The 142,880-nt window shown below is 37.4% G+C and overlaps 13 protein-coding genes, 1 long non-coding RNA gene, 1 other non-coding gene and 2 pseudogenes across 19 annotated transcripts; 6 read left to right on the forward strand and 11 right to left on the reverse strand.

Annotated features, from left to right (window-relative positions):
* The first annotated feature begins 9,007 nt into the window (after positions 1 to 9,007).
* LOC149385670 (uncharacterized) lies at positions 9,008 to 10,037 on the forward strand. Its single transcript, XM_089626382.1, has 2 exons — positions 9,008 to 9,107; positions 9,157 to 10,037. Exons 1-2 carry the CDS (start codon positions 9,008 to 9,010, stop codon positions 10,035 to 10,037), a joined length of 981 nt encoding a protein of 326 aa, XP_089482508.1.
* A 2,280-nt stretch (positions 10,038 to 12,317) lies between these two features.
* On the forward strand, positions 12,318 to 15,507 carry RSH3 (RELA/SPOT homolog 3). Its single transcript, XM_089625590.1, has 6 exons — positions 12,318 to 13,356; positions 13,449 to 13,634; positions 13,768 to 14,228; positions 14,318 to 14,476; positions 14,567 to 14,894; positions 14,982 to 15,507. Exons 1-6 carry the CDS (start codon positions 12,670 to 12,672, stop codon positions 15,261 to 15,263), a joined length of 2,103 nt encoding a protein of 700 aa, XP_089481716.1. The 5' UTR covers positions 12,318 to 12,669; the 3' UTR covers positions 15,264 to 15,507.
* Positions 15,508 to 15,582: 75 nt separating this feature from the next.
* TAFII21 (TATA binding protein associated factor 21kDa subunit) lies at positions 15,583 to 16,757 on the reverse strand. The gene is made up of 2 exons (XM_089625593.1): positions 16,473 to 16,757; positions 15,583 to 15,972 (listed from the first exon to the last, which is right to left on the reverse strand). Exons 1-2 carry the CDS (start codon positions 16,728 to 16,730, stop codon positions 15,709 to 15,711), a joined length of 522 nt encoding a protein of 173 aa, XP_089481719.1. The 5' UTR covers positions 16,731 to 16,757; the 3' UTR covers positions 15,583 to 15,708.
* Positions 16,758 to 17,010: 253 nt separating this feature from the next.
* Positions 17,011 to 17,127, forward strand: LOC149385673 (U6atac minor spliceosomal RNA). Its single transcript, XR_016301540.1, has one exon. It is a non-coding gene; the product is annotated as a U6atac minor spliceosomal RNA (small nuclear RNA).
* A 2,899-nt stretch (positions 17,128 to 20,026) lies between these two features.
* Positions 20,027 to 22,445, forward strand: SPL2 (E3 Ubiquitin ligase family protein). The gene is made up of 6 exons (XM_089625591.1): positions 20,027 to 20,455; positions 20,618 to 20,719; positions 20,811 to 20,981; positions 21,083 to 21,204; positions 21,368 to 21,487; positions 21,897 to 22,445. Exons 1-6 carry the CDS (start codon positions 20,078 to 20,080, stop codon positions 22,186 to 22,188), a joined length of 1,185 nt encoding a protein of 394 aa, XP_089481717.1. The 5' UTR covers positions 20,027 to 20,077; the 3' UTR covers positions 22,189 to 22,445.
* A 6,173-nt stretch (positions 22,446 to 28,618) lies between these two features.
* LOC149385675 (transcription factor MYB123-like) lies at positions 28,619 to 29,824 on the reverse strand. The gene is made up of 3 exons (XM_089625592.1): positions 29,689 to 29,824; positions 29,436 to 29,565; positions 28,619 to 29,323 (listed from the first exon to the last, which is right to left on the reverse strand). The coding sequence occupies exons 1-3, from the start codon at positions 29,822 to 29,824 to the stop codon at positions 28,711 to 28,713; spliced, it is 879 nt and encodes a 292-aa protein (XP_089481718.1). The 3' UTR covers positions 28,619 to 28,710.
* A 3,984-nt stretch (positions 29,825 to 33,808) lies between these two features.
* Positions 33,809 to 38,768, reverse strand: LOC149385676 (uncharacterized). Of its 2 annotated transcripts, XM_089627506.1 has the most exons (4): positions 38,649 to 38,768; positions 38,270 to 38,325; positions 36,213 to 36,394; positions 33,809 to 35,008 (listed from the first exon to the last, which is right to left on the reverse strand). In XM_089627506.1, exons 3-4 carry the CDS (start codon positions 36,342 to 36,344, stop codon positions 34,079 to 34,081), a joined length of 1,062 nt encoding a protein of 353 aa, XP_089483632.1. In that variant the 5' UTR covers positions 36,345 to 36,394; positions 38,270 to 38,325; positions 38,649 to 38,768; the 3' UTR covers positions 33,809 to 34,078. The 2 variants fall into 2 exon arrangements, with proteins under 2 accessions (XP_089483632.1, XP_089483631.1); XM_089627505.1 differs by lacking the exon at positions 38,649 to 38,768 and having other exon boundaries at positions 36,213 to 36,369; positions 38,270 to 38,561.
* A 17,914-nt stretch (positions 38,769 to 56,682) lies between these two features.
* On the reverse strand, positions 56,683 to 81,510 carry LOC149385677 (uncharacterized). 2 transcript variants are annotated; one of them, XM_089627504.1, is made up of 2 exons: positions 80,489 to 81,510; positions 56,683 to 58,410 (listed from the first exon to the last, which is right to left on the reverse strand). In XM_089627504.1, exon 2 carries the CDS (start codon positions 58,387 to 58,389, stop codon positions 56,752 to 56,754), a length of 1,638 nt encoding a protein of 545 aa, XP_089483630.1. In that variant the 5' UTR covers positions 58,390 to 58,410; positions 80,489 to 81,510; the 3' UTR covers positions 56,683 to 56,751. The 2 variants fall into 2 exon arrangements, with proteins under 2 accessions (XP_089483630.1, XP_089483628.1); XM_089627502.1 differs by lacking the exon at positions 80,489 to 81,510 and adding an exon at positions 59,486 to 59,894.
* LOC149385678 (uncharacterized) lies at positions 67,228 to 70,033 on the reverse strand. Its single transcript, XM_089626383.1, has 7 exons — positions 69,713 to 70,033; positions 68,720 to 69,568; positions 68,513 to 68,614; positions 68,275 to 68,404; positions 67,725 to 67,928; positions 67,371 to 67,601; positions 67,228 to 67,283 (listed from the first exon to the last, which is right to left on the reverse strand). Exons 1-7 carry the CDS (start codon positions 70,031 to 70,033, stop codon positions 67,228 to 67,230), a joined length of 1,893 nt encoding a protein of 630 aa, XP_089482509.1.
* On the reverse strand, positions 72,755 to 76,378 carry LOC149385679 (putative disease resistance RPP13-like protein 2). The gene has a single exon (XM_089626385.1). It carries the CDS (start codon positions 76,376 to 76,378, stop codon positions 72,755 to 72,757), a length of 3,624 nt encoding a protein of 1,207 aa, XP_089482511.1.
* LOC149385680 (putative cellulose synthase A catalytic subunit 1 [UDP-forming]) lies at positions 81,464 to 82,682 on the forward strand. The gene is made up of 4 exons (XM_089626386.1): positions 81,464 to 81,538; positions 81,930 to 82,098; positions 82,186 to 82,310; positions 82,524 to 82,682. Exons 1-4 carry the CDS (start codon positions 81,464 to 81,466, stop codon positions 82,650 to 82,652), a joined length of 498 nt encoding a protein of 165 aa, XP_089482512.1. The 3' UTR covers positions 82,653 to 82,682.
* Positions 82,683 to 82,735: 53 nt separating this feature from the next.
* On the reverse strand, positions 82,736 to 83,786 carry LOC149385681 (pentatricopeptide repeat-containing protein At5g50390, chloroplastic pseudogene; annotated as a pseudogene).
* On the reverse strand, positions 82,736 to 84,509 carry LOC149385682 (pentatricopeptide repeat-containing protein At5g50390, chloroplastic pseudogene; annotated as a pseudogene).
* A 2,548-nt stretch (positions 84,510 to 87,057) lies between these two features.
* Positions 87,058 to 90,323, reverse strand: LOC149385683 (uncharacterized). The gene is made up of 2 exons (XM_089626718.1): positions 89,659 to 90,323; positions 87,058 to 88,914 (listed from the first exon to the last, which is right to left on the reverse strand). Exons 1-2 carry the CDS (start codon positions 90,031 to 90,033, stop codon positions 87,265 to 87,267), a joined length of 2,025 nt encoding a protein of 674 aa, XP_089482844.1. The 5' UTR covers positions 90,034 to 90,323; the 3' UTR covers positions 87,058 to 87,264.
* A 1,998-nt stretch (positions 90,324 to 92,321) lies between these two features.
* LOC149385684 (putative inactive disease susceptibility protein LOV1) lies at positions 92,322 to 95,948 on the forward strand. The gene has a single exon (XM_089626387.1). The coding sequence runs from the start codon at positions 92,322 to 92,324 to the stop codon at positions 95,946 to 95,948; it is 3,627 nt and encodes a 1,208-aa protein (XP_089482513.1).
* Positions 95,949 to 97,275: 1,327 nt separating this feature from the next.
* On the reverse strand, positions 97,276 to 98,255 carry LOC149385685 (uncharacterized). 2 transcript variants are annotated; one of them, XR_016301295.1, is made up of 2 exons: positions 97,814 to 98,255; positions 97,276 to 97,531 (listed from the first exon to the last, which is right to left on the reverse strand). It is a non-coding gene; the product is annotated as an uncharacterized LOC149385685 (long non-coding RNA). The 2 variants fall into 2 exon arrangements; XR_016301294.1 differs by having other exon boundaries at positions 97,276 to 97,653.
* A 2,244-nt stretch (positions 98,256 to 100,499) lies between these two features.
* On the reverse strand, positions 100,500 to 104,893 carry LOC149385686 (RNA polymerase III subunit RPC82 family protein). Of its 2 annotated transcripts, none has more exons than XM_089627256.1 (15): positions 104,615 to 104,892; positions 104,339 to 104,486; positions 104,048 to 104,163; positions 103,855 to 103,942; positions 103,621 to 103,766; positions 103,392 to 103,544; positions 103,163 to 103,270; positions 102,933 to 103,044; positions 102,596 to 102,730; positions 102,423 to 102,460; positions 102,249 to 102,341; positions 102,056 to 102,139; positions 101,449 to 101,598; positions 101,177 to 101,313; positions 100,500 to 100,929 (listed from the first exon to the last, which is right to left on the reverse strand). In XM_089627256.1, the coding sequence occupies exons 1-14, from the start codon at positions 104,681 to 104,683 to the stop codon at positions 101,179 to 101,181; spliced, it is 1,575 nt and encodes a 524-aa protein (XP_089483382.1). In that variant the 5' UTR covers positions 104,684 to 104,892; the 3' UTR covers positions 100,500 to 100,929; positions 101,177 to 101,178. The 2 variants fall into 2 exon arrangements, with proteins under 2 accessions (XP_089483382.1, XP_089483384.1); XM_089627258.1 differs by lacking the exon at positions 100,500 to 100,929 and adding an exon at positions 100,956 to 101,089 and having other exon boundaries at positions 104,615 to 104,893.
* Positions 104,894 to 142,880: the final 37,987 nt, after the last annotated feature.

Consider the following 142,880-nt stretch of genomic DNA (forward strand, 5'->3'; position numbering starts at 1 on the left):
ATAAATCCTAAACTATGACTACCTATTTTCACTAAATAGAAAAATACCCTTACTTTTAATAACATTTGATTTTCTTTCTTATTTAATTATTTGACTTTCTTTTCATTTTGGGTTCAGCTCTCTTCCACTCTCTCTTTTCGTTTTTCAGTTCGTCATCTTTGTTTGGGTTCATCTTTGTTTTTTCAGTTTGTCTTTTCAGTTTAGGGTTAGAGATTTTCATGAAAAAAAATTGATCTTATTCAAAGTGTTTAAGTCGTTGAATTTCTGTGGTTTTTGAAGTTAAAAAACAAAGAAAAAACGATTCTCGGGATTCTGGAAAATTTTGAAAAGTTTCTGAAAATTTATGGGTTTTCGTTGAAGATTTATTGACATTGATGTCAATAAATATGCATTTTTATTGACATTAATGTCAATAAATCTTCAACGTTTCTGGGGTTTTTAAAGTTAAAAAACAAAGAAAAAACGATTCTCGGGATTCTGGATAATTTTGAAAAGTTTATGAAAATTTATGGGTTTTCGTTGAAGATTTATTGGCGTTCATGTCAATAAAAATGCATATTTATTGACATCAATGTCAATAAATCTTCAAAGGAATTTTCCAGAATCGTTGAAGATTTATTGACACTAATGTCAATAAAAATGCATATTTATTGTCAATAAATCTTCAACGAAAACCCATAAATGTTGAAGATTTATTGACATTGATGTCAATAAATATGCATTTTTATTGACATTAATGTCAATAAATCTTCAACGATTCTGGAAAATTCCTTTGAAGATTTATTGATATTGATGTCAATAAATATTTCAACGAAAACTAAAAAATTTTCATAAACTTTTTAAAATTATCCAGAATCCCGAGAATTGTTTTTTCTTTGTTTTTTAACTTTAAAAACCACAGAAATTCTACACGGAATCTATGACGGGCTGTTCCGGCGGACACTTCGAGGTCACCGCCGCCGGGATGGCCATGGGCTGCTCTCCGGCGGCCATGACCGTCGTTCCCAGGAGCTTCGGCGTCGGAGATTCCCAGGGCTGCTCTCCAAGTTTTTGTAATGATGTTTGTTTTCATAATATAAACTAAATAATTGTTTTTGTTTTATTGATTAACTAATAAAAATAAACTAAATATGAAGGATAAATATGTAATTATTCATTTCATTAAGTCATAGTTTAAGATTTATTTGGGGTTGAGTAGATTTTGGTCCAAAATCATGTACAAGGAATAATCCCATATTGGAAATCTCGTTTTATGAGAATGATCGGCCCAGCTTGTTAGTGTTGAACCCGTACTAATGGTTGTTATGGGCTGCAAACTAGGCCCAAATTTCAAACCCCATTGAGAAAGCCCGTGGTGAATACCCTGGCCATCAACTGTAGTCTATAGCTATTTATTATTTATTTTTTTAAAGTCAATCAACTATAATTATGGTATTGACGTCTTTAAAGACCGAATGAATTATCATCACTTGCTGTCTCCAAAGGCACTGCGTATCTGTTTTCATAAAATCTTTAATTATAGATTTTATACATCTAAATTGGTTTTGTTCTAGTGGTAATCTTAGAGCACCACTTCCATATTAGAAATGAAACGTTAATTTCTTTTGATAATTTTTTTTCATGAAATAATATTTGTGATATCATATATCAAGAGTTCGATCTTTGTGTCTGCAGTGGATCACCACAAAGGATGGTTCCACGGATGTGTTTGGTACAATATAATTTGATTAACTTATGGTGTGCACTAATTTTTTTTTAAAAAAAATTAAGAATATGATTAACTATCCAATGAGATTATCTTGAATGGAATAATCTTAATATTACCTTATAATAATCTTTGTTTTTTCAAGAAAATAAATGGTTATTTTAATTTTTCACGTTTTTTTTCACCCTAATGACGAATTTATTAATTTTATTGTAAGATTAAGACATGGTGATATAAACATGAAGATTTTCCTGGCTCTCTACAATTATAACTTGTTTCTATTTTCTCTTCTTTTCTTTTTCTTTTAGCTCTAATATTTTTCAAAGTTAATAGTATTATAAATTATATTATCGTATTTAAGTGTTTGATAAATTTTTTTTTTTTTAAGTTAAAAAGTGATCTTCAATATATTGACTAAAAATTCAAACACACCCATATTAATTAATTAGTACGTCATGATTTTTTTTCTTTAGTTTTAGGCATTTATAGAGATGTGCCTTCTTCTTGGGGTGTTCAATTCAATCATTCGACTTGAGCTTACGAGTTGCTCCGCGTATCTCTATCCATGTGTATCTGTTTTTTGTTTATTATTATTGATATGGCAAGGAAATTAATTAATGTCTTTCTACGATTTAAATAAAATTTCGAACCACCTCACATGAAGAAATTTGTACCGTGATGATTATTTTTTTAATATTTGCACGACCTGCATATTTCTAATTTTCTATAACATTTCTCTTTTAATTAATTATCGTCTCGATTCATATAATAGTTTTTGGAAGAAATAAAAAGTAAACGTTAGCAGCTTTCATTTAATTACGAAATGTTGGGAGAGTCATTGTCAGAATAATAGTAGCGAGTAGCGTGTGCAAAATAACTTATAAGTCATATATTAAGCTTAAAAAATAGAAGTGACAAGTCATATGAGCATGCTAAATTGCTATAAATTATCAGTGGTCATGGACGTCAACGTCCAGAACGATGGTTGCGTAGTGAAAGACCAAATCAATGCCATGCGTTCAAATTATGCCAACGCATGCATGGACTTTTGGCTTCAATGATCCTCTCTATTACACAACTTTCATGTGCCTAAAATTATTCTGTAACTGTTGTTCTTATTCTACATTTCTACGTAATGCCAAGAAGACCGGTGTGTCTGATCAAAAAAAAAAAAAAGAGAAGAGCGGTGAGGGTTAGTTCTAAATTTCTTTTTTCCTTCTTTATAACCAAAAAAAAAAAAAAAAAAAAAAAGTTTGCACATTAACTAGTATTTAGAGATATGGTGAAATGTCACCGTAATATCATACAAGCGAAATTTGACAAATTTGTTTAGAACTAGTGACAATATTAAATGTCGCGTTGGTATTTTTTTGTTGAGTATTTTATTCTGGGCGGTTTTAATAAATTTGCCTTAAAATTCAAACAACACTAATTGAATTGAATTCATTAGCCTCATATACGTTGCTTGAACGGTACTCTCACGGCCATTATGCTACACCATTAAATACCATTAATCATTCATTATTGTTATTTAACTGCAGTTGTTGAAATGGGGCATCAATTATTGAAAGAGCTTGTAATAAAATAAATATGACACCTATATATTATAAACAAAACCCTACTAAAAAAATATATATATATATTATAAACAAAACTTGTGCGACTCGAATTATTATTAAGACACTCTAATCAACTACTTATTTTGAAACATTATAATTTCAATGTAGCCAACATTTTGAAAATTTTAATTACCTAACCATTACACGTTAGCGTTTTATCCAAATGCCCTCGATAATTTATTTCATAAATAAAAAATAATAATTAGAATCTGACAAAATGAACAAGTGCTTCCCTAAATACATGCAATTAATTATATCTCAAAATTAAAAAAAAAAAAAAAAACATGTTACACTTCAATTTCTCTTTGAATAGAAAAAAATAAAATTGTTATTACACCAAAATCTAAAAATGCATAAATTTTTATCAATAATTAACAAAAATTTACTAATGATTCATAAGTAAAAACCTGAAAATCATACAAAATCAGCGTCTACTAACGTTAATTAATGAAAATTTACTAATGATTCACAAGAAACAAACCTAAAACCATACAAAATTAGCACATATTAACGATAATTAACGAAAATTTATTAACAATTAAAAAAGTATAAAATTTGAAAATCATACAAAGCCAACAATTAGGGAATCGTTAGTAAATTTCGTTAATTATCGATAATTAGTAGAAAACATGTATATACCTTTGATTCATGATATTTCTTGTTGAATATAGCTTATGCACTGGCATATCGATGGATAGAGAGACAGAGAGAGAATATGAGCATGAAACAATGAGAAAGAGAAGATAGATGAGTGAGATCCTAATAATTAGGTATTTTTAATAGTAAATTGAGTTTTTTAATTTCGAAAATAAATTTTAATTAATAAAGGTAATAAATGTATAAATCATGTGTCACGTCAGTTTGTTGGCTATTTATTTTAATGTTTTCTAAATCTTGACTATATTAAAATTTTAACGTTTGAAAGTGGCTTAGTTGTTGATAACTCTTTATTATTATTGTTGTTGATAAAACTTTATTCTTGTATTAATCGGCTTTTCAATACGGACGTGAAAAATAAAATCTTTATGTATAATTTTTTTTTTTTTTTTTGTATTTAAGATAGTTTAGTGGTAATTTCACACTACCTCCTGTGTGGAGTTCGCGGGTTCAATCTCTACTGCAGTAAAACTGCCTTAAAAAAATGTATAATTTTTTTTTTCTTTTTTGTATTAGAGATTAGAAATTTATTATTTTAGGTTGCTGTATATTATGTAAAGGGAAGTCTAACAACTTACTTTGTTGACTTGAGAGTTCAGACCCTGTCGTAAGCTATAAATTGCAACCGTCAGATACTGTAATATTGATCATTAAACGCTAAAGGACAAATAAGAAGGAGATCTCAATAAGAAGTGTATATCTATATTTTATACATAAAAATTTGTTTGGGGAAAAAAAAGGTAAAAAGAAATATATGTCTCCTCTTTTTTTTCTTTTTTTCTTTTTTTTGACGGGATATATGTCTCCTCTTTATTAGTTGACAAAAGATATCTATAATGTTCTTTTAAATGTAATTTCTGTAGGCTATGTCTTATGTTTTGTTTAAGAGTTATGACTGTATCTTATGATTCTTATCCACTTTTCAAAATAAAAATATAAAAGAATTCAATTTAATAACTAATAACCAAAATATAAAACTTACAAATATCGCATAGTAAGCAGACCGTCCGATCAGCAGGCAAACATATCCGCAAATCTCGGATCTGGCTTTATTCCAGCTGTGCCAAACCGCGCCGAGTCAGCACCGGAAGAGCACACGATGGGGATTGGTGGACCGTGCCGCAGGGAAGCTTCGCCGACCAGCCGTCTCGTTTGCCACGTGGCGCTGCCTTCGCTGACCATGTGGCGAGACTCTCTCCTCGCTTGTCGACACGTGCTAGTCAGGACTTTCACGAAACTGAATCTAACAGAAAGAAACAAACTATGCCACATATATAAATATAAAATAAATATCAGAGCCAAAAAATATATATATATATAAAATAAATAAAAATGTTGACGAATAAAAAACGGAAATTAGATTGGCATGCGGTGGTTCTTATCATGGACTTCCACGTAATCTATGCAGAGTTCTCTCGAGTATCTTTGTTTGTATCATTACTTATCGCCAGACTTCCATTGGAATTGTCCATATTGTCCCTCCAACTTATGGGAACTTTATTTTAGCCTACTGGATTTAATATATATCCTCCTTTAATTATTGGTCTCATGTTGCATTTTAGCCCTCCAATTTAAATCCTTATACTCTACAAGTTTGCCTCAATGTGATTCGAATCGAGTATAGCCGTCAGCTTAAAGGCATATGATTTAAAAATATGTTATTATGATTAATAAAATAAAATGTAAAATATATTATGATATTTAAAATAAGTTATCGCATTTATATATATCTTTTAATAATAACAGACCATATTAAAATATAAGTGCATTTGTTGGTTGGTTGCCACTATTAAATGTAGTTGTTGATTTTTATATCTTGATTAATTTCTCGAGCTTCAATCGTTCCATTTTGATGTGGTAGGGAGACAAAACAAAAGTTTTAATTTCAAATTGTAAAATAGTAATGATTTATTTTGTTCGAATATCAAGTGTGCTAGTCTCGTCAACTATAATTTTAATTCCATCATTGATATTAGCAATCGTATTTCAAATTTCTATTAAATATTTGTTTGTATCTCTGTCGGCACAGTAAAATTAGGCTTTTGATATATTTATTGATATCAGTATGTATTGATATCAATATTCTGATGTAATTAGAGTTTCATGGACTAATATAATATATCTTGAAAGCAAAGGGACCAAATACAAAATGCATTTTATTTTATGTATGATATGGCTTCGTTTTTGGTTTAGCCTCCGACATCATTTTTAGAAAAATATCTGGATCTTCTAAGATATTTGGTTTTATTTGTATGGATATTAAATCAAGAACTCAGATATTAACATATTGTCATTTTTATTTGTGTTTTTCCTAAAAATGAACTTGTTTTTTTAATTTGAATTAATTAGATATTTTCCCCCACAGCTTTTACACGTGTAACGGTATGCCCCCTCAATTTTAAAAAAATAACATATGTATCTTTATAATTCCGCATTAATGATATTATGCCCCTTATGCTAACTTTTATTCATCGTCAACCAATGTCTGGTCTCGTATTGGTCACGTGACCCACTTAAAAAATTATTAAACAACTAAAGAAAAAAAAAAACCATTATCAAAACATTTCTTCTTTAGTCGATTTTTGTCCCCAAATCCATGGCATCCAAAAAAATGTTATTTTAAGAGAAACATTATCAAAAGGTCTCGATTCTTGGATCTCCATACGGGATCATCAAAGCTCGAGTTTGCTGTAACAAAAAACTCGACCTAATTCAGCTCGAGCTTTCGAGTCCAGCGGGTCTCCGATGGCTGTGAGAGTCGGAGAGGAGAGATGATTCCAACGGGAAATAGTTCGGGCCGATCCGAGTTTGAGTGAGACTTGGGTGTTCCTGGATTGGGGGCGATTGAGGAGGTGACGAGTTTTGTCCACAACGAGAACAAATTTCCCATACTTTAGAGAGTTCTTGGATGGTGATGAAGTGTTTTTGACTTAGAAACTCTCATTTCAACATTCCGAAAGTCTAAAATTTGGAATCTTGTAATTGAGTTTTGCTCAAAGATTCGTTTTTTTCTCTTCTGTTTTTGTGAATCCGCACCAATCTACAGAGCCTTGGCGTTCTTGTTGGAACAATGATCGCTTCTTCAAGAGAACCTCTCAATTCTAGAGCTTTATTTGAGAGAGAGAGAGGGGGGCAGAAGAATGACATTTTACTTGTATGTCTATTATCAGTTTTCGTTCATTATATGTGTGTGTTTGTGTATATATATATTGTGTGTATTTTTTTAATGCTTTATCTATGTGTTTATGTATAGAAATATGATTTTATTTACTCGTGTTTTTTTAAGGCAACATATTTTTTTTTCATTTTTATAATTTTTTTCAAGAGATTACGAATTTGTCCATAACTAAAAGTCATACGTCACATATAACTAACAGTTCGGAGAGCATCTCAATTGTAAGTTCCTCGAACTTTTTTCCGCTTGTAATCCTTTATTCCCGGATGATCTTGAAGGTATTATTGAGCCGATCTTGGATGAGGATGATAATATTGAGCTTGATAGAGTCCCTTCGGATGAGGAGATAAAAGCTACGGTGTGGAGTATGCCGAGCCTTAAGGCCCCGGGGCCCGATGGTCTCCAAGGTTGCTTCTATAAGAAGTTTTGGGATGTGGTGGAAAACTCTCTATGTTCTTTTGTCCGAGATTTCTTTGAGGGAAAGGGGTTGGATCATGAGGCGTGTTTTGCACATATAGTCCTTATTCCCAAGTGTGTAGGAGCGGAGTCTTTTGATAATTTTAGGCCTATAAGCTTGTGTAACTTTAGTTTCAAAGTGATTACGAGAATCATAACGGCAAAGCTTAGATTGGTCCTTAACAAAATGATTTCTCCGTTCCAATCGGCCTTTATCCCCGGTAGATGGATTGCCGAATATTCAATCCTTGTGAGAGAATTAGTAGAGAAGATGAAGAAGAGGAAAGGTAAAAATAGGGCTCATTTGTATCAAAATGGATATGAGCAAAGCTTATGATAGAATGGAGTGGAGTTTCATTATCAAAGTCCTTCGCAACTTTGGGATGTCAGAGAACATGATCACGCGCATAAAAGAGTATGTTTGCTCGGCTTCTAGTGCTATTTTATTGAATGGGAGCCCTATTGAGAGTTTCAAGCTTGAAAGAGGACTTAGACAAGGAGATCCGCTTTCGCCCTTTTTGTTCATCATAGCTTCGGAGGTCCCGAGTAGACTATTGGATAGAGAGGAAAAAGAAAGGTTTATTCGGTGGGAATAAGATTGGAATGAGGGTGCAGAGTATTTCCCACCTTATGTTTGCCGATAATACCATTCTTTTTTGCAAAGCGGACAAGAGAGAGGTGTAAGTAGTTAGGAGTTGCGTGGAAAAGTACCTTGCTTGGTCCGGTCAAAAAGTAAACAACTTGAAATCTGGGCTCATGTTCTCTAACAATTGCTCGGAAAGTAGTGAAGTTAGAGCTTGGGAAGATGCATGGTATGAAGGAATGTGCTAGAGATATCTTTCACCTAGAAAACCCGATCTTCATTGGTAAAAAGAGGGGAGATATCTTTGCTTTCCTAAAGAAAAAGGTGATGGATAGATTGGAAGGATGGATGGAAAAAACTATTTCTAAAGCCGGAAGAACCACCTTAGTCAAGTCGGTTATCCAAAGCATACCCGTGTACTCCATGCCTACCTACAAGCTTCCGGTTTCTTTTTACCGAGGTCTAGACAAGATGGCTAGAAGATTTTGGTGGAAAGGGTCCGGGGCCGGTAACCGGTTCATGGCCCTGCTGAGGTGGGATGAGTTGTGTAAACCAAAAAAGTTGGGAGACCTTGGTTTCTGTAAGTTTGAAGATATGAACTCGGCGCTTATAGCTAAACTTGGTTGGCATCTAGCGGCAAAGTCCAATCTTGATTGGGTGGATATACTTCTAAAAAATATGGGAATGGTGAAAAGTTCTTAGAGGCCACAGTGAAATCCCACCATTCTAAGTTATGGAAGGACTTGTGCGGCACGAGGAACCTTTTAAGAGAGAACTCTTGCTATTTGATTGGAAGTGGAGATGAGGTAGACATGTTTGGTGATAACTGGATACACTCGGGTAAGTCCATTCACAACATGAGTCTATTGGGGCCCAAAGGTTTCCCAGTCAAGCTATTGATGGGAGGAGAGGGTAGACACTGGAATTATCAAAATATCGATCCTGGACTTTTGTGGTGAAGAGAGGGCGGAGACTATTCTCGATATTCCTCTCTTTGAAGCTCCCTTCCCGGATCGACTGATGTGGACGGCGGAAGAGTCGGGCTCTTTCTCGGTAAATTCGACTTTGAAGGTCATCCAAGCTCCGAATCCGAGCACGCCTAATCCGATTTGGGGGAATTTGTGGAATCTTAAGATTCATGACAGAGGTAAATTGTTCCTATGGAGATTTGCTAGAAGATGTTTCCTCCTGGGTCCTCTCTTGTTGAACAGGAAGCTCGCTGGTGACGATCGGTGCCGGAGCTGTGGTTTGGCGTCAGAGACTCTAGAACACTTGTTCTTCTCTTGCGAGTGGGCGAAAAAACTATGGGTCATCGAAGGTTTGGGGAAGCTTTGGAATTGGCGTGGTGATGAGAGTGGGGAGGAGCTCATTAGAGCCATGCTCGAGGTGAATGATCTCGGTTTTTCGGCAGGGTGCAGGAAGGACGAGTTCATCATCCGCGCCTGGTTCATCTTGGATGAGCTTTGGTTTCGCAGAAATAAGCTGGCCTTAGAAGGAATTGAGGTGGTTTTTGATAAGTCCCTCGCGAAGATCAGTGTGGCCGTTAAAGAACACTTGAGGAGAGTTGATGAAGTGGCGCTGGTGAAGCCGTGCGGGGTAGTGAGGACTGGTACTGAGTGGCGTGTCCTAGAAGCGGGGGTGATTAAAATCAATTGTGATGCTTCTTTCAGGAAAGACAGAGCGACAATGGGGCCCATCGCCAGACACTCCGGTGGCGGTGTCGTTTGGATGTGGCGGAGCAAAGTCAGCGCGGCCTTGGCAATAGAGGCGGAACTCAAGGGTTACCTGCACGCTCTCCTGGTCGCCAAATTCAGAGGAGTATCTGAGGTGATCGTTGAATGAGATAATAGGTTGTTGTTAGATTGTTTGAAGTTTTCCAGGCCGTGCCATATTTGGTTTTTAGAAGTTTATTTTCAGAACATTTTGTTGTTGTTTCATTTCTTTTCTAGAGCTAGTTTCAACTGGGTTCGTAGAGAGTCGAACTCCGCCGCCCATGCTCTGTGTCAATGGGCGGCGAGAGATGCAGGCTCCGGCTTTTGTTCGCTTGGGAATGCTCCGATCCGTGTTCGGAGTGCTTTTGCTGATGATGACGCTTTTGCAATGTTAGTTCCTTCCCCGTCTGCTCCCCCGTCTCCTCCCCTAGAGCGTCGGTGAGTGGCGGGGTGGTGGTTTAAAAAAAAAAAACAGTTTGACTAAAAAATTAACAGAAGGATTACATTCAACCAAACATAGGATTACAAAGACACGAATGCTATTTTTCAAACTTGGGGGCACGCCGTACACGTATAAGAGTTAGAAGGGAAAATATGTAATTAATCCTTTTAATTTTGTTTTGAGTAAATTAGCCATTTACTCTCTCTCTCTCTCTCTCTCTCTCTCTCTCTATAACTATCTATGATCAATTTCGGGTAAGAATGATGCTCAATGAAGCAAAAGACCTTGCAATAGATGGATACTTTTTTTTTCAAAGACACTAGGTGGATAATTGATATGCATTATTAGTTAAAAAAAAACTAGTTTATGCATAATTAGTTCATGATAAATCAACAATGAACACTTTCATCAGCATAAAATATAAATCCGAAAACGAATTCGATTGTCTCAAATAAAAAGGTGGATAAACTCATGGATAATAAAAGTTTCTATACAATATGCGATTCTTAATCCATGTAAAAAAGCATAATTGACGTGTGATGTATAAATAACTCTTAAAGCATGTAAGTTTCATAATAAAAAAAATAAAGTCGATCAGTAGCTTCATTCAGAAGTTAAATAGTAGTAGAAAAAGACATATAAGCAAATGGACCCCGGTTTGATTTAGATGTTGCCTTAAAGCTAGATTTGTATTCCATGAGACCACTTGTTATGTTAATGGGAACTAAATAAATGTCCTTGATTCTTGAACAATACCGTGTTTCAAGTCCTATTATTATTATTTTCTCAGCTAAAAGAAGTACAATGATATTATTCATTCCAACAAGGAATCCATTAACTATTGCATATATAAGAAAAATCTTCACGAAGGGGATAAGAACAAACCAGCAATGAATATTATATATATACTTTGTTCCATGATTACTACCAACGAATGATAGAGGGATTTCTAAGAATAGAATAATAATTTAGGTTATGCTTTAATAATGAGTTTATTACTATCTTATCCACAAATACATCATATTTGATTTATGTAAAACACATTACTGATGTAATATAGCAATATTCTTTTATATTACATAATCATAAAATTACGGACGATGGGAGTGCGTTGGTTCGTTGAAGTCTATTCTTCATGTGATTTGAGGGTTTTGGGCTATTCACGAAATCTGAAAGTTGCAGGGCTTCGAAGAAATTGTCTTCAACATCCGCAACATTTACACCATTAAAGTGTTTTTCAGAGCCGACGAGTGGCTCAAAGTACGTGATTTGAAATTCTTTATCACTCTAGTGTAGTATGTATATGGATCATTTAAAATAATATTTTAAAGGTCAAGACCGAATCCATGGAGTGGCTCGTGAGTTTCATTTGAGGACTTGACTTTTTAAGTTAAGCTACTGATTTAATTGTCTTTTATTTAAATTTCATTTAATTTTCACAATTTTATTACTTTTAAAAGTTTAACGACTATTATATAAAATAAAAATATATGAATTCGACTATTTTGCAAAAGATTTTGAACATTAGCTAATTTGTTAGTTCGAAGTCTTTGTCTAATTTTTCATTATTGTTTAACTAAAACACACGTAACTTACCCTAAAAAAAAGAAATAAAACTAAAACACACTTCACTCATTTTTGTAATTTTTTTTTAAATTCTAATCAAAATTTTATTTTTTAAAAAAATAGTCCACCAAATTCGTAATGAATAAATTAATTAAAGAATAAAGAGTGATTTTTTTAATAAAATAAAATTTAATATACTTTTTTTAAAAAAGAGTGATTTATTGACCTCTTATTTAATTTGCTAAAAAATATTATAATTCCCGGGAATTGAACCTAATTCCGTTATTTCAGGTATACAGAAAGGGTAAACATGTCATTTCGCTACTACTATTCTCTGGCCGCTGAGCCATAAACATCAATCAACCAGACAATGGACACAAAAAATTAGAACTAACTTAGAAGGACGAAGGACGAAATTCCGTCTCTCTTTTTTTCATACTTTCTTCCCAAGCGTCTTTGACTCTCTCTCAGTCTCTCTGTCTCTCTCACGTAATTAGGGCAAGAGTATTGGGGGTTTTTTCGACAATTTCTTTTTCTGTTCCGACCATCTAGTTCTCTATAAATCTGTAAATACTGTAGCTTCCCTTTCTGATATTTCCGCAATCTCTCCTCTGTAAATATTTTTATTTTTTAAAATTCGGGATTTGTGCAAACAAATTTTCCGAGCCTCTCCTTTGGGAAGGAATTTGAGTATTCAGATCGAATCGAACAAGTAATTCGTTAGATCAGATCGGAGCGTGGATTGTCAATTTCCATGGCTGTTCCGACGATAGCTCTGATGGCTAGCCCGCCGAGCACGGTGGTTTCTACATCGAACCCCTTCCAGATCAACGCCCATGGGTCCCACGACTTCGATTTCAGCTCCCGATCCTCGCCGTCGACGGCCTCGACCTCGAAGCCGATCGCCGGAGGCCTCTCGTGCCTGTTCTCGTCGCACGCGGTGGCGAGGCACGCGTCTCCGTCGTCTTCCTCGGCGTCGTGCTCGTCGGGTTTCGCCGGCGGCAGCGAAGAGCTCGGATCGCTGTGGCACGATAGGGGCGAGGAGCTGAAGGAATTCGGCGGATCGTTCCGGTACTCGCCGCCGGTGAAATTCGGCGGCTTTACGGCTCTGAGCAGCCGGGATCAGAGCCCAGTGTCGGTGTTCCACGGCCCTGGCTCCGGCAGCCCTCCGGCGAGGATCGCGAGGGACGGGCTCTTCAACCGCTTCGTGAGAGGCGGTGCGGTGGTGGGATCTTCCTGCGTCGACTATGACGTGGGAAAGGATGATTTGGACTTGAATTTGACTGGCCTCGTCGAAGAGCTGACTTTCAACATCGAGGACGGGTTCTCGGAGCCGTACGCCAAAGATTTTCTCCTCCGCGCGCAGTTGAGGCACGAGATCTTCCGAGACGAGTTCGTCGTGAAGGCGTTTTATGAGGCCGAGAAGGCTCACAGAGGGCAGGTGAGCTCAGCTCTGATCGGTTTTTCGATGTTGAAAGGCCTTTTGAAGTTCGCTGGTCTGATAAAATTTTGTGTCTTTTTTGTCATTTGCAGATGAGGGCAAGCGGTGATCCGTATCTGCAACATTGCGTGGAAACTGCAGTGTCGCTGGCGATGATCGGCGCCAACGCCACCGTGGTTGCCGCGGGACTTCTACACGACACGCTTGACGATTCCTTCATGAGTCACGACTACATTCGAGAGACATTCGGGGCCGGGGTTGCTGATTTGGTCGGAGGGGTAAGAATCCGAGCTTTTCATTTCTTATCTTTTGTTGAAAGAATTGCCTTTTGTCATCAGATCATGAGGTTTATGTCAAGTTTTGATCTTTTGTTGTCTAGTCTAAGCATAGTACTAACCAAGAACGTTTTAGGTGTCTAAGCTGAGCCAGTTGAGCAAGCTTGCTCGTGAGAATGATACAGCGTGCAAAACGGTGGAGGCCGACAGATTACACACGATGTTCCTTGCAATGGCAGATGCCAGAGCCGTCCTCGTAAAATTGGCGGATCGGCTGCACAATATGATGACACTCGAGGCTCTGCCGTTGGATAAGCAAAAGAGGTTCGCAAAGGAGACTCTCGAGATTTTCGTTCCTTTGGCGAACCGCTTGGGAGTCTCGACTTGGAAGGAGCAGCTGGAGAATTTGTGTTTCAAGCACCTCAACCCCGACCAGCACGAAGAGCTCTCCTCGAAGCTTCTCGATTCCTTTGACGAGGCGACCATTGCTTCTGCCATAAAGAAACTAGAGAAGGCGTTGAGGAAGGAAGGGATTTCTTACCATGTTCTCTCTGGGCGGCATAAAAGCGTGTCGAGCATCTACAATAAAATGCTCAAGTACGTCTTTTCTGGTTAACATCTTTCATTTGTTTTTGTTCTCCGTCGTGTTACTGGTTTTGATTAATTCAGCTTTTAACTATGTGCAGGAAGAAGCTCAACATGGATGAGATCCACGATATTAACGGGCTACGTTTGATAGTCGAGAAAGAAGAAGACTGTTACAGGGCATTGGAAGTTATTCATAAAATCTGGTCCGAAGTTCCTGGGAAATCTAAAGACTACATAACTAACCCCAAGTTTAACGGGTATGAATATGATCACTTGAAAAAGAATTTTTTTGTTTACTCTTCAAGCAAAACATTTGTGTTGAGTGTGGCTTTCTTAATAATCTTCAGATATCAGTCCATACACACCGTAGTCATGGGCGAGAGCTCAGTTCCACTCGAGGTCCAAATCCGAACAAAGGATATGCATTTGCAAGCAGAGTTTGGTTTCGCAGCACACTGGAGATACAAAGAGGGAGACAGTAAACACTCGTCCTTTGTGCTTCAAATGGTCGAATGGGCTCGCTGGGTCGTCACGTGGCAGTGTCAGATCGGTCACTCCGATTCAGTCAAGCCTCCTTGCACTTTCCCTCACCACTCACCCGATTGCCCTTACTCTTACCAACCCTACTGCGCCAACGACGGACCTGTGTTCATCATCATGATCGAGAACGACAAGGTTCGTTGATCGCCCTCACTCACCAAATCAGTTTCTGATTAGGGTTGCTTGATCGTCCAAAGCTAAACTGTGTTTCCTTTTCCACAGATGTCGGTGCAGGAATTCCCAGCCAATTCGACGATAACCAACGTTATGGAATCAAGTGGGAGGGGAAGCTCGAGATGGGCACCGTATGGCTTCCCTTTGAAAGAAGAGTTGAGGCCTCGTGTGAACCACGAGACTGTGAGTGACCCGATGCGAAAGCTCAAAATGGGCGACATTGTGAATCTGACTCCGGCGATTCCCGATGAGTCCCTGACCGAGTACAGGGAAGAGATCCAGCGCATGTACAACCGCGGCCTTACCGTGTCATCACCCAGTAGAATCTGACCCCTTTCGCTTCTTAGAGAAAACACCCCATAGCAGTCAGTACCGTTTAGAAGATTTGTTATTCTTGTACATAAGCCAGAAAAAGAAGAAAAAAAAAACGCAAAAAAAAGGAAAAGAAGAAAAAAGGAAGTTAGAAAATGTGTACAAAGCAGTTGTATCGTTCAGTGTCTCGCTAACTGGATTCATAAATCAAGAAGCTCATACGCTTATTCATGATCTCCCAATTGGGGGTTTTATCCTCGTGCCTCACTGCCTCAGTCAGTGTAGTTTAATTTCAAAATATATGGATATTTGTCACGTTCCAGATTGAGAAATTAAATACTTGACAACACGTAATCCAATTAGATCTAATAAAAAGTTTGAAACCTCTTGTCTTTCATCACAATGAATACAAGGCATGTACATTATCCCGAGTAAAAACACAATGACTGAATACAAGGCATAGTTAATTAAACTTGGCACGCTTGGCAAGAGGGAAAGAGACCCTCTGCGGAGGAGTGTGTTCGGTCTTTGGTTGGGGAGGATTAGGAGGGGCTTCGTCCTCGTCCTCGGTTTCTTCGACCGCCTGAGAAGATTGCCTCCTCGGAATCGCCAGCTGGTAGTTGGGACTTATCAGCGTGTCTTGCTCCGGCGGCAGAGGAATTCCAACCTCTGCGATCGACCTCGGAAGTGGAATCTTATTCCGGTTTTTAGCCAGCTCTAACAAAACCTGTAACGTATCACTTCTCTCAGTCCCACACAAATAAAGCACACACCTTTCCAAGCAAGAGATCTGAACTTCTCATTGTCAAAACACAGGGTACTTGGAAAAAAAAAGTATGTTTAGAGCTTGGGAAATAATTGGAAAAAAAAAAAAAATTCCATCGTGTATTCAGTGCTGTCTCTGGACAAAGGAAAATTTAAGGGAAATTTTTTTTGAAGGAAAATTAGAATTTCATTTTCAATGAAAAACTACTGCAAAATGAATATCCAAAGAAATTTATGAAGGTCTACTCTCACTCTCTTCTCCTTCCTCAAAATTTTCTGGATTTCTAAACACAGTAGAGCTTTTTGATAGATGTTCCATCACATTAACCTTCAAATTCAGCCTAACGATTCTTTTGAGTTTATTCTCTGATACTCAATTCGATATCAAAGCTCAATGTAATTTCCTTCACACGGATTGTCGAGAGAGACAAAGAAAAAGTAGGTGAAAGCCAAAAAAGTAACCTCTCTTGGCGGAGGTTGCGAGAAGCTGAAATTGACTTTAGATTGGATGGCGAGCTTGAGATCGTCGCAGTCAATGGCGGTTTTGGAAGCGTGCTCGGAGTAGACCTGCGCGTCGGTCAGCACATCGACGACGTAGCGATACCAGAGCTCCAAGAACTGGTGTATCACCCGAGGCTCGTAATCCTCCACTCCCATCGACTTCAACAGCAATTTCACAATCTTCGCATCTCTCGGCAAGTCCTCCTCTCCTTCCGCCATTCTTTCGATTTCCTTGAAAATTAGGAACGTTTAGGTCACACGGAGTTCGAGCGCCTCCTTGGATTTTGATTCAAATTTCTGAACTTGCCGGAATCGAATCCTCAAAAACGCAGAGCCGAGGAATGAAGAGATGAAGCGTGAGTGGTTGATCTCTGTACTGGGCTTGGGCTTAGTGGGCTTTCGAATGTTCACGGCCCATTCAAAGAGGTTAAAGTCCCACATCGAAAGCTTAGAGGTATGTCTAAAGCGTTTATATACTTTCTATTACAAATCAATTGTTGTGTTCTTAGAAAGGAGAGACGGTTGGCATCTCCCCTGACAGGGACGGGAACCGCCTTCGGGCTTTCCCTGTTAACACACCCGGTGATTCACCGGTGTAAGGCTAACAATTTTTTTTGTGTTTATTTTATTTCTTTTTTTAAAATTTACAATGATTATTTGTCAAACTCCAAATGATATTATAGAGTGCTTTTGGCAAATATGAAACTAGTCTCGTTGCTAATACGGTTTATGTCCTCGTAGAAATTATAAACAAACTATATTCAGATTTGTTTATTGCTCTGATCTAATCTCATAATTATTTTTTTTTTGTTTCTTTTACCACAATTTTTTTTTAATTTTTTTTTTCAATTTTATAGTAAATCCATATGGTATGGAGGGATATATTGTTCAGTTCTGAAAATAATCTTGTTAATGTTCTAAAAATATTGAATGCAAAAAATATGATCTGGATACGGTTTATGTCCTCATAGAAATTGTAAAACAAAGTAAATAAAAAAGAGACTGGCCCTTTAGATTTGTTTATTGTTCTACTCGCGTCTCATATTTTCTTTTTGCTGCTATGCAAAGAAAAGAACAGCAATTACTAGATACAGTGACCCTTAGGGAATACATGTAAAATCTGATTCATATTTCATATATAATATTACAGACACAAAAGACCGTTTTTATTCTGTTTCTCATCTCCAAAAGAAGTCTCTCACAGAATGTCGCCATGAAAGAACAAACAAAAGGGTGAGCAAAACCCCAGCGAGTCCCCAAGATGAACCCCCGATCCTGAGCACACAGGAAGCTTCAACTGAAGGATCAATCGCCGATCCTCTCATCCTCGAAGGCGAAGAAACGGTCCTGATGGCAATTATAAGACCAGAGAGAACCACGGGAAGAACAAAACCCGAACTTAGTTTTGTCTCGAAGTATGATCTCGTATTCTCATTTCTACGTCCAGCGTTGTACAAAGGCGAAAGAATTATGGCCGAGACTAAGGCTAGCACCACGGCTAAGGGCCTCTGAGACGGGTTTTGGCTTGCGATGTAAGTGTAAATAGCCATTGTGTTTTTTGAGTTTACGAAAATCAGAGTGTGTTTGTGTTGTATTGAGTGAGTGTGTGAGGTTTATATATATTAGATTAAGAGAAAGAGAGAGGCCATGGTAGTGGTGAAGTAATCTAACAGTAAAGCTTGGGATTAGATTAGGAAAGTGAAAAGCCGTCCAAAAAGTGACACTGATGAAAGGTAAACTTTATTATTAATATAATGGCAAGGAAACTTTGGAAGCAAGGTATTTCTTGTGTATTCACACTTGACAGTAAGTAATATTGCTAGCTAGCTGTATCTGTATGATTTTTTTTTTTTCAATTTTTGTTTTTTTTGTTTTTTTTACGATTTCCTCTCCAAGATAATTCGACTCTTTAAACTTTAAAGAATATGGTCATGAGTTTAAGTTGCTTGTTAGACCTGTGGTTTTCTTGTGTCATAAGCATCTTGATCACTGTGGAGAGCATAGAGATCGTTTAGAAGAAAACAGCATACGAAACTGGCTTGAGGTTGACTCGAATATTCATTTCAAACGGTCATTTATATCATAAGATCATTGCGGATGGACATGGACATATTATTATTATATATAAAATAGAAGAATGATTTTTACTCACTTAAACAGTGTTTTTCTTAGAAATTTTTTATTATTATTAAAAGTAAAATAAATAAGAGATTGGATTATAAACACAACTAGTTTTTTTTTTTTTTTTTTTTTTTTTTTTTTTTTTTATCAAAAAATAAAATAGTCTCAAAAAAACTATAAATACATTTTTTTCAATCATAAACATTTTTTGACATGTCTCTGTATATTTTTTTATTCTTTCAGACTAGAATATATTAATTATTCCGTAGCAACGCGCGAGACATATTGCTTGTTATATATATAAATTAGAAGAATGATCTCTACTCACAAAACGCTGTTCATTGAACAGTGTTTTGTTTTGTTTAAAAAAAAAAAAGAGATTGGACTCCAAACACAAATAATATTCATTTATATTGATTTTTATTTTATTTTCTTTTATTTTATCAGAAAGATACAAATGTCTCCAAAAAATTAAAAAAAAAATATTTTTTTCAAACCTAAATATTTTTAGATATGTCTCTATATATTTCTTACTCTAGACTAAAATATATTAATTATTCCGCAATAACACGCGAAACATACTGCTTATATATATATATATATATATATATATATATATATATATATATATATATATATATATATATATATAAAAGAGCACGGAGACACTATTTATGTAGACACAATTTATTGTTAAGTCTACAGTAAAATGACGAAATGATCTTTTAAATTTTTTATAATTACATAAATAATAGAAAAGGTTGAGTAAATATCTAGTAAATATGACTATTTACGAAATATTTACAATAGTTTTTGGCTATTTACGAAAAATTTACAAAACGTTGGCTAAAACACAAACGCTTATGTTTATGTGGTTTATATCGCTAAATTTTTGTTACATAAATTGTCACTAGAAGATATTATAAAATTGCCACTTTAGTTTAACAAAGAAAAATTAACTATGAAAACATGAAAATTTACAAATTTACTATTATTTAAAATTACCAATTTATTACTGCTTAAAATTACCAATTTATCACTGCTTAATCGGTTCTAAACAAAATTATTCTGAATACATTAACATTTAATATTTTTCTTGTGGATATATCATATATTACACCGACAACAAATTTGAGTTAAACTTTATAAATAAAGTAAAGTAACAGCTTCCAAACCAAAAAGCAAAAACTAGTCAGGTTACGGTAGATAGATACACATAAAAATTGAAACGAACTTTTTATTTTTATTTTTTTTTAGTTTATGAAAGCATCGTATTGGACGACGGACGACCTCACTATGCCTGCCAAATTAACAGATGTCATAACGTAATTGGTCAAAACTCGCAAACCCCCAGTATATTTCAAGAAATTAAATTGATATATAAAGACGAGACCATTCATTTCTTGGGCAAAGGAATAACCGACCCAAAAACGACGACGGAGTCGATGTCGTCGAACGACCAAGCGATCGTGTCTCTGCTCTCGCAGCTGGCGTTCTCCTTCGACGGCGCCGTTTTGGGGCTTGCCCTAGCCTACGCCGCCGCGCGCTCCGTTTTCAAGTACGGCTCTTCCTCCTCCGCTCTCGGCCGCCTCCGCCAAGCCCCTTCCGTCCCCGTAGCCGACCTCCGCTCCGTCCTCGCCGCCGACGACGGTCCCGAGACTTCCGGAGAATCTCGGCCGTCCAATTCCGCTCTCGTCGTCGTCCGGGGAACCGTGGAGGCCAGATCGACCGTCGACGGGACTTGGAAGGCTCTCAGGCCTGGTAGTGTGCTCGTCTCTTCCGAGTCTGGAGAAAGAGCCGTTCTCATTCAGAGGACTCAAACTGTATGTGAACTTCCTACTCTCTGGATTTTGTTGAAGTCGGTTGTTCTCGTCAATTTTTCAGTCAGTTAACCAAGAAATTGAAAGCTTGTTTTTTTTTATGTTTTGCAATTGTATAAATTTGAGTTGTGTTTCTGAAGCAGTGTTTTCGTGTTTTATTTGAAGTGTATTTATAATGAATGGAAAGGATTATTTGGGTGGACTTCTGATCTGCGGACCATATTTGCGAGGTCTTGGAGAGAACGAGATTCTACTTCATTAAGAACGGTATATATATATATGTATAACTTTTAGGCTAAAGTTTGATTTTGGGCATGGTTCGATTAAAATTTGGTTTGAAATGAAAGAGTTTTTTCAGGTTCCTTTTGTTCTTGTTGAGGGTGCGAAATGGCCAGTTTCGGAGTATGTTGTGGTGAACATGGACGGGTCGAGGCATCCGCTGCCTCTTATGACGGTTTATCATCACTTGCAGCCCGTTAATGCTTCTCCTTACACATTCCTTCAAGCGCTTTTCGGTCACGAGTATCCGGTGAGAGAGTTCGTTGCAAAATCTTTGATTTTGTTTGTGAATTTTTATCACGAAAAAAAACTCTTTATCTCCGGTGGTCATGTTTTTTTTTTCCTTTGAAGGTTGGTTTGCTTGACGAAGAAAAGATTCTCCCTCCGGGAAAGGAAATCACCGCTGTTGGAATTTTCAGTTTTAAGAATGGGATTCCGGAGATCAAGTCGTGCAAGGATCTTCCGTATTTTCTGTAAGTGCTCGCTCACGCAGATATGCAAGTCTTTCCGTGAACATTATTGATTTTCATCACTCATCAGAATCTCTATCAATGCACTCTCTCCAATTCCTTAGCTTTTGCATTGCAGAGGTTTACTTTCCTAGTCAATCATCATGATAGGCAATCTCTTTTGCAGGACTGAAATGACTAAAGAGCAGATGGTTGTAGATCTTTCATTCAGCACCAAAGTTCTGCTGTATAGTGGTATTGTTCTTGGTTCGCTGTCTATTGGAATCCTAGGCTATTCGGCTGTGAGGTATCTATTTCCATTATGTACTCAGCTTGATTCTTCCACTTACATTTTCTTATTATATACGTTTAGGGTGCGTTTGGAACTTGGAAAGTAGGAGGGAAACGAAATCCCTCCTATTTTCCTTGTGTTATCTTGATGGAGGGAAAATAGAAATGAAAGGAAAATAAGATGGAAATTTAGAGGGAGAATGTATTACTAATTAGTGGATTCAATTTTTCATGAGAAATCACGTGGAAAGTGAAATCCGTCCAGGCTTCTATATGCTAGGCCCGCGTTTGTGTCTATTTTCTCACTTTCTCTTCGTCTTTCTCTCTCATTTTCCATGACTTTCAAGCACAACATAAAATTTTGATTTTCTCTCATATTTGTCGGGATGTATTTCGTAAACGATAATCTTCGATCTCGTTTTCAGGAACTGGAATAGATGGAAGCTGTGGAGACAACAAAGGCAGTCGCAGCGGCAAAACCCTCCCGAAGTGGAAGATTCCGATGTCCAAATTTGGTCGGACGAGGACACTTCGGAAGTTCCAGATGGACAACTGTGTGTGATATGTCTAATGAGGAGAAGGAGATCGGCGTTCATTCCGTGCGGCCATTTGGTATGTTGTCGGACATGTGCGCTCTCGGTCGAACGCGAAGTCACACCAAAATGTCCCGTTTGTCGCCAGGAAATCCGTACTTCGGTTCGTATTTATGATTCTTAGGGATTATGGTCGGTACGCAGTACACAAGTCTTGTGCTAACAAACTGTCCTTTGCTCTGTAAATTCCGTTTCTCCGAGTTAATTTTGTGCATACTAGGAAAAGCAACTAACTTTTATTTATTTATTTGGGTTTTTGGGGTAGTAGTCGTTGCTCGTCCGAAGGCATTATTATTTTTTTGTTGTCTTTGGTAAGCCCGCTTCTTGACTACGGAGGATTCATTGCGTCTCTTTACCGGAAGCAGGCTATATTTTGTTTTCTGTCCTCTAAAAGGTGATCGGTGTTCAAGAGTATTATTAAAAAAAAAAAAATTAATATTCCAAAATTTTTATTAACGAAATTAACGTCAGAGGAAATCAATGATAATTTTTTTTTTTTTTTTTTTTTTTTTTTTTTTTTTTTCATATATACCTGTTAGATTTCCCTAGCATATCTCTATTTAAATTAGAATTAGATTAGAGTATAAGCTAAAATTAGAATCCGAGAAAATACTATTTTGTAGTCGCCTATCAGTAGAGGGATATTCATGTTTGCGTGTCCCAACAATCCTATAAAAAAATATACTCGATAGGTCATTTGGGCAATTTAGCCATTCGAAATTGAAATTTTGTAAGATATAACTCAGATTTAAACACACTCTAATTTTCTATGTATTAAATAAATGTTAAGATGGACTAGTAGAAATAAGGATAAGCAAAGTAAATACTTTTTGCCCGGGGGTTGAATAAGTAACTAGCCATGCTGATTTGATGCAGGCTAAAGAGATCCATTTTTCACAATTGTTAGTAGAAAATTAGTTACAGTTGAGTTATTTTATTTATTTATTTATTATTTTTGTTTTTTTTTACCGCATACAAATTTAAACATACAATCTAACAGTTTATTTTTCGCCAGAATACTATTTTATTGTATAAAAGGAGGCTTTATTTATAATATAAACCAATGTATATCTGCTGAAATACCAAGAACAATAGAGGGGGAACTATGGCTTTCCGGTGGGTTTCTCTTTAGTTTAGAGAACGGTGGTTTTGAGGAAGTAGCAAGCTGTGAGTATTTGCGCCGTGAGGGAATCAGGGCGGTGAATGAGAGTCTCCAAACTTGTTTAGCGAGGAGGGCTTGGTTAAAATATTCGAGATCGTGAAACCCGAGCCTTTCATCAGAGATTTTCTCTTGCAAAGCTCAAGCCTAGTACACCATTGGTTTTTTTATTTTTTATTTTTTATTGATTTTTTCATCAGTGGATACCCACCAAAAGCGGGCTAGGAGACGGTGGACTTCCCTGATAAGGTGTTTTGGGAGTCGAATGCAACTCATGGCATAACTCAGGATTGCTTGGTAAAATAAAAAAAGGATTTCCAGCCAGTAAGTTTGTTCCAAACTCGGTCTTTTATGTGAGAAGATGATTATTTTGGGTGCGGCTGAAAAAAGCGGGAAGGCCTAGGTATTTCTCATGATAAGAGAAAATATTGACATTTAGAGAGGTGCCAATGAGATTTTTAGTGGTCGAGCTCGACTCGGTTTCCGAAAAAATGTTGGATTTGTCAAAAGTGATTTCTTGGGACGAGATGGTAGAGTATGTGTTGAGGCAGGGGCCAGCCCAAACTCACCCGAACTCATAAGGGATCTTAGGCGAATTAATATTTTGGGACCATTCGATAATACTAAACATTTAAATAAAAATTTAAATATTTTAGGTATATATATATATATATATATATATATATATATATATATATATTTAAAATTTTGGGGCTCAGCCCAATCGGAGGCCCTAGGCACTAGTCTTGCTCGCCTATAGTCAGGGTCGGCTCTGTGTTGAGGACATTGCGACAGTCAAATAATCATTACTTGTGGCGTTGAAAAAAAAATAAGGGTTTCATCGGCGAAAAGAAGTTGGGAGATGTTTGGACATGTGGTTTCAAAGGATAGGCCATTTATTTGGTTATTGGACTCGACTTCATGGAGTAGGGAATATGAGCCTTTGACACATATATAAAAGAAAGAGGAAGGGAGAAAATGGGTCACATAGTCACAAACCGCGGGTAAGGGAGATATTTCCACGAATAGTTCCACATAGAGTAGGAGTAGGTGATATTGGTGAGGTAATTCATGATTTTTTGGATGCATCGTTCATCAAAGCTGAGACCGCGCATCATGATCCCGATGAAGGAACAATTTTCGGCGGTGGAACACAAAGAGCGCTGACGCACTACATTTCTTCTGGTAGTGATTAAGGCAATGACTTTCAACTAAGATATGGTACATACATGTCCTCTGGTAGTGACTACGTCGTCGATCACTTGTCTCAGTTCGACACTATTTCATTCACTACGTCAGACACACAAAGTGACAGTTTGTATACTTGTCCCTCTTACCGTTACCCTAATCCAATAGGAGTGCCACAGCCACATGTTAATCCACAAGGAAGTGGGCGTCGTACCTTCAGTGTACGCGTTGATCGGTTCGGTGTCGAGCACATTATAACATGTGTACCAGGATGTCCACTAATAAGTGATGTCGTGAGATACGATCAAGCCGACTACGACAGACATGTTCGAAACTTTCAACAATCGTACAAGGGGCATTTCACATGGTGCCAATAATGCGAGCTTCAAGAAAATCAACCGAGTTTTATATAACCGGGACGTCTATCAGAATTCTATTAATACATTTCATTTTCTATTGTAACTATTCATGAACGATTTGGTGGTATGTCATTCAGTATGAAACATTTATGCTAGATATGTATGGTTTCAAGTGTTTTAAATTTGGACTATATTTACAAATATATATGTATTCGTTTATTTTGCAATATTATTTCTGTTCGGTTATCCATCGAAAACGGCATTTCATTTGCCATTTTCCATATTTTTTCCGTTCGATTTTCCGTCAGCATGTCGGTTTTCCGTAAATCAAAAGGCTCGAAACGGCAACGAAAATGACATTTAAATCCTTGATTTATTATATCATATACCCACAATTTTATCTTTTTAATTTATAATAATAATAATAATAATTTATTTTCTCATTTATCTATATATTTAATAATAATAATAATAATAATAATAATAATAATAATAATAATAATAATAATAATAATAAAAACTGTGGCATTGTTCAAATCACCGAGCTACCAAAATATGGGTGCTCCACTCTCTACGATAACAATGTGTCCCATAATTTTTAGGGCAGTGTAGATTTATAGCCAAAATGAAACTATAGATTTTGTTTTTAGCCTACATTTCACATTTTTTTAGGGAAATAGCCAATAGACTTAGGTGACAATATTTATTAGACTAATTTACCCCTTTTATTTTAAAAACAAAATAATGAATATAAGGAAATTATAATGCTAATTGTCAAAAACTATTTGGTTACACGCGGCCTTAAAAATCTAATAAACAATTCGAACTATCTCAACAATATTATCATATATATTAAATATCATTAATTATGCGCGATATCCTAGAAGCCCCCATTGCCAGGAAAAAATATTAGAAATTTCTCTCTGCATCAGTTTCTGTTACTGTGTAATAAGAACCTGCCAACACAGATAATAAACGTAAATTACTGGAAATTATCTCATTGTCCACATTTAAGTATTCTGAATGGAAATAAATGGAAATAACTGTAAATACCAGAATCCACCAGCGACCAAGACGAAGAAGCCATATTTTTAACGTTGGAAACAAATTATTTCTTCCAGGGGCAGAATTTTTTTTTCTTCTGCGAAAGAGTTTCAAACAACTTCAGCTGCAACAAAAAAAATCGTGAGATTGCTTGTGTTTCAAAAATTCAAACGTTCCAAAATTTAAAAGCTAACTGCTTCTTTAAAAACAGCAAAAAATATTCTGAGAGTAAAATAATAAGTCAAATACGCTAATTATAAAACACATGCACAAAAAAAAAAAAAACGTGTCATAACAACCTTAAATATAGAAGTTATTGGACCTAATTTTAATTAACACACGCATAAAGAAATTACCAACACATACAAAAAAAAAAACGTGTCCAACGAATTAACACACGCACAAAAAAAGGAAGAAAAAATATACGCTAATTAAAAAACTGCCTTATTTATTGAAAGAAAAAAAATAAAATATATTTTGCCACCTAATACGTTTGGTTATTTCCCTAAAAAACTCCAAACATAGGTTAGATCCCAAACCTAACGTTATAAGTGATCTAGTTAGTTACAAAACTCTAATTTTTATTTATCTTGCTAAGGAAGTGTTTCATTTGTTTAATATTTTCTTTCGGGCCAAAGCAGGCAATTACTAATAAGTGATATTGGCCTTTAATTATTCACATACGTGGTATATAGTTTATTATATGTTCCAACTCCATATATATATATATATATATATATATATATATATATATATTAATTGTTTTCAATTTTATAATTCTTACAATAATAGTTTGAAATATAATATATTGTTCCTAAAAAAATATAGTTAAAAGTGCACAATTGTGGACGAAACCAAAGTTTTTGAGATATATATTATCACAAATTTATTTATTTATTTATTTTTTAATTTTTTTTTTAATTTTTGTAAAATGAAACTCTAGCATTATAGTGTTTGAAAGTCAGTGATTCATATGTGTCTATACGCGTAAATATGAATATATTGTATAATATTTTATGGATTTTGTTACATGTATAAACTATAAAGACAATCGTTATTATGTGTTTGACAAATTATTGCCTTTTTATTTGTCACTTTTCAACTTTAAGTTTGATTCAAGTTTTTTTTTTTTAAAACTTTTTAGTGTTCGATGCTTTGAATGAAAGTGAAATTTAGAAACAAGAATCAAGTTATCATATTTATATAAAACCATACGTATATACACATAAATTGTGTCATATGATAGATCATCTACGTACGTGGTATTGTTTGTCATTTATAGATTGTATTTATACAAACGATGATATCACGAATGTTATGTCATGACTGGATACTAAATATTCCGTTACCGAATTAATAATCATTATAGCACAGCACATATGAATTATGATAATAAGCATTAGTATATGATGCCACTTTCTTAAGTCAATTACGGAGACGTTTTGTATGGTTAAATAGTATTTATGTAAAGACAAAGATGTCATCACAACTATATAAAGGTAAAACTTAAATAACAAGGTCTTATTTACTCTTTAATTAAAATACAAAATTTAAAAGAGAAATTGCCTCAACTAAGTTTTTCCAATTTCTCACTAAAAGCTTAATTTGGTCAAAAATACTACTAAACCACTTGTACAAATACAATTTTACCCTCAACAATTGATGTCAACAATTTATGTCAATTGTTGACATAAATGTCAACAATAGATGTCGATTGTAGATATCTTTGTCAACAAACAATCAACTTAAAACTCACAGATGTCAATAATAGATATCAATTGTTGACATCGTGTTGATGGTAAAATTCTATATGTACAACTGATTTACTAATATTTTTGGCCAAATTAAGTTTTTGGTGAGAAATTGAAAAAAACTTATCAAATGGTGGTAGTCGAGGCAATTTCTCAATTATTAATATGAAATATTATCAAGAGGGGAATCATAATAAGAAGTATGCTTATTAATTATGTGCGTAATGTGACTGACGCATTATTTGAAATATAAAGGAATCAGAATAACAGATTTAACTTGCAAAAGCTTCGTTGTAATATCTACTAATTAAAGTACTCTATTTAAATACTCGCTAGAAGTAATAAAATTGTGAAATAGTATTTTTTTTTTCTTTTGTAATCTAGTAATATCAATAAATTTTAATGAAATTCAATACTACCTGTGTAACTATTTAAAAACATTGTATATATTTATATGAAGAGTCAATATTTTACTTATAAATTTGAAGCCTTGATTAATTACGTTCTTAGAACGACAATTTTTTTTTTTCAATCTTTCTTTTTAAAACATTGCTTCTTTGAGAAAATACCTAAAAATTATGCTTTCTGACATGCAATGAGATGCAGTTAGAAGAAATATATATGGCATATAGTCCCTTAATTTGAAGAATATTGTGATATATTATCCAAATCTCAAGCCACCACAGAGAAATTTGATCAATTATGTCTAAAACGTCTTAGAAATTAATTTTTTTAATCTCAATTATTGTAAAAAAAAAAAAATTAAAATTATGCTATGTTTCACATTCCGCATCAAATTAGTCTATATCAAGTTGTTATCTATTTCAAATTTTATGTTTAGTTTAATTAGGCTCCTGCTAGCTTATATATTCAAGCTAGTTTTTAGCAATATGGCTGTCAATATTATTAATAGGGGTTTCCTTGTTACATTGACTTTGCACGTTCATATATTCTATAAAAGCAAGTACTATTATTTATTCTCTACGCCAAACTGCTATAATATAATCTAGAAGAACATATATAATAATATTAAAGACAAGAAAGTACCTAACAACTACTATATTCAAAGACCATACAAACTGAAAAAAAAAATGCAAACAAAAAATATAAGTCTATCGGGAAAAAATCTCTTTGGGAAATTTGATCTAAATCAGAAACCAATTCTCCAACTGATCATCGGCAATGGAATCTAAATCTAAATCAGAAGTACCACGTGGCAGAACTGTCTCCTCCGAAGAAAACAAAAGGGTTTGATCAGACGTTAACGTTGAGGACGAAATATTGGCTTGATCAGCGTCCGAGCTATAAGGAGGCTCGGAGATCCAATCGTCCGTGCTGTTTAAAAAATCCAATAAAAAACTCTGGTCCGCATCGAAATCCATTTCGAAGTTTGAGGAGGCAATTAGTAGTTGATCAGAATCTCTTAGTGATAATAACTCCTCGGCCGAGTTCTTCGTTCGATCAAACACTTCGCTTATAATCGGACCCGTCTCGCTTTCTTCGATCAGCGGAACCATGGCCGGCTTGGCGAACCTCGTGGCCTTGGTTCGGACCACAGTACTGCTCGTCGTCCGTGGCTCGAAAACGCGTTGTTTCTTCGCCGAGTTTGGCTTTGGCTCGGACTTAGTGTCGTCACGAGACTGATTATCGGAGCTAGGTTTGGCGATAGTATTGTTTGCTTTGCCGAGTTTTGTGTGCCAATAGTTTTTTATTTCATTGTCTGTTCGACCTGGAAGCCGTCCCGCTATTAAAGCCCATCTGTATAATCACAAAATAATCAACTAATTTAATTTAATTAAAATAAAAAATATATAGTACTATCAAGTGACAAAGTGAGCAAATTAAGTATGATCAGGAGTACTAGAAATACCTGTTGCCAAGGAGTTTGTGAAGCCGAATGATGAGATCTTCTTCTTCTTCACTGATACTTCCTCTTTTAATGCCCGGCCGAAGATAGTTTAGCCATCTTAGCCTACAGCTTTTGCCACACCTCTTCAGCCCTATAATTTTAAATCATTTTTGCACCAAAATTAAATATAAATTGCATTCTCATGAAAACAATACATATTATATATATCGTCAAGATTTGATCGGAGTAAAGCAAATGCATATAAAAATCTCACCGGCTCTTTCGGGGAGATGCCTCCATTTTCCTTCGCCGTGAGCTAGAATGTATTCTGAGAGGATTTTGTCTTCCATGGCTGTCCAAGCTCCTCTATTCAGCACTAACTCCTTTGAGCAGCAAGGTCTCCTTCCCATATCTCTCTCTCTCTCAATATGTATATAGTTATATAGATACCTTTGATATTATTACAACTTTTGTTTGGGGAAATATTTAGGAAGAGAGACAATCTACTTTTTTTTGGGAGTGTTTGTGTATGCTTAATTAGTGATCTGTACATATATATATATACACACACGCAACTCTTTCACGAGACTATGCAAAGTATAATACTGTAGCACAGGCCTTAAATCGTGAGATTATGCTTGATTTTCCCACATGCTAAGTCATCTCTGTGCTATGTTATTTATTATCATTAATCTTTTTGGCAAGTTGAATAATAATAAGTTGAGAAAAACTAGTTAAAATAATACAACTTTACATTAAGCATGTGTTCGACGTATAATTTTTAAATATTAAATTTTCAATCCATTCAATTCACCTAACGTTCTTACTTAGCTGCACATTACTCTTACTTTCTTTACTAACACAGTACAAGGGTTTCATTTTTTTTTTTTTTTACAACGCGAGTAATATTTAGCTCAAAATAGAATATAGTTTTTTGACAGCCAAATCATCACACCTGTCTTAATAAATTTTACAGGCGGCTGCAGTAATATATAGATATATATATATATATATATATATATATATATATATATATATATATATATTAAGAGAGAGAGAGAGAGAGAGAGAGAGAGAGATTTAATTTAGCGCTGCGCTTGGACCGATAAGGAAACGAAGCCATGCAATTGACAAATCCAATGCTTGTATGAATATCTTATGTATATGGATTCGAGTTCGTGTATAATAAGATTAACGACCGGATCATCAGCTAATGCGTAATTTAAATTCTCCTAACATTCAACGATTACGCCAACGAACTTTCTTACCATTGCCAATGTATATGTGGTAGCTTCTATTCTTGTGGAAGTTAGTGAAAGATCCCATATTCACCCCCTCATGCAATTATTAACTATCACCGGTATTGGTGAAATAATTATGACTTTATAACGTACTTACTTAATTACTGTAATCAATATTTCATATATATTAAGAAGTTTCTTTTTCTTGTTCGAATATAAAATATAAGCGTTGACTTTTTTGGACGTTGTACATCATTAACTGATTGTAGTCGCGCTTTTATGAGCGTTTGTGACTATATGAATTGGGGTACTGTTTTTACTTTAACAAAGTGGTAAATGATTCCAACAAAATAAGTGGCTTAATCAATTTATACAATGTCGATAAGAGTGTTGATGTGTGTGTGTGTGCGTGCACCAAAGCTAATTGATTGTAATATTTTTTTAACGTCACTTGAATCTCATACTACATAAAATAACCAGTTTTATATTATAGAGTCTAACCTCTTTTCCTTTAATTGTCACTACATTAGGGAAGGAAGGGAAACCTTTCAGCTGTAGCTATGAGGAGATAACTATGCGTAATAATTTAGCAACTCTTTTCTAAATTTTGTGTTTCAAAAAGTTGAAACACATCACTACTATTGTTATTTTTGGAAGCAGGAACATAAATAAATGTTACTTGTCAAGTATAATGAGATTTCATATTGGAATCAATTGAAAATGAGAAGAATAACTCATTTTTGCTAAGTTTTTTTTTTTTTTTTTTTTTTTTTTTTTTTTTTTTTTAATTTTTAAGGCCGGATTCTTTAACAATCACAAGTGAGCTATTTTCTTAATAAAATAAAATTTTGACTAAAATCTTAAAAGAAGTTAGGGGATTGGCTAGTTGCAACAAGTTTTTATTATTATTTATAATTAATCATATTGAATTAATATCATTAATAATATATGTATTTAAACTCTTTGGTAATATATATTAGATAATATAATAGTTTGTGTATAAAAATCATATAAACATTAGAATACTACATATTATTATAAATAAATTAAAATTACGAATCAGAGCATTGAACTTGCTTTCGAAGAAAAATATTAAATCATATTTAAATTTTGAACTGTAGCAATATTATAAGATTATGAGTTCTAAGATTTTTGAATTTCCAACATAAATATGTAGAATAATATACTACTTTTTTAATTACATATCATGAAATTAATTTAAGAATATTTGAGTCTGGAATTTATTGGAAAATAGGAGTATTTCGTTCATGTTTTATTTTCAAGAGCAGATTACAAAAACATAAAAACAAATAAAAAAATTAAAAGAGAAAACAAATAAGAAAAAGGGCGTTGTAGATTCGTAGCAAAAAATAAATTATAAAATTGGGATGAAGCCAATATTTGCAAACGTTTAGGAAAATAGCCAATGACAATTATATTTGACTTAAATATACTCATATTAAACATGCTATAATTAACAAAAAAAAAATATAAAAAATTAAAAAAATCGACAATTAATGACAAGTGTTATTGGCTCCGAATTTCTAAAAAAATTCAAATACTTTCTTAATTAAAAATAATTTTTTCACAAATTTCATTTCTTAACTTTTCTCTGTGAATCAAAAGACCTAGACTAGTCTTCATTAAATTTCCATTTATTTTCAAATTTATTTTTGGAAATTTCCATAAAAAAATTAGATAAATGTCTAGTTTTTCATAGAAAAAACTTAGAGTACCACGGAGAAGAAAAGACGACGATAATGACGACCCTAGAGTTTTATTATGCCTTGATCTTGAAAATGCGGATAAAAAATCACCTCTCGCCGGTGAACGGGAAATGTATCAATAGAGGACTTCGGCGAAATTCTACAACAGTAGATAAGACCTTTCATCCAGCACAATGGGTCCATTTTTGAAGCTCTCCTCGCCACAAATCCGTAAGATTTGGAATCACTCAATTTCGAGTTCATATGAGGAAAATATAGATTTTTAAAGTTTTTATGAGAAAAAAAAAACTGTATGAGAGAGAGATGAAGAGTGGCGAAATGTAGCAAAAAAAAAAAAACTATTGCTTCAAACGAAAGAATAGAAAATTCAAATGTCTTATTCAAGTGCCACATCAACCGTTTGACTATTTTTTTTGTTAATAAGTTTCCAAACATTGACTATATCCAAAACGTGATGTTTTGAATGACCTAGTAAATTGCGAATTTCTAAGAAAAAAGCGCTAATAAAGCATAAACTGCTGATGTTGGGAGTCAAGACCAAGATGTAATCTACCGCTCCGCAATACACCACCAGACCGAGACGAGTTCCAGAGTCTAAAAAGAGAAATGTTCATATATATATATATATATATATATATATATATATATATATATATTTGAAACAATATATTTAAATATGTGACAGAAAGACTATATTTGTTATGATGTAGAATTACAAGGCAAGTTTTGTACGGTTTTCGACATCAATGAGTGAAACGTTAAAGGTGTTAGAGTTAAGGGGGTAGTCCTGTAATTAATCCATAACTTTATTCATAAATTAAGTTTACAATGTCTGTTGTATTACTACAATTGTACTATATCCACTCTAATAAAATGTATGGCTTATTGATGTGGCCCAACCCGAAAACTCGGCCTAAGAGCAAGCCTTAATCTTCTTGGAGCGTGTCGACATGCACCCGCACAGCTCAATGCGGGGTCCAACTTCGAAAAACTATAATAAACTTTGATTGAATTGGGTTGATCATTTAGCTAATATCTTTGTGTAGTTTTTTTACTATTGATTAGTGAATTTATTTTTATCGGGATAGCGATTCCCCATATATAGATACATTGGTCGAATTGAGTTACCATTTTTTTTTTGCTTTTATAAGGCATCTAATTATAATCCATATTTTCAAGAATATTGTAAATGACATCAATATATAATTATTAACTTCTTCATTCTTTTCCCCATGCTGCGTTGGTTGAAATCCACCAACCGCCAAAAAGAGAGATGGAAGTGACGTGGTTGAAACTTGAGATCTTCGATATAGAGAAGACAGGCACAGCTTTTGTGGCATTATGGTGTTTGTTTGTTTCTCATGAGTTCAATACGAGTTCGACGATAAAAACAGAAAACAATACATTAGACATCCCACATTTCATATTGAAAAGAAAACAAAATCTAATGAGAGCTTTACAAGCTAAAAGTTTTTTATCAGCTGGTAAAATAAAATCATACATTAAGCTCATTATGCATCAGAACCTAAAAAAAAAAAAAAAAAATCCAATTCATAATAACTAAAATGAGATTCCCTCCAAGTCAAATAATACTAAAAAAAAATTATCAAAATATGAACCACAAACAACCCTTCATTTGCTGTTATTCCTCTACACACAGAAATATATGGTCGATGAAAGATAGAGAAAGTGACGATCAATTGATGACCAGCTTAGCCCTAGCAGTGATCCCGAGGTGGGCCAAGAGCAGCCACACGTGCGTGAGCAGCTTGCCTCCCTGCCGGAGCTGCTGCACGCGGCGGCTCCGGTGGCATTGGCTGGTAGCGTACGACACCATCTCCACCCACACGTGGCTCACCACCTCCCACATCTTCCCTTCCTCCCACCGGAGAGACTTCAGCCACAGCATCGCTCTGTCCGAGCACGCCACCAAGGCCAGGGCGTAGATCTCGAGGGCGATCGCTCCGGTGATCAGAACGTAGGTGATACCCACGTCCAGGCTCTGATAAGGCGTCTTGTCGACACCAATGAAGAAGAAGAACACGACGAGGGTGGAGGAGAAGCTGACGAGGCGGACGACACCCCCCCAGAGAGAGAAGATCACGGCGGATTTTGTGTAAAACACGTCGTAGACGAAGCTGAGTTCGATCTCGATGACCTTGAAGACGGCGTCGTAAGGGTTGGTCTGGAAGAAGAACCGGCTGTTCTCCATGTCGTTGAGGCTGAGGATGAGGTCCGCGAAGAGCTGCCTGAAGACGTTGAAGAAGCTCTTCGCGTTGCTCAGGTAATCCTCGCCGCGGAGGTTGTTGCTCGGCGCCGGGTCCATGGTGATGACATGCTCGCTGGCCTTGGGAGCGTCGAACATCGTGGTCGAAGAAACCTGGAAACCTTCAAGCCTCTTGCAGTGGAACTCGGCCATGTAGCTGAACATCAGTGGAACGTAGTTGGGCCCCGGCTCTGGCGCACTCAGCATCGACTTCCTGAAGTATTTGCTGCTCGCTCGTCTCTGAACCCACGTTCGCTCCCCGATTTTCAGAAACCCGGCCACGAAAATGGGGACCGCCAGGTAGTTCAGTGCGTACGCTCCGGTCCAGGCCCGCGCTATGATGTAGAATGCTACTGTGACCTGTACAGAGCACACAATTTAATTAGGGGATATTTGATTGAATTAATTTTTTGCGTAAGAGCTATAATTTAAAAAACAATCGCTCAGATTTATAATGGTTCACTTTTCGTGTAAGAGCCATTTTGTCGAGGCAGATTTCACTGTAATCAATATGAGGAAAATAAATTTTAAGTACAATCCTCTCATATATGCATAGAATAGATGTTGTAAATTGATAAAATGGTGCCTATATTTCGCTATAATCAAAACGAGGAAATAAATTTAGCAGAGTACAATCCTCTCATACGCTATGCAGAGTACAGTCCTCCCGTACGTTGTACATTTGAAAAACCGCACCCCGAAATAGTATTGAAAAAAATAAGGATCAGCCTTTGCGTAAGTTTTTCGCAGCGCGGGCTATAAATGACAAATTGACTCAACAAAGTTATTGTTTAGGGGGCGGGGAGGTTTTAACGAGGTCCCGTTAACCTTTTTTTTTTTTTTTTTTAAATAAAGGTTATTGTTTAGTTATTTAAATATAAATATGTTTCAAGATATGTAAATTATAATTGACTCTGGTAATGGTAACCTGAGCCAGCAACGGAGCCAGAGATTGCGAAATGAGATCTAGCCGGAAATTATGTTCTGAGTCAGATGTTAAAAAATAAAAATGTAGCAAGTAAAAATAAAATTCAAATTAAAGTTTAAGAAATTTAATATAATTTTTATTTCAGGTAGCGTCAATTTTACTTTAAGATTAATTGAACGAACTAAGTCACTACAAACGTCGAGATTGCAATTTAGTCAACGTTTCAAATATGTTTTGAATATAGTCACAAAATTTGATGTGACAAGTTACTTTCTGTTAATTTTGTTATATTTGGATATTTGTATACCGTTACTTTCTATTAATGGTTTATTTTGCTGTTAATTTTTGTTATATTTTGGATATTTGTATATCGTTAATTTCTATTAACGGTTAATTTTTCAAAATTAATCAAACGTTGGTTATTTATAAAAAAAAATTTGAGTTTGTATATGACTAGTTAGCTACAGAACCCTTAATTTTATTATGTAAACAAAAAAAAAAAATTAGAGGAAGTTAATGTTTATTTTCAATTAAAAAGAGTTAAAAAAAAAAGAAAAAGATTTTTAAGCGGAAGTGCACGTCTAGCTACAAGTCAATACATCAGTATAATATGAACTAAGATGATTGATGGCTCACCTGGACTATAAGGGAGACTAAGTGACGCCACCAGAGCTCGTTATCTTCGAGGGAATAGGCGGTGATGGTGTCGGGCCCACCCAGGTGCAAGAGGAGGAAAGGCTCGCTAGCACCACACCCCGGATCTCCCATTTGCTCCGGAAGTCCCTCAACTTATCTGAAAGTATCAGTACCATCAGCTCCTGATCGGAGAACAGTATGTATTGTAATTCCAGGTTTAGATACGAAGTAGAAACGAATTTGGGAAATCTCTCTCTCAGAATGAGTCGAGAGCCAAATGTGAATATTGCATTCTATTGAACCATTACAGACTGCTTATATAGACAATAAGCAAATGACTAACACTAAGAGACTAACACTAAGAGACTAACACTAACAGACTAATCAAAATGACTTATCGTTTTGAATACAAAGGAAAAAGAGTAAAGTAAAACGACACAACCAGAACTAACAGACTATTGTGTACAACGGAGAAGACAGCTCGGAGAAGAACTTGATCGTGCGAATGAAGGAAAAACTCGCGCAATCCATCAAGAATGAATTCGCCGCATTCTAAAAGACCCGCCGGAGAATCTGGACAATGGGATTTGGGGGTGAGATCGTCGGACTGATATTGATGTAGGAACACTGCAGCTTCACAGGCGAGGTAGGAGGAGCAGCGGAAGGTCTTGATGACATAGACACGGCGGGACTCACCGGAGACGAATTTTGATGGCTCGACACGGCGGGACTCGCCGGAGAAAGATCCTGATGGAAGATGAGCCATGGCGTGATGATCCGAGATTGACTGGCATACGAAGTGTTCACCGAAGAGAAATGTTATGCCAAGACTCCATCTTTCAGCGCCGAAACAACGTCGGAGTGAGGAATCTGGAGACCTTCTGGACTTCGAGCCACGGTCTTTTCAAACACAGCAAACAGTCTTGCTCTTCGAGATCGCCGGTGATTGGAATTCGTCTAGAGAAAGAACTCTCTCGCCAGAGAAGCTTCTTGATGCTTGACGCAACGTCGTTATCAACCTTTCTTGATCATGAAGATCCATTTGCACTTCGAGAATGGAGCGTCGTCTCATGCCTTCACTGGAACGAGAGAATGTAACGCCATCTCGAGTCTTCATTGGATCGAGATAATAAGCTCTCTGTTGATGGATCTCCGGGTTCCGCCATAGAAGGACGGGAAAGGAACCGAAAATTCCAATCGAGAGAGGAGAAATATATACCTTGAATCGGTATTAGGGATTGCAGTGTCGTCGATCCATCTTCAATCGAGGTTTCTTGAAGTGTCATTGAACGGACGTTGAAGAAGAAACAAATCTTGGAATTGGCGGCGAATTGCAAAGAATCTTGCCTAGAATCGCTCTGAACCGTCCGACGCAGATCCGTCGATGAAGCCTCCTCCATCATTGAAGCGATGGAGAGAAGAATTTGGAATCGAGAAGGAGATGAGATCAGAACTCTCAGTGGTGAAGGAAATTCGACTTTCGTGAGTTTCCACTTGAGCTTGCTTCAGAGATCTCCATTTCCGTCTGAGCCGCCATTGGAGTCCTCGAGAGAAGGAGATGTAGAGATCGATTTCGATTACAGAAAATCGTGGATGACGAAGAATCTTTCTAACCTAGAAAATCAAACGTGGAATGTAGCTCTGATACCATATTGTAATTCCAGGTTTAGATACGAAGTAGAAACGAATTTGGGAAATCTCTCTCTCAGAATGAAACAATATTAATACATGCAAATTTAAGTGATCTATGAATATATATATATATATATATATATATATATATATTTATATATATATATACACGTATACAATTTTTATTTTCCAAACCATATAATTTTTTGACTTTCTAATGAATGGAAACATGAGATGGACTGCTATACTAATTTAGAAGGAATAAAACACACACAACAAATTAGGGTTTGTAAATGTTCAATTACGAAATTGGAGACATCATGTATGGTAGTCGACAATATATATAGCTATGCTTATGTTTATATAGTTCAAAAAGGGGAAGGAAAAAAAAAGAGATGTAATTAAATGCTATATACTGTCCTAACCTGAATGTTCTGTTGAACATCTTGTCTTAGAACTGCCATTGTAGGGCCAATCTTATCTGCAAGGTATGAAAAAGGCCAAAATGAGAGACAGAGAGAGAGAGAGAGAGAGAGAGAGAGAGAGAGAGAGAGAGAGAGAGAAAGAGAGTGCTACTGGCCAAGGACTTGAAGAACCAAGTTGCAAAGAAAAAGAAATGGCTTGGTGGGGATATTAACAGAGCAAGGAAGATGATCGTGATCATGGTCATGATGATCGTTACGATGATCATCGTAGTCATGATCATGATGATCGCGACGATCACCAGTATTAGGTACTCTAATCATACGCACTGTTTGAGGCTTAAGTGTTTTGACCATCAAGGACAGCTCTTCTATGGCCGACCTGATTTCTGAAGACCTCTTTTCGTGGACCCGGCAAGCCGTGAGAAGCACGGCCCACATCTTGACCGTGGGCTCGAACGGGGCTTTCAGTATCATCTCGTGGGCTTCTTCCAACCAGCCTTCTCTCCCGAGCAGCTCGATCATGCACGCGTAGTGCCTCGCCCGAGGCTTGATCTTGTGGTCTCTGCTCATCGACTCGAAGATCGCCCAGCCTTGATCGAAGAGGCCCGAGTAGGAACAAGCCGAGAGGACCGCGAGGAACCTGACGTAGAAGTCGACGAGCGCGGTGTTGGCGACGAGGTCGAATCCGTAGCCGTGGCTCACGAGGTCGGCGTGGGCTTGCTTGGCGTGCGCCAGCAAGGCGAGCCTCGAGCAGATCTTGATGACTACGGAGAACGTGAAATGGCTGGTTTTAACGCCCGAGTCTCTCATCTCGTAGTACGAGCTCAGGGCTTCCTCGTATTCGTGGAGCGCGTTCGCTGCGTTTATCGAGTTCCAAGCCACCGTAGTCTTCTCCGCAGCCTGGAGAACACGAGCCGAGCTTCTTTAATGGAGTTGCATGTTGTACATGTCGATCAGAGCGCAGGCCACGAAGGCGTTGGCCACCACGCTGGACTTGACCGCGCAGGAGTGAATCTGCCGTCCGATCGTCACGATTCCGAGGCCCGAGCAGGCTCGGATCACGGTGGCGAATGTGTGGGCTCCGATCTCGGAGAATTTCTCGTGGATCACGAGGAACAGACTGATCGCCTCGACGAAGTGCCTCGACTCCATGAGGATCGACGCACGCAAACTGTTCGACGAATTGCCTCCACGAGGCCAGCGATCATCATGGTGGATGAGTCCAAGTCCCTCTCGGGCAATTCGTCGAACAGTTTGCGAGCGTCGATCATCATCCCGCACCTCACGTGCATATAAAGAAACCTCTTCCTCACGTGCAAATCCAATTCAAGGCCAGTCCTGGAAACGAATTCAGAGAGATTTTTCACTCCTCTAACGGAGTTCAATCCGATGCAAGCATATACCAGTGAATCGAGAGTACTGGTCCGGATTCCATTACAGCCAGCGATCTCCAAAACCCCGAAAAGCTCGAGTGCTTCTTCGTATCTCTTCCCCGAAACAAGCTTCTCTATTTCATCGCAAATCCCGCTCATCGATCGTAGCCACCTTCGGCTCCTCGATCGATGCCGTTTTTTCCTCTCGCCAACGTCCACCGCGAAACGTTTCGCCTCCGGGCGTGGCTGGAGAGAGCACTTTGCGCGGGGAGCCACAGCCTTCGGCGGCGATATCAGAGATCTCCGACGCTCGAAGGACCGAGTATCGGAGGAAGAAAAACCGAAGACGCAAGAAACTGTGGCGGTTCGAGATCCGAGCGAGATTTCCATGGCTATAGAGATGAGATCGTAGCTTTGGAAACACACAGAGAAAGAGAAAGATCAGAGTTTCGTTAAGATATTTACAAACATAGGACATAGGGACTGCACAGGTGCTTGGTTGTTAACTCCAGTGCCGGCCTGACCTAAGGAGGGCAAGGGCTCGTGCTTGGGCCTCAATTGGGGTTGGGCCAAAAAAAAAAAATTATTTTACACTTTTTTTATTTATTTTTAAGAAAATTTACATTTTTTTACCGTAAAAATTTATATTTTTGGCTTATTTTCTAAAAAATTTACATTTTTTACCCTGAAAATTTAAATTTTTATTAGTATTATAGGGCCCCAAAATATTGAATCGCCTAGAATCCCTGATGAGTTTGGGCCGGCCCTGGTTAACTCCGCCTATGTTGTTTTGATTGTTTGTCTGAAGACTTTGAACATAAAATATTTTTTAAATCATTGACATAAAATACAAAAAAAAGTAGTTGGCTGAGTGACTAAAGAAACCACATTTGTAGATAGCGAGATCCGACCTTTGTTAAAATTTAATAGTTCATTGAAAAATTAGTAGTTCTAGGCAAGGAAATATATGTCGTTTTCGTTACCGTTTCGAGCCTCCTGATTTACGGAAAATCGACAAGTCGATGGAAAACCGAACGGAAAAAATGTGGAAAAGGGTATTCGATTTGCCGTTTTCAAATGCCGCTTTCCATGGAAAAACGACAAACTGATGAAAAACCGAACGGAAAAAATGTGGCAAAATATATTTAAAATATATACATACATATATTTTTCAATTTTTAAACATATATAAAGAAAATATATTATGTATATAATCTTTTTTAATAGAAAATTGTGTATATATATATAATATTTTATAAATTTGTGCTATTAATGTATAATATTTTATAAATTTCAGCTATTTTGTATGTAATATTTTTTATATAATATTTTGTATGTAATATTTGAAGACTAAAATATGTAATAATATTTTGTATGTAATACTTGATACATTGTATATAATACTTTATATATATATATATATATATATATATATATATATAACGACAGAAAAAAAAACGACAGTAAAAACGATAAACGACGAAAATCGGTGAAAAACGACAAAAAACTAAAAACGACATATTACCCTTTCGACGGCCGTTGATTCGCCGGAAACGAATTTCCGGATGAAATTCATGGAAATTCGTCGGAAACTATGCGTAATAATTTAGCAACTCTTTTCTAAATTTTGTGTTTCAAAAAGTTGTAACACATCACTACTATTGTTATTTTTGAAGCAGGAACATAAATAAATGTTACTTGTCAAGTATAATGAGATTTCATATTGAAATCAATTGAAAATGAGAAGAATAACTCATTTTTGCTAAGGTTTTTTTTGTTATTTTTTGTTTTTTGTTTTTTTTTTTTTTTACATTTTTAAGGCCGGATTCTTTAACAATCACAAATTAAAACCCTCTTAAAGTCAACTATTTGGAGTGGCACAGATTAGGTACCTTGAGTGTCACGTTCTTTTGTGTGCAATTTTTTTTTTTTTTTTAAGTTGGAGATAAAATAAAATTTGATTTGACATATACTATATAATAGAGGGAGAAAAATTGTATTGTAGAATTTTGGGTTAGAGATGCACTTTGTAACTCTTTTTCGGATATTTTATTTTATTTTTTTATTTGTACATTTTTTCTCAGTTTTTTTATTTTTTATTTATTTTATCTATACTTGCCAAAGAAACAAATAGGGGGATTGACATAACTAGGAGTAAATTATGGTGGTTGGACACATAACTACTTTTTTTGAAAAATGGCACATTTAGGAGAAGTCAAATGAGAGATAAATATGGTCAACTGAGAGAGGAGAAAAAATTACCCATTTTAACCTCCATTTAAATCCGTAATTACTTCAGTACCACCCTATATACCTAACCCCTATCCCTTTTCTCTTCTGCCTTCAACCGAACCCAGCTCTCAACCGAACCCAACCATCTTCGTCATCATCTTCGGCTCTCTTCTGCTAACCCAAAAAAAAAACCGCCGTTTCCCATCCCAGTTTCTGCCTCGTCATCATCTTCGGTTGTCCCACCTTTGTTGCCGAGGTGTTTGAACTAAACCGCCGTGAAGAAATTTTCCGATCACCGATCATCGTCAAGTCCATCCGATGACCGGGTTGGTGTTCATACCAAAGATCTTCGCCGGATCCCTGTAAATTTCGTGCCCAGATCTGCATCAATCAATTCAATACAGGTTAGTCTCATATATTGTTGATTAAAAAAAATCCGGAACCCAGATTAAACATTACTGAGTTTAGTTACAGGGAAATCACTGAGAAATGTATGTTTTTTTTGTTTAGTTATGTTTCTGTAACTAATTCCGGTAGTTTTCTTGTGTAGTTACGTACACATAACTAACACGCCACACTGTTATGAAATGAGTGTAATTCTCTGTAACTAATAATTTTGCAGCGGCTATGAAAGGAGATATATTCACGTACGTCAAGCATAGCGATGAGTGGCTAAGAGATGATTATTACCAGGCCGGTGTTTCGTATGCAGCTCTCATACCGCCGACGACCAAGTATGGAGATTTGACAAAAGTTCTGTTCACGTGTTCCGGGGGAAAGTTAAATCAAAACAGTCATAAGGTTGTTAGTGTGAAATATGAAACAGAAGGGGCGGTAAAACCAATAGTAATTGACTCCGACATTAGTTTGGCATGTTATTTACATATTCGGAAAGAGAAACCGAATACATCAATAATGTCTCTGGTTTTGGAGATTGAGTCATTGAAGACTTCTTCTGCGCATGTTGGTTCGACTCCGAATACCGGAGATAGTGGTTTTCCAGGAGCAGGTCTCTTACCGCCTGTGATGAAACGTGAGTCTCCTCTGCCAGCCGGTGAACCATCTTATGTCCACATCAACGAAAACATATCTGACAGTAGTGAGAGTGATCCTCCTCCAGCTGCCGGTGAAACGAGCCAGCCCCCTTCTCCTGCCGCCGGTGAACCGAGCCAGCCCCCTCCTCCAGCCGCTGGTGAACCGAGCCAGCCCCTTCCTCCAGCCGCTGGTGAACCGAGCCAGCCCCCTCCTCCAGCCGCTGGTGAACCGAGCCAGCCCCTTCCTCCAGCCGCTGGTGAACCGAGCCAGCCCCCTTCTCCAGTCCCCGGCGAACCGAGCAGTCCTTCGCCTTCTCAAGGAGCGACAACAGTTCCATCATCGGATTCCACGCTCTTGGACGTGATGGACATACATTCTCCCATAAGGGTATGTAAAGGAGGATTGTATGCTAACAAAACCGCGTTGCAAAAACATTTGAGCATGTATGCAATCAACAATCATTTTACGTTCAAGGTTAGAACGTCTACTACACAGTATCTCCACGTGGTTTGTCGTGATGACTCTTGTAAGTGGACCGTGCGTGCAGTTAGACTGAGGAAAACACTATTATTCCATATAAGGAGGTAATACTACAAAAACAATTAGAGTAGTGTAAATCTTTCCAAGCTGTCGTCAGTTTACATGCATATAACTTGTTATTGTGCCTGATGTTTGTAGGTTCGACCCTGAGCACACTTGTGCTGCACAATACAGGCAAGGACAACATCCTCAGGCGACCATGTATTTGGTTGGGGAGGTTGTGAAACACAGACTCGTTGATCCAACATTATCACCATGTAGGCCCAAAGACATCATGGCGCACATGGAGCAGGATTACGGAGTACAATTGAATTATAAAAAAGCATGGAGGGCTAGAGAGAAAGCTTTAGAATCGTTATATGGGACTGAGGATGGATCGTTCGCAAGGTTGCCTACATTGAGGTACGTGATGGAGATGGCCAATCCAGGTTCTTCATTCGACCTTGTGACTACTGTACGTTCCCGTCGTTTTAGATACTTCTTTATGTCCCTTAGCGCGTGGAAAAGAGGATGGAAATACCTTCGTCCCGTAATTATCATCGACGGAACTTTTCTGACGAATTACTACAAAGGCACGCTGTTTTCCGCCTGCGGGATGGATGCAAACGAACAGATTTTTCCACTCGCCTTTGGTGTTGGTGATTCAGAGTCTACGGAGTCGTGGGTTTACTTCTTAACACAGTTAAAAAAAGCAATTGGGGAGAGACAACACCAAGTGATTGTGTCAGATAGGAACAAAGGAATACTTCAGGCTGTTGGAAAGGTATTTAGAGAATCCGATCACGGGTATTGCATGTACCATCTACTGAAAAATGTGAGGAATAAATTCAAAGGTTTGACGAAAGAAGCGGCATGGAAATTTTCCGGTGCCGCCAAGGCGTACACTCACGTCGAGTGGGAAAGGTTTATGGGTATGCTTGATGAAGAAGATGAGGGAATCCGAACCTACCTTGAGAAGGAGGTAGGCCATGAGAAGTGGGCTCGGGCACATTTCACCGAAAAAAGGTACTCCATCATGACCTCCAACAATGCCGAATCTTTGAACTCCGTGCTTCTCAAAGCTCGGGAGTTCCCGATCGCGAAGATTTTTGATTTTTTGAGGGAGAGGATGACAAAATGGTTTTACGAAAGAAGAGAGAAAGCTCTTGGTACCATGACTGCTCTCTCTGTGGATTCGAATGCAAAGCTTATCGGGTACATCGGGCAAGCTTGTGGAATGCAGGTAATTAGTTTGTTATAAGTAACTAATATATACGTGTTTTAGTTACCAATACGTAACTTATATAAGTGTTTTAGTTATATAAGTTGGTCTGGTATTTAGTTACCAATACGTAACTTATATATGTGTTTTAGTTTCTTAAAAGGAACTAAAATATAATAGTCATATGGAACTAAAACAGTTTAATTGTGATTGTGAAGGTACGACCGTCGTCGGTGTACGAGTTCGAGGTCATTGACAGGGATGGTCAGTCATGGGCTGTAAATTTGACGAATAAGACATGCACGTGTCGAATGTTTCAAATAGACAACTTTATATGTCCTCACGGGATCGCATGTTGCCGCTTTCGGAACTATGTTGTTGAGGACTACATTTCTTTGTTTTACACTACAGACTATTGGAAATCTTCTTATACAGGTGTAATCCATCCACACGGCAACGTTGAATCATGGTTGATTCCCGACAACGTGAAACAGATCATAGTCAAACCACCCTCAACGTACGCACGTCAGGCTGGCAGACCGAAAAAGAGAAGAATACCATCTCAAGGCGAAGGTAATACCAATGGTTGTCGAAAATGTTCTCGATGCGGAGGAGTAGGACACAATCGGGCAACTTGTCGTAGTCCAATTCCGTTGAACGAAATGCAATAATAAATTTGTTATGAACTTTTAATTTCAGTTTTATGGTGTATGTGACTTTGAATTTTACAATAAATGTAGCTTAAAATTAAATCTAACATTACTATATGAAGCACTGAATGCTATTTATAATCGATCATTTAGTTATGTACATATAACTATAGTCAATAATCTAGTTACAAACAGGTAACTATTAGTTACGTACATATAACTGAAATCGATAATGTAGTTACAAACAGGTAACTATTTGTTACGTACATATAACTATAATCGATAATTTAGTTACAAACAGGTAACTATTTGTTACGTACGTATAACTATAATCGATAATTTAGTTACAAACAGGTAACTATTTGTTACGTACATATAACTATAATCGATAATTTAGTTACAAACAGGTAACTATTTGTTACGTACATATAACTATAATCGATAATTTAGTTACAAACAGGTAACTATTTGTTACGTACATATAACTATAATCGATAATTTAGTTACAAACAGGTAACTAACATCGATAAGTCGTTACAAACAGGTAACTAAATGTTGTTGACGGCAATAAATGCAAATGTAAACATTATGGTGTAGGGCTAACTATAAATTCCCTCAACCATAATTCTACGAAGCATTGAATGCTATTTAATATAGTCAAGAATATAAATGTATCAGGTTTGAAAGCTTCCATTATCGTTATTAAATGCCCTCAACCATAATTCTAAGAAGCATTGAATGCTATTTAATATAGTCAACAATATAAAGGTATCAGGTTTGAAAGCTGCATTTGTTATTAAAGGCACTCAACCATAATTCTTAAATCTGCATTTATTGTCGTCGTCATTATCCGATTGGGAATGGTTTTCCCTATCAGTTACGAATCGATCATTTAGTTACGTACGTATAACTATAATCGATAATTTAGTTACAAACAGGTAACTATTTGTTACGTACATATAGCTATAATCGATAATTTAGTTACAAACAGGTAACTATTTGTTACGTACATATAACTATAATCGATAATTTAGTTACAAACAGGTAACTAACATCGATAAGTCGTTACAAACAGGTAACTAAATGTTGTTGACGGCAATAAATGCAAATGTAAACATTATGGTGTAGGGCTAACTATAAATTCCCTCAACCATAATTCTACGAAGCATTGAATGCTATTTAATATAGTCAACAATATAAATGTATCAGGTTTGAAAGCTGCATTTGTTATTAAAGGCATTCAACCATAATTCTTAAATCTGCATTTATTGCCGTCGTCATTATCCGATTGGGAATGGTTTTCCCTATCAGTTACGAATCGATCATTTAGTTACGTACATATAACTATAATCAATAATTTAGTTACAAACAAGGAACATTACGATCATTTAGTTACGTACATATAACGATAATCAATAATTTAGTTACCAACAGGTAACTATAATCGATCAGTTTGTTACAAACAGGTAACTACAGTCGATCATTTTGTTACAAACCGGTAACTACACTCGATCGTTACAAACAAGGAACATTACGAACATATAACTATAACCGATCATTTCGTTACAAACAAGGAACTATTATTAGGAAAAGTAGGAAGTACAATTAGAAATCCGAAGAACTAGAATAACAAAATAAGTTGAATTATCTGTTTCAGGCCTTCTTCTCCGCTTCCGAGGTTGGCGCAGAAACCTTGCCTCTAGTGTTTGGGACTTCCGCCATAGCTCCATTGGCTTTCAAAAATTCCTCCCAATTCTGGCCGAATAGTTCTTCCATCACGGACGGAGCAACCAATATGGGACTTCTATTATCCTCACATCCTCTATTCTCCAAATATTCATTGTATTCAGCTTCTGTTAGGTCTGCCCCATACTTGAGCCTTCTTTTTGTAGAACCCGATGAAGAAGCTTCATCGCGTATTATGATTACGTTCGGAGTCGCTTTGGTCGTGTCAGGCTTTCCTTCCATTCTGAATTCTAAAAGTACTTATTCCTAGGGTTTTTTTGTGTAATAATCATAACATATGTATATATAACGTTTTTTTGGGGCTTTTTTGGGGCTTCTTGGGCCTGAGAGACTATAAACGTCTTGGGCCTGGGAGATGCTTCATAGTTATATGTAACTAATTTTATGAATTAGTTATATATAAGAAACTACTAAACACTAATTTCTAGACTGTAGTTACGTATACATAACTACTGTTATGATTTAGTTACAAATGAGTAACTACAATATAGATTTTAGTTGCATGTGCGTAACTAATTAACAGATAGAATTTGATAATATATAACTAATATTATGTTTTAGTTACATATGAGGAACTATTCTGAACTCATATTACGTTTTAGTTACATATGAGTAATTACAAAATACTTGTCCCAAAATACAACGTCTAATGTTAAATAACACATACATACTTGTCCCAAAATACAACGTCTAATCTTAAATAACACATACATACTTGTCTCCAAATATGAACCCTATATATAATTTTCCGAGTCCGAATTAACATTCGGACTTGCGTTTTTAAGTGCCCCGTGCTTATACAAGTCGATACACAGCTTCTGTCTAAACATTATCATGTCGTCTTGTTTCAGATTGGCCAATGGAGAGTAATGTACAAGAAATTCTGCAGCTTTGATGGTGAACATGCCGCAGTCACCACTACAAAAAAAGTCACCAAAGTAGTGTTGTTAGATTCAAGTAACTCATGATCACATCAATGGTATAATATGTTTCTTTCATTACCCGTTACGTTGTTGTGGCATGAAAGACGCGTACACTACGTCGAAAGACAGTGAGCTATGATATTCATCTGTGCGAATATCCCAAACTCGTTTACAGAGTATGATTGGAATCAGCTCTGCCATGTGATCGATGACAGCATATCTTCCGGTGAGCAACGAGTCGTAAACAGTGACAGACCTCTCAGGGATGGAAATCACCGCAAGGACCCAATGGTTGCCTTTGACATGGACGGGAACATATATAGTCCCGGCTTTCACCCACGGCCTTTCTGCTCTATTCCGGGGTCTCTCAGCCAGAATTTGCTCAACCAAGGCGTGTCGTCCAGTCCAATCGTAATTATCTTTATCTTTCAATTCATCCCACTCTTTGTATGTTTTTTCCACTAGCTGACAAAAGTGACTGTCCGCAGTAGTGTACCTATGCGTCACCAGTTTTGCTTTTTTCCTCAGGTAGTAGAAAGCCACATTTAAGTGCTGCAAATTAACATAAGTAACAAAAACAATGTAATTAATTATTCATACGTATCTAAATTAGAGTAATTATTTATCCATAGTTACTAAATTATAGTCATTAGTTATCAACATGTAACTAAATTATATTCATTAGTAATTCGGACGTAACTAAATTAGAGTAACTAGTTGTCCATAGTAACTAAATTCTAGTTATTAGTTATCAACATGTAACTAATCAGTTCTCCATAGTAACTAAATTATCGTAATTAGTTATACGTACGTAACTAAATTATGAGTACTTAGTTATTAGGACGCCACTAAATTAGTTATCCACATGAAACTTACGGAACCACTGAGCCAAGCTGCCGGTGTCCAAATCTTGTAGAACCAGGTCTTCTGTGAAATGACCTCTACACGAAAATCAAACACCCTTGGCCATAGTTCTTCTTCTAATTTGGTGTACATAAGCTCATCGTCAACATCAATAACCCTGTTCATCAAAACAAAAATTAATAACCACCATTCAATCATCCTCAAACAACAAATTAAACAAAGGGGACTAACTTCTTTAATCCCTTCAACACCCAGTCATGCATTACTGGCACATCGCCATCGTTCGGGGGCGCGAATGGGTCCGCCAGTGGATGCTTTAAAGGTTTGGGCCGCCCTCTTGTGAACTTTGAGTAGATCTTCGGCTCTACTGTTGGCGTAAAATGTATTGGCGCCCGCCTTACACGTGATTGTCTTTCCGGTGATTCACAAAGGGAAATCACCTGGTCAGTGGTCACCTCAGATGCCTCTCCATCCACTGTTTGAGATCTTTCGGGTACAGTGAAATTACATTCAGATCCCGACATGGCATAAGACTCAACCCCTCCATAAGAATATGGTTGAGGAGAGCGAAGAGGTCCTAGTGTGGCCGATATGCCATCACTGTCGTTGTCGTCTGAGTCCGACGCTTCAACGCCACCTTTACCTCCCCCACCACCACCAGGACACTCACTATCAGTTGTTTTATCTTCTTCTGTCTTGCACAATCCCTCATCGTTGTGTGTCTTGCGGGTGTCGTTGTGGTTCCCTCCTTTTTTGTCCTCTTCGTCGTCGTCTTTTTTTTGGACTGAATCTTCTTTGCACTTCGTAACCAACTCCTCCTCATTATCATCTTCTTCCCTCTTTCCATTTTGGTTATCTTTCTCTGTTTCTTCTTCTCCTTTCTCTTTCTCTAATGCTATCTTTTCTTTCCCATCTTTCTCTTTTGGTTGTTCCTTTTCTTCTTGCTCTTCTTTCTCTTCTCTCGCTTCTTGTTGCTCTTCTTTCCCATCTTTCTCTTTTGGTTGTTCATTTTCTTCTTGCTCTTCTTTCTCTTCTCTCTGTTGTTGTTGCTCTTCTTTCTCTTTCTCTTCCTCATGGTCACGTTTCCGTCTCTCCTCTGACAGCTTCTCTGCCTGGTCCTCCATAAGCTTTTCCTTCGCAGCCTTTTGTGCCGAGAAGGTGGTCAGCGTATCCAGGACAAACTTCATGTCCTCTGATATCCTTTTGATCTCTCGATGAAGATCAATGAAATCAGTATGCATGTTACTGAACTCTTTCTCTAGATTGGCTAATCTATCCTGAAACAACGTCATTAACAATGTGATTTAGTTACATACACGTCACTACAATCTGTAAATTAGATACATACAACTCACTAAAATCTGTAACTAAAATAGAAACAAGTCACTAATATAATAAATTAGTTACATACACGTCACTACAATCTGTAAATTAGATACATACAACTCACTAAAATCTGTAACTAAAATAGATACAAGTCACTAATATTATAAATTAGTTACATACACGTCACTACAATCTGTAAATTAGATACAAACATCCACTAAAATCTATAACTTAGATACAAACATGTCACTAAAATCTATAACTTAGTTACATACAAGTCACTAAAATGTATAATTTAGTGACATACATGTCACTAAAATCTATAACGTAGTGACATACATGTCACTAAAATCTATAACGTAGTTACATGTATGTCACTAAAATGTATAATTTAGTGACATACATGTCACTAAAATCTATAACGTAGTTACATACAAGTCACTAATGATCATGTCACTAAATTACCTCATGATCAGCACAGGAGTTTTCATTCTCCGCAAATGTTTTCAATTTCTTTCGACTGCGACTAATGGTTGAGTCGGGCTGAGAGGGGGGTTGTACGATGTCACTCCCAATGGCTCTAAACTCAACCTGGAAAACATTATAAACACTTCTTAGGATCTGTGCATAAACTATGGTACCTCTTGAAATGTAAATTTTGGTACCTCTTGTAACCGAATGGACTGCAATGCAGATTCGGATACTCTGGCGGAAGAAGACCATCGCAGAATCAACGGTCTAGCATCGTCTTTAAATACTGTGCATAAACCCAAAGACTCCAATTTGGGTATACACTCGTACGCCCATACCTGCAAAGGTAGCAGGAAGGCTTCGAAATGAACCTTTTTGGTTTTGGATGGGCTACTTGGGCTGGCAGCTTTCTTCACAAAACTCCTCACGGTCAGCATGAAGTGATCCCATACAACATTTCCCCAGGGGAATCCGTTGAATGTAGCCGGATCATCAACCATCTTTATGTATGATTTGTTCTTCATGGCAACTGTTCGTTGGCCCGGGAGAAGCACATTGTAGAGGAAGTGGAGAAGAAGAAACCGGACTCGCTTCTCAACGTCATTCCAGTCCTTGCTGTCCTTGATGAGTGCTGCAATGTTTCCCCGAGTGGCAAGTGCCCCTTGCTTGAAGGTTTCAACATATAGACCCCCTGGTGCAACCTGGTCGTACTCCGTCGCCTTGTACGACTCATCTACTCGGAGACCTGTGATAAGACTGAAATCTTCCCTGGTGAACTCCCTAGGGACGCCACCAATCTCTATATGTAATCTATCTTCTGCTTTGGGAAGTCCGTCAAAGTAACCCGTCCTCATCATAAGGTTACTGAGGATCTTAGACGAGCGGGTTATCGAGGGCATCTCCAAAAAATGGCCAAAGCAGGACTCTCTAAACAGGTCTGATTCCTGTTTCGACATGGCAGCTTCTTCAACGAAAGACATGACGTTCCCGTGGAAGTTGAAGTTGAACTGCCCCACAGAATCATCCGTCACGTATCTAGTCCAACCCTATAAATATATACATAAAAACCAGTAACAATTAGTTACATTTAACAAAAAAAAACAGTAACGTCACAAAAAATGGTCTTCATCCATGGGTCTTCGAAATCAAACTTCTAGTCACAATCAAATTCCAACATCATTACAACCAATCCAAACATGCACCCAAACAAGTTTTGAAAAAACTACCTAAACTCACTCACCGGAATTACGAGTAAATTATCCTATACAAACAAATTTCAACATCTCTACAACCGATCCAAACATGCACCCCTATAAGTTTCGCAAAAATGACCTCAACACACCTGAATCAGGTTTTCCTGCCTCTGATTAACGTCACAGTAGGAATCGGACTCCTCACCGTCGCTCGCTCTCCGACGCTTTGAATTTGGGGTTCTATTTGCTGGACTCTTTTTCTTTGACCTAGATGACTCCGCCTCAGTTTTCTTCTCCGTCGTTTTCTTCATCGGCGACGAAGCGACCCTAACACTCCGCCGCGGTGGCGTTTGATCGGGAAGTTTGGATTTTTGGTTTTTTTGGGAGTTTCCATCGCCTTCTACCAGTTTTCTTTTCTTCATTTTTGGGTAATCTCTTTTCGTCATTTTGGGTATTCTGTAAATGGTATGGGGTTCGGACAAGGACAATGGTGGTTGAACTTGGTTCGCGATTTGGGTTCGCGACTGCTTGAACTTAGGTTCGCGATTTGGGGATTTCGCGATTTGGGGGTTTGCGATTTGGGGATAAAGCAGAGATCGTGGGAGAGAAACAGGAAAAAGGGGATAAACCAGAGATCGTGGGAGAAACAGGAAAAAGGAGAGGGAGGTGACGATGAATGTGAAGGACTCGGCGGCGGTTTCGTTGGTTACGTTGAATCGGTGGAGAAAGAAATGAAGAGATGGAGAAGAAAATGAACAGTCGCGGGATAACAAACGTTTATATAGAGGGAAACAAATTGGGGAGAAGGGCATATTTGTAATTGTACACATCAAATTCAAATACCTACTCCTAGATGTGCCATTTTTCAAAAAAGATAGTAATGTGTCCAAATCTAATTAAATATTATAGTTAATTTAAGGGCACTGTAGTGAAATAGACAAAATGAAACTATGAAATTTGTTTTTAGCCTATGTTTCACAACTTTTAGAGAAATAGGCAACATACTTATGTGGCAATAATTAATGTCTGATTTACCCTTATTTATTAACAAATTCGTCACTTTCTCTCTCCTACTTTTTTCCTGCACTTTTTTTTACATAAAAACTTCAAAAAACCATATCTATCTCATATGAACTCGAAATTGAGTGATTCCAAATCCTACGGATTTGTGACGCCGAGATCTTCAAAAATAGATCCATTGTGTTTGATGAAAAATCATGTTTAATACCATAGATGTAGAAAAATCATGTTACTACCTTAAATATGGAAATAACTGGAAATTTTTTAAATTATCAAAAAAATAAATGGAAACGTAACTATGATGCATTAAACATAATTTTTCATCAAACACAATGTGTCTATTTTTGAAGATCTCGACGCCACGAATTTGTAGGATCTGAAATCACTCAATTTCGAGTTCGTATGAGAAAGATACGAATTTTTGAAGTTTTGATGCAAAAAAAATTATTTGAAAAAAAATAGGAGAGATAAATTGACGAATTTGTTAATAAATAAGGGCAAATCAGACTTTAATTATTGCCACATAAGACATTTGGCTATATCCCTAAACATTGTCAAACATAGGTTAGATCCAAAATCACATGTTTAAAGTGGCCTAGTTATTTACAAATCTCTTAATTTAATTTACTTTAACCTGGCCTAAGTAAATTCAATTAAATGAACTAAAACAATAAATTCAATGTTAATTTAACTTACTTCGACATAGTGAGCTATTTTCTTAATAAAATAAAACTTTGGCTAGAATTTTAAAAGAAGTTACGTGTTTAGCTAGTTGCAACAAGTTTTTTTTTTCTTTTTTTTTTATATAATTAATCATATTTAATTAATATCATTAATAGTATATGTATTTAAACTCTTTGCTAATGTATATTAGATAATATAGTTGTTTATGTATAAAAATCATATAAACATTATAATACTGCATATTATTATAAATAAATTAAAATTACGAATCAGAGCATTGAACTTGCTTTCGAAGAAAAATATTAACTCATATTTAAATTTTGAACTGTAGCAATATTATAAGATTATGAGTTCTAAGATTTTTGAATTTCCAACATAAATATGTAGAATAATATACTACTATTTTAATTACATATTATGAAATTAGTTTAAGAATATATATTTGAGTCTGGAATTTATTGGAAAATATGAGTATTTCGTTCATGTTTTATTTTCAAGAGCAGATTACAAAAACATAAAAACAAATAAAAAAAAAACTAAAAGAGAAAACAAATAAGAGAAAGGGCGTTGTTGATTCGTAGCAAAAAATAAATTATAAAATTGAGATGAAGTCAACATTTGCAAACGTTTAGAAAAATACCCAATGAAAATTATATTTTGACTTAAATATACTCATATTAAACATGCTATAATTAGCCAAAAAAATATATAAATAATTTAAAAAAATTCGAATGTTATTGGCTCTGAATTTCTAAAAAAATTTCAACATACTTTCTTAATTAAAAATATATTTTTCACAAATTTCGTTTCTTAACTTTTCTCTGTAAATCAAAAGACCCAAACTAATCTTTATTAAATTTCCATTTATTTTCAAAAAATTTCTGGAAATTTCCATAAAAAAATCACATAAATTTCTAGTTTTTCATAGAAAAAGCTTGGAGTACCACAGAGAAGAGAAGACGACGATAATGACGACCCTAGAGTTTTATTATGCATTGATCTTGAAAATGCGGATAAAAAATCACCTCTCGCCGGTGAACTAGAAATGTATCAATGAAGGACTTCGGCGGAATTTTACAATAGTAGACAAGACCTTTCATCTAGCACAATGATTCTATTTTTGAAGATCTCCTCGTTACGAATCCGTAGGATTTGGAATCACGATCAATTTCGAGTACATATGAGGAATATATAGATTTTTAAAGTTTTTATAAGAAAAAAAAACAGTATGATCAGAGAGAGAGGAAGAGTGGCGAAATGTAGCAAAAAAAAAAAAAAAAAATACTGCTTCAAACGAAAGAATAGAAAATTCAAATGTTTTATTCAAGTGCCACATCATCCGCTTGACTATTTTTTTCATAAGTTTCCAAATATTGGCTATATAAAAAACGTGATGTTTGGAATGACCTATTAAATTACGGATTTCTAAGAAAAAAAACGCTAATATAGCATAAACTGTTGGTGTTGGGAGTCAAGACCAAGATGTAATCTAACGCTCTGCAATACCACCATACCGAGACTGATTCCAAAGTCTAAAAAGAGAAATGTTCATATATATATATATATATATATATTTTAAAAAAAATATATTTAAATATTTGACAGAAAGACTATATTTGTTATGATGTAGAATTACAAGGCAAGTTTTGTACGTTTTCAACATCAAGGGGTGAATTGTTAAAGGTGTTAGAGTTAAGGGGGCAATCCTGTAATTAATCCATAACTTTATTCATAAATTAAGTTTACAATGTCTGTTGTAGTACTACAATTGTACTATATCCACTCTAATAAAATGTATGGCCTATTGATGTGGCCCAACCCGAAAACTTGGCCTAAGAGCAAGCCTTAATCTTCTTGGAGCGTTTCGACATGCACCCCACAGCTCAATGCGGGGTCCAACTTCGAAAAACTATAATAAACTTTGATTGAATTGGGTTGATCATTTAGCTAATATCGTTGTGTAGTTTTTTTTACCATTGATTAGTCAATTTATTTTTACCATTGGTTATTGAACGTTTTTTTTTCTTTAATGAACATTATTGCCGTGTAAGCAAATACAGTGTAAATGTTCGTAAATTTTAGTTAATCTCCGTCGCTTTGTTAATTTATATTAATTATGGTAAATTTACATATGTGCAGCTAGAGCCGATTTCTTTCCTTTCCTTTAATACGCATTTAATACGGTATTTTTGTTTTCCAAATTTATTTTCTAATTTTGAACGGGATTTTATCATAATTACGTGTATTCATTATCTTGTTTGACTTATTCAATCAAATAAATATTTCCTTTCCCTTTTAATTACATCACCGAATCTCATATTATGAATTCAAAAAGCTGAAATTAAATTGCTGAAATTATAGCTGTGTAAGCAAATACAGTGTAAATGTTTGTAAATTTTTGTTAATCTCCGCTGATTTGTTAATTTATGTTAATTATGGTAAATTTTTTGTGCATTTATTGCATTAAATTTTCTCTTTTAATTACATCACCGAATCTCCTATTAAATTAGCTAAATATTCAATTAAATTGCGAAAAAATCTAAAATTAATTGGCTGTATACAATTCAAACCGGTCAAACGTGGGTTAGTGTTTTGATCAAGTAAGTATAAGAAAAATGGTAAATTAGGTATTTTATATCCTTAAATTTAAGTAAATGGCTAGATTGCAAAATTTACCAAACGTTGGTTAGATTCCAAAATCCATGTTTCAAAATGGCTACGTTGCTAGTTTACTCAATTATAATCCATATTTTCACTAATATTGTAAATGACATCAATACATAATTATAAACTTCTTCATTCCTTTCCCCATGCTGCGTTGGTTGAAATCCACCAACAGCCAAAAAGAGAGATGAAAGTGACGTGGTTGAAACTTGAGATCTTCAATATAGAGAAGACAGGCACAGCTTTTGCATTATGGTGTTTGTTTGTTTCTCATGAGTTCAATACGAGTTCGACGATAAAGACAGAAAACAATACATTAGACATCCCACATTTCATATTGAAAAGAAAACAAAGTCTAACGAGAGCTTTATAAGGTAAAAGTTTGTTATCAGCTGGTAAAATAAAATCATACATTAAGCTCATTATGCATCAGAACCTAAAAAAAAATGCGATTTATAATAACTAAAATGAGATTCCCTCTAAGTCAAATAATCCTTCATTTGCTGTTATTCCTCTACACACAGAAATATATGGTCGATGAAAGATAGAGAAAGTGACGATCAATTGATGACCAGCTTAGCCCGAGCATGGCCCTTGGAGACTTGATACTGCTCGGTGATCCCGAGGTGGGCCATGAGCAGCCACACGTGCGTGAGCAGCTCGCCGCCCTGCCGGAGCTGCTGCACGTGGCGGCTCCGATTGCAGCGGCTGGCAGCGTACGACACCATCTCCACCCACATGTGGCTCACCACCTCCCACATCTTCCCTTCCTCCCACCCCACCGACCTCAGGTCCTTCGCCAGCTTGCACGCCTCGAACAGCACCGACTTGCTCTTGTCTCCCTTCACTTCCAAGGGAAGCACCTTAGTGCTCACCTTCCTCAGAGCCGCCCGAGCGTCCTTCTTCGGGTCCCAGCCCTTGAAGAACTCGTCCCCCTCGGCTCTCGTGTCCTGCAACCTGATCTGCCCTATCCCCTCCGGCAGCATCGCCGGCCTCATCACCATCAAGTACATCATGTACTCCGACAGAAGCTTGCTGTTCGTCCTCGCTACGCTGTCCTGGCTGTTCCGCTTGTGGTAGCACAGGTCGGTGGCGATGTGCCACACGAGGACGCTCCGGTCGAACTCCGACCTAACCACGCTCCACCCCAGCTTCTCTAGGCAGTTCTCCGCCTCCAGAACCGACCCGACCCTTTGGTTTCGCACCTCGTCGTAGCCGCTGAACCCCGGGTCGAACCGCATCGACCGCCTCTTCAGCCGCGTGTAGATCAGCTCCTCCAGCTCCTTGGGGATCCTCGGCATCTCCTCATACCGGGTCTTCTCCATCGCGTCGTACAAGCGAATCCCTTTTTGGAGGTACTTCCACCTCGTTGGCTTGCTTTCGCTGCACATGCTTATCAGGTTGAACTGCGCGATCCTGTTCGACCACCTGTCCCGCTTCGGTGGGGACACCTTTGACACCGCATTGTACACGTGAAACGCCGGGCCGTTTTTCCGGCTGTTCAGCCACAGCATCGCTCTGTCCGAGCACGCCACCAAGGCCAAGGCGTAGATCTCGAGGGCGATTGCTCCGGTGATCAGAACGTAGGTGATACCCACGTCCAGGCTCTGATAAGGCGTCTTGTCGACACCGATGAAGAAGAAGAACACGACGAGGGTGGAGGAGAAGCTGACGAGGCGGACGACGCCACCCCAGGGAGAGAAGATCACGGCGGATTTTGTGTAAAAGACGTCGTAGACGAAGCTGAGTTCGATCTCGATGACCTTGAAGACGGCGTCGTAAGGGTTGGTCTGGAAGAAGAACCGGCTGTTCTCCATGTCGTTGAGGCTGAGGATGAGGTCTGCAAAGAGCTGTCTGAAGACGTCGAAGAAGCTCTTCGCATTACTCAGATAGTCCTCGCCGCGGAGGTTGTTGCTTGGCGCTGGGTCCATGGTGATGACATGCTCGCTGGCTTTGGAGGCCTCGAACATCGTGGTCGAAGAAACCTCGAAACCTTCAAGCCTCTTGCAGTGGAACTCGGCCATGTAGCGGGCGTAGTTGGGCCCCGGCTCTGGCGCGCTCAGCATCGACTTCCTGAAGTATTTGCTGCTCGCTCGTCTCTGAACCCATATCCGCTCCCCGATTTTCAGAAACCCGGCCACAAAAATTGGGACTGCTAGGTAGTTCAGTGCGTACGCTCCGGTCGAGGCCCGGACCATGATGTAGAATGCTACTGTGACCTGTACAGAGCACACAATTTAATTAGGGGATGTTCAATTGATTTTTTTTTTGGGCAAGAGCTATAATTTAAAAAACAATTACTCAGATTTATAATGGTTCACTTTTCGTGTAAGAGCCATTTTGTCAAGGCAGATTTCATTGTATTGAATATAAGGAAAATAAATTTAAAGTACAATCCTCTCATACGCTATGCAGAGTACGATCCTCCCGTACGTTGTACATTTGAAAAACCGCGCCCCAAAATAGTATTGAAAAATATGAGGATCAGCCTTTGCATAAGTTTTTCGCGCAGGCTATAAATGACAAATTGACTCAACAAAGTTATTGTTTAGGGGGCGGGGAGGTTTTAACGAGGTCCCGTTAACCTTTTTAAGAAAAAAAAGAAAAGAAAAAAAGGTTATTGTTTAGTTGTTTAAATATAAATATGTTTCAAGATATGTAAATTAATTAAAACCTTTGGTTATAATTGACTCTGGTAATGGTAACCTGAGCCTGCAACGGAGCCAGAGATTGCGAAATGAGATCTAGCCGGAAATTATGTTCTAGGGGGTCAGATGTTAAAAAATAAAAATGTAGCAAATAAAAATAAAATTCAAAATTAAAGTTTGAGAAATAGAAAATAATTTTTTTTTCCAGGTAGCGTCAATTTTACTTTACGATTAATAATTGCACGAATTAAACCACTACAAACGTCGAGATTGCAATTTAGTCAACGTTTCAATTATTTTTCGAATATAGTCACAAAATTTGATGTGACAAGTTATTTTCTGTTAATTTTTGTTATATTTGGATATTCGTATACTGTTAATTTCTATTAATGGTTAATTTTGCTGTTGATTTTTGTTATATTTGGATATTTGTATATTGTTAATTTCTATTAATGGTTAATTTTCCAAAACTAATCAAATGTTGGTCATTTATGAAAATAATTGAGTTTGTATATGACTAGTTAGCTACAGAACCCATAATAAATTTATTATGTAAACAAAAAAAAAAAGATTTTTAAGCGGAAGTGCACGTCTAGCTACAAGTCAACACATCAGTATATATGAACTAAGATGATTGATGGCTGACCTGGACGATAAGGGAGACTAAGTGACGCCACCAGAGCTCGTTATCTTCGAGGGAATAGGCGGTGATGGTGTCGGGCCCACCCAGGTGCAAGAGGATGAAAGGAGCCCAGAACGCTGTTATCGCGTGCTCGGGTTTTGTGAAATCCTCTTTGGCATCTCCGGCGCCAGACAACACTCCCAGCGCCACCATAGCCACCCATTCTGCCGACAAATACGAAGACCACACCACAAACTTGAGCCACTTCTGCGCCGATGTCTTCCTCCTGTTTCCCACCACGATCAGGATGGCTTGGAACGCAAGGCTCGCCAGCACCACACCCCGGATCTCCCATTTGCTCCAGAAGTCCCTCAACTTATCCGACAATATCAGTACCATAAGTTCCTGATCGGAGAAAAGTACGTCAACGATATATTTGTGGTGATAGACCCGAGCTATTGGTATCGCCAATGCAAGTGCGTACTTAGAACCCGGTTTATTTTTCTTGGTCAATGGTGAGACGGAGAGATGGGAAATTAATGGATCAGGTCAATGCAGTTTTAATGATTTAGTTTTTTTTTTTATTATGTAATTTTTATAGAATCAGATCGATCGACGTATATCAGATTGTTTATATTTGCTTTCTGGAATTGATATAATTGGAGACGATGTGGTACGATAAACAATGTTACAAGTAAATACGCTACAAGTCAACTAGGATATTAAACAAAGACGAAGTGTTGTTTTTTACGAGAAGGAATCAAAATTAGAAAATAAACAACTTTTGTTGCGTTGGTATTTTAGATGTATGAGACAGCTGTATATGGGCTACGGTAACTACTCAGATGACGATGGTTTTCACTCTTTCACATTTGCTCTGAAAATATTATAATGATAAAAATTGTCCATTTTTGAAATCGAATAGTCGATCATCAAAATGGAGATATATACGTGAAACAAATTGCAAGCAGAATCAGCGGTGGATCTAAGACAACGTTTTTTTTTTTTTTTTTTTTTTTTTTTTTCCATTAGTTATGTTTAAACTCTTTTTAGTGTATTTGGCCTCTCTTAAATTCATAATTGATTTAATTATGTCTTCAAAATATTTATTTATGACAACTGGACCTCCTTAAATTGAGTTTTTGGTTCCTCCTGAACTTACATGTGTGGGTTAGCTTGAAATCTACCATATTCAGAATTTATAGGCATATCAATTATCGACTGATACACCAACGAGTGAGCCATAAAATTTTTAATACTGCTATCGATTTTTAACGATTCAAATTTATGGGGGTACCGAAAGGTATACCCATAAATTTTATATAAAATATACTAAAGAAGGTCCAAACTCCAAGCCAATCATGAAACAAAATGTCATAAAATATTAAAATATACAGCAACCAAGGACCAAGGACTCAAGACACAATATTATAGAAGTTCTCACAAGTTTGACATAAACTACTTATTAGTTGTGCGTTAAGTGACGAGTTCATGAAAGATATGAGGTTGCACCTTATGTTGTTGACAATATTCCTTCAATGTCATGAAATGTTCATAAGTCTGAATGAAACTCTTTACATGCATGTCGTAGTTGTTCTCATATTCCACACAAATAAAAATCTGAGTGGGGGATACATCAGATATACCTATACTAGACTATGGCCATAATCGGCGTTGCAAAAAGAAGACTCAAACTCGAAGGTGGGGGAGGGTGACGAGGCAAGTAGGAATCACTAGGAGAAAACCAGGTTTTAGAAGCGATAAAAATCGCTTCTAAAGGCAAAAATCGCTTCTAAAAGTCATTTAGAAGCGACACATTTATAATTGAATACATTAAAATTCATTTAGAAGCGATACATTTAGAATTGAATACTCGCTTCCACCGCCGCTTCTAAAACCGAGTCTATTTCGCGGGAATTTGAATTTTAAAAACATGTCGCTTCTAAACAATTTCCTCTATTTTGCAGGAAGAGTTTTAGAAACCACATTACCCTATATATATATATATATATATATATATATATATATATATATATATATATAATGATTCCCCAAAATACTGTAGTTTCTACACGTAATTCTTAATATACTTTTTAAATTTTAATATTATATTATACATCTAAAATGAATTCCCCAAGTACTATAATTTTTACAATATTTCTTAATATACCCTTTAACTTCAAATATAGGGCAAACTAGCAACATAGCCATTTTGAAACATGGCTTTTGAAATCTAGCCCACGTTTGGTAAATTTTGCAATCTAGCCATTTACTGAAATTTACGGCTATAAAATACCAAATTTACCATTTTTCTTATACTTACGTGATCAAAGCACTAGCCCACGTTGGACCGATTTATATTGTATACAACAATTTAATTTCAGATTTTTGAATTCATAATAGGAGATTCGGTGATGTAATTAAAAGGGAAATAAATATTTATTGATTGAATAAGTCAAACAGGATAATGAATACACGTAATTACTCATGACCCGTTCAAAATTTGAAAATAAATTTGGAAAACAAAAGACCGCATTAAATGCGTATTAAAGGAAAGGAAAGAAATCGGCTCTACCTGCACATATGTAAATTTATCATAATTAACAGAAATTAACAAAGCAGCGGAGATTAACAAAAATTTACAAACATTTACACTGTATTTGCTTACACGGCTATAATGTTCATTAAAGAAATAAACGCTCAATAACCAACTTTGCCAAATATAGAATTTTTTAAAAATTCGAAATATATACACGTGTATTAATAACTTCGAAAATTTTGAATGATCAAACGTGGGCTACAAGTTTTTAAGCCAAATTCTAGTAGATGATATTATAGTAATTAACATCTTACATAATTAAGACACGTCATCATTTTTTGCTAGAGTGAAAATTTGTACGAAACGTTTTCTAGATTACAATTTCAAAGTTTCAGGTGGCTTAGTTCGACTAATTTTTGTTAAATATATATGTACATGTGGATGTAGTCTATAGTCACTTTATTTATTATTTTTCCCTCTCTTTTGCATATAATTGTGTTTGTTGTCAGGCTTCACTACATGCAATAGATTTATTTACGACAACGGATTTATTTAATTTTATTTATTTATTTATGAAAGTTGAGGGGTTTTTTTTTTTTTTTTTTTTTTTTACATTTTTCAAAATTTAGTACCACACTACTTGGGCATAAATATAATTAGCCAAATCAACACTTTAATTCTATTCCACCTAAAAACTATAAATTAATGTTAATGTTTACTTATTAGAACTTTCATATTTTAAAGTTATAATGAGTGTTGATTCAAAATGGTTTGACTAAACGTATATATATTAAAAAAAAAAAAATCTATCGCCAATGGTTAAACACGACACTTAAGAACTTAACCATTAGTCATTTATTTTTTAATGTATATTTATTTATATATGCGACCAATTAACACAATTTTATTGCTAATTCATTAAATTAATTTATGATTAAGTTTTTAAGAAGTTAATTCCCTAACTATTATTTGTTGTAAATACAACTATAAAGCGTAATATACAAAAAAAAAAAAAATATTAAGAATGAGTTTATATATATATGTTCAAGTTGTTTTTCCATTATACATAAATATTCTTACAGAGAAAGACATGCCATCCTAATGTTTATTTTGGTTCTTATTTTCTTATTGTTATGCATTAAAAAACTTGAAATAACATATGTGCCATTCTTTTAATTCTTAGTTTTTTTAATTTTATTTTTTTATAAGCAAAATTAAAATATATTATTTATTGTCAATTATTCATTTTGTTTAAGTCATTTAAACTTAAATATTCATCGGAGATCTCTATTAAAATAATGATAACTTTCCTAAAAAACATAATAATAATACCATTAAAGTAACTACTAGCATTTATCGAGAGTTTTTTTATATTTAAAATTCCATTCAAATTTTAGCATCATTATTTTGAATTTTTTAGAACTTTATAAATCTTAATTTTCTTTGTTTAATGTAAACTCATACAAACAATAATTAATTACTTCATTACTAATATAATTGTAGTTTTTTTTCTTCGTACATCTAAAATCTTAGGCTATTTATTTATGACAATTTATTAACTTTTCTATAGTTACATCCAGTGACGGAGCCAGGGAAGGGGGAATTGAGAAATATTTTTTAGGAGGGGCATTATTGAAAAAAAACTTACAAATTTGGGTAAAAAACATAATTATTAGTAAAATTTAGGGGTAAAATTATAAAAAAAGTATAAAAATTTGGGGTTAAAAAAATAATTTTAAAAAATTGAGGGGGGGCATTGGCCGACCCTGGCCCCCACCTGGCTCCGTCACTGACTATATCATCTATAAAACTTATTGTTTATCATATTTTACGCAATATATTTTTATTTACTAAGAAAATAATAAATAAATATAAACCGCAATAACGTGCGAGATTTACAGCTCGTGTCACTTCTAAATTCGTTCTCGCCATTTAGTGGGAAGAGAATTAGAAGCGACCCGCCGCTTCTAATATATATATATATATATATATATATATATATATATATTTATTAATTATTTGTTTTGTTTATATATAACTTGTATTTACTTTTATTTGAAATTTAAAATTACATAAAATTTATAAACAAAAGTTTCATTCATTTCCGGAAACGAAAAATATATGTAATGGTTGATCAAGCATACAAAGATAGTCCAAAGTAGACAACGATACAAAAGAACTAATAGTCTAAATAAAATCAAATTAACCTCCGAGACCGTTATTGGGACCCCGACCGTTGCTGTGACCACATGACTTGAATTGGGATGAACTTTTTGATGTAGGACCTATGTCGGTGCAGGTTCCTCGCATCGTGGTTGTGTCTCGGGTGTCTACTGGGAGCTATGAGGGACATCACTGCATACTTTCGCAAAAGACCATCGCGGGCTGGGTCACCCTCTAGACAAGTCTCAGGTCTACTGATACACTAGCCTCCGATTGAGATGCGACGAATGCGTAGGCCAAATCCCTCACTGCGCTCCGTAATAAGAAAATCTCGCTCTCATGCTCGCCCGACAATGAAATCCAACCTCTAAGTCGCGAAGTTGAGCTTCAAGAAGATCTAAACGAGGGATCAACAACCCTATTCCTATAGCTCAGTTTGGTCGCTTGCCGAGAATCTGCACAATCGCAGCCTGCTCCATATCGTCTAGGTCGTGACGTTGACCTTGCTCCTCTGCTTGCCGTTGTATATCACCAAGCCGCACCACGATCCGCCATTGGATATGAACCTCAAAAAATTAGTTAAATTAATTTATACATTAATCATTAGTGTAAATAAAACTTACGTAGGCGGTTTTAGCAGCATGCGTCATCCGCTCCCCGATAGTGTACTGATGGAGAGCTGCCCATGCCTCGAGCGCTTCAACCAGGTTCCAACTAGTTTCGGATCGTAGATGGCAACGTCCTTGGTATCCTTTTTCGCCTCTTAAGAAGCAACACTCGTCGTACTTCACTCGGAGAAAAAATATCTTTAAAAACGACGAAAGTCATTTCTAGAAGTCTGCTTCTAATATTCTTCTAATATTTACATTACAACAAAACATAGATGGCAACAAGTCGCGGCTAAATAGCCGATTATTGGTACTGCTCAAAATTAATTCTTAAAATGAAATAGCTTGATTAAGTGGTACTCTGTCAAATTTGCTCAAACAATTGGCTTATTTTCCCTCATTCTCTCATTAGGACTCTCTCTCTCTCTCTCTCTCTCTCTCTCTCTCTCTCTCTCTCTCCGAATTTCTTCGCCCAACTGCCGCCGTGATTTTCCCTCCGCCCTCTGATTATATTCGACAAAAATATTGGTTTATTTTTGGTTATGTTCTTTGGAGCTATTTAGGTATCGTTCCCCCATATTTTTGGGTATCGTTCACTACCGCAACAAACGTTTATTTTCTTCTTGTGTTGTTTCGTTGCAGATAGCTCTCAATCCACGGAATGAAGAAAGAAGGCAAAGGAAGAAAATATATTGAGTTTGAATACTCGATAGAGAAGAATCAAGGGAACGAAGAGAGCTCGTGAGAATCAAACGTTTAGAGAGAAAAGGAAAAGTAATGATTTCATATCTTGACCGAGATAGAAAACTCGTATTTAAAAAAAGTCAAAACAAGAAAGTAAAAACGACTAATAAAAGAACTTATGAAAGAAAAAACGACAAGCCATAATAAAAAGGCTGAAGATATTAAACCTAATAGCTCATAACTCCAAAACACCCCCTCAAGATGAACTTGGGCTGAAGATATTAATCAAGTTCATCTTGGACATGAGCCTGAGTAGCGTCGGAGAATGCAACGGCTTTGTAAGGATGTCTGCAATCTGTAGATGAGTCCGAATAGGCAATAAGCGCACCAATCCACTATTGAGAATATCACGTATAAGGGGTAAATCGATCTCAATGTGTTTGGTACGTTCGTGATATATTGGATTCGAGGAAATATACAAGGCTGCCTGATTGTCACAATATATCACTGAAGACATGTCAGAACAAATATGAAACTCCTTTGCTAGTTGCTTCATCCAAAGGACTTCACTCGTAGCAGCTGCAAGCGACCGGTACTCTGCCTCAGTGGAGCTCATTGACACCGTAGACTGCTTCTTTGACTTCCATGCCACCAAGGAATCCCCTACAAAGACACAATAGCCTATTATTGAACGCATAGTATCACCACATGTCGCCCAATCGGCATCAGAAAAAGCTCTAATTTTGTGTAGAAGAAGTTGAAGGATATAATAAGCCTAATCCTGGGTTAGACTTAAGATAACGCATAAGATGATGAGCGGCTTGTAAATGAGGCTGGCGAGGTGCTTGAACAAACTGACTAAGAGAATTGATAGCAAATGTGATGTCTGGTCTTGTAATTGTCAAGTACAACAATCGTCCAATAAGCCTTCGATAACCTGTAGCATCATCTAGCAAAATACCATCAGATAAAGTGAGATGTATTTTAGGATCCATGGGAGTCTTATTGGGTTTAGAATCCAAGAAGCCTTCATCTTCTAAGATTTGTAAAGCATAATGTCTCTGACACAGCATAATTCCTTTTGAGGATCTAGCGATTTCTAAACCAAGGAAATACTTGAGATCACCCAAGTTTTTAAACCCGAAAGCAGCACTCAGATAACTAATGACTTCAGATATAACACCCTTGTTAGGACCCGAGATGATAATATCATCCACATATAACAAAAAGACAATAAAAGAAGAACCACTCCCACGAGTGTATATAGAATAATCTGCTTTAGACTGTACAAAACCAATCTTCAAAACAGCGTCTGTAAATTTGATATTCCATTGTCTAGAGGCTTGTTTAAGGCCATATATAGACTGTAACTTACAGACCAATTTTCCCTGACCCCTTGATTGCTGATGTGGAGGTATGTATCCCATGGGCATATCCATGTAAACTTCCTCAAGGAGGTCGCCATTCAGAAATGCATTGCTTATGTCTAGCTGAGACAAAAACCAATGCTGTGAAGAGGCAATAGATAACATAAATTTGACTGATACTAATTTAGCTACTGGGGAAAAGGTATCTATGAAATCAACTCCATGCCGTTGAGTATAACCCTTGGCGACTGAGCGCGCTTTATGTCGTGCCAAAGTCCCATCAGAATTCATCTTATTGGTGTAGACCCACCTACACCCAATAGAAGTTTTATCTGCAGGCAGAGAAACAACAGACCATGTATTGTTGGCATGCATGGCTTCTATTTCTTCTGCCATAGCCTGTCTTCATGCTGCTGATTTGACAACAATCTGATAGTACAAAGGGGCTGAATGCACTGAAACTGAAGGCACAAGATTCTTAAAAGGCAAAGACAAATTCTCATAATTAAGTACTTTGTCAATTGTGTGCTTAGAGTTATAACGTAGACCTGTAGTTAATAAGCTGCAGTGATAGTCCTGAAAATAAGCTGGTGGGACATGTTTCCTTGAAGATTTCCCGGGAACAATATTAGTTGGTTGAGCAGATTCATGCTCAATAGGCTGAGAATGGTTATTATGAGTCCCAACATCTGTGTGCATCTGTTCTTGATCATGAATGAGGGATCTAATAGGAACACTCGGAGAGATATCATTATGTAAAAGAACAGGCAAACACATATCTTCAATAGGATCATGTGCAGCATAAGTATCACATATATTATGAAAAGGAAAAATATTTTCATAAAAAATGACATCTCGAGAAATCAGAATTTTCATGGAATCAATATCAAGCAGTTTATAACCTTTCACGCTTGGTGGATATCCAAGCATGACACATTTCAGTGCTCTTGGTTCAAACTTGGTTCGGTGTCCCTGTAGAGTGGAAGCAAAACACAAAGAACCAAACACACGCAAATGATCGTACTCAACTGCTTTGCCATATAAAATCTCATAAGGAGTCCGATTGGACAAATTCGGAGTTGGAGTTCGATTCATGAGATAAGAAGCTGTGAGAATACAATCAGTCCAAAACCGTATGGGAATCTTGGATTGAAATAATAAAGATCTAGCAACATTAAGCAAATGTTGATGTTTGCACTCAGCCACAAAATTCTGCTGTGGAGTCTCTACACAAGAGTATTGGTGTAAAATGCCATTTTTTGAAAAATATTCATTGAAAGACAACTCCCTAGCATTATCTGAGCGAAAGAGCTTGATAGTAGAAGCAAACTGATTATGATCACGTAAGCACAAAATCTTGGAATAATAGAATGAACATCAGACTTGCATTTCATTAAGAAAATCAAACAAACCTACTTTTGTCATCAACAATAGTTAAAAAGAATCTACGACCTTGATAGGAGGGAGTCTTATATGGACCCCACACGTCACAGTGAATAAGGTCAAAAGTAGATTCTGAGAACTTATTTGCAGAAACAAAAGACAAGCGATGATGTTTAGCCAAAGGACAAATGCAACATGGCTGAGAGTTATTATTATCAGAAACAAGAAAATTCAAACGAGGTTTTAACAAATCTAAACGCTTGTGAGATAAATGGCCTAGCCTTTGGTGCCAAGTTTCAACAGACACCTTATTCACATAGGCGGTGGGTTTGGCGATGCTCTTCTCATTGAGAATGTAAAGATCATTGCACACCCTACCCTTGCCAATCATCTTCAAGTGATTGATATCCTGTATGATAAAGGAATGATGATAAAAAGAAATAATCATATTTGATTCCTTAGTGAGAGCAGAAACAGATATGAGATTGAATTTGAAACTAGGCACATATAAAACGTTGTAAAGAACAAGATCAGAACTTAGTTTAACATCACCAATAAAAAGCACAGGAATAACAATGCTATTTGGCAAAGTAACTGTAGAATTCTGTACAGATCTGAATCTAAGGAACAAAGATTTCTTAGCACAAATATGCCTAGTGGCTCCGGAATCAAGAATCCAAGATCCTAAAATGGAATTATCTTGAGTGTGTATAGAGTTAGCCAAACCATTCAAACCTGCTTGGAATGATGTCATGTTGACGTCATTGTTGGTCTGAGCTGCTGTGATCAGTTGATTTGAGAGGTCGCTGATGAGTTGGTGGATCTGATCGGCTGAAAGAGTTGAAGAAGCTTGATTTGAGACAGATCCTTCAATCACTCCTCCAGATCCTGAAGCTTCCACAGCATTAGCTTGAGTCTTGGCTTTGAACTTATATCCTGGGGGATATCTGTGGATGTTGTAGCATTTATCCACGGTATGCCCCAACATCTTGCAGTGAGTGCAAAGATGACGATCTTTGGGCTTGAATTTCTTCGGATCGTCACGAGCGGCCATTGCCAGAGAATTGGATTGGTCATTCGTCGAGAATGTGTCAACTCCAATCGAACGTTGTGTCTCCTCTTCTGAAAGCATCGCGTATACCTTGCTTATTGGAGGAATTGGCTCCATTAGGAGCACCTGGCCTCTCGCGTGAGTATAGGTTTCGTTGAGCCCCATGAGGAATTGCATTACATACTCTGACTCTGTGAATTCACTCAATTTCGCTTTGCCTCCATAGGTACAGGCACACGTACACTTTGGTTTGAATTCACAGAGGTCTTGATGAACGGATTTGAGCTTGGTGAAGAAGACTCCGATCGAATTCTGGTCTTGATTGAGATTAACGAATTCACGTTGTAGCTGAAAGATCCTTGGGCCATTGCTTTGTTGGAATCGATCTTTCAGATCGTTCCAAATATCTCTTGCAGTGCCTCAAAGAAAAAGACTCGACGCAATCTCTTTGCTTACCGAATTCATTATCCAGGCAATGATTGTGCTGTTATTGAGACTCCATAGTCGAAGAAGATCTGGCTCTTCTGCAGATGGCCTCGCAATTGTTCCATCAATGAATCCAAGTTTGTTCTTGGCTTCAAGAACGATAAGCATCGCGTGACTCCACGGCATATAATTGGTTCCGATGAGGACATTGGAGACGAGGCTATCACCATTCGAGTCAGAATGATGGAGATAGTACGGCGAAAATTGGTCCTCGATGGTTGACCTAGGTCGAGGATTTCCGGTAACTCCGGTGGGAGGATTCTCCGTCGACGAGAACTCTGTGTCTGCCATTGATGCAAAGATCTTCAGAGATCAAGATCGAGAAAAGGAGAAAGAGCGATTCAGAGGAAGCGAATCTGCTCTGATACCATATTGAGTTTGAATACTCGATAGAGAAGAATCAAGAGAACGAAGAGAGCTCGTGAGAATCGAGCGTTTAGAGAGAAAATGAAAAGTAATGATTTCATATCTTGACCGAGATAGAAAACTCGGTATTTAAACAAAGTCAAAATAAGAAAGTAAAAACGACTAATAAAAGAAGTTATAAAAGAAAAAGCGACAAGCCATAATAAAAAGGCTGAAGATATAATTAAACGACTCAAAACATCAGAGAGACTTTCCTAACAGCTCATAACTCCAAAAAAAGAAACCGTGAGTTTTTGCGCTGAAGAGTAGAGTCAAAGACTCATTCACGCTGGCTATGCTTCAGGCCTCTTATTTTGGTTATAACAAATTACTCATCTACTTGGACTAGATAATCATCATATGAATTGGCTTGGATTCTTGCAATGGTTTTGGTGTATCTTGAGTTCCTTAACATTTTGATTTTAGATATGATATGTGGCCTTGCTGACATGACAAGTACTTAATTTATAACCACAACCTTCCGACCACAGCTCACGAAAATTGCTGACAGGATATACAGGGTCACTCTTATATTCAGCTACAACTGTAGCTTGCTGAACAAGTAACCAGGAGAAACGACATTAAAGCATCACCAGAAACGACTGCCAGGCTTGAAGATCGCTCGCTGACGTGGATAAGTGGATGGCAAGGATTAGAAGATCTTCAACGGCTGTGATTGACGCTGAGGAAGCAGACGGTTATTTTTTCTGTTATGAAGCTTTGTACTTATGTGTAGTTTTTTCTGTAATGTTTGGATAATGATTGAGAGAGTTTGTTAGATCTGAAAAACGCTAGAGAGAGAAAGCCCGAGCTCTTGACCATGTTTGTATCCGATCGATCTCAGAGAAGTGTGGATTGTGTGGTTGTATTTGTTCTTGGTGATTAGTGCAAATCGGACTACCTTTGCCTGAAGGAGTTCGCGGGGATGTAGGCTTGTTAACGCCGAACCTCGTTTGATAAAAAGCAAGTAATTGATTTTGAATTGATGTGTTTTATTTGTATTGAAGTGGTGCCATATATATAGGCAATAGCATTACATACACACGTTCAGAATAAAAGCAGTAAATTACAATGATTATTACATTTTTTTACATTCCTAATATGAGCCCAATATCAAGGAATGATATCAGTATATTACGTGTAGGATGAAAAGCAATAACTAATTGATATCAATCAAATATAAATGAGTAGTGATATCAGGGAAGAATAAAAACATTAATATGAAATAACATCTAAATATCAACATCGTCAACAAATCCGGTGTTCTTCTTTCTTTATTTGTTCATCGTTGTTTGGTTAATCTGTGTTTACGTGTTGATCAAGTTAAGTTCAAATACTGTGTAATTGGTGTTCGATCAATTTACAACAGTCACGCAGGGAAAAAGGCGTTGGGCTTCATCAAGGATGACCAGTCTCACAATACTGCGTAGCTTCTGGCCGAGGCGAGCAATGGACAGACCCACACCCTCGGTAAGATTCATGGAAACAAATAATTTAATATTGATTTGTTTTTCTTATTATTATTATTAGTAAAACAAGAGATTGGTTTGTGGATGATATTGGCTTATAGCTGCAAACATAAAATAAAAAAACCTTAGTAACTGGAAGAGAGGCAGAAGACTACATGTGCGCGGCCAGGGTCTTGATTTATCACTAGAATTTATGTTTTTGACATTTTACTCAACTCTTAAATCTTTGTGTTGATTATATGTTTGCTGTCCTTAGATTGTATTTTATTTTCTTGGATAGTTTCATATTGAACCAACATAGCTGTCTAATTACTAAAATGTCTGTGTGTTTCATATTTTTTTTTTCTTTATTGCAATCAGTTTATTATATTATTGCTGTCGTCAAATTTTTTTTAAAAAAAGTATCAGCGACTCCTTAAAGAGTCGCTGTTTCTTCTATATTGTCGCTCTCTAGTCTCAACGATAGCCGCAGCTAAAATAGCGACGGAGCTTCAGCCGTGATATTTGTCGCGGTTGAAATACTTATTTGTTATAGTGAATTACTATGCATATGATAGTTAATAATGTTTACAATTCGTAAAATGAAAGAAATAACTACGTTAGCCCATGATGATTTGTTTTTGGTATTCAACTCCTTAATTGCATATTTCGAATATATAGCTAATTTTAATTTGGGAAAAAATGTAAAACTCTCTAAAAAACATAATTTATTTTTCATTGGTATCTTCAATATAATTAGTACTGATATTACTAAAATACTTTTTACAAACAACACGTAAGTTTTCGTGTAAAGAAACAATGAAACTTTTTATGTAGCCCATAAATACCGAAATCAGAAATCATGTATATCCAATCGATAAGTATTAATGGGCAACCAGAATAATCGATAAGTATGCACTAGGAAGACAAACCAAACAAAAAAACAGTAAATCTAAGCAATTTTTCACATTCCATCCTCTTAAAAAACCTCAAACCAAAATGTCTACTGTACAACTACGAAAAGAAAAATTCAGGTGCACCTTTGTAAAAATACTTAATCTTGATCTTTAACTTAATCAATGTTTTTCCAGTCGATAAGACAGACAAAATAATGTCTTAAATATAACATTAACCATCAGTGAATTTAGTAATCTCTTACTTAATCACTTTCACTATCCGAGTCTTCTTGGAGCAGTTCTTTGATCTTTTTTGTGATGTTGGGACAGTGAAAGACTATTTCTGACGAATTATCCCTCGCTGCTGCGAACTCGTTGTTGATAAATTGTTCGTGATGAGCCATATTGGTCAACTTCAACTCTTGGAGGGTCATCAAGTTGGTCAAGCCTTGGGTGATCATCAGCTTATTGCAGTTTCTAATCTCAAACTCTCTGAGATTTGGCATCGCTCCGGGCATGATTTTCAAGCTTTCCAAGTTGGGCAGACTCCAAATATGTAGAACCAGCAGTTTCGGAAAGTTCGTCTCGTTGAAAACCATGTGATTCCCCGTGTAAGATTTGGAAAGCAATGAGAGAAACTTTAGCTCGGAAAGCCTCGCTAGCTTCGGGACAGGGTCGTCACAAAGTTCGGAAGCGGATAGGGTGAGTTGGGTGAGGTTTCCCGGGAGGTCGTCCAATACAGTTGAGTTTTCTAGCTTTCCCAAGAAAAAGAGGTTGGTGAGGCTATTTAGGCTTGACAGAGGCTTCAGCTTCAGCTCTCGAGGACGGCCATATTTGTTGATCGACCTGAGGCTCAGAGATACGAGTTTGGTGAGTTGGGATATTCCTGCTCCCAACAGATTTTGCTGCTTTAGCGGCAATTGAGATATCGTCACTCCCAAATGCTGCAGGTTGGGAAGCTTGTCTAGGCCACTGCATAAAGCACTGCCTTCACGGTCAAGAAATACGCCGCTTAGAGTCTGCAGATTCTTCATCGAACTCAACTTCGGAATGAGCTTGATCCGACAGGTTTCACTCAGGTAAAGATGTTGAAGGGCCTTCAATTTCCAAATGGTGGCGGGGAGACTCTGAACAAAAGTGTGCTTCAAATCCAGCGTTCGAAGCTGCGACAGTTCTCCGATCGTGTCCGGGAGCGTCTCGATGAAAGTCCACCTCAATCCCAGGTAGGTGAGCTTCTTGAGCTTCCCGATTGTGTTTGGCAACTGAGGCCTGAAAACGCCCTCGAGGTCGAGAACCAAGAGCTCCCAGAACTTCCTATCCCTGCTGGCTATGCCCTTGAGCAGGAAGTTACCGATGTCCTCGTTAGGCTTGTTTCCGTCGCTGGTGTCGAAGAACATAATGGACTTGGGATACTTCTCCACTTGGAGGACAACGTCGGAGTTGAGGCCTTGGACGCTGCGCGCGGCGCTGTTGTCCTGGTCGTCAAAGCAGTACGCCAGCTGGCGGTCATGGCACGCAAAGAGGGACCAGGAGCGTGCCCGGATGACCTTGTTCCTGGCATCCCTCACCCAGATGTACCTCAGGGTTCTCGGGAATCGGCACGTTTGGATCGCTCCGTTGCGCTTCCTGTTCACGATCTGGATCACGTTACGGTCGACCAGATCTTGGAGACATGTGGTTGCGTCCTTGTCGCTCTGGACCGAGCCCGAAGCCACCCACAGAGCCAGCAGCCTCCTGGCAGGGATTTTGAAGTCGGCCGGGAAGAATTCCGAGTACCAGAAGCATTTCGCAAGATCGGGCTTGGACTCGAAATCGTCTTTGTTGATACGCCAAGTTATCAACCACTGGTTCCGGGCGATGTGATCGCGGTCGAGAACCTTGCTCAACTCTTCCTTGTTGATGTCCTTCCTGAACAGCAGATAAGCGAGATGCATGATAGCCAGAGGAAGTCCTCCGCTCCTCGCCATCACTCTCTTTGCCAGCGATTTAGTCTCTGCGTCCACATTTGCTGGGAAATTTACCATCTGGGTGAATAACTCCCAACTCTCCTCTTCCGTCCTCAACCTCATCTTGTGAGTTCTTGCGGGATTCGCGTATTCGGAAACTTCCTTCGACCCAGTCGTCACAATGACAACCGTCCTGCTATTTTCTGGAAACACTTGTTTCAGGTTGTCCCAAGCCCTCTTCGACGGAAGGTTGTCAAGAACCACCAGGCAAGCGTGGTTCGTCAGGAAGTTGCGTATCTCGCGAACCCAGAAATCGTTGTCGCCTCTGTGGTCTGGAGGGAGGATCAGGATCTTCCTACCAATGCTTGGAAGCAGCCGAGCCACGTCGCAATCAGAGTCGTCGTTGGAGAAGGTGACCATGCTGGTTTTGAATTTCGTCATGATGGAGGAGTTGTTCAAGATCTCCTTGGCCAGAGTAGTCTTGCCAATCCCTTGCGTCCCCACGATCGACAACACTGCGGGTCTGTTCCCACCTGCTTCTCCGGAGAGCGCGACGAGAATCGAGACCAGCCCATGAACGTCCTCGTCGAAGCCCACGGCAGAGCACGAGTCGCTCATCACCTTGACGCTGCACACCCGAACCATCTCCTCGAGGAGTTTCACAGCCGCGCCGATCTGAGCGATCTCGCTCGCCTCCAACACGCCTCTCACGCGGCTCTCGACCTCCATTGCCGTGCTCCTCAGAAGCTCATAGCAAGCCTCTCTGGTGTGGATCGCCCCTTCCTCCGCCCTCTCCTCCTTCAAAACCCGCTCCACGCTCTCCACGTCTTTGCACAGCTCTGAAACTTTGCAGTGGAGCTGAGACTCGGCCGTGATCTTGTGATCCAGCTCCCGCCGTATATCTACGAGGATGGAAAGGACGTCCCTTCCACCGTCTCCGGCGCGATTGAGCCTCCGCCGGACACACTTCTTCGAAATCCGTCTGAGGAAGCGGATAGAGTACCGGGACTTGGCTTCTAGAAGGTCAGAGAACTGGCGGTCGAAGTAAGCGATCTTCTTCCCGATCTTACACCTCTCGAGCCAGTCCCGGAAGCCATACACTTTAGGCCACCTCACCATCCTCTGTTCTTCCCTCGCCGAATCGATGATGGAGTGCTTGGTGCTCTCGATGACGTCCAGTGCCTCTCGCAGCCACGCCTTCTCGATCGCGGTCTCCGGCTTAGCATACCGGAGGTCTGTGACCAGAGCGTAGACGAGCATCACCTTTATCACCGCCAGCCTTACCTGCCCCGCCAGTTTCCCCTGGAACGAGTTCTGGCCCGTCACGGTGAGCTGTTCCAGGGACGACCTGATCTCGTGATTTAAAGGGTCTTTCAGGCCGAGGAACTCGTTGCTCCTCTGGCCGATCGGACGGTCCTGCAGGCTCCGAACCTGCTCTCTCGTCTGCTCCAGCAACTCGCTTATCTTCGCCATCAAAGCCCGCTGGTCGCGGACGTTCTCTTTGGTCTCCCTCGCGACCCTCTTCATGTCGATGGCGTTGTCGATGGTCGGAAGAAAGTCGATGATTAGCCTGCTCTTGAGAAGCGTCCGGGTGTTTGACAAGCTCTCGAAGTCCCTCATCACCCGCCACATTGAGTCCCTCAAGTCGCTGATTTTCTTCACGTTGATCCCTCTCAGCGACTGGCGTATTTCTTTGAGGCTGTTCAGCTCTATCCCTTCGATCTGGCTCGTCCTTCTCTTGATCTGCTCCACCGAGTAAGTCACGTTATGGAAGTCCGTCAAAATAGCATCCAGAAACTTGTGTTGCCTCTTCACCCACTTGCATTTCCGATCCGAGTAATTAAACAGCCAGTTCTTTGCCCACTTGCAACACAGAGCCAAGAAAAACAGTAGCGCTAAATAAATGCCGATTTTCTGCGAAGACACGGTTTTGTCATTCATGGCGAAGTTTCCTCTAAAACAATTTTCTAGTTTGTTGGTAATCCTTTTTATTTTTTCAGATGCTTTGAGTTTTCTCGCAAAACACTTTGTGCTGCACTACGACTTCTGATCACATCGACGATATATTCATGTCAACCATTGACCATACGAGATTTCAGGAGTTGTAATTTCCCCCTCACACAATTATATTTGTTTATTCTGGCAGCCGGTTTTGACGGCATGTTTGAGCTCTTTACTTGGTATTATATAGTATATGAATGAGCGTCAATCGCATCCAACGTTCATACTTGATGAATCAGCTCAGCAAACTCATTTCGTCTTTTATCAAGTTCTAATCTAATGCTTTCTTTTAACCTTTTTTCGACTACATATCAACAGCGTCGGGATTGATATATATCTTTAGATAACGTTTTCGTTATGAGATCTCAAGTAGTAATAATGTTGTTAAAATTATATTTTATGGTATACTGAAATTACACAACATACCTTTATTTTTCGACCAATTTATGGTAAGAAAATAAATTTCTCATTACTGAATAATAACGTCGCTTATACAAATAAAATAAATCTTAATATAACTCGAATAATAGCATACGCCAAAGAAAAATCACCAACGAAGAATATGTTTGTCTAGTTGTATCATTATTTGAAGGACTTGGCTAGGACAAATTTTCACTGGGTTACAGAAATCGAACAAAACTCGTAACAGTGTAGTACTTTCTTTTAACTTTCATATTATTATGCAGTGACGGAGCCAGAAAAGTAAACCAGGGGGGGCTAATTTGAAAAAAAAGTTTCAGGGGGGGCTTGATTGTAAAAATTTTATAAAAATTGGGCCAAAAGTATAAATTTTTAAGTAATTTTTTTAAAAAAAAGGGCAAAAAATGCAAAAAAAAAAATTTGAGGGGGGGCTTAAGCCCCCCCTGGGCCTATAGTGGCTCCGTCACTGTTATTATGCATGTTGACTTCTTCGTGGGATAGGCGAGAGTGGGTGCTTAGTCTATGATTTGTCATACAATGACATGTGAGCTACATATAATATATTAGCTATCACCGCTTCATAATATATATATATATTTTTTTGTCATCTTCCGTAAATTTCTGTCAATACTCTATCGGCAACCAATTAACTAGCGACATTTTGAACATTCAGATTGTATCGGTCCCTGTTACATTAGCACCGTTCAGATTGCTGCAAACCCAGTCCTCCATGCCCGGACAAAACATATCGAAATTGACCTCTACTTCGTTAGAGAAAAGGTCCTGCATCGCCAACTTGATGTGCGCCATGTTCCTGCCATCGATCAGACGGCTGATGTTCTCACCAAGCCCATCTCCAGCCTTCATTTTCCTGTCTTGCGCTCCAAGCTTCGCGTTGAGTCGCTCTCTACGCTCGGCTTGCGGGGGGCTGTTAGTGTTAAGTAAAGAAGTGACTTGTAGTTTCTTTACTCCTCTTCTGTTACGTGTCGTTTTATCTCTAGTACCAGTAGTTGTCGTTTGTGTACTCTCTAGATCGATAGCTATAAATACTGATCCATGTGTACGGTATTCATTATCAATGAGATCTTTGTTACTCATTTGATCCCAAACACTCTCTCGCTCTAACTCTAACAGTCCCAAAGCTTGATATAAAATTATATGTAGTGCAAAGTAGGGTTAATTATATACCTTTTCTTTGTCGCGTCTTTTTTTTTTCTTAGTCAAGGGTGAGAGATATCTTTAAAAATTCATCCAGAGATGTAAAATGGATCAGGTAACATTTTGAAAGCCTGGTTTTTGTCCTTTCGTCATTGGATCCATTAGGTATATAGTGATATTTACATTTTGAGATTGCTATTTAGTCAATGCTTGATAAATATTTGATAGATAATCATATTCACGTTTTTACACGCTTAAATTGACGTAAATGTCCCACTCTTTTATTTCAATGAAAGTGTAAATCAGAAATGTCAAGTCATGTTTGTAACTAATTACCAAATATTTACTAAAAGTGGCTATATAACAATCCCAAACGTCTAAAATAGTTAGTTACCTAAATTTTTGTTTAAATATAAATTACTGTGAAATTGAGTGAATGTGTTTTTTTATAATGATATAAGTTATAGGGCACTATAAGTAAGTGACCATTTTGAAACGTTGAAATTTTAGCAAATGTTTGGTTAATATTTGAAAATTAGCCACTAAAATTATTAACTAACCAAAAGAGACAAAATACCCTTTGACCAATTTAGGTAATATATATATATATATATATATATGTATATATATATATGTATATATATATATATATATATATATAAAATGACCACAATTTATTGTTGACATTGAATAATTAAATGCTCAAAATAAGCGATTATTTTGACTTGAAAATTCCCAGAAATACTTGCTAGTAATAATTGTAGATTCGTGTATGCGCTCAAAATTGAATGTTAATAATAGTTAATAATTGTTCATCTTAGTCAATACTTGTTAGTACTAGTTAATAGGCTAGGTAATAATATTAGTTAATGCTTGTCAGTATTATCAGCGTCTGCTCTAAAACATGGTGGCGATGACGGGTGTCCGTTCTTTTGCTCGGCGAAATCCGATCATCCCTCGACGTCATATACAATCAACAATTGATCACCCTGTCAACTCCGCAGCGATGAAGCTCGTGTTCATGTGGCCTTGGTGGAAGTTCCTGAGGTCAACGTTGTTGAATCATTTACCGTCGAAGAAGACTCGGGTCTCGATTTTGTCATAGTAGACGCGTATCTTAATAAATGAGGCCGCACCAAAACCTATCCGTCCCCTAAAAAGGTGCGACAGATAGGAAAGCGTTACCCCATTTCCTCACCGGTTAAAGCCTATCAAACGGTTCTGCACAAAGAGCATAACATCCCCAAAATACAAAAATCAAGTAAAGCCTATAAGTCAACTATGACACTACCTATACTAACTATATTAAGTTGTGTTTTCGATGCGAAAGATTGAAGATAGAAGATATAAAAACTTTTTATTTTGGAATCTGATCATAACAACTTTATAAGACAGCTGTATCTGGGTGTAACGTCGAATCTATGATTTCCTTCATTCACAAGGATCCACTCCTTACGGTGTTGCACTATCTGATAAATCCAAAATAGGATAATATTAAATTCATAAAAAAATCCATTTTAATATGAAACTTAGTCAAAATTAAACGCAATGTGGTTTACTATTTCCTACGTATTACAGATGACGTATTTATGAAAATGTAATGTGATATTTTGTCCGCGCTTCCGAATTAATACATTTAAGTTTTCACATGCCCATCCATTTTAAGAATATACTTGTTTTCAACAAAGTTATTGTTTAGGGGGCGGGGAGGTTTTAACGAGGCCCCGTTAACCTTTTTTTTTTTTTTTAAATAAAGGTTATTGTTTAGTTATTTAAATATAACTATGTTTCAAGATATGTAAATTATAATTGACTCTGGTAATGGTAACCTGAGCCAGCAACGGAGCCAGAGATTGCGAAATGAGATCTAGCCGGAAATTATGTTCTGGGTCAGATGTTAAAAAATAAAAATGTAGCAAGTAAAAACTAAAATTCAAATTAAAGTTTAAGAAATTTAATATAATTTTTATTTCAGGTAGCGTCAATTTTACTTTAAGATTAATTGAACGAACTAAGTCACTACAAACGTCGAGATTGCAATTTAGTCAACGTTTCAAATATGTTTTGAATATAGTCACAAAATTTGATGTGCCAAGTTACTTTCTGTTAATTTTGTTATATTTGGATATTTGTATACCATTACTTTCTATTAATGGTTTATTTTGCTGTTAATTTTTGTTATATTTTGGATATTTGTATATCGTTAATTTCTATTAACGGTTAATTTTTCAAAATTAATCAAACGTTGGTTATTTATAAAAAAAAAAAAATTTGAGTTTGTAGTATATGACTAGTTAGCTACAAAACCCTTAATTTTATTATGTAAACAAAAAAAAAAAATTAGAGGAAGTAAATGTTTATTTTCAATTAAAAAGAGATAAAAAAAAAAGAAAAAGATTTTTAAGCAGAAGTGCATGTCTAGCTACAAGTCAATACATCAGTATATATGAACTAAGATGATTGATGGCTGACCTGGACTATAAGGGAGACTAAGTGACGCCACCAGAGCTCGTTATCTTCGAGGGAATAGGCGGTGATGGTGTCGGGCCCACCCAGGTGCAAGAGGAGGAAAGGCGCCCAGAACGTTGTTATCGTGTGCTCGGGTTTTGTGAAGTCCTCCTTAGCGTCTCCCGCACCGGACACCCATAGCCACCCATTCTGCCGACAAATACGAACACCACACCACAAACTTGAGCCACTTCTGCGCCGATGTCTTCCTCCTGTTTCCCACCACGATCAGGATGGCTTGGAACGCAAGGCTCGCCAGCACCACACCCCGGATCTCCCATTTGCTCCGGAAGTCCCTCAACTTATCCGAAAGTATCAGTACCATCAGTTCCTGATCGGAGAACAGTATGTATTGTAATTCCAGGTTTAGATACGAAGTAGAAACGAATTTGGGAAATCTCTCTCTCAGAATGAGTCGAGAGCCAAATGTGAATATTGCATTCTATTGAACCATTACAGACTGCTTATATAGACAATAAGCAAATGACTAACACTAACAGACTAATCAAAATGACTTATCGTTTTGAATACAAAGGAAAAAGAGTAAAGTAAAACGACACAACCAGAACTAACAGACTATTGTGTACAACGGAGAAGACAGCTCGGAGAAGAACTTGATCGTGCGAATGAAGGAAAAACTCGCGCAATCCATCAAGAATGAATTCGCCGCATTCTAAAAGACCCGCCGGAGAATCTGGACAATGGGATTTGAGGGTGAGATCGTCGGACTGATATTGATGTAGGAACACTGCAGCTTCACAGGCGAGGTAGGAGGAGCAGCGGAAGGTCTTGATGACATAGACACGGCGGGACTCACCGGAGACGAATTTTGATGGCTCGACACGGTGGGACTCGCCGGAGAAAGATCCTGATGGAAGATGAGCCATGGCGTGATGATCCGAGATTGACTCTGGCAGACGAAGTGTTCACCGACGAGAAATGTTATGTCAAGACTCCATCTTTCAGCGCCGAAACAACGTCGGAGTGAGGAAATTAATGGATCAGGTCAATGCTGTAAAATGATTTAGTTTTTTTTTTTATTATTATTTTTTATTTTTTTATGTAATTTTATAGAATCAGATCGACTTGTATCAGATTGTTTATATTTGCTTTCTATAATTGATATAATTGGAGACGATGTGGTACGATAAACAATGTAGAATTACAAATACATTATTCACTTCATTATCTCATAGCAATATAATAGTTATCTGTTACAGAGTTCGACATATTCTTTTTAAATATGATAAAGATAAATGTAAGTAAGATTTAAATTTATTCTATAATGTATAGGTATAGGATAAAGTAAATTAATCACCCAAGACATACTGAGGCTTCTTAACAAATGTAAAATTTATAAACTAGTCTATTAGCAGGACAATTAATTTTTATCGTATTGTCGAAGAGCACTTGTCGTGTGTGTGGGGACGAGATCGGGTGCAACGAGAACGGAGAGGTGTTCTCGGCGTGCCACGTGTGCAAGTTTCCGGTGTGCCGGCCGTGCTACGACTACGAGCGCAGCGACGGAAACCAGTGTTGTCCTCAGTGCAACACTCGTTATAAGCGCCACAGAGGTGTACGATACTACGTACGTTTCCGTATCTATGCGCTGAGAAAGTTTCGTGAAAACTTGTGGCCTACGTTATTATTATCCTGTTCAGGTTGTCCCAGGGTCGCTGGGGATGATGAAGAAGAATTCGATGGAGAACATTTTGACGACGAGTTTCCAGTTAAGAATCATCTTCAGCTTGATCACTCAGATCAGAATCCTCTTGCCAACGACTCGGTAAAAAAAAAAAAATTATTTTCCGGAAGATCTATTTGAAGACATTTTCAGGGCAATTATAAATAATTATAACAATAATAACAGTAATCAGCAATGGCAGCCCAATGTTCACGCTTTCTCTGTGGAGGAAGTGGTAATTGGATTTCCTAATTGATATCAGAAATATATATATAGACATTCAATTAATTGCGCTGCTGTGATTGGAATGTGTAGTTGCTGGTAAGGAATTTGAGGGAGAGAGAGAAGGTTATGGCAATGAGTCCAATGAGGAATGGAAAGACAGTGGAAAAGTGGAAGCGAGGCAAGAAAAGAGAGGAAATGTGCTCAGCAAAGACGATGTAAACAACGTTGAAGCCGATGAGGATGATTACATGCAAGTCTCAAATCACCTCTCAATAAAAGAATAAATAAAAATTACTCACAACTGAATAACAAGTAGGCCAATTTTTATTTATTATTGAGCTATGATTAAATGGACAGTCTTAACAATAAAGGTGTGTACTTGAAAAAGAAAGACAAGAAAGTCACCAATAATCTCCACAACAGCAATTCCCATCTTTATGATACTAACTGAAGAATAGAAGTAAAATGAAACAAGGTGTAGTATAATTGTTGAAAGAAATTACCAATAATCTCCACAAGAACAATCTCCATCTTTAATATGGTGAAACCTACTAGCGTCCCTGAGAACGATTTCTCTCCCGGCGACCAAAGCGATCAACTTGATCGCGGAGTGGCAATCACCGCTGATCCGATGGCCCTGCCCGATCTGCAGCGGCGTCCCGTCGGAAGTACTGATGAAGCCGAACGAGATCGCAAGTTTCTCGCTCTGGTGCGACGACCGTTCTTCGCGTTCGTCGAGCACAGAGTCTTGCTCGGGGATGTACCCGAGCTCTGTGATCTCGGCCGTCTGTTCCTCGAGTTTCCGGTAGATTTTTTTGGTTTCCGCATGGGTCTTTTCAGAGTCCGAAGCACGGAAGAAGCTTCCTTTGCCTTTCCTGTGGCCTTGTATATGTTCAAGAGGGCTAGATAGCCGTTGAGCTTATCCGGCTCCATTCCGTAGATCTTCTCGGCGGCGATTCTCCCGAGCTCCAAATCCCCGTGGACCCGGCAAGCGGTGAGAAGCGCGGCCCACATCTTGACCGTGGGCTCGAAAGGGGCTTTCAGTATCATCTCGTGGGCTTCTTCCAACCAGCCTTCTCTCCCGAGCAGCTCGATCATGCACGCGTAGTGCCTCGCCCGAGGCTTGATCTTGTGGTCTCTGCTCATCGACTCGAAGATCGCCCAGCCTTGATCGAAGAGGCCCGAGTAGGAACAAGCCGAGAGGACCGCGAGGAACGTGACGTGGTCGGGGATGATGTTCCGGTTGTTCTCCCTCGTCATCCTCTCGAAGAGCTCGATGGCCTCGCTCCCGAGCCTGTGGTTGCCGTACGCGGTGATCATCGCGTTCCACATGATCACGTTCTTGAGCGGCATTTTGTCGAACACGTTGCGGGCGTCCTCGGCGCTGCCCCACTTTCCGTAGAAGTCGACGAGCGCGGTGTTGGCGACGAGGTCGAATCAGTAGCCGTGGCTCACGAGGTCGGCGTGGGCTTGCTTGGCGTGCGCCAGCAAGGCGAGCCTCGAGCAGATCTTGATGACTATGGAGAACGTGAAATGGCTGGTTTTAACGCCCGAGTCTCTCATCTCGTAGTACGAGCTCAGGGCTTCCTCGTTGTATTCGTGGAGCGCGTTCGCTGCGATGATCGAGTTCCAAGCCACCGTTGTCTTCTCCGCCAGCCTGGAGAACACGAGCCGAGCTTCTTTAATGGAGTTGCGCTTGCTGTACATGTCGATCAGAGTGCAGGCCACGAAGGCGTTGGCCACCACGTTGGACTTGACCGCGCAGGAGTGAATCTGCCGTCCGATCGTCACGATTCCGAGGCCCGAGCAGGCTCGGATCACGGTGGCGAATGTGTAGGCTCCGATCTCGGAGAATTTCTCGTGGATCACGAGGAACAGACTGATCGCCTCGGCAAAGTGCCTCGACTCCATGAGGATCGACGCACGCAAACTGTTCGACGAATTGCCCGAGAGGGACTTGGACTCATCCACCATGATGATCGCAGGCCTCGACTCCACGAGGCCCGCGATCATCATGGTGGATGAGTCCAAGTCCCTCACGGTCAATTCGTCGAACAGTTTGCGTGCGTCGATCATCAAGTAAAGCCTATAAGTCAACTATGACATTACCCATACTAACTATATTAAGTTGTGTTTTCGATGCGAAAGATTGAAAATAGAAGATATAAAAACTTTTTATTTTGGAATCTGATCATAAACAACTTTATAAGACACACTGGTTGGTGGCCGATGATCAAGACGAATTACCACGGCGACATGATAGCCTTTCTGATCCGGGTCAAAGAGCTCCTCAGCAGCCATGACTTGGATTTATTCCTCATGTTTGCGTGGTCAGCATGGAACCGCTGGAAGCCTCCATCAATCACGCCCTCAACCTCCTGGAAGATTATCGCGAGCACTCGATCTCTGCCACCGCGCCCGGCCAGACCCACCCAGTGGCCTCCTCCAGCCCCGAACATCACGGCCCTCTACACTGATGCGGCTTTCTCCTCAGATGGGAATCGGTGCGGACTCAGCGGAATCTTTTATTGCACCTGGCAATGCTGGCTTCAGCCCCTCTTTGGCAGAGGCGCAAGCGATTAATCGCGGCGTCTCCACAGCGCGTTCTCTTGGCATCTCGGACCTCATCGTTCAGACGGATTGTGAGATCCTGCCCAAGCTCCTCAGCTCCCGCCTCTTGCCGGTGACCGAGTTAGGCCGACTCCTGGAAGACATCAAAGACGCAGCAACCTGTTTCGATTCTTTTCATGTCGTTTACATCCCTAGATCTTGTAATCAAGCTGCTCATCTTCTTGCAAAATATGCCTTAAACTTCAGTACCTTCATTTTGTGGCCTAACACTGTACCTCCCTTTCTGTGGGACACTATTTTGGAAGATAAGCCTTCAAGGAATTAGTCTATGTGACTTTTCCCTAAAAAAAAAAAAAAAGAGAAAAGAAAAGAAAAAAGACAGCTGTATCTGGGTGTAACGTCGAATCTATGGTTTCCCTCATTCACAAGGATCCACTCCTTACGGTGTTGCCCTATCTGATAAATCCAAAATAAGATAATATTAAATTCATAAAAAAAATCCATTTTAATATGAAACTTAGTCAAAAGTAAACGCAATGTGGTTTACTATTTTCTAAGTATTACAGATGACGTATTAATGAAAATGTAATGTGATATTTTGTCCGCGCTTCCGAATTAATACATTTAAGTTTTCACATGCCCATCCATTTTAAGAATATACTTGTTTTCAACCAATATATACACTCAGTGACGGAGCCAGAAAATCCCACTAGGGGGGCTAATTTGAAAAAAAAAATTCAGGGGAGACTTGATTGTAAAAAATTTATAAAAATTGGGCCAAAAATATAAATTTTCAAGGGAAAAAAATGTAATTTTTTTTTAAAATGAGCAAAAAGTGCAAAAAAAAAAATTTTGATGGGGGGCTTAAGTCCCTGCTGGGCCTATACTGACTCCGTCACTGTATACACTGACAATCATTAGCGAACAAAAACACAAACAAACACGACCGGACAAAAACACTAACAAACACTTAAAAAATTTCAGCGACAAAACATCAACAACAATATACTCAATTTCTTCAAAATAAACATCATAAAAACTCTAGATTTGCCGAACTTTTTGGATTTTACAAGAATCCCGATACACTCTTCTTAAATCGTTGCTTTTTTTAAATGTATTTCGTGAAAAAAAAAATCACCGCTCGTCAAGAATATTAGGGTTTGATGACTTCAAAGATTGCCGCTCCTCAAAATCGCTATTTTTCCGTCCTCAGAATATTTGAAGATGAAATTGTGATTTTAATTGATTTATTTTCGGGAATTGGTATATGCGTGTAGATTTGGTTTTCGTCATGAAGATTTTCTTTCAATTTACTTCGCATTTAATGAAGTTGCGTGTTTTAAATATCATCGCGCGCAGAACAATTTCAATTGGATTCACATATTTAATTTTATATCTCGGCAGTTTTGCTAGTCAATTAAGGGTATTATTGTCTCTTTAAGTAGGTTCATATGGTTTATTGGCTATTCCACAAAATAAATCAAACATTGACTATTTTGAGGGTACTATACTCAAGCTCCATAAATTTAAACTCGTTGCTATCTTACAATCATGAAATTGAAAGTACCAGAGATTTCTAGAGGCATACCGTCAGAAAATCTTCCTTGACCAATTGGGTAGACCAAGAAAACAGCAGTAGCTGCCACAACAAGAGTTGAATATGCAACAACAATCCAATGGCGCATGCTCAGACGGAAACTAAGTTCCCACTCACGACCCGAAACTTCTTTTCAAAAAAAGTCTTTTTCCGTCTAGAAGAGATACTCGTTTATTCAGTATCGACCCTTCTATAGTGGTTATATCCACTTTAGTAAGTATTATCGATGGAATTTGAACTCAATTTTCGATTAATTTTTTTTCTCTTATTTCTTATTTTAATATATTGATTTTGGGATTTTTTTTTTGGTCCCTTCTTTACTTTGAATAAGGCATATTTTTACATCTAGGATTTATATATATAACATATATTTCTTTCGATCAAAGGCAAATTTCTTAGATATGTCGATAAAAAAAAAATGGGGATAAGATATTATATAGTGACAAGCTGAAAGACTTCTTCATTAAATTCTTCACACTCTCGCATCATCTCCAATAATTTCTAATTATAAAAATCTTCGTGTCTAAGCTTTAAAGAACTCATTAATTATACTAACAACAATTTTTTTTTTCTACAAATTTTAAATGAAGCACAAATATTGAAGATGACATATTTATCACTAGCCATGGGCGAGAAGTAGATATTAGGCGGTAATAGTGGCAATCAATTGAGGACGAGCTTGGCCCTGGCATGGCCCTTGGAGACCTGATACTGCTTAGTGATGCCGAGGTGGGCCATCAGAAGCCACACATGCGTGAGCAGCTCCCCTCCCTGCCGGAGCTGCTGCACGTGGCGGCTCCGGTGGCATTGGCTGGCGGCGTACGACACCATCTCCACCCACACGTGGCTCACCACCTCCCACATCTTCCCTTCCTCCCACCCGAGAGACCTCAAATCCTTTGCCAACACGCAGGCGTCGAACAGCACCGACTTGCTCTTGTCCCCCTTCACCTCCACTGGAGGCACGTCCGTGCTCACCTCCATCAGAGCCGCCCGAGCGTCCTTCTTCCGATACCGACCCCTGAAGAACTCGTCCCCCTCGGCTCTCGTGTCCTGTAACCTGATCTGCCCTATCCCCTCCGGCAGCATCGCCGGCTTCATCGCCATTAAATACATCATGTACTCCGACAGAAGCTTGCTGTTCTCCTTCGCCACCACGCTGGCCTGGCTGTCCCCGCTGTGGTAGCAGAGGTCGGTGGCGATATGCCACAGAAGGACGCTCTGGTCGAACTCCGACCCGTCCACGCTCCATTGCAGCTTCTTCTCCTTCAGCACCGATTCAACCCTCTGGCTCCAGACCTCGCCGGAGCCACTGAACCCCGGGTCGAACCGCATCGACCTACTTTTCAGCCGTGTGTAGATCAGCTCCTTCAGCTCCATCGGGATTCTCGGCCTGTCCTTGTACCGTCTCTTCTCCATCACGTCGTACATGCAGATTCCCTTCTGGAGGTACTTCCACTTCGTCGGCTTGCTCTCGCTGCAGAGGTTTATCAGGTTGAACTGCGCGATCCTGTTCGACCACCTCTCCCGCTTCGGTGGGCACACTTTCGACACCGCCTCGTACAGAAAAACCGCTGGTCCATTGTTGCGGCCGCTCAGCCACAGCATAGCTCTGTCCGAGCACACCACCAAAGCCAAGGCGTAGATCTCGAGGGCGATAGCTCCGACGAGCAAGAGATATGTAATACCCACGTCAAGCCCCTCGTAAGGCGTCTTTTCGACGCCGATGAAGAACAGAAACGCAACGAGTGTGGACGAGAAGCTGACGAGACGGACGAAGCCACCCGGGACAGAGAAGATCACCGCAGATTTTGTGTAGAAGACATCATAGACGAAGCCGAGCTCGATCTCGATGACCTTGAAGACGGCATCGAATGCGCTGGACTGGAAGAAGAACCGGCTGTTCTCCATGTCGTTGAGGCTGAGGATGAGATCCGCAAAGAGCTGCTTAAAGACGTCGAAGAAGCTCTTCGCATTACTCAGATAGTCCTCGCCACGGAGGTCGTCCCCGGTGGCTGGGACAGCGCTCACGACGTGCTCGTTGGGTTTTGGGGCTTCGAACATCTTGGTGGACAGAACCTCGAAGCCCTCGAGCCTTCTGCAGTGGTACTCTGCCATGTGGCGAGCGTAGTTGGGCCCCGGTTCGGGCACGCTTAGCATGGACTTCCTGAAGTATTTGCTACTCGCCCGCCTCTGAACCCATATCCGCTCACTAATCTTAAGAAACCCGGCCACAAAAACTGGGACCGCCAGGTAGTTAAGCGCGTACGCTCCGGTCCAAGCCCGTAGCACAATGTAGAATGCCACTGTGACCTGTCACACAAATTAATAACGGAGACTTGGATGTATATTATGGCGGTTTAATATTTATGTCTACTTTGTCTCTACAGATTTCACTAATCAAAATTAGAAAACAGGATTCGAATACAATCTTCTCATGCACTTTTTTACAAATCGCTCATGAGGGGGCTACATGAGCTCTAACCATAAAATCACGACTCGAAGGGACCAAGTGTTAAAAAGTAAATTGTAGCAGGCAAATATAAATGATTTTATGTATGATGAGCCAAAATTTAACGTACGAAATTTTGAATTGTATTTTCCTTGAAATGTTTTGTATAATTAGTGATAATAATTTTTTTACAATAGTCAATTTAATTATGTGAATAATGGAGGGAACAAGCTAATAAAAGAGAAAACAAACTAGGAAGTTATTACATATAAAAAAGTGACTTAGGACAAACTAAATAAGGACCAACTAACCACAGGCGAAGGTGAGTTTTAGGTTAATTTAAGCTAGGTTAAGAAAAATTAACCAACATAATATTTCGTTTTTTTTTTTTACCTAAATCTATCTAAGAAAAAATACTTTTTTATTCTCTCGGTAAATAAATTTTTAGAAGTTAATTCTTTAGGTTAAAAAAAATTATATAAAAAATCAAAAACACAATTTGTAACTGAGAGTGAATCTTTAGCCAATTGGGCAGGACGAATTTGGAAATTTTGGATCTTTAAAAACTACAATAAAATAAGATGATCCCAACTTGTGCGACTAACCTGGACTATGAGGGAGACGAAATGCCTCCACCAGAGCTCGTTATCTTCGAGGGAATACGCGGTGATGGTGTCGGGCCCGCCGAGGTGTAAGAGGAGAAAAGGCGCCCAGAACGCAGTTATCGTGTGCTCGGGTTTTGTAATGCCCTCCTCAGCGTCTCCCGCACCGGACAACACTCCCAGCGCCACCATAGCCACCCATTCTGCCGACAAATACGAAGACCACACCGCAAACTTGAACCACGTTTGCGGCGATGTCTTCCTCCAATTTCCCACCACAATCAGGATCGCTTGGAACGCAAGACTCGCCAGCACCATACCCCGGATCTCCCATTTGCTCAACAAGTCCCTCAACTTCTCCGAAAATATATGCATCATCTTCTTTACTTATTACAGAGTGTTGTTATAGCTAGTTATTATCATCAGTTATTGGTTCGTTTTTCTTGGTTAGGAAGGGTGGGGAGTCTAGGGAGAGATGGAAAATTAATGGAACAGGTCAACGTTGTAAAACCTGGTTTATCGTCTATTTCATTTTTAATTCTTTATAATAATCAAATCGACGTATATTGGAGTTCGTTAGTTGGGCTTTCTTTAGTGATATAATCAGAGACGAGATAGAATAAACAATGTCAAAAAGTCAGATGTTAAACCAAGATTAATGTAATATTAAGTGTTGTTTTATACGAGAAGGAATCGATAATAGGAAAATTAACAGCTTGCGTTTTTGTTTCTACTCTAGTTATTTTATAAGACAGCTGTATCTTGACAAAAGTGACAACTACAATCCACGATGGCTTTCACTTTCGCAATTGGTTAGGAAGGGTGGGAGTCTAGGGAGAGATGGAAAATTAATGAAACAGGTCAACGTTGTAAAACCTGGTTTTATCCTCTATTTCATTTTTAATTCTTTATAATAAACAAATCGACGTGTATCGGAGTTCGTTAGTTGGGATTTCTTTAGTGATATAATCAGAGATGAGATAGAATAAACAATGTCAAAAAGTCAACTATGATGTTAAACCAAGATTAAGGTAATATTAAGTGCTGTTTTATACGAGAAGGAATTGATAATAGGAAAATTAACAGCTTGCGTTTTTGTTTCTATGAAAATCTAAAAACTAAGTTTTGTTGTATAGCCAACTTTTAGTAAATTTAAGTAAATAGCCGCAAAATTTTATTAACAAAGCAAAAAAAAAAAAAAAAAAAAAAAATTAATAGTTGTGAATATTCGTTAATGATTGTAAATAACCATCAGAATGCAATGACATAAGTGGAATGCTATAAACGTCCAAATAATGTCACGTCAACAAAATGCCTATTTATTTAAAATTTATGAAAAATTGACTATTTAGCAAATCTTCAAATTTTGGTAGCTTAATTACTCAATTAATTAATTGCATTTTCTAAGGGTGCATAATCAATAGCTCTTGCGTACGTGGTAGGTTCCTTTTAACAATAAATATTATTTGAAAAAGATATATATAATATATATAGAGGGATTTACCGTAATTTATAAAATAAAATAAAGTCAGGAATCTTTTGGATAATATTAGGGATGACAATTTTACTCGTGTACTCACGTACCTGCCAGACCCTACCCACCACAAGTAAACTCTTACCTGAATAAATGAGTAATGGGTAAGATGCGAGTATTACCCAATAAAAATTATACGGGTATAAGTAAGATATGATTTTCAAGTACTCATATCCTATCCGCTTGAAATTATTATTATATTTATGAATTTTAAGCAAATTTTAGTGTACGTATTTAATAATTTAAGTATTTTTTAAATTTCTTTATTTTTATTTAAGTATTTTATTAGATTTGTTTACTTTTTATTAATAAATCTAATATTAAATAGGTAAAAAAAAATAACCATGGATTAACCTGTACTCGTTAAAGTTTTAACCAGACTCGGGCCTAATAAAAATATATGGATATGAGTAGGATATGATTTAAAAAAAAATTAGTGAGTAAGGTCTAATTTTGTAAAACGCTACTCAAACTCTATCCGTTGTCATCCCTAGATAATATGCAGCTTTAGATTACTACTAATTTAGACCGTGGATCACGGTCATAATGAATTCTTATTATCTTTTAGTTCGGAGATTTTTATCCCAAGAAATAAATTTTGCATGGGGATTTGAGAAACTCACGATCTCTATTAACTCATCGTGTTTCGTTGACGGTATTCTATTATAAACTTAATATCGTTTCTTTAAATTACCACTAAAAGAAGTATATATTTTAAACATAGACATGTTAGTTCTGAAGCGCGGCTGGAACTCTTCAAAATATTATATTACGACTGTCTACACACGTCATGTGTACTACGTAGTACACAGTAAAAGACATTGCGCATACTGCTCTGTTTAAACTTTAAACAAATAAATAGAACGTGGACTACGATGTGTATATATATATATATATATATATAATATATATAAATATGTGTGTGTGTGTGTGTGTGATATTAATGTAGAGATAAAAGTATAGACAACTAGACTGGTGGAATAAACAAATAGAAGAGCCAACTGAGTGAAATAAACAACTCTTTAAATCAGTTTTGTCAATGGTTGACATGAATATCGTTCACACCAGATGATGATTATAATTAGAGCAGAATACATATGCATATGGCACACTACAAACTTGGTATTAAGCCATGAATGAGAAAGCACTAACGACCTGGTTACTTTTGGCTCTGTTGGCATTCCTGGCTGTGTTGATGTACTTGAGCAACAAGTTGCTCAAGTACTCTGAGCGGAGATGCAAGTGGGTGAAGAGGCAATGCAGGTTTCTGGACGCGATTTCGGCGGACATTGCGGCGGTGAAGGAATCGGTGGAGAAGATCAGAGTGGTGGCTTCAAATCAGATCGGAGTGTCGGAGCTGAACAGCCTTGAAGGAATAGCGCAGTCTCTGAGGGGGATAGACGTGCAGGACTGGGACAAGAAAGCCCGGTACGTGTCTGCTCCGGCAAAGGACGCCGTGAAGAACTTCGAGTACTTGTCAAACAACCGAAGCAACAAGTTCATCACGCATTGGGTGGCTTTGGCCGACCTGTTTGCGACGATCGACAACTGGGTGGAGGTGAAGAGAGCCGCGGTGGAGGTCGAGAAGCACGTGCGGAATCAGCAGCAACTGATCAGGAAGCTGTGCGAGTTGCTGGAGCAGACGAGGGAGAGGGTTTGGAGCTTGCAGGAGCGGTCGGTGGAGAGGGCTTCGAACAACACTTTTCTTGCCACGAAAGTCAAGTTCGACGAGAAGATGGGCCAGGCTCTGGAGGGCCTCAAGGGGACGGGGATCCGCGGGAGGCTGGCTGAGGAGGTTAGGCTGGCGGTGATAAAGGTCAAGCTCGTGGTCGCTCTCGTGAAGGATCTGCGGTTCGTGAGGTTAGAGAGCGAGATCGAGAGGGCGTGGGGCGAGGAGGCACTCGCGGAAATCAATGAGGCTCAGAGCTCCATCTTCGAGGCCACCGAGGCCGAGGAGAGGACGGTGAGGTATCCAATCTCGCTCGGCTGGCGCAACTGGAGAGCGAAGAGCAAGATCAGGAGGAGGATCGCCTTCTTCGAAACCCGGTTCTCGGACCTTCTGAGAGCCAAGGCCTGGTACGGCATCGAGTTTCAGCGGCGCGAGTCGAAGAGCCACGTCCGGCGGCGGTTCCAGCGCGGCGCCGGCGGCAGAGATGTCACGGCCGTCCTGGCCGCGATCCAGAGGGAGCTTAACAAGATCCCGGCTGAGTCGGATCTCCGGCTCACAGTTTCGCGGATGCGCGAGTCTCTGGAGAGCCTCGAGAAGGCTCTGAAGGAGGAGAAGGCGGAGGAAGGGGCGGTGTACGCGAGAAAGGCTTGCTTTGATCTTCTGAAGAATACGGCCATCGAGATCGACGACCAATTGAGAAACTGTGGCGCCGCGTGGAAGATGAGAGAAATGGAAAGGATCTCCACGGCCGTCGACCTGCTTCAAAAGATGGCCCGAGTTTGCAGCATCAAGGTGACGAAGGACTCTTGCTCCCCCGTGGGAATCGACGAGGACGTTCACAAGCTCGTCTCGTTCCTCATCTCGCTCTCCAACGAGGACGGCGGCACCGACGAACCCACGGTCGTGTCCATCGTGGGAATGCAAGGGATAGGCAAGACGGCACTGGCCAAGGAAGTCGTGAACCACTCCTCCATCTCGAACCGCTTCAACAAAAATGTCTACATCGTCAGGTTTTCCGAAATGGACTCTACCTCCCGCGTGGCAGGCCTGCTGACCGCGGTTGGCGAGAAGATCTTGCCAACGCAGCTGCGCCCCAGAGACAAAGCATTGTGGAGCAGCGAGATACGGAGTTTCTTGACCACCCAACCCTCCCTCGTGGTCCTCGATGATCTTCCATCGAAGCAAGCTTGGGACACGCTGAAACCAGCGTTTCCCGTAAAAAGCAAGTCCGTTGTTATCGTGACGACAAAGTCAAAGGAGGTTTCCGAGCATGCAAATCCCAGACTGACTCACCGGATGCGGCTGAGGACGGAAGAGGAGAGCTGGGAGTTCTTCACCCAGCTGGTGCAATTCCCTTCGGACTCTGATTCAAAGACTAAATCGCTGGCGAAGAGAGTGGTGGCAAGAGCTGGAGGTCTTCCCGTTGCCATCATGCATCTCGGGTATTTTCTGTTTGGGAAGGAGCTCAAGGAAGCAGAGCTAACAAAGGTTCTCGACCGCGACCACATCGCTCATAATCAATGGTCCACCAACTGGGATGTCAATAAAGATGATTTTCAGTCCAAGCCCGATCTCGGGAAATGCTTCTCTTACTCCGAGTTGTTCCCGACCGACGTGCACATCCCGGCAAGGAGGCTGCTGGCTCTGTGGGAGGCATCTGGGTCGGTCAAGAGCGGCAAGGAGGCAAAGGAGCGTCTTGAAGATCTGGTCGAACACAACATGATTCAGGTGGTGGAGAGAAAGCGCAACGGCCAAATCAAGACGTGCCGTTTCCCGAGCACCATGAGAGAGATTTGGGTGAAGGACACCAGAAACAAGGCCGCCAAAGCCAGGTCGTGGTCCCTCTTCGCGAGCCATAATCGCCAGCTGGCGTACCGCTTCGAGGACCAGGAGACCTGCGCCGCCCGCAGCGTCCACGGACTCAACTCCAACGTGATCCTCAAAGAGGAGAAGTATCCACGCGCCATCATGTTCTTCGACACCAATGACGGAAACAAGCCCAACGCGGACATTGGCAACTTCCTACTCAAGGGCATAGCCAGCAGCCATAGGCAGTTTCGAGAGCTTCAGGTGCTCGACCTCGAGGGCGTGTTCAGGCCTCAGTTGCCGCGCACCATCGGGAAGCTCAAGAAGCTGACGTATCTGGGATTGAGGTGGACTTTCATCGAGATAATCCCGGACTCGATAGGCAAGCTGTCGCAGCTTCAGACACTGGATTTGAAGTACACCTACGTGCAGACCCTCCCTCCCTCCATCTGGAAACTTAAGTCGCTTCAACACCTTTACCTCAGCGAAAATTGCCGCATCAAGCACATACCAAACCTCAGCTCTAGCTCCATGAGAAACCTGCAGACTCTGAGCGGTGTATTTCTCGACCATGAAGGCAGTGCTTTGTCGAGACGGCTTAACAAGCTACCGAACCTCCAAAAATTGGGAGTGACGATATCACAATTGCCACCGAAGCAGCATAAGCGGTTGGGAAAAGGGATAGCGCAACTGACCAACCTCAGATCTCTGAGCCTGAGGTCGATAAGCGAGAACGGAGAGCCTCAGGAGCTAAAGCTGAAGTCTCTGTCCGGCCTAACAAGCCTCACCAACCTCTACTTGTTGGGAAAGCTGGAAAACCAATTTGTATTGAGTGACCTCCCACAAAGCCTCACCGAGATCACCTTGTCTGCTTCTGAACTTGATGATGACCATATCCCAATGCTAACGAAGCTTAAAGGCCTAAAGTCTCTCTCATTGCTCTCCAATGCCTACATGGGAACTCACATGGTATTCCACAAAAACCACTTCCCAGAGTTGCTGGTTCTGCAGATTTGGAGCCTGCCTAATCTGGAAATCCTGGAAATCGGGCTCGGAGCGATGCCGAAACTCAGAGAGCTTGAGATTAGGATGTGCAACAAGTTGAGGACTACCAGTGGTTTGACAGAATTGAAGACCCTCCAAGAGTTGAAGCTCACCAACATGGCTCATCACGAAGAATTCATCGAGGATTATTTCGCAGCCGCAAGGGAGAACTCATCATCACAATATATCGTTCACTGTCCCAGCATCACCAAAAGTACGAGAAAACTGCTAGAACTATAACCCCGAATCACTTCTTATTGATCTGGTTGCAGTAATTTACAAGTACTCACTGCTCATGAATGGCATGTTACCATTTTCTATGTTTAGTAGTGCTTCCAGGGAAATAATTAATCAGTATTTACTTTGTCGTGTTTTCAATGTGTTACTATTTTTTTTTCACATTTTAATCTTGTTGCACGGATTTGGTTTCTCCAAGTCAAGTCTGCAAATTCTGCGAGGATTGATATTAATTAGGTGTGCCGAGTGGACTAAATAGAAAAACTATTATAATATTTCACAGCTGCATAGTTGATTGAGGCTGGAATGTAGGCCTCGCATGCTTATTTCTCGTTTCATTCTTATTTAGACACTTCCATAAATGTTGCTTGTGTTTCAAGAAAAATTGTCTAGGTGTATTTTCTGGTTCTTCACTATAGCAAATACTCTTTGTATTTTTAGAGTGGAAATGTGTATTAGAAACAATCATATTGGGCTAAATTCACTTAAACAAAATCGCTATGTAAATCGAACCATCTCATAAAGCCGCTATGTAATTAATTCAATTTGTTAATTTGTTTATTTTTTATTTATCAATCTTGTTGCATGGAGTTGGCTTCTCTAAGTCAAGTTTGCAATTTCTGTGAGGATTAATACTAATTAGGTGTTCTGTGTGGACTAAATAGCTACATTCTTTGATTTGTTCAGAAAGAAACTATGTAGTATAAACAATGATATTGGGTTTTATTCACTTTAAATAAATAAGCTTGGTAGAAGATGGACATTTATAAGATTGTTTGGAAATAGGAATGGTAATGTAACAGCTAGACCCCAGTCATCATGTTTGTTAATTTGTTTATTTTTTATTTATCAATCTTGTTGCATGGAGTTGGCTTCTCTAAGTCAAGTTTGCAATTTCTGTGAGGATTAATACTAATTAGGTGTTCTGTGTGGACTAAATAGCTACATTCTTTGATTTGTTCAGAAAGAAACTATGTAGTATAAACAATGATATTGGGTTTTATTCACTTTAAATAAATAAGCTTGGTAGAAGATGGACATTTATAAGATTGTTTGGAAATAGGAATGGTAATGTAACAGCTAGACCCCAGTCATCATGGGTATGCTACTACCGACATAAACATATACTATTATATAGATTAATCTGCAAAAATTAAAACATTGTTGGCTGTTGAGTCGTAAATCTGATCTCTAAGCTCTCATCATTTAATATTTCATTCAAAAGATCTGTTTTACTTCAGCAAATTGTAAACATTACTTTTGTTATCTAACATATCAGAATTGCGCCAAATTTGAGATTGTTCATACTCTCCATAATACAAACAGGAACTTTAGCAAATAAGAATCTGAGATTAAACTTGAAGAACACAGACTAAAAATCCGTACAATTATTTAATCAATCAATTTATATCTGGAAAAAACGAATGAATGAGCGTACCTAACTAATAACCGTAAAGAACAACACAATGGCTGTGACGATTGCAGCGGCGGAGGTCCAGCTGGACTGTGACAGATTGCCTTAGCCAGCATGATAGAGGCTTTTCATCGAACATGTACATACACTACTGGTTTTAGCAACAATCAAACTGTTTTAACGCAATTCAAACCAAGAGCTCTGAATCACACTTTCCATGGTAGTTTTTAGAATTTAAAACAAGACAAAGCCAAATATTCCATGAATCCCCAATCCTCAAAAACCTAATTCGGGCTAAGACAGCATGAAATGAAGAAGAAAATGATCTCAATCAACGAATCAATTACCAATCAGCAATTCATCAAAATATGAACATATTACTCGGAACCCTAGAAATCCGAAAATCTCCAATCCATCCAATTCAAAATTCCAAGCAAGAGCACGAAAGTTTTACCTTAGAGGAGGTAGAAGAACGCCGGCGAGCTTCCCTTGAGTCCGGCCGAGCCTTCTTCCTCATTCTAGTTCGACAAATCCCTCAGCCTCTTTTCATTTCTTCTTTCTGACCTTTCCTCTGCTCTCATTTTTCCATTTTCTCTTGTTCTCTTTCCCTCTCTCTCCTTTCCTTATTTCTCTCATTTTATGTGCTAAGTTATGCTCTCTTGCACGATGCTTTTTTTTTTTTTTTCGCGACGATCGCTTAAACCGTCTGTCCAAGCTGTTTGCCGCGAAATTCCAAAAAACAGTGGTGTTTTGTAGAACGGACACAAATCGTTGTACGAATTCATAAAGTTGGGAATTAAACTATTTTCAAAAATCGCCGTCCAACCTACAAGATTCGGGTCTTTCCAAAACAAAATTTGAACTTTGAATAGCGTCGTGCAAAGTTGATTTTGAGACTTTGCACTAGGGCTGTACAAAACCGAACCAAAAATCGGATAAAACCGATACCCAAACCGAATCGAAACCGAAATTTGGAGCCACGTCAGCTAACTGAAATTCGGATTCGGATAACCGATCCGGTTTACAAAATTGGACCGGATACCGGATTTGATTTTGGGAAAATCTGGATATCGGATATTTAACCGATTTTTTTAATTAAAAATAAATATATATTAAAACAAATTTATGTCACTATTATTAACACATGATGGTCAAGTTGTCATAGAAGAACAAATTTCTCATATATCAACTCATACTGCTACTATAACTTGATTATGTGATCTATAAAGGTAACATACAAATTCAATTGTTGTATGATATTTACATGTGCAGGTAGTTGGAGACGAGTGTCCTTTTGAATTTTATTTTTTACTCAGTTTTAGATTATGTATTGTCATTTTGGAGCTTTACAAGAGTCGTTTGTACTCGTTTTTTGAATTTTTACAAACCGGATTTGGATTTTAAAAACTGGATATCCATTTTATAAAACTGGATATTAAACCGGATCTGAAATTTTACAAACTGGATAACCGAATTTTAAAAATTGGATACTGGACTGGATACTGGATTTAAGAAACCGGATAACCGAATATTCGGATAACCGAATTTCGGTTTTAGACTAAATTGGACCGGATACTGGACCGAGTTTTTAAAAACCGAAAATTCGGATTCGGATACTAAAAATGTCAAAAACCGAACCGAACCGATCCAGTTTCACCCCTACTTTGCACGACTGTTTTTAAAAGCTGCGTGTAATCCACAATCCATAGTAGCGATGTCTTAATTAAAATTATTTTATATGAAATATACATATTAAATAGGAAAAAACAAAATAGATGCCAATTTTTAATAAATATTTATTAGATATATAGTCATATTTATATTTTAGATGATTATTTAGTCAATTTTTAGTAAACATTTGGTAAATAATCACATCTACATATTTACACTCATAAATTGACTTAAATATCTCATTTTATTTATACATTGAGCGGGAAATAAAATGGGGTATTTTATTCAATTTATGAGTGTAAATACGTAAACGTGGTTATTTATCAAATATTTACTAAAGATTGGCTAAATAACAATCTAAAAGTGTAAATACGACTAATTTGTTAATTATTTGTTATTTTTATTATGCAGAATTGGAGTTCCTGATGGAGATGCACAAACAGACTATGGTTGAGCCAAGCAAGCAAAGTCGCGTCTCGAATCGGAACAGCAAGTTTGTTAAGAAACCGATGAAGAGTTGCTTAGGGAAAAAGCAGAAGATGATCGGCGGCTTCCACGGAGAATCGACGTTCGCTATTGACGGGTCGGTTACGGGTAGGAACTTCATCACATTTCCAGGTTCTAATTAAGCCGGTCTACTATGGTGTCCAAAAGGATATGTTTCGCAAGAACCGAAAACGGGTTTAGATTAGATAGATCAACTGTTTGGTCATCACTTCATAGGGACTTTATTTAAAAGTTAAAACTATACATAATGCTAATAGAAAGTAAATGCTAATTTGTAGAGGTTTTTTTGGCATAATTTCACACGTGTTTGTAGTTGAGAATTTATGTAATGTAACCAACTCTGTATGTAGAACACTTGAACTAAAATCTGAATTCATGCTTAAGAATGGTAACAACATTATAAAGCTTGAAACCTATGGGTACGGGCAACATTTCAACATGCTAATTAATTTTCCCCGCATTTCCCTTTTATATAAGCATGTTGCTGATAATAAAAATAAAAATAAAAAATAACGTATATCGCCATTGAAGCACAAGTAGCTCATCTCCGCTGAGAGTAAATACTTACTTTCAGAGTCTCGGTGAAGAGACGTGATTGCTCTTGCCCGCATTCAAGCACAGGATAATAATTCAACCAACTCACAGTGTAACAGTTAGGAAGTTCAACTCCACGAACCGACAGTAAAAAGAATGCACAACTCAGATATGCTGAGAGTTAGTTTGTGAGCGCAGCCGAAAGAAATAGCTAAAAATATTATAAACTTTTCTCCACTGTGGAGATGCAGTTCAATTCAACTAGTGCTGCTGCAGCAATTCGGTTCAACTAGTCTGCAACTAAAATGGCTATAATGATAATTGAATGTTAAACGGAACAGCAAATTGTTTCCTACCAAGACAAGAAAAACCAAAAGAAACAAACTAATGATTATTACTCACTATCAATAGTCTGTCCAGGCTACCAATTTTCAGTGGCTCCACAATGAAACTATGCTTAAAAAATACGGACATCTTATTAATAATGATATCTCAGCTTGTTTTTCTATGAGTAGAACAATGATACAATTCAATCTCCAAAAAAAAAAGCCAATTCCCATGTTCTTAAGAAGCCAATAACTTTAAATTGTATAAATCAAACTGGCTAGTGGAAGCACCAAGCCCTTATCTTGTAGATGAATTAAGCCAATCAAACAATTAAACTAATCCTATGGTACATACACCTTTCGAAGTCATCGATCCCGACTTGTCATAAATAATCTCTAGCCACAAGAAATCAGCTTCACTTTCACGCAACTTTTTTCTGATCTTTGCAGTGTCGTAGTACTGGACAAAAAATCGCAAAGAAAAGACTTCACCACCGAGGAAAGGCCACGAAAACCGGAGCCCTTTAGTGACCTAACACAACATAAGAAATGAAGTAATTTCAGTTCTCCTTCAAATAGTCTTATGTGACCGTCGGGACAGGAATTCGGTTCTGGGTCAATTTATATCCAACAGCACTATGAAACAAATACACATTATTGACTACAGCACTTGGTGCAGTGATACAAAAAACCTGGCAACGAGTTCAGTTGGTGACACTGTTAAATTGATTAGAGATTCACAAATATTTTCACGAGAGATATAAGAAGAAGAGACATACACTCAGAAGTTGTGGAAGAGCATAAGAGTGTCGTCAAGTTTCATAAGCGATGATTCCAGGTATATCTTTGTGTTTCTCAGCTGTTTAAACTCTTTCTCTAACGGTCCTGTCCGCTTCTCTGGTGGGAGATTCAACAACTGCAAAGGGTGCATTTTCGTTATTAACGAAGCTACTTTAAGTTCAGATCTCTCACATGCCAATCAAGCAAAAATAGTGCCAATGTCTATGCAAACATTTCAAAAATAAATAAATAAAGGTCGTGTTTTCCGAACCTCCTTCTTTTGCTCCTGCTCGTGTATCACGCGTAGGCTCAAATTCAAGGCTGCGTGGTACATCTCATCAAGAACGTGTTTCCAGAGGACACTTTTATTCACTTTCCATAAATGGAAGGTTGTCTGTCTAGTAGCAGTTACAACAAATTTCTGCAAAAGCAAATGTCCTTGAGTAACAAATAATTCAACAAAAAGCTAATGACTTGTGCGTCATGAGTCCATAATTCGCTTTCATTGCTCATTTCAAAAGCGGACTAAGACCAAGGAAAATTGGTAAGAGACCAATTGTAGTTGCCTAAGTTTTGTATCTTTTTTTTTTTTTTTTTAAAGAAACACCTCCTTTATTAAGCCTAAGTTTTGTATCTTTTAAATCACTATTTGCATTCACACATTGAAGCCCAATTTTATATTTCAACTAGCAGGCACTCTTAGACGGGTCCCATGAAAAGACAACCAGGAGGCCATCTGGCCCCAAGTTCTTGGTTTTAAGTTGGCACATAATCAGCATTAACACATATCACTAGACTCTGTTGGGACTACATACAGTCCCTAATTTAACAGCCATAACCACATCTAGAGCTAAATTTGAATTTCGAAAAGTGCTTACCTCTAGGTGCAAGTATTCATCATTCCATAGCTTATAAAGGACCTTGGGTGTTTCCTTTTTCTCGACAAATGTCATATCTGCAATCTAGAAAGGAAACGAGGGAGCAATAAAACAAGTGCATTGTCTTTTTATGCAACTACATAAAATAGTTGTTGCAAACTTTAAGTATGCAAATTTGAACCAAAAAACATACTTTCTCCGTCTCGAGCAGATGACCGGCCTTGGCCAATAATCTGAACATTCTGTAAGCATCCCTCCCATATCGCTTCAACACAATGGATTCTACCTGTAGTTACAAAATTTGAATAGAACTGTACATCAAAGAATAACTCCGAACTACAATAGAAAGAAGGCTGATGAAACAAACCTCTTCATTCTGAGCAAGTTCAATTATTTTCTTCAAGTCTGCAGAGGTATGTCAGTTCAGTACACAAAAGTAAAAGAAAATGGAAAAACTGAAATGACTAGTTGATATCAAAATCAGATGAATAGGCAGAGAACAAGGCCATAAAAAATGAATATATAGAAAGCCAATCATACCAATACTGTATGTCTCATCGATATCCGAGGGACAACCAAGCTCAATAAGGGAAGCTCTGATCCGATCCAAAGTAAAACTACGACCAGCTTCATTTTTCATTACCTCTTCAAATATGGTATTCATTGACATTGGAACTGCAATTTGTAGCATTGCAAATATAATAAGTAGCGGAAGGGGTAGCAACATGTTCATTATTTTCACGTCTAGAATATGTGTTCCATTGCCGCATACTTGCTTAATAATTTTGGCACCTCTTCATTGGATACTTCTTGGTCCAGAAAAATGAAATAGATAATAGCCAAATATCTCAACCAGTAATATGAATCTTTCAATCACCTGATTCCTCAGTTTTAACTTTCCTCTCCAGACTCCTTGTCCCATCTAACACGGCTTTTAAGACAGTTGCAGCTCCATCATCCAACCGTCCTCTCACATTCTCAATGCAAGCCTAGAAAATATAGATACAACAAGTAATTAATCACATGAGGATATAACATTGAGTTATCAATTAACTATTATCTGACGACAGGCATTTTTTTAACTTTTTTTTTCACGGTAAAGACTACCTTATGCCTCAGGCATCGGCTGAATTCATCAAAATTGACTCGCCACAGAATTATTTCCTTTTCTTTCAAGCCGAATTCATCATCTGAATCGACTTCACTATGCTTCCGCTATAGGGCAGATAACCATATTAGCAAAGCAAAATGTGATGCTGTCAAACGCAATTTAATAATAATAATAATAATAATAATAATAATAATAATAATAATAAATTGATAGTATGCTGAAAACCTTTTCTCCTGTACTTGTCCTCGAGGAATCATCCCCATCTTTTTCAGCGTTGGTATCAGTTCTTGAAGATGTCAAAATTGAAAATCTGATGGCTTCCATCGGTGCTGCTGCGGCCAAAATGCGTTGCTCTGCAGTTTCCGAAGCTTCAAGCAACTACAAAATTGCAGCGGTTCAGTTTCCGATAATAAACAGCTTACGTTGGCAAAATTTAGAACAAATCACCAATTACCTTAGCAGCCTTGGAACCTCGCTTAACTGAAGTGGATTCACCTGGTGGTTCAATAAATGGTTCAGGGGCCGGGCAACGTTCTACAAAACGGGCATCCAAAAGCTTGTGGAAACTTTCCCGCACCGCATCCTGAACAGCAGTATCACCTAGAGACGATTTTCGATTCGATAAAATGAGAACCACTAACACAATGTTGCTCTAAGAATAACTGTTCCCTAGGCTCAAGAGACTTGCCTTCGCCTTCACTCGATTTTGCTCTCTCGCATATTTGGTCTAGTGTAAGTCTTCCATGCTGAAGCAAACCCTCGAGCAGTTCTTCGCACTGTAAAACATAAAATTCAGACGATATACTCGATGTTAATTTTCAAGCTTGTCAAACGGAGCTTGAAGAAACTTTGAATCTCAAAAACTTAGGATGTTAACTGACGTTTTTATCGAGTTCCTGCGACACGATTGCCATGAATTTGGGAAACCGCAAGCGATGAATAATGTTGTCGAACAGTGCTAAGTACTGAGTAATTCTAATCTCATTTCCTCCGGCACCTTCATAAATTCAATGCTCAATTTAGTCGCGGAAACAACACTAGGAAACTACATAATAATTTTAACTGCAATCTAAAAGAAAAAAAGAAAAAACTCTACTTATAAGCGATGAAAAAAAACTCTATCAATCAGTATATTAATTTAAAAATAATTTCCAATTATCAAAACAGAATACCGATCTGTTCGGAGGAGAAAGACTGAACGCAATTGTGTTGAATGAGAATGAGGAGAGAATTCTTGACTTGCAGAGGAGTAAGCTCTGAGAATCGAATCAGAAGCTGTAGCGTCAACGGACCTCTCCTCAGAAGAGTCTCGCAAACTTTCTGCGACATATACATAAACACACATATATACGAATCAATCCATAAAATAGCTCTTTTCCTTCCTTTATTTTCTTTGCAAAATAATTGAAATCGATACGTAGCGTATACATATACGTATACGAACTTACAGCGACGAGGTTTCCGAAGTGTGAGGTGATAAGGTGTACGGCGAATTGGATTCCGTACGGAGTCGCCATTGTTGTTGCGGCGAGGAGAAAGAGAAGCCGAGCTTGTGGAGGCGGGAAGGGGAGCGAGTGAGTTTGATTCTAGGGCACGCTATAATTGTATAAATTGGGTACCCAAATCCGGTCACTTTCCCAAAGCGGTAATGGCTCGATTGGCTAAGTTTCCCATATATTCGCCGACAGGTCGCTGGTTCCATTCCTCTCCAAATAAATTTGGAAAAATTATACGGACTTGTAAATTAGTCTATGTAGAACCGATGTTTCTACCTGTTTAACAAATAGCCAAAAAAAAAAAGAGAATGACGCCACACTAACTTTTTTATTTATTTTAAATTTAACTCTAATTAGTCTTCTTTATTATTTAACTTAGTTTAAATAAAAGCATAATCTTTATTAAAGAGAATCAATCATTTGATTTGAAAATTTATCACACCATGGTTTTTTAGCAAAAAATTCTACAATTAAATAATCAAATGATTTATTCTCTCTCTCTCTCTCAACACGATTACAGATCTCGGAAGACGATACAGCAATTCCAGAAGCTTAAGGAGCCTATGCTCGCCGCCGTCGAACATGATCGTATTGAAATTTTTCGCTCTCGACTGTTCCGATTCAGCCTCTGAATGAAGGTCTTTCACTTTGGGCCCACCACGATCTCCGGCCACTTGCGGATCTTTCGCAGCGCCTTCACTTTCCGAGAGCACTACCATGATCATAAATATGACGGTCGAGATTCGCTCCCATCAAGCTGATCTGACAGCCAGGGATAGCGACCTTTGATCGCGGAAGCACGAGAAGCAGAAGCATCATTGGCAGCCTCTGACGCTCCCATTGGCTCTGTTTTCCAAATGCCATCCGGTGAGTGATCCCTAGCACCGCCATAGTTTATCTTGAAAAAGCCCGTTTCCGATGATATAAACCCAATAACAACGACAACAACAACCCTGTTTATTTCAATTTATTCGTATCCGGTGAGGGATCACTAGCACTGCCATAGTTGATCTCGAAGAAGTCCGTCCCCAATGCTAGAAATCCAATAACAACTCTATTTATTTCGGTTTATTCGTATTAATTTCAGGTTATTTCTGCTTGTTAATATCATTATATATATATATATATATATATGTATGTAATTTCGGTTTATTTATGTTTATTTTTGCAAGGTAGGCTCAGCGTTTTCGGTCGGAAAATCGGTGGCTCAAGACGGGTGACAAGTTGACTCGGCATTGAAGATCGGCGGTGAAGATCAATTGTGAAGATCTTGTAATTTGATTAGGGATTCTATAATCTATAAATGGAAGAGATATCTATTGTAATAATATTTATTTTATTTTTGTTAATTAGTTTATATTTGGTAATCTTTCATTTTAATGAAGGGTATTTTTGTCTGATCAAATTGGTTAATGTAGTTTGTTGGCTATTTCGCAAAATAAACAAACATTTGCTATTTTGACCATTTTATATTTCTGATCGATTAATCTATAAAATTTGATCCCTATTATGAATATCGATGCAATGATCATAATAGCCTTCACACCAAAATAAGATAAAGAGTCGATGAAAGTATTGAGATAATCAACCTGTGTGTTAGGGGTTTCTTTTTTTTTTTCTTTTCAATAATTATTGGATCTTTGATCAAAACGATTTTTTTGTTGGAATATTAGAGAGAATTTGGATAATATTGTATTTATTATCAAATTGGCTGCTGACTTTAGGCAGAGATTTGAGTGGGGTCCACTCAACGGAATTTGATAATTCCTTCATATTATTCTTCCTTGCGGAATGAAGTATAATATCGATTATAAGTTTGCCAAAATCAGAACTATAATGAATGAAAAATTGATGCTCAAAGTATGCTTAAAAAGCACATTTGTTATGTGTAAATGAAGTGAATTTCAAGAATCTCATATGAGTTGGGTAAGTGTGTTATGTTGTGTTTATATAATATCCTCTTTCTTTAGTGGATAAGCAAGTGCAAGAGAGGAGAGTGTGGGTGGGTTAACTCTTAACTCCTCGCGCACACACACGCCGCCGGGCCGAGGCGAGCCTGGCTTGGGTTCAGGTTTCGGGAATGTCTCGATCTCGGGCTTGGGCTTTAGGCCAATTCTTATCTTTTTATTGAAAAGTTCACTTCATATAATTTTAATTCCACAAATAACTTGTTTTGTTATGACGGGAATTATGTACCATGTACTGTTGTGGCATACCAATGGAAACGTAATCAGTAGGTTTACGTTTTGATTTGCTGAGCGGTTTGTAACAGGTACGTTAATGCTAAACGGTTCGTAACAGCTACGTTAATACATTCAAAGGCCATTATTTCACTAGTACAAAAAAGACCTTTGGGTGCGACTTTTTTCGCACCCAAAAGTCAATTTTCGCACCCAAAAATATCTTTAGGTGCGACTTTTCCACACCCGAAAGTCCGCACCTAAAAGTCTTGAGTGCGAAAAGTCGCACCCAAAAGTCTTGACTTTCGGGTGCGACTTTCCGCACCTAAAAAGTCATCAAAAATAAAAAAAAAATCATTACAGCCTCAACAAGCCCAGCGTCAAAAACACACGGCCAACACCAAGAACAAACCAAAACCTCACAGAATCATCATCGAAACCAAATAATATCCTTCAATTCACTACTCAACAAGCAAAAATCGGGCGTAGAACGAGAGATTCAACTGATTTCCACAACAGCCCCAAATTCAAGTTCCAAACCCTAGAAAATTTGGGTTTTGGAGGGGCTGGTCGGAGGGGCTACAGCGGAGGGCGGTTGGTCGGAGAGGCTGGTCGGAGGCTGAGAGAGAGAGAGAGAGTGTGTGTGTGTGTTAGAGAGAAGGGGGAGAGACAAAGTGAGGATGAGAATCTAAGAGTGAGAGCGATGGATTACCTAGCCGGAGAGAGATCACGACGACGGTCGGAGTGGTGGCGGGGACGGAGCTCGGAGTATGGTGGTGGTCGGAGAATTTGTACAGAGAAATCGGAGAGAGAGAGAGAGGCGAAATGAAATGTTTTGGCTCAGATAGAATGAAAACCGAGCAGAAATTTGATTTATATAAAACTTTGAATTTGGGTGCGACTTTATCGCACCCAATGATACTTTTGGGTGGGAAAAATCGCACCCAATGACACTTTTGGGTGCGGATTTCCGCACCCAATGATATTTTAACCAAAAAGAGGGGGAAAGTTGGCCGCTAAAATGTTTTCAGCCTATGGGTGCGACTATGTCGCACCTAATAGTTTTGATAGACTTTTGGGTGCGAAAAGTCGCACCCAAAGTTAAAAAAATCAGCGAAAATTTTCAAATGTTTGTTTGAGTTTTGGGTGCGAAAAGTCGCACCTGAAAGCCTTATTTGGTGCGAATTTTGGGTGCGAAAAGTCGCACCCGAATGTCTTCCGCACCAGAAAACAGTATTTGTAGTAGTGTTTCGTCAATTTTGAATGGCTCTTGTGTGTGTAACCGCTCAGACCTAATGCTATATAAGGAGAACTTGCTCTCGTTCGAAACACACCAAGACACACAGTGTCTCTCTACTTCTTTCTTTCTCTCCAAAATTGCTTTGTTTTATTTGTAGTCGGTGATCGGTTCTCTACTCTCTATAGTTTCTAGTTCGCTGGAAAAGTTCATTTGGTGCAAAACTCTTCTCGTTTCCGCGCGCCGTTGTATCCTAGGAGGTAAATTACTCGTCGATTCCGGCACCTATGGAATGACAATATTACTTTAAGGAAACCGTCGAACGGTCATCAGCCTTTGTTTTCCGTCCTGTCTTCTTTTCTTCTTTTCGTTTATAATATTGTTGCTGTTTAATTTATTTCTTCTAATATCAAGTTTGTCTTTTTATTCCCGGAAAATAAATATTATTTACGTGATATTTCTAACATTTTTATCATATATTAAATGTTACCTGAGAACACTAGATTGTTATAACAAAAAAATTAGATGACCATTGTTTTAAATTGTCAGCATTAGCTAATAGATGACCATTGTCTTCGACTTTGATGTCACATTACATATTGACGATAAATTTTAATAAAAATACTATGAATGTGAGCCTCTTATCCTATTAATGTTACATTTTTAAGCCTTTAAAATCCAAATTTTATATGAGTGCTACCGGCCTCATTCATGGTCTCCTCAAAGTTATACAAATATCATGTGCGTCTTGCCGCTCCACAAGAAGGGATTGGTGCCACATCCATCTCGTTTTGCCCGACGTCGTCCACCCACTGTACCCACCGTGAGGGACGGAGTCAGAGACGCTCAATCAGGGATTAATTTGAATCAAAAGTTTCAAAAAAGTTAATTTGTACATTTTTAAAATAAACAAATATAAATATTTATTAAAAAAAATGGGCTAAGGACGGGCTTATTGTAGCTCTTTCCCTTCCTGCTGCACCTCAAATCATTCTGACTATTGGAAGGAATTACCTCTTTCATTTCCAATAAGTCTCCTTTCAATTACTTATTGGAAGTGACACTTCCGTTAAGCAAAATAGTGTCTTCCATTGTTTAGCGGAAGAGGAATTTTAATTTTCATTAGGCTTAATGGAAATATGCATTTCCGTTAACTTCCATTAAGTAATTAAAAAAAATAATTTGAGTGGCTGAGATTACATGTCTTTAAATTAATAAATTGACAGTCATTGATGTCCAAATGAGTCCAAACACATATGATGGCCCAATTTTTTTTTTTTTAGTTTCATTGTTTGTCTAATAGTACAAAAAGCCTTTGTCTTATTCCGGTCTGCCCCTCTGCCATTCCGTCAGGTGTCGGAACATGTTCTACTACTTCCGCCAGACATGAAAATCGGCAATTCCGTGTGCTCAAAAACTTCAAACGGTAGGCTTCCTTCCAATTGATTCCGTACCGTGAAGCTACCATGAACCTCAAACATCTACGAGATGAGCTTTGTTGTTTGTTTTGAGGGTGACTCTTGAATATATGCCGTCAAGCGTGTGGAGAAGAAAAAATGGTAGGCAAATTATTCAAAACTATTGCAAGCGAGAATGTGAAGCTATTCATGAAATAGTGTATAGTTGACTTATTTTTATCTAGATATTATGTCGTAGACTCATGTATGGGTATATATTTTATCAAGTATATTTGGCTTGATTGAAATATTAATCTTTCTTTTTATATTTATCAATTAGTGTTAAAGTAGAACTCATAAGTTGATGGGAAAAAAAATGTTCTCTGGATGAGAAAAAACTACATATGCTATGAATTTTTTTTTTTTTTTTTTTACAAAAATACTGAGGATTTTGATTAAGAACCCATGAAATTAGATGACTAACGATGATCCCTCAAAGCCGTTAAAGAGGATAAATACAAAACCAAAAAAACACAAAAGCAAAATTGAAAAGCTGGACACCTTAAAACCCATTGGAATTCATCAGTACTCGTCGGAAATAGTTAAGATGAATTACATCACTAGAATCCATCAGAAATCTCAACTTTCAAGCCCATGTGAATCCATCTCAAATTTTATGTAATCATTAGAAAGCATTTGAATTCATGATAAATGGTCGAAATTCATCAAATTCATATAATTTGATTGGAAAATATTATGAACACACAAAAATTGCAACTTTTAAACAAACAAAAAAAACATCTTATTATAGTCTTAGTAAAATAAGATATATTAACATACTTATTCAAAATAAATTACAAAAAAATTGAATGTATACGTAGAACTATATAATGATAAAATTTGTTCATTGTTCTAAATTTATAACCTAAACTTCGTTGAAAAAAAAACCTAAAATTCACATTTTTTTCTTACTTTCATCACTTATTATATTTTCTCTCAGTTCTGAACTAAATGAGGGTAACATGAGGTGACAATCAAATGTAGGTGAGAAAAATTATGTAAGGAGGCTTTCATGAAATTTTATTATGTTAAGTGAGGACATTTAATTTAGTCTAAAATAAAAAATTAGGACTATATTTAACTTGAACAATACTGAGTCTACTTTTATCATTCTACATATTGACTTTCACTTTTGCGTTCAAGATTATATAAAGCTATCTCGAGCTTATCTAAACTTTGTAAGATAATCAACAAATTAGGATACGCCATATGTAAGGATTAAATTTTGGTGGTCGATTTTGTGTTTATAATCCCAAAAATCGAAATCGCATGATCGATGAAAATTTCGACAAAAATATTGTGAAATTTTGAAGAAGAAAAAAAGTGTCCATAAAAACTGCTGGTGGCCGATAAAAATTGCGACGAAAATAATGTTGCAGAATTTTAATAGATTCCCAAATCGAAACATATAGTAACTTATGAAATTTAAATACATATAATAAGTTTGGAACACACATATTAATTTTAAGAACACATAATAAGTTTCAAATACACATGATATAAAGTCAATCACATTATCATTTTGTTTATATCATTTACAACTATTTTTTTAAAAATATATATATATATATATATATATGTTATATTCAACCTGGCTTATTGGAAATTTCGGCCTTCCAATAAGCCGATAAGGACGGCTTAATGGCTTAACGGAAATTTTCCTTCCGTTAAGCCATTAAGCCGTTTCCGTTTCTTATTGGAAGGCATTATTCCGTTAAGCCAATAAGCCGTTTTGATTTCAATTAAAATGTAAAATCAAGAGGACTAAAATGTTACGTTTTTAATAAAAAGGGTTAAAATGTAAATCGAGACGTTTTTGTTTTAAGTAAGAAACGTGGACGGAACCACGAAAATTTTATTAATGAACCCTCACTTGTGGCGGAGGAAAACCGTGGTTACAATAAATATCATAAAAAGAAAATTTAATTTAGAAACTATATTATATAAATTACATAGAGCTTGATGAGATTGTAGAGATAATTGTAGAGAGAATTTGTTGGATGATGTTGTGAGAAATTGGATTGAAATGAGTTATATTTATAGCGAAAAGGATGAAAGTGTAAAAAAAATTAAAAAATCCGTGTATAAACAGTAAAAAAACGGCCATTTTTTTGTGACCATTGATGAAAAAATGGTAAGAAAATCAATGGCCGAGATTAAAACGCCCCAACGGTCACTGACCATCAACGTCTCTCACGGAATCCGCGGAAGCCGACTTTCCGTGTAAACGGCTCCGCGGAAGCCGAATTTCCGTCTAAGCGGAAGCCGCTAAGCCGCTATGCCGTCTCACGCGCGGAAGGAAGGACGGAAGCCGTTAAGCCGTTTCCAACAAGCCAGGTTGAGTGCTGTCCCATTTGTACAGAATGAGACTGCCCTCAATATTGTACACATACAAATTCAGCGACTTGAGTCCCAAGATTCAACCTGGCTTATTGGAAATTTCGGCCTTCCAATAAGCCGATAAGGACGGCTTAATGGCTTAACGGAAATTTTCCTTCCGTTAAGCCATTAAGCCGTTTCCGTTTCTTATTGGAAGGCATTATTCCGTTAAGCCAATAAGCCGTTTTGATTTCAATTAAAATGTAAAATCAAGATGACTAAAATGTTACGTTTTTAATAAAAAGGGTTAAAATGTAAATCGAGACGTTTTTGTTTTAAGTAAGAAACCTGGACGGAACCACGAAAATTTTATTAATGAACCCTCACTTGTGGCGGAGGAAAACCGTGGTTACAATAAATATCATAAAAAGAAAATTTAATATAGAAACTATATTATATAAATTACATAGAGCTTGATGAGATTGTAGAGATAATTGTAGAGAGAATTTGTTGGATGATGTTGTGAGAAATTGGATTGAAATGAGTTATATTTATAGAGAAAAGGATGAAAGTGTAAAAAAAATAAAAAAATCCGTGTATAAACAGTAAAAAAACGGCCATTTTTTTGTGACCATTGATGAAAAAACGGTAAGAAAATCAATGGCCGAGATTAAAGCGCCCCAACGGTCACTGACCATCAACGTCTCTCACGGAATCCGCGGAAGCCAACTTTCCGTGTAAACGGCTCCGCGGAAGCCGAATTTCCGTCTAAGCGGAAGCCGCTAAGCCGCTATGCCGTCTCACGCGCAGAAGGAAGGACGGAAGCCGCTAAGCCGTTTCCAACAAGCCAGGTTGAGTGCTGTCCCATTTGTACAGAATGAGACTGCCCTCAATATTGTACACATACAAATTCAGCGACTTGAGTCCCAAGATTCAACCTGGCTTATTGGAAATTTCGGCCTTCCAATAAGCCGATAAGGACGGCTTAATGGCTTAACGGAAATTTTCCTTCCGTTAAGCCATTAAGCCGTTTCCGTTTCTTATTGGAAGACATTATTCCGTTAAGCCAATAAGCCGTTTTGATTTCAATTAAAATGTAAAATCAAGATGACTAAAATGTTACGTTTTTAATAAAAAGGGTTAAAATGTAAATCGAGACGTTTTTGTTTTAAGTGAGAAACGTGGATGGAACCACGAAAATTTTATTAATGAACCCTCACTTGTGGCGGAGGAAAACCGTGGTTACAATAAATATCATAAAAAGAAAATTTAATTTAGAAACTATATTATATAAATTACATAGAGCTTGATGAGATTGTAGAGATAATTGTAGAGAGAATTTGTTGGATGATGTTGTGAGAAATTGGATTGAAATGAGTTATATTTATAGAGAAAATGATGAAAGTGTAAAAAAAATTAAAAAATCCGTGTATAAACAGTAAAAAAACGGCCATTTTTTTGTGACCATTGATGAAAAAACGGTAAGAAAATCAATGGCCGAGATTAAAACGCCCCAACGGTCACTGACCATCAACGTCTCTCACGGAATCCGCGGAAGCCGACTTTCCGTGTAAACGGCTCCGCGGAAGCCGAATTTCCGTCTAAGCGGAAGCCGCTAAGCCGCTATGCCGTCTCACGCGCAGAAGGAAGGACGGAAGCCGCTAAGCCGTTTCCAACAAGCCAGGTTGAGTGTTGTCCCATTTGTACAGAATGAGACTGCCCTCAATATTGTACACATACAAATTCAGCGACTTGAGTCCCAAGATTCAACCTGGCTTATTGGAAATTTCGGCCTTCCAATAAGCCGATAAGGACGGCTTAATGGCTTAACGGAAATTTTCCTTCCGTTAAGCCATTAAGCCGTTTCCGTTTCTTATTGGAAGGCATTATTCCGTTAAGCCAATAAGCCGTTTTGATTTCAATTAAAATGTAAAATCAAGATGACTAAAATGTTACGTTTTTAATAAAAAGGGTTAAAATGTAAATCGAGACGTTTTTGTTTTAAGTGAGAAACGTGGATGGAACCACGAAAATTTTATTAATGAACCCTCACTTGTGGCGGAGGAAAACCGTGGTTACAATAAATATCATAAAAAGAAAATTTAATTTAGAAACTATATTATATAAATTACATAGAGCTTGATGAGATTGTAGAGATAATTGTAGAGAGAATTTGTTGGATGATGTTGTGAGAAATTGGATTGAAATGAGTTATATTTATAGAGAAAATGATGAAAGTGTAAAAAAAATTAAAAAATCCGTGTATAAACAGTAAAAAAACGGCCATTTTTTGTGACCATTGATGAAAAAACGGTAAGAAAATCAATGGCCGAGATTAAAACGCCCCAACGGTCACTGACCATCAACGTCTCTCACGGAATCCGCGGAAGCCGACTTTCCGTGTAAACGGCTCCGCGGAAGCCGAATTTCCGTCTAAGCGGAAGCCGACTTTCCGTGTAAACGGCTCCGCGGAAGCCGAATTTCCGTCTAAGCGGAAGCCGCTATGCCGTCTCACGCGCGGAAGGAAGGACGGAAGCCGCTAAGCCGTTTCCAACAAGCCAGGTTGATGTTATATAGACAAAAAAATTACCCACAATACATAAAGAGGTCAAAAAAATATCAAAACATATTATTTCATCCATTTGAAAAAATGGACGCAACAATATCGCAAAAATAACATCATATTCACACAATTTTTGTGACATAAATCGACCTAAAGAATAAAATAAAGGCTGGCCCAATTTTCACAGAATTTTTTTAAATTTAAATCCTTGTCCACATGTTAGCTCGGGCATCTTGTAAAACTTCTGATTAATAAGTTCCGTCTGGTATTATAACAAATACTTCTTAATGAAGTATTCACATATTAAGTAAAAAAAAAAAGCTAAGTATAACTAAGAAAATAACTATATATAGCAAAATAAAAAAATTATCATCTACTATTGTTATGAAGTAATGATAGTTATATGTAGTAAATTATCATCTACTATTGTTATAAAGTAGTAATTGTTATATATAGTAAATTATCATCTACTATTGTTGTATAAGCGAAGACCGGCGTTTTCGTTCGTGATTCGTATATTAATATGATAATGACTGATTACTTATGTAGACAGATAATTCACAAGTTATTTTGTTGTATTTATGATTGTTTGTTATTCATATTTCATATTTTTTTGTCGAAAATTTTTAGTTTCTTTTCCGCTAGTTTGTAATCTAAGCTTTTGACTTTTATCAATATATTTATTTGATGAGTTTTTTTATAAAAAATAAAAAAAAAGTAATAATAATGATGACCAATCATTTTATCACACACTAAACTTGAATGATCAACTTAACACAAACTATCAATTTATCACAAATCCCTCCTAATTTGTTAGAGAATATATAACTTGAGACATCAGCAATAGTGTGGTCTCGTTATGTTTATTTGATCATATATATTGAGTATAAAAAGACTTTATACTTAAAATGTGACACACAATAAAAAGAAACACACACACACACACACACACACACACACACACACACACACACACACACACACACACACACACAAATTTGTCCTCAACAATACCTGACGTATTTCCCACACTTACAATACATATTCACAAAGGAAAGTATGGTCAAGATGTAACCATGTTCTCTTGGCAAAGATATCGCCATTAAGTGGCCAGGCTGTAACTACACACCTTAAGGGAAAAGAAATCCCCATTTGATCATTTGCATGTTCTTTGCAAAAATAGATTTATTTTTAGATAGATTTTTCTTTTGATGTTATCATACACACAGGGCTACGCATGATAATTTTTATTAATATAATTCAGTTTGATTAGAATATGTATTTAGCCCCTCTAATATTTTTAGTTTATGTTTTGAAATTATATAGCGCCATCTAAAACATATTAAGACGAGCTAACAAATTTCTAGTTTATGTTATTTTCTAATATGATGTTTTGAGAGAGAGAGAGAGAGAGAGAGAGAGAGAGAGAGAGAGAGAGAGAGAGAGAGAGAGAGAGAGAGAGTAATTAGTTGCTTTTATCCCTTCAAAATATGGGATATGAAGTAGTTTCTCAACTATTATTGGCAATTATTGATGATAATATTTTTTTTAGTTTCTTTTTTATTTTGTTGCTTTGAACAACATGGGATTGTAGCCATAAAAGTATTGTGGTCCTAAACTCGTTTATTTCGTTAATGACTATATTGCAAAATTATCCAAATATTGTGTTTGGTTAATTTGCAAATTCAATTGCTACTGGTTGTTTTGCTATACAGCCCATAAAATATACATCGTAAAAACAAATTTAAAATTCTCTAGAGTTTAAATTAGGTGTCACTATCATATTAATTAGGTGTCACTATTATATCCGTGTGAGATCTCTTCTTAGAGCATCTCTAACGGTGATGTTATTTGGTGTAATTTTTGCACGTTCTTTTTAACTAGAGGATACATTCCAAAAACATCATTTAGATTAACTTAGTTTTACTAATGAAAATGATTAATAAATAAAAAATAAAGAATTATATATATATATATATATATATATATATATATATATATTTGATGCAACATTATTCACAGTACAAGTTGTTGGTTTTTGTTTTTTTTTTTTTGTGTTTTTTTTTTAGTGCATAGGATACCGATCAATACTCCAAATATGGACTTTTAAAGTTCTATGGAGTTTAATCTCCAGGTTGAAGTAAAAAAAGAAAAAGAAAATAAAGATGAGACTTGGCATGGCTTCCGCCAAGCAATCTACTGAACAACTGGCACTTAAGCAGTGTGTCGGCTTGAAATACATACCATCAAATTTTTTCTTCAAACGATTTCATATTTAGGCTGAATGATTCATAAATACTACGAACATTATAATGGGACCGACGAAATTGATGTGTATTTTTGTATTTATTGTAGTTGAAGTTTTTTTTTTTGTTTTTTTTTTTCTGGCATACGTACTAAAAGGAAAGACGAAAAAAAACCCCAATAATATTGCATCATGTTATATGGTTCCCAAAAGGCACATGGATCCAGCACTTTGAACTTTTGCCGGCGCTTTATGGATGGTATGCAAAAAGAGGGTTCTCATAATTTGATTTTAATATGGAAAATGCGAAGAAAAAAAAATCATAGAATTGTACATATATGTTTAATTAAATGACATATATCATACAACACGAACACAACAGACTATGGAAAATAAATTCATGAGAAACGTACATATATATATATATATATATGTTTAATTAGATGCATATCTATTGGAACCTTGTGTTTTAGACTTGATCATTTTATTTTTTTAGTTGTGTCGTTTACTTTATTTCTCTTCCTTTGTATCCAAAACGGTAAGTCGTTTTGTTAGTTTTAGTTGATTTCTGATTGTCGCTCAGCTATATAAGCTAGTGTTTTGTACGAAGTTAATGTGTGGAATGAATTCATTTCACTCTGATTCTAACTAAAAGAATTGAGCTTTCTTCACAAATTCTTTCTCTCTATCAAAACCTAGAAATCCAATATGTTATCATAACGAGTCTTCCGTGCTCTTTGAGTTATCCGATTCTTCGATGTCTTCTCCTCCTCAATTTCAAGCTTCTTGCAAATAACAAAGGTTCATCGACAGCGACGAGTTGTACGGTTCAGAGCAAGATTTTCGGATTTGATTTTCTAGGTCTGAAGATCTCCTTTGTCGTCCACGATTCTTTGCGATCGGAATTGATCTCTGATGCTCCTTCTCTACGTCTCTTCGTGTTCAATGGGGATTCAGACAGAAATGCAGATCTACGACGCAAGCTCAGATGGAAACTCATAAAGATTAGGGTTTTCTTGATATCCTTCCTTGGTTGTAGAATCCGATTCCTATCGCCTGTTTCAATGGAGAAATCAGGAGTTCCATCGACGAAGTCCTCTTTCTTTCGATCTGGTGAAGAAACGAGACAACGTTCCATTCTCTTGATCCAATGAAGGAACGAGACGGAGTTCCATTCTTGAAGTCTAGACGGATCTTTACTATCACAGGAAATCCTTGGTCTCTCGGATGCTCAATGAAGACGATTACGTCTCATCGCGGCGTTCAAGAAGGATTGGCGATGCCGCGTTGATGACCAAAACTATCGACAGCCAGCCACAACTGCACCATGGCTCATCTTCCTGCCAAAATCTTTCTCCGGTGAGTCTCGCTGTGTCAATTCCATCAAGATTCTTCTCCGACAAGTCCAGCCGCATCAATGCCATAAAAAACTCTCTTCGGCGAAAACTAGTTCGACGACTCCGATAATATTCAATCCGATTCTAGGTTTGCATTACTCTCATTTCTTGATCGCACTTTCCCATTCTTCTATGGCGGAATTAGGAGATCCATCGACGGAGAGCTCATTCTCTCGATCCAGTGAAGACTCGAGACAACGTTACATTATCTCATTCCAGTGAAGGCACGAGACGGCGCTCTATACTCGAAGTTCATATGGATCTTCACTATCTCAAAGACAATTCTGTCTTTTGGTCGCGGTCAAGAAAAATTGACGATGCCGCGCCAAGGACGAAAACCGTGGCCGGCCACAACCTTGACCCCACGCCATGTCTCTTCTTCCAGGCAAATTCCTTCTCTAGCGAGTCCCGCCATGTCAATGCCATCAAGACCCTCTGATGCTCCGCCTACCTAGCTTGCAAAGCTGCGACGATGCGTTGCAGATATCAGATTTAGTCCTACAATATCACTCTCAATCCCCAATGTCCAGACTTTTTTCTGGTGGTTCAAACCGTGGTCTGGAACTGTGTGTTTGGGAGGGGATAATCACCGCCACAGTTAAGAGAGCGCATGATTTCGCGGAGGAAAGGTGTTCGTGGAGGTGTACTATGATTGCGTTCAGAATCAGTCTATTCACGGTTTGTTTCAATCTTTTCAGAATGCTATTGTCAGTGTTCTTGCGAAGAAAAAATGTTCTTGATCTTTTCATTAAGCTAGAATCTGTTTTGTGATTCTCGATGGAATTGAACAAGTCAAATCACAAAACTTTTGTCAAGTTATGGGTTCATGTTGGTTCCGCTTCCTTGGATTTACAAGACGTATGCCCTAGTTTCTCAAGAAGAGAAACAGCTCTCTGTCGGAGTGGATGTTCTTTGAACGCATCTCAGGCATTTGGACTTCTTCACCAAGCTGTTATCTTCTACGTTTCGAGTTTAGTCCAAGATAAACTTTCAATAAAGTTCCTCTTGAGGGGGTGTATTGGAACTCTGTGTTTTAGACTTAATCATTTTATTTTCTGGTTGTGTCGTTTACTTTGTTTCTTTTCCTTTGTATCCAAAACGATACGTCGTTTTGTTAGTTGTAGTTGATTTCTGATTGCCACTCAGCTATATAAGCTGTTGTTTTGTACAAAGCTAATGTGTGGAATGAATTCATGTTCACTCTGATTCTAACTGAAAGAACATAGCTTTCTTCCCGAATTCATTCTCTCTATCAAAACCTAGAAATCCAATAATATCATACAATATAACATAAGTGAGATACATATATTCAAATAGAAAAAAAATTATGAGAATCACGCACTTAATACGGTAATTAGATATCCATAAGATCTATAAGGTATAAACTACAATAAACAAAGTTTAAGTTTCAGCATTGAAGATTTTTATATTGGCAAAGATTAAAATAGCTCTTACAAAAAATGGAGGAGACTCAAAGAGGTCGTGCCACTCAATCTAAATCATTAGAGTGGAATCCTAGTAATAATTGTCAAGTTTTGAACACCATCGACACATGATAGTTGTACACTAGTACAAAATATAGTATCAAGTGCGACTTTTTTCGCACCTGAAAGTGCAAAAGTCGCACCTGAAAGTACTTTCAGGTGCGACTTTAGATGCGACAAAGTCGCACCCGAAAGTCCGCACCTGATAATCCTCTTGAGCATCAGATGCGACTAGTCGCACCTGATAGTCAAGACTTTCAGGTGCGACTAGTCGCACCTAATAGTAGAAGACTAGTCGCACCTGATAGTAGAAGACTTTCAGGTGCAACTAGTCGCATCTGATGCTCTTTATCTTTTAAAAAAAATTAATATGCTGATTATATATTAATTTTAACCTAAATTAATTTTAATCTTAATTGAGCTAGATTCCTAATTGATAAACTAATTACATTATTACATTATTACAATTATTAATCTTAATTTTAATTTCATTAACTAATTACAATTCCTAATTGATAAATTACAATATATCAAAACTAATTAAAACAAAAACAAATTTAAACTAAACACTAACCTAAACATATTAGTATATCACAAACTAAACTAATTACAATTTCACAAACTAAACTAAACTAAACATATTACTATTTCACAATTTCATAAACTAATCACAAATTCTAAACTAAACACTAACCTGCAGAGACTCGGGACGAGGCGAGCGCACGATGGAGAGTGAGCAGGGGCTGAGCGCACGGCGAGAAAAATCAAAATCGGACCACGCGAATCAGCAAACACGGACCCTCACTCCTTCTTCCTCCTCGGATTTTGCGGCGTCGGTCTCACAAGAATCGAACGCTCGACAAACATAAACAAGTCAAAAGAATTCCCGACAGCCTGACCCACTAGCGCTTAAGCCATTATAACTCGAGCTACAAAACTTGAAATTGATTGATTCTAGCGGCAAATGAAAGTAGACTCATGTAGCTTTCTAATGAGATATTACAAGCATATATATGACAAGAAAGCTATCTCAAAAACAGCCCGTAATTCACTGTTACAATTCTGGAAATCCCGTTTTACTGCTGCGAAACACAAACTTTGGAAATTCATAACTCATTCAATACTCAATGGATTTACATGTTCTTGGTCATTTTAAAAAGCTCATACAGTCTACTATCCATGAAAAATATCCAAAAATAAGAACTCAGATCATATCGGTCTGTCCACGTCGATTTACAGAGGAAGTTCAAACAGTTATTCTTTTTCACAAATTCGGCCAAATTCAAACCACACCCAAATCATATTTTCGAGTACAATAACATCAAATCACGTCTAGAAAATCAAAACCCCTAATTATTCAAATTCAAAACCCTAAATACCTAATTCCCGTCCAAAATTCAATGGAAATTCCAACAAAATCATCTCAATTTCACAATTTCAAGCAATAAACATCACCACCGAGCCTAGTTAAACATCAAAACTCAATCAATTCTTCGAGATTTATCATTGAAATTAAAAACCCCCAAAATGAATTTCAAACCCTAGATCCAAAAAATCCATTTCGGATGACAGAATTTCTCACCTATTTCAAGGGATTCGGCCTCCCCGGTGTGGTCTCTCTCTTTCCCGGCGTCTCTTTCTCGGGCGGCGGCCACGGCGAGCTCGCGGCAGTGGCGCTCTGCTCGGCTGGGACGCGCGCGCGGCTTGGTGGAGGAGCTCCTGGCCGGCGTTTCTCTCATCTCGCGCTCTCCTTCTCTCTCTCATCTTCTTCCTCTCTCTCACTCTCTCTCTCTCGGTTCAACCCTCTTCTTCTTCTTCCTTTTTTTTTTCTTTTTTTTCCTTTTCTTTTCTTTCTTCTCTTTCTCTTTCCCGTGTCCTTTCTTTTCTTTTACATAGTTATCCCATTTTAAGACTGAATGAAAAAATGAGGGGGAGAATTGGCCCGCTTAAAATTTTAAACTATCAGGTGCGACAAAGTCGCACCTGAAAGTTTTTTAACTATCAGGTGCGACGAAGTCGCACCTGAAAGTTTTTTTTAACTATCAGGTGCGACTAGTCGCACCTGATATTCAAAAGAAAAAACAATTTTAGCGAAAGTTTTTGGACTTCGGGTTGACAATCTGGTGCGACTAGTCGCACCCGAAAGTCATTTAGATGCGACTTTTAGGTGCAACTAGTCGCATCTGAAAGTCATGCGCATCAGAAAACCAAATTTGTAGTAGTGGTAGGGGTAATTTTACAGCTCCTAAAATCATACAAGGCTCGGCCACACTTAGACCGAAAAGGGAGTGATGTGCATATATAGACTGAAAAAGAGATGACATGAAGCCCTAGTGACAAAGTCAGTATTTGCAATTACAGGAGCAAATTTGATAAACAAAACTATTCTTAATTTTGCAGGGATCAAACTTCTATCATATTTTGCAAGGTGACCCGAGGGTCTAATATTTAATGGTCGATCATTCAAAGAGGATAAGAGGGTGAAGGGATCAAACTCACCATTAGAATTTTTCCTAATTAAGCTATTAGCGAGGGAGGACCTACTTCCCTAAAAGTTGACCCTTTTGGAGTCAAAAGCTTATATCTTTGGTCACATGATCACAAGATCCAGAGACGAAGTTACAGTAGGCCGAGAGGAGATTCAAACTCTCATTCAAAAAAATTATTTTACACTTTTTGCTCATTTTTAAAAACAAATTATATTTTTATATATACATTGAAAATTTACACTTTTAACCCATTTTTAAAAAAACTTTACATGCTTTAACCCTAAAAATTTATAAATTAGCCTTTTGGAATTTTTTTCTTTTAAATTAGCCTCCCCTAGTGAGTTTCTCTACCTCCGTCACGGACCAGAATCTAGACCTCAGTCGTTGAGGTGAACTCATTATTTGAAATAACCCCATATTTAGGACGTCCGTAATTAGGAGCTCAGACTCTAACCGTTTAATAAATCTTAATGTGAGTAAATCTTGTGAGAAAGTCTGTAAAATTAAAAAGTCAGTACAAGCACGCAAGCTACCAAAAAAATAAGCAGTAGATTGTGACAGGTACAATAGAGAGTCATCGGTTCAAATCCGATAAGAGGCTTTGGTTTTTCATAAAATTACCACGGTAGCATTCATATTTGAAGGGATAATATAAATTTTTTTTTATTTGTGTTTATTTAAGTGTGAGTAAGAATACACATGGCTCCAAATATATACCATAGATACTATAATTAATAATAACCCATACATATGATCACGCGTGGAAGGTATGATAAATGATATGATATAGAAAGGAAATCAAGTCCTATATATTGGCACTCCTCACGTTTGAACTCGATCATTGACCACTTTTCTTGACTACTTTCACACCACCACAACTAATATAATTATTAATTTTGAAACAGGATTAATTAGTATTAATCACAAAACATAGGTTATAAACAAATTGGTCACGCCATCATTATCATCATAGTCAAGGCCACACCATGGACACTCAAATGTGTGTCCATTTGACCGTGGACATGGGTTATAAACAAAGAAATCGATTATAGTTAGGGGATATGAAAAAAAAAATGAAGTGTCAATGCTTAGAGCTGAATAGGTGTTGAGTTAATCGGCAGCAAAATAGTGTTTGATGGTAACCTTGTACCAACCTCAGAACCGTGCAAGGTTTTTGTAATCTTGTCGGTCCTCATGATGAATTACATTTAGTGGGTTAGAGAGATTGGACATATTAAATGCAAGTAGGGCATTACATGTCTCAATTATATTTATGTCACATAAAATTAGTGCAATAATGGTAAGCGTTATAAGTTTATTGGTAAATTTTATTTATTTATTTATTGGGACCTAGAGTACTAGCCAATTTGAAACATGAAATTGGTAAAATAATCAATGTTTGGTTTATTTTGTGGACTAGCTAATTAACCACATTAATCAGCATAAATAGACAATAATACCCTTCATTTAATATGAAGGGTTATCAAATATAAATTTGTTAACACAAATAAATAAATTAATGAAAAATATTACAATAAATAATTGTTTCATTAATAGATTAAAAAAACTCTAAAGATATTACGAGATTTTCACCATCGGTCTTTAACGCCAAGTCAACTTGCGCAATTTTTCACCGATCTTCACCGTCAATCCGTCTCGAACCGCCAATTCTCTGACCGGAGACACAGAGTCGTCAATTCTCCTACAAATAAAAATTGAAATTAATACGAATAAATACATATTAACACAAATTAACATATTCCCACGACATTTCAACACTAACTCACAAATCAACACAAATTAACACAAACCAACACTAGTTTTCAAATCAATAGAAATCAACAGATTTAACAACAAATCAATACACATCAACACAAATTAACAGATTCCAAAGGCATTCAACACTAATTTCAAATCAACACAAATTAACACAAACCAACAGTAATTTCACAAATCAACACTAATTTTCAAATAAACAGAAATCCACGAATTTAAATACTAATTTCAACCAAAATCGCGACTAATTTCAACACTAATTTCAAACCAACAACAATCACCACTAATAACAATCAACAGACTAAATTCTTATCGATTTTTTTTATTTTTATTTTACAAGAATTCCGATACCCTCTTCTTGATCGTTGTTGCCTCCGATGATTGTCGAGTGTTCCTTGTCTCTCAGATCGAAGACGTGGACCGAGCCTCGCCGGAGACGATGTCGTAGACCTCCTTCTCGTGAGCGATCAGCTGCGTGTCCACGCACTCTCGCTCCACGTCCCAGATCGTGCACGTCGTGTTGATGCTCGAGGTTCCGATCCGCCGCAGCTCGGCCTCGTTCTAGTCAAAAGAGGTCATATCGAAGATGCGGTACCGAGCCGTCGCCAGAGACGGACGCGGTCCGCAGAACTCGATGTTCTTGTTGGGGACGAAGATGACATTGATCGAAGGGTAAGAGTGCTCGAAGGAGAGGCGAGGATCGGAACAGATCTCGCCGGTGGATTCGTGGAGCTGAATGATCTCGAGGCAGTTCGGCCACCGCTCGAGGAGGCTGGAGCCTCACGTTGGACAGAGATCTGCAATCTTATAGAGAGAGAGAGAGAGAGAGAGAGAGAGAGAGAGAGAGAGCAAATAATTTGAAATTAATATTTGGTTATACCAATATTGGGCAATCAAATCAGAATATCTTGACAATTAAATAATAATATATTGACAATCAATTTTGATTTTCTTTAATTATATTTTTTATTTTAAAAATAAAAATTAAAAAAATGGCAAAACTGGAAGCAAAAATATTGGCTGCAACGCCACGTCAGCGAAATTGACTATTTCTCAAAATAAATGTAAACCTTGACTAATATGCAATTTCAACATTTGAATTTAGCTAGTCTTATTCTTATTTATTTGAGGAGGAATGTCCTAGGACCATATAACTAACGGACCACCACACATGTGATAACGTCGTCGTTTTTGAGAATTAGTGCAGTGTTGCATTATATTGAGAGATATTTTCTTCAAAATATGTTTGACTTATTTATCTGTTTATATACAATGATTCGAAATTATTTGGGGAAAACAGTAGTTGAAAAATAGTAATATTATAGTTTGTCTTTTAAACTTTAAATATGGCCAAAAATAGATTTGTACTCTTATATATGTATTTGTATGTATATATATATATATATATATATATATATATATATATATATATTTAATCTTTAATCGTTTCATATAATTTTGTCTATAGGCACAGTTATGCATAATAATGTTGTTAATTTGGTCTGGTCATTCGTTCGTGGGCTAACTAATCCGACCCTCTTTTTTAGAAATTTTGGGTCAGTTCAACATTTTTCAAAAAAGAGTCGGGTCGAACCAGTTTCGTTGAGGGGCATGGACTGGCCTAGGGTATAGGTCTTCAAGCCCGGCCATGCCCCTCAAAAAACCTCAACCCGCCGGATCCGGGTCACTAGGACAAAAATCTTCATCTGGTGCGACGGATGTCGCACCAAATATGTCAAAAGTCGCACCTAAAAGCCCGTCGCTAAAGGCATTAGGTGCGACATGTCGCACCTAATAGTCATACCTTTAGGTGCGACATTTTCGGGCTCGACATGTCGCACCTAATGCCCAAGCTATTTTCTTGCCAAATTTATTAAAATTGTAGGGTATATTCATATCAGGTGCGACATTGTTGGGGGGGGGGGGGGGGGGGGGGGGCAGAGAGAGAGACAGATCGAGTGAGAGAGAGAGAGAGAGAGTGACAATGAGTGAAAAAGAAGGAAGTTCAGGTTTAAAAACCCAATTCATATTGGGTGCGACATTGTCGCACCTAATATGGGGGGGGGGGGGGGCAGAGAGAGAGACAGATCGAGTGAGAGAGAGAGAGAGAGAGAGAGTGACAATGAGTGAAAAAGAAGGAAGTTCAGGTTTAAAAACCCAATTCATATTGGGTGCGACATTGTCGCACCTAATATTCATATTGGGTGCGACAATGTCGTACCCAATATGAAATCCCAGGTCTAAAAAAATTCGGAGGGATTTCGCTGACAACTTTAATTTTAAAACCCATTGGGTGCGACATTTGTCGCACCTAAAGGTATTAGGTGCGACAATTTCATATTAGGTGCGACATTGTCGTACCGAATAACACTAAATATTAGCGAAATTTTTAGTCATTCGGATGAGTATCTTGTGTGACATGTCGTACCTAATATGAGCTTAGATGCGACTATTAGGTGCGACATGTCGCACCTAATACCCTTCCGCACCCAATATGTTAATTTGTAGTAGTGGGTCTAACTATTTTTAAATAATATAAATATATTATTTTTGTTTAAAAATTATGTTTTAAAGTACTTTTCACACATAAATTAAATTTTGTTGTCAATGATATAAATATTTAGACTTTTTTTTAATTAAATTGTTTGAGTTTTTTATGGAGGGTCGAGGGATTAGTTTTGGGTTAAATTTAAAGTTTTATTCCTTACCTTCGGTCCGGCCCGCCCTCTAATAAAAAAATTTGGGTCAAGCCCAGGTCCAAACTTCTTTTGGGCTAAAAAAAGGGTTGGGCCGGCCTGGGCCGACCCTTTTAACACCTTATGCACAACACCAAACCAAAATCGGCATAATCAATTATATCTGAATTTTAAAATATAAAAAGATTGTGAAATTTTTTCAGTTCTATTTTGACAAGATTTTTTATTTTTATTTTATTATTATTTTTTTTTATCTCAGTGGCAATTGTTAGTGTCTTTCTAAAACTAATCGCAAAAATATCCTGAATTTTTTATTATTGTGAAATTAGTTATTTTTTTTTAAGTTGTAAACAAATTAGTTATTTATATTTAACTTTCTTTATTGATTACAGTTTCATAAATGATGAAGATAATACTAAATAACTATTTACACTTTGAAAAAAAAATATTTTTAAAAAGATTTGAAAAAGCTACTGTTTTATAAATTTGTATTTTATAAAGACCATCCTATATTTTTGAAAAATTACATATTTATAAAAAAAATTAGTAGAAAAATTTAATTATATATATATATATATATTTTAAAATGAAATCGATTCAAAAATAAATATGAAAAAATGCAGTGAAAACTGCATAGAACATACGCCTTACAAGAAATTTTGTCATAACTTTACATATATATTGGCTGAACAAGTAGGCAATACATTAGAAAAAAAAAGTTTTATTTTGTAGTGTACAAAGGAAATAATATACTTTAATGGATTCAAATTTCAAAGGCAGACCCTAATCTTAAAGAAACAATGTCCTACAAAACATGAGCTATACCCCTCGTATATATATTCCTGTTTATCGATCTCAGAAAAAGGAAAAACCAAAAGACAAATAAACAGAAAACATCAAACGAGTATACAATTCAAGACACGTCACTGTTAGGGTTTCTATTAAATGTACACTACTATATTGAAATAATTGAAATATTTTTGTCTTTGTATAGTTTGTATTTTTTGCATACATGATACATACAAATAATATGTAGCATGTAGCTAGGTTTAGTGGTTCATGAGTTTCAATCACTCATGCGCTTTAACTGTAGAACTACTGCTACAATTACTATGTGAAGCAAATAAAGCAGTGCCACAAAATACGTGTGTTATCTAGAAAAAAACAATGCTATTTTTTCCTTGACATCTTATTTAATTAATAATATTACTATTAATTACCTTCTTTCACAATATATAGTAATTTCCCTAGTTTTTTTTTTTATAGGTAAACAAGCAATAAATAGTATATCTCATATCTCACTGAAAAAAAGTCTACCATTCTTGTTTCTGTGTTCTCTTTAGTTATTAATGTTGCTTTAATTCAACCACGTGAAAGATAGATCAGAAGTGTACACGTGAAATTTAATGAGGTTATTTTGTGAGATGATAGGCGCTAGACAATTTACAAATAGTATTGTAAAAGATTCAGTAGTTTCTTTATTTACGTATCTTGTACTTTTAAATATAAAGAAATTTAACTACGGCTGTGATGTAAAAAGATTTAGGTTAACTATGGTATAGGTAGGTAGTTATTCTCACTGTTACATAAATAGTGTTTCTTTTAATCTTGATTACTAGCTCCCATTACCAATGGGAACATAATTTACGGCGGTCGAAATGGAAAAGACTTGTCAATAATTTAGTTTATACAAAGTTAAGCTAGCCTTAGACTTTGCTTTAAGTACTAATGAAGCCAATATTATAAAAAGCTAATACTGTATATAATAATATAAAATACAAAAGAAAAAGATATTTTAAAATCCAAGAGAAAAAAAAAGATTGAAATAAATATTAAATGGTTAGTAAAAACTAAAAAGGCACTTTATTGGCATGATAGAACATTACATATATAAACATATATTATGAGAGTGTGTGTGTAGTAATTAAATTGGACAATCTAACTTCCAATCACACCAAATGCGTGAAGAAAAGTTTTTGGATGGTTGTAATTTTTTTTTTTTTTTGAAGTTATTAATTTTGTCTGGATTAAACGAGACTCTAACCGTGTTGCTCATAAACTTTGCCAATGAGCAACGAGGACGGGAGTCTCGGGTTTCTGTAATTTGAGGGAAGTCCCTGGTTCCCCCTCTCCTACTGCTCTTCTCAGCTGAGAATGACACAGGAGTGTGGGGTTTCCTGTTTCAAAAAAAAAAAAAAAAAAAAAAAGAGGTAGCTAAACCAGCCAGCATAACTGTTTCTAAAAACAGCCAACCTTTTGCCTTTTCCATTTTTTTTTTCTCCTTTTATTATATAAACCAAAGAAATAAACTCAACACCTCCGAGTCCGAGTTTTCTTTATTATTTTTATTATTATTATTTATTCTCTCTTCTTGGACCACCACAATCAATCACTTACAGATGTGCAATACAAGTGTATATATCGTCAGCTTCTTCCAATCGAAGCTATGTGCGTGTTTTTTTCTTTCTTCTTTCTTTTAGCTTTCATATCGCATCGAACTCAAGAAACTGTAATAAAAAAAATTGGTAGAGAGAGAGAGAGAGTTTGAAGATCATATCTTAGTGCAGGTGGAAACTTCCAAAGGGATCGCATTGATCCAATTAGACTTTCATACTTTGATAATCATTCATCACACAAACACACACACACACACACACACACACACACACACACACTATTAGTATCATATTTATTTATTTATTTATCAAAGCTGGTTTAGATTGGATGATGCTATCCCTTGGGAAGTTTCCATCATATTTGCTCTACAAATCCGTAATTGCTACCCTTTTTTCCCGTAAGAAGGTTTGATATTACTATTTTGGTTTCTATTTTCTGGTTTTAGATTTTTTTTTTAATTCATATAAAAAAAGCTTATTATTATTGTTACCATATAGCTGTTTCTTGCTTTAGTCTCTACTGTTTTCTTGCCATATTGATTCTCAGTCAGTTCAGTAAAAGTGGCGATCCAATCATATTTCATTTCAGTGTATTTGTAAAATTCTCTTAGATTCTTCAGTTATCATCTTAATAGAACTTTGTTATAAATTAGTGCGCTCTTCTAAGAATGTTCTTGTTCATATATGATTCTCATGATTAGAATGAATTTTCTCTACTACCAGATTGTTGTCTTGTTATTGGTTGATTTCAAAAAGATTTATATGCTCATGTATACTTCAAATTTACAGAAGATCTACACGATGAAAATTTGTTGTGAGAGTTTTTTGTTTCAACTACCAAATTGTTGTCTTGTTATTGGTAGATTTCAAAAAGATTTATATGCTCATGTATACTTAAAATTTACAGAAGATCTACAAGATGAAAATTTGTTGTGAGAGTTTTTTGTTTCTATATATATATATATATATATATATATATATATATATATATATGTGTGTGTGTGTGTGTGTGTGTGTGTGTGTGTCTATATAGAAAAACATGTACTAAATACAAAGACATAACCACAAAAATTACCTTTTTATTTTTCTTCTGAATTTGCTTTAGGTCTATGATCAGTTTTCTTCTTGTTTTTGTTTTTGTTTTGTTTTTTCTAATCTTTTTATGTTCAATACATAAATTGTATGCAAGTCTTCATATTATTTTAAATTCTCTCTACTCGTCAATATTGCCTAAGATTGTGCCTTAAAGATTGATAACAAGCTATATAGTTACAGACAATATAACTTATTAGCTAGCTAAACCTTTTTTTTTCTAATATTAATTGATATCAATTGTGCCTTAAACATTGTTAATAAGCTTTATAGTTACAAACAATATCTAACTAACAAGCTAGCTAAACTTTTTTTTTTTTTTTTTAATATTAATTGATACCATTCAAAGATACGAAAGATACAAAAGGGGCAAAGTCTGAATAATTAATTCTTTAGTGCTTGATTTCACTATTCATTTAAATAATAGTCATAAAAACACTATGCCAAAGGTAGAATATTGACCAATACACATATATAGTACGGAGCCAAGATTAACAGTCACGATAAATTTGATTAAAATATATTACAAATTTTGTCAGGAGTATGTAAGAAAAATTAATTATTCAAGGGGCATATATGAAAAATCATATAATTTTAGGACTAATTTATAAATACGATAAAAATTAAGGTTAAATTTTCAATTTTCAAAAAGGTCAGTGGGTCCTTACCTGACTCCGCCACTACATATGTGTATATGTTATATATTGAAATAGGATCAATTATCCACTGTACACACACATTGTGCTCATTTTATAAAGCATATTATAAAGTACTAGACTTAGTGCTACAAAATTCTAACTCGTGATTCTTGGTGACACCCATTAACGAGCAAAAATCGACACAAATATCTCAAGACAAAGCCACTAACACAGTGGTCTCTGTCGGATTGAGAGAGATTGTCGAACCCTATTTGTTTTCTTTTTCGAAATGTCAATAATGAGCATGAACCTGGTTGGTATATTTAAAAACACTCCCACATGGCCAAAGAAAAATACTGACCCGGTTTCGGAAACGAGGCCTGAGAATTCTTGGATTCATGTTTCCGTTTCTGGTGATCAGTTTTATTATTTCTGACTTAAGACTTTTTTTTTTTTTTTTTTTTTTTTTTTTTTTTTTTAATACATGTATTGTATTTGTGTGCACATGAATGTCATGATTTAATATTGTTGAAGTAATGGCATTATTTAGGTTGATACATTGCAGGAAATTTTGGTTTTTATTCAGCTATCATTTTTGGTTTTGCTGCTTTTAGTTTGCCAATGTTTAAAAGATTTTGGCATAGGAAAAAATGATGACGTAAAAATCAATATGCACCGACAGAAGTTTCAAAAATCAAAATTCTCCAATCTATAACAATAACATAGATAATGAGTATCAAAATCTTATTCTTTCTCCCATTTGAGTGTGACATGAGGCTCATTGGAAAAAATGCTAAACTACATATTTGCCCAATGTATTGTTGGACTTTCAATAACGTGCCCTTTCTTGTTTAAAATCATTAAATGTTCCTCTTGCAATATTAATAAGTACTTCATAAATATAATAGAATAGTATGCCTTCAATATACAGTGTACACTATATAATTTATGCATACAGTTGTGGATATACATGCAATCAGTATACATGTAAGTAGTCAGTATGCATATATAAAGCATAAAATACTTTTAATGATACCTCAATATATATAATTGTTAAACTTTGTACACATTTTAAATGTGCAAGCACGTAATTATGAGAGAGTGTATACATTTATACCACTATATACAAAAGTCAATCTAATAACAATGACAAAATACACAAAACGATTAAATAATGGTAAAATTGATACCTTATTTGACACGCATGCTATTTTGGATATAAAACGATTACGTGCATGCATTATTTTTGCCATAACTTTAAAAAATTCATATCCATGCGTAATTTCCACAAGATTATTGATAGGTGCATTTTATACACGTTAAACTCTTATTTTCGGCTTGAATTGCACGCGTTCTCGAGTGAATTTTAGTGTGTTTAATGTGTTTTGTGAGTGATTTGCAGATTTGAGAGAGTATTTTGGTGATAAGGATGTAATTGGAGAAAGTCAAGACGATTCAGATATTTTTGGGCAACTTAGAGCGAAAAAAGAAACACGACATCCTCTTCTGCACGATTTTGAAATTTTGAATTGAAGATTTTGGATGATCCAGTTTCAGAATTGGATAGAGCTTTTTCTTAGCTTTCCAGCTCATATTTATTTGCGAAAATCGGGTATCGGAGCAAGAAGTTACAGCCGATTCAAAATCACTGCACGGTTGTCCAGTTTTGCCGCGGTCCAAAAACGTTATTTTCGTTAATTACTCGATTTTAAGCGTTTGTGAGCCATTGGATCTAATCCAAAAGCCCACATTGCTCCGAAAATAACCTAAAACACTATATATATATATATATATATATATATATATATATATATATATATAATAGAACTCTCATAATAAGAAGTTAGGTTTTATTTTAAGTTTTTAATTATTAGTTGTTTGGCTTGTTGGGAGAGAAGAGTCAACCAGAGAAGAAAACCCCGTTCGTCGCGATTGACAACCTCGAAGTCGGCGTTTTTCCTTCTATCTTTATTTCTTTTGTGTTTTTGTTGCTCTCGTCGCTCTGAACTGAACCCTTTAAGGGTGATGGCTTAGTTTTGCTTGATTATGGTTGTGGATTCATTATTTATTGATTGAAGCATATTTTCCTGTTCTTCTTATCTATCGCTTTATTTAATTCTACGCTTAATGCTTGTGTGAGAGTCGCAACCTCATTCGTGCTTTTTAGGATTGACTTGATGCTTGATAAATATTAGATTGATCGTGCATAAGAATTAGATACCTATAGTACATTCTTAAGCTAGAGATACTTAGACTGCTATGGAGTCATGCGTACACTCTTGTTTGTAATGCTTGTCGTATTTTTAGGATTTGAGATCGAGAGATAAAAATTCGGTATTGACATAGGTTGTTAGATGCTCGAGAGAGATTTAACGATAATTACATGAGTGTGATTAGTGAAGAGAGAACCAAAAAATCGTGCGTAGTTTTAGGAATCCCAACAATATGAGAGTTTTAATGGATAACAATATTAGTGAGAGAACTTTTAGAATTCATATGTGGTTAAATATTGAAGTTTAAATTATTAAGTTCATATTTTGTGAGCAACCGTGTGAGATTTGAGACACATATAATCTCAGTTAATGCAAAAGGCTATGAATAAGTCGAATATTGTTGCTTATAAAGTTTTGCAACTAATTTTTTCTATCATTGATTATGTCTTTATACTCTATTTAATAATAATTCTTAGTTAATTATAATAATACCATTGAAGGTAATTAATATAATATCTTTTTGTGGGCAACATTCCTAATACATAGGTAAGTCCAACCATTCCAAAATTGCATCCTCTCAAACACAAAGAATAAAAACAAATCTTGTACTCGTGGCATCCATGGAATTGTCTTCCTGATCATCATCGGTCCATGAAATTTGTTCAACGCCACTTAGACGCTCGATACCAGCTCTTTTATTTTCAGCTACGCGGGACTTTCAGCCTACTACAACAATTACTGGATTCCATCGTGGTATTCCGGACCGATTGTAGAACGGAGGAACAAATTGGGAAAGATGAACCCTAGTCAATAGCATTTGGGGCTTTCAATTTCTTTATGATAAATTATTCTATTTTCTGATCAATATTTAATAAAAGAATCGAATTCATTAAAAATATTAAATAAGAGTTGTGGATGTCTTATTAAATAAGAGTTGTGGATGTCTAATTTTTTTTTTTAAATAATGTAATGTTGTTTATCTTCAAGCTGCTCCTTTATTAATGATGTGAGACTTTTATTTAACTTACTTTTCAACCTCAAACAAAAAAAGTAACACTTGTATTGCATTTATAATTATATAATATGCTAACGTGTAAAACTCTTTTTTTATTTTATTTTTTATAATTATGTAATTAGAGTAACGTTGTATTTTCTCCAAAAAAGGCTTTCTGGAACTCTTCTCGCCGCGGCGAGGTTCATTAAATTTCACTAATCCTATAATACTTAGATTATCCGTTGTAGAAAGTTCCCGCCGTGACGAGAAAAAAACGTCGCCGCGGCGAGACTTCTACAACGGATAGTCTAAGCGTTGTGGGAGATCTGAAATATGGTGAAATTTTACAACACTTATAGTAAGTGTTATAGAAACACCAAACTTCTACAACACATATAATAAGCGTTGTAGAAACACCAAACTTCTACAACGTTTAACCATAAGCGTTGTAGAAACACCAAGCTTCTACAACGCTTAGCCGTAAGAGTTGTAGAATCCAACATTTGTAGCAGTGACATTATATGTTATATTACGTGTATATATATATATATATATATATATATATATATATATATATGACTTATCATAATTTTAATTGTTTGAACTTTTATAACAAATTATAACTATTGAAATATTTAAGTTTTTATTAAAAACAAATTATATTATTAATTGATTATATCTAAATAATATAAAAATAAAATGAATTAAAAGAGTACAAATTCCATACTCTTATATATATATATATATATATATATATATATATATATATATAATATGTTTATATACTCGTCGGTTTTCGGTATACTAGTAAATTTAGATTGATACAAATCAATAGTTGTATTAAAATTATTTTGGCTTACTCGTTGGTGGTCGATATACTTACCATTATTTTGAACATCGCTCATAATATGCGTCTTTTAGCTATAATGCATTTGTATTCATGCCCACTCCAAGTACTTCATAAATTTTGATTTGTTTAATGACGAGACAATAAGTGATTTTCTATAAACTTACGCGTTAAATGGAGATTTGAGGATGGCGGACCTAGCTGAAGACGGATAGGCAAGGCCGGCCCTGACCTAAGGCGGGCAAGGCCTGTGTCTTGGGCAAAAAAAAAATTATTTTACATTTTTTGTTTGTTGTTAAGAAAATTTACATTTTTTACCTTAAAAATTTACACTTTTGGCCCATTTTCTAAAAAAAGAGAAATTGTCTAATTTGCCACCAATTTTATAACATTTTCCCACTTTCCACCAAAACGTTAATTTTTCCCAAAATACCACATCTATGTCAACAATGTTGACATCTATGTCAACAATGTTGACATCTAGTAGTGAAGGGCAAACATAGATGTCAACATTGTTAACATAGATGGTGGCATTTTGGGAAAAATTAGTATTTTGGTGGAAAGTGGGAAAATGTTATGAAGTTGGTAGCAAATTAGGCAATTTCTCTAAAAAATTTACATTTTTTACCTTGAAAATTTAATTTTTTTTTAGCATTATAGGGCCCCAAAATATTGAATCGCCTACAGTCCTCGTTGAGTTTAGGCCGGCCCTGCGGATAGGTATTGCTCAAAATTGACGTATTTGGATCATTAAAAATAAGTTGAAGAAACAAAGATGTAGTAGTTAGTCATCATTCTTTTGGAAATCCTCTTGGCTTCATAATTGCATTAACATCAAACTTACATCGCACAAACATAAATTCCATAACTTTTCTTCGTGACAGATTTAAGAATTACCTCGATTGTGTAAATATTAAAGTAAATTAACCAACACAAAAATATTTGTTTTCAACATGAGCTTCAACTTCAATATTAACGCTTATGATTATATCACCTCAAGTGATAATAATATATAAACTATATCACCTCAAGACACGAGTCGAAGATTGATAATCATGTATTATAATAATTTCAAGAGTTTTAAATATCACTCAAATTTATAAAGTGAATAAATTAGCTTTTCAGTTTTTTTTTTTATGTGTTTTTATTGAACCTTAAATCATCAAACTCATAATCCATGATGTTACATTTAAAATACTCACTAAAAAAGTCAAATTTTGTTACTTACTTTTTTCCAGTAAACATTACAATAACTGACTCGATTTTGTGATTTAACAAATATGCTCTCTACAAAAAAAAAAAAAAAAAAAAACGTAGAACTTTGGACGTAGATATCCTATTGTTTGAGTGATAAGCTTCTATGTTTTATTATATGTTTGGTTCTAAATCAATATCAATATTATTAAATTATATGCAAATATGAAGTAGTAATAGAAGAAGAACGTGAAAGAGGCCTAACATCATAAAATGAAGGGCAATTGTTGTCATTTTTTTCTTTGAAAAACATAAAACAAACGACAATAACAGTTCATCATCCTGAAACGACATAGCAAACCCTAGTAAAACCAAAACAAACGACAACAATAAATAATCATGTTTTTGCTATAATCAACATGGATGATCTAGGCTAGTAGAAAACTCTAGACGTTTTGTGCAATCTTATGAATTATCGTGTTTAATAATGCTTGTATTTGTTTTAATAGGACTTAATGCCGAGATGTTATATAGTTCGTCAATTATTTAGGATTGTTATTCCTCGAGAGAGGCTAACTGATACGGGCCGAATTCTGCGTTCAAATCTGTCGGTCCAACTTAAGAGGCCCGTATCTTTTGACTCGGTTATCGGATTTACGCGTACAGCATATCAAATCGAAGAGAAAGATGAGATCTTTAATACGTCATGGACAGTTTTTTAAAATCGAATCCCAGACCCAATTTATTCTGCTTCGAAATATCTCGGTCCATTTAATGTTTTAGCAATTTAATTGTGTGACTTTTGGGTTTGTTTGTCCTTTGGTTTTCTTGTCTTTTGGTATACTTGTAACCATCATTTGAAGTTGTATTTATAGGCAACTCAATCTGAATGAAGATAATCAATCAACATTTCTGAAAACACTTTTGTGAGAAAATACTCTCTAATTTCTTAGGTTCTAAATCGTTGAACTTATCAAGGCAAATAACTTTGTGGCGTTCTTCGAGTTCTAGACTTATCAATAGTTTCATTCCATAGACTATTGTGGCGTCTTTCATTCCCCCCTCAATCTTATCAATAGTTCAAATTACAAACTATTGTGGCGATTATCACTCCACCCAAAACACCAAACCGACCCTTCCTTTTAAACTATCCAAAAACCACCAAAAAATTCCCTACAACAACAAAACAGCAAACCTTCATCCAAATTGAAGCAAAGACTTATTGAGGCAACCCACGTAATTCCGCAACGATTTGAGCTTCGTTCATCGCAAAGGCAGCGAGGTTCTCATCACTAACAACTATTTTCGTGAATTCGATTGGAAACATAGGAAACGAGGCAAGGGTAAAGTCATCGTAGCCGGTCCGTAGTGAAATCGTGGCCTTGCTTTTTCTCATTTTTTCCCTTAACTCATTTCAATTACTCTTTTCTTTAATTTAATTTTAATTTTCTGCAAATTTCAATTTCCAATTATTTTTTAATCAATTTGCAATATTAGTTAGAGTAAATTGTTAGTATTTACTAGTTCTCGTGGGTTTGACATATTTACTTACAAAAACGGGACTCGTGCACTTGTGTGAGATTATCGCAACAAAACACTGAATAGTTCTTGAAAAAAATTGAAAAATAAAAATTCGATCTTTAAAGTGCAGAGAGTGAATTTCACCCCTAATTCATGGACTCACAAACTTATCAAGAAATTCTAGCCCTTGGAATATTATTAAGAAATTTATAAGTAATTAAGCCATAACACACGTATTGTTTTCTAAATAGTCAACATTTAGTTCATTATAGCTAATTAACCATTGATTATTTTTACGACAATTGATTTGACATTTTTTTTTCAAATAACACCATCCCCTTAATTGTCAATGAGAGGAAATTATTTTGCCAAAATTGTCAATTAATTGTTGTTAATAGAATCAATGGCTAATTAACTATAACTAACTAAATGTTGGCTATTATGCAAACTTAAGGTTTCTGAAATTACGTGATCTGTGCGTATGTCACAGAATATGTTGTGACGGATTCTGTGACAAACACTAAAATTCGAGTGATCAAACAGAGAAAGCTGTAAGTGCGAAAATATAAAGAACACAGGGATTGGTAACCCAGTTCGGCAATTCGTGCCTACGTCTGGAGGGCCTTTGCCCGGTGGAAAGCAATCTACTATGATAACGTGGTACAATAAGGTTTTACACTCAACGACTCCCTCGCTAGCTACCCAACCTACATCTATCCTCTTCAACAGCAACTTAGGCTCCCCCTAAGCACGAGATCCCCTTGATTCTCACAGAATATCTCTCCCGAGACTTCTAAAAGTGTTTCCCAACAAGAAAATTGGAAAAACCTAACCTCTAGCTTCTAATACAATCACCCGTATATAGGTAACAAAGCAGAGGTAACAGACACCTTAAGAGCTTGAACACAGGTCGTTCTAAGCTCAACTAAAACACTCAAAATAAATCTCTCAAAAAGTGTTTCCCCGAAAGCGTCAAAAAAGGTGTGTGAAAGGAGGACGCCTCATATAGTCTTCGAAGCAAATTAGGGCGTGTGATTCAGTTGCTGGCATCAAGGATATCGTATCTTCAGATCCCTGGAAAATCTCGCGGATATTTGATGACTCCGAGAAAGTCGCAGAATATGTCGCAACAAAATCAGCAACAAATCAAATATTCTCTGCAGCGTGACGACTCCACATCAGAAACAGATGTCCTCCTTTTATGAGCAATTCTGCCAATTAAACATCACCAATAAATGCAAAGTAGTTGCATCAACAATCTCCCCCTTTGGCGATGTTTTAGGCAAAATCAATGCGAGGTTCAAGTGTAACTCGCGAGCCCGCTAAGATGAGCGTCAAAACCAATGCGAGGTTCAAGTGTAACTCGCAAGCGCTCTAAGATGAGCGTCAAAACCAATGCGAGGTTCAAGTGTAACTCGCGAGCGCGCTAAGATAAGCTAAGATAAGCATCAATACAGATTACACAAGATATGGAGAGCTAAGATGAGCATCAGTACAGATTACACAAAATATGGGAAATATAAGAGTAATCAACATAGTCTCAACATATTAACGAACCTCGATACTACTCCCCTTTTTTGTCTAAAGACATGCTTGAAGAAACGGGAGACAAGCAAAGTCAAAGTCTAAGACAAAAAGAATACAACGCAGGTCAATCAACAAAAAGACATAAAGCCCATCATCTCCAAGATAGAGTAACAACCATGTCTCAGAACTCAGCAAAACCGACGGAAGACTCGTCTGCAGAATCAACAGCGGCTGAAGGCGATGCGGAGGCGGTTCCAGCATGTGTAGAAGCAGCGGAAGTGGATGGTGGGGCTGGTGCCGACATTCCCCCCTTATTTTATTTTATTTTTTTTTGTTCTTTTTTTGTTTTTTCTCTCTTTTTTTTTCTTCTTTTTTTTTGTTCCTTTTTTTTTGGAAAGGGAAATAGCTCACGAAGGTGATGACTCAAGATTCGATAACACATAGACCCAAGGCGGATCTAAGTGCTTCGAACTGAGAAGCATCGAGAGCCTTCGTGAGGATGTCGGCTAGCTGTCGGTCGGTAGAGACGTGCTCGTCTTGCATAGCAGCAATCCAATAATCGTCTCTCAATGCTTCTTGATGCCCTTTCGGTTCAATCTGTGAGGTGAAGCAGACAAACCCAATCATCTCTCTGTAGTTGACTCTTGGAACTCGTCTGGTTTGCATTCCGTCGTCAATGTTTCCAATGATGTCTGCGGAGGGATGATTCTTCTTGATTCTGCTTGAAGGCTCTGTGGCAGTGAATACTGTGTCATCTCGGTTCTGATCAATGTTGTAGTTTCTGTCTTGAACATTTTCTGTGATATTTTCTGTCTCTGTTGGAGTATCTGCAGCTTCTGGTTCATCATCACCTGCGGGAGTGGGCTGAGTCTGGGGAGTAATATCATCACTGATCACCACGTTGATTGACTCCATAATGGAGCGTGTACGTTTGTTATACACGCGGTAAGCACGACTAGCGGTTGAATAGCCAAGAAAAACTCCTTCATCATTCTTAGCATCTAGTTTGCTCCGCTGCTCCCTGTCATTCAACACATAGCACAGACTTCCAAACACACGGAAGTATTTTATATTTGGCTTCCTTCTCTTCCATATCTCGTAGCATGTGGTAGAGGTGCCGGCACGGAGAGAAACAAGGTTGGGGATGTAGCAGGTGGTGTTGAATGCCTCAGCCCAAAATTTGAGAGGTATATTGGCAGCGTGTAGCATGACTCTCGCCATCTCTTGTAGTGACCGGTTCTTGCGCTCCACTATACCGTTCTGTTGGGTAGTGATTGGTGCTGAAAACTCGTGGGAGATGCCGTTGTCTTCACATAATTCAGCAAAGGCATTGTTCTCGAACTCACGACCATGATCGCTGCGGATTCGTATCACCTTGCCTATGTCACGAGCTTTCTCCTTCTGAAGGCGGAAGCAGAGAGCCTTGAAGACTTGGAACATCTCTGATTTATCTCGTAAAAACTCCACCCAACAGTAACGTGAGAAATCATCTACGCAAACGTAAATATACTTTTTACCTCCCAGGCTTTCAACCTGCATAGGACCCATGAGGTCCATATAGAGCAGTTCCAGCACTCGTGTCGTAGTAAGATGTTGTGACATGTTGTGTGACATCTTGGTCTGTTTGCCTATCTGACAATCTCCACAGATCCTTCCACCCTGGTACTTCAGAGCCGGAATACCACGAACAGCTTCCTTTGAAATAACGTCATTCAAGCTGCGGTAGTTGAGATGTCCAAGACGCTTGTGCCATAAGTCCGTCTCCTCGAGTTTGGTCTTCAAACAGGTTTCTGGCAACACATCTAGAGGCACCCATAAGTAGCAATTATCGGAGGAGCGTTTACCTATCATAACATGATTGTTGGAGGCATTGGTCACATTGCACGTAGTCTTGTTGAAGTGGACATAGAGCTTGGCATCACACAATTGGCTGCCGCTGATAAGATTGGCTTTAAGGTCTTGCACGTAGAGGACTTTGCCAAGAGGGGGTAGACCATCAACATTCAGTGTGCCTACACCGAGGATTTTCCCTTTGACCCCGTCACCAAAGGTAACATGGCGACTAGGAAAAGTCTCGATATTCTTCAAAAGATCCTTTTGACCGGTCATATGGCGGGATCAGCCACTATCAAAGTACCAATCTTCGGTCGTCATAGCTCTGAGTGAAGTGTAAGCGACATTGCATCGGATGTCTGGTTCACGAACTCTCCAAATCTTCTCGGGAGGGGCAACGGTCTTTTTCTGACTCTGAGACTGCTTCTTCAAATCTTTATGGAGTCGATAGCACCAAGGTCTGATGTGGCCAGGCTTTAGGCAGTAATGACAAACCCGACGTCGCCGATTGCGTCTTGTCACATGAGGTGTTTCAGCATATTCTGTGACATCGGCCTCTTTTGGTTTTTTGCTGCCTTTTACAAACGTGGTTATGGAACTAGGTTGTCGAGCATCATAGCCAATGCCGTGATGATTTCTAGCATCTTTCCCCAAGCAAAGAATATCATCAAGATTGGATGTTCCTGAATTGAGCATACAAATATTTCTTTTAAGAGCATTAAATTCAGAGAGAAGCTTATCTTGTTGTGTCTTTTCTGACTGGAGTGATCGTTGAAGAGAGGCAACGGTTGAGGCAAGCACTTCTTTTTCCTAAGAGATGACAGTAACCTTTGTGCGAAGGTTTTTATTCAGCCGTATGACTTCGGTCCATCGACTAAATAGTTCACGATAGGCTTGTGAGACAGACTCCAATGATATTTCAACATCACTCTCACTGGAAGAAGCATTGTCATAGAATTTGTCAGAAACATTTTCTGTGACATCCTGATGAGACTGAGGATCGGTCGCTTCCTGAGTGGTGAATGCAAGGTGGTTATTGGGACTATCTTTATCCTCTGACTCTTGTTCACTCCAAGCAGTATTGTAGCTCTTGTTGTTCTTCTTGAGTGTATTCTTAGCCATATCATCATCGTCGAGGGGTGCAAGATCTTCATGGATGTCCGCTTTCAAGGCGATTCCCTTCGTTTTGGGCTCCGGATCAATCGTCATCTCAAAGGTTCGGAGAGAACCCATGAGTTCTTCAAGTTTCATGCTCCTTATGTCTTTGGCCTCCTCAATAGCAGTGACTTTGTAGATGAATCGTTTGGGCAGCGATCGCAACACTTTCCTGACAAGTTTCTCCTCGGGAATTTTCTTGCCAAGGGCAAACGATTCATTAGCCAGATCACAAAGACGAGAATTGAACTCATTAATAGTTTCACTTTCTTCCAAATTATGAGATTTTCAAACTTTGTGGTTAACAGTTGAAGTCTTGACATACGTACCGTATCGGTTCCTTCATGGTGGACTTGAAGGATTGTCCATGCGTCTTTGGCAACCTCGCAGGTGTGGATGAGTTTGAAAACGTTGGCGTCCACAGCGGAAAAGATGGCGTTGAGTGCTTTCGAGTTGGAGTTAGCAAGTCTCTCTTCATCGAGGGACCAACGTTCTTAAGGCTTGAGAGTTGAGCTTCCATCGGCTTCCTTAGTGGTCGGATGAGTCCATCCCGTGAGAATCACTTTCCAAGCCTTTTCATCCAAGGACTTCATAAACGCCTTCATATGTGCCTTCCAATAGGAGTAGTTGCTGCCGTCAAGTAATGGAGGTCGGCTGATCGACGCACCTTCCTTCATGAAATCCATCTCGAATAACAGATCAGTAAACACCACGGATCACACTCAAGGTGAGGAGTGAACTGCTCTGATACCAATTGAAATTACGTGATCTGTGCGTATGCCACAGAATATGTTGTGACGGATTCTGTGACAAACACTAAAATTCGAGTGATCAAACAGAGAAAGCTGTAAGTGCGAAAATATAAAGAACACATGGATTGGTAACCCAGTTCGGCAATTCGTGCCTACGTCTGGAGGGCCTTTGCCCGGTGGAAAGCAATCTACTATGATAACGTGGTACAATAA

This window comes from Urtica dioica, chromosome 9, assembly GCF_054948205.1.
Source record: "Urtica dioica subsp. dioica isolate 48M chromosome 9, U.dioica_male_clone48M_v1_H2, whole genome shotgun sequence".
Lineage (NCBI taxonomy): Eukaryota > Viridiplantae > Streptophyta > Magnoliopsida > Rosales > Urticaceae > Urtica > Urtica dioica.

Coding starts and splice junctions, on each gene's coding strand:
- LOC149385676 (XM_089627506.1), bottom strand. CDS start 36,344: ATGGGAGATCCGGGGTGTGGTGCTAGCGAGCCTTTCCTCCTCTTGCAC. Junction 35,009..36,212: donor TAGTCTCCCTTATAGTCCAG/GTGAGCCATCAA, acceptor TGCTCTGTACAG/GTCACAGTAGCATTCTACAT.
- LOC149385670 (XM_089626382.1), top strand. CDS start 9,008: ATGTTTGGTGATAACTGGATACACTCGGGTAAGTCCATTCACAACATG. Junction 9,108..9,156: donor GCTATTGATGGGAGGAGAGG/GTAGACACTGGA, acceptor TTTGTGGTGAAG/AGAGGGCGGAGACTATTCTC.
- LOC149385675 (XM_089625592.1), bottom strand. CDS start 29,824: ATGGGAAGGAGACCTTGCTGCTCAAAGGAGTTAGTGCTGAATAGAGGA. Junction 29,566..29,688: donor GCATCTCCCCGAAAGAGCCG/GTGAGATTTTTA, acceptor TTAAAATTATAG/GGCTGAAGAGGTGTGGCAAA. Junction 29,324..29,435: donor CACAAACTCCTTGGCAACAG/GTATTTCTAGTA, acceptor GTGATTATACAG/ATGGGCTTTAATAGCGGGAC.
- LOC149385677 (XM_089627502.1), bottom strand. CDS start 59,860: ATGGTACTGATATTGTCGGATAAGTTGAGGGACTTCTGGAGCAAATGG. Junction 58,411..59,485: donor TAGTCTCCCTTATCGTCCAG/GTCAGCCATCAA, acceptor TGCTCTGTACAG/GTCACAGTAGCATTCTACAT.
- SPL2 (XM_089625591.1), top strand. CDS start 20,078: ATGTCGTCGAACGACCAAGCGATCGTGTCTCTGCTCTCGCAGCTGGCG. Junction 20,456..20,617: donor TCATTCAGAGGACTCAAACT/GTATGTGAACTT, acceptor TTTTATTTGAAG/TGTATTTATAATGAATGGAA. Junction 21,488..21,896: donor CTAGGCTATTCGGCTGTGAG/GTATCTATTTCC, acceptor TCTCGTTTTCAG/GAACTGGAATAGATGGAAGC.
- LOC149385678 (XM_089626383.1), bottom strand. CDS start 70,033: ATGGCAGACACAGAGTTCTCGTCGACGGAGAATCCTCCCACCGGAGTT. Junction 68,615..68,719: donor CTGATCTTGTTCTTTACAAC/GTTTTATATGTG, acceptor TTTATCATACAG/GATATCAATCACTTGAAGAT. Junction 67,284..67,370: donor CTGCAGCTTATTAACTACAG/GTCTACGTTATA, acceptor TTGTGCCTTCAG/TTTCAGTGCATTCAGCCCCT.
- LOC149385683 (XM_089626718.1), bottom strand. CDS start 90,033: ATGATGCATATATTTTCGGAGAAGTTGAGGGACTTGTTGAGCAAATGG. Junction 88,915..89,658: donor TCGTCTCCCTCATAGTCCAG/GTTAGTCGCACA, acceptor TTTGTGTGACAG/GTCACAGTGGCATTCTACAT.
- LOC149385686 (XM_089627256.1), bottom strand. CDS start 104,683: ATGGCGACTCCGTACGGAATCCAATTCGCCGTACACCTTATCACCTCA. Junction 103,271..103,391: donor GGACAAGTACAGGAGAAAAG/GTTTTCAGCATA, acceptor TCTGCCCTATAG/CGGAAGCATAGTGAAGTCGA. Junction 102,731..102,932: donor AGTTAAAACTGAGGAATCAG/GTGATTGAAAGA, acceptor TACAAATTGCAG/TTCCAATGTCAATGAATACC.
- RSH3 (XM_089625590.1), top strand. CDS start 12,670: ATGGCTGTTCCGACGATAGCTCTGATGGCTAGCCCGCCGAGCACGGTG. Junction 13,635..13,767: donor TTGCTGATTTGGTCGGAGGG/GTAAGAATCCGA, acceptor AGAACGTTTTAG/GTGTCTAAGCTGAGCCAGTT. Junction 14,229..14,317: donor ATCTACAATAAAATGCTCAA/GTACGTCTTTTC, acceptor AACTATGTGCAG/GAAGAAGCTCAACATGGATG.
- LOC149385679 (XM_089626385.1), bottom strand. CDS start 76,378: ATGAATGACAAAACCGTGTCTTCGCAGAAAATCGGCATTTATTTAGCG.
- LOC149385684 (XM_089626387.1), top strand. CDS start 92,322: ATGAATGAGAAAGCACTAACGACCTGGTTACTTTTGGCTCTGTTGGCA.
- LOC149385680 (XM_089626386.1), top strand. CDS start 81,464: ATGTTATGTCAAGACTCCATCTTTCAGCGCCGAAACAACGTCGGAGTG. Junction 81,539..81,929: donor TAATGGATCAGGTCAATGCT/GTAAAATGATTT, acceptor GTATTGTCGAAG/AGCACTTGTCGTGTGTGTGG. Junction 82,311..82,523: donor ATCCTCTTGCCAACGACTCG/GTAAAAAAAAAA, acceptor TGGAATGTGTAG/TTGCTGGTAAGGAATTTGAG.
- TAFII21 (XM_089625593.1), bottom strand. CDS start 16,730: ATGGCGGAAGGAGAGGAGGACTTGCCGAGAGATGCGAAGATTGTGAAA. Junction 15,973..16,472: donor CGCAACCTCCGCCAAGAGAG/GTTACTTTTTTG, acceptor GATACGTTACAG/GTTTTGTTAGAGCTGGCTAA.